Source organism: Triticum aestivum, chromosome 6B (genome assembly GCF_018294505.1).
Source record: "Triticum aestivum cultivar Chinese Spring chromosome 6B, IWGSC CS RefSeq v2.1, whole genome shotgun sequence".
Classification (NCBI taxonomy): domain Eukaryota; kingdom Viridiplantae; phylum Streptophyta; class Magnoliopsida; order Poales; family Poaceae; genus Triticum; species Triticum aestivum.
This window is the reverse complement of record NC_057810.1, coordinates 439,424,420-439,568,598: the sequence shown is the minus strand read 5'-3', so window position 1 is coordinate 439,568,598 and position 144,179 is coordinate 439,424,420. Positions and strand designations below refer to the sequence as shown.

The 144,179-nt window shown below is 45.4% G+C and overlaps 2 protein-coding genes and 6 long non-coding RNA genes across 9 annotated transcripts; 3 read left to right on the top strand and 5 right to left on the bottom strand.

Annotated features, from left to right (window-relative positions):
• Positions 1-26,379: 26,379 nt before the first annotated feature.
• On the top strand, positions 26,380-35,183 carry LOC123134207 (uncharacterized). 2 transcript variants are annotated; one of them, XR_006465577.1, is made up of 3 exons: positions 26,380-26,658; positions 31,587-31,685; positions 34,825-35,183. It is a non-coding gene; the product is annotated as an uncharacterized lncRNA (long non-coding RNA). The 2 variants fall into 2 exon arrangements; XR_006465576.1 differs by lacking the exon at positions 34,825-35,183 and having other exon boundaries at positions 31,587-31,835.
• Positions 35,184-46,995: 11,812 nt separating this feature from the next.
• Positions 46,996-47,579, bottom strand: LOC123134206 (uncharacterized). Its single transcript, XR_006465575.1, has 3 exons — positions 47,397-47,579; positions 47,214-47,287; positions 46,996-47,120 (listed from the first exon to the last, which is right to left on the bottom strand). It is a non-coding gene; the product is annotated as an uncharacterized lncRNA (long non-coding RNA).
• Positions 47,580-47,677: 98 nt separating this feature from the next.
• LOC123134205 (uncharacterized) lies at positions 47,678-48,542 on the bottom strand. Its single transcript, XR_006465574.1, has 3 exons — positions 48,421-48,542; positions 48,179-48,335; positions 47,678-48,096 (listed from the first exon to the last, which is right to left on the bottom strand). It is a non-coding gene; the product is annotated as an uncharacterized lncRNA (long non-coding RNA).
• Positions 48,543-48,644: 102 nt separating this feature from the next.
• On the bottom strand, positions 48,645-49,914 carry LOC123134204 (uncharacterized). The gene is made up of 3 exons (XR_006465573.1): positions 49,155-49,914; positions 48,971-49,082; positions 48,645-48,891 (listed from the first exon to the last, which is right to left on the bottom strand). It is a non-coding gene; the product is annotated as an uncharacterized lncRNA (long non-coding RNA).
• Positions 49,915-56,776: 6,862 nt separating this feature from the next.
• On the top strand, positions 56,777-60,067 carry LOC123139251 (uncharacterized). The gene is made up of 7 exons (XM_044559047.1): positions 56,777-56,884; positions 56,982-57,052; positions 57,124-57,575; positions 57,701-57,751; positions 58,308-58,480; positions 59,270-59,430; positions 59,535-60,067. Exons 1-7 carry the CDS (start codon positions 56,777-56,779, stop codon positions 59,578-59,580), a joined length of 1,062 nt encoding a protein of 353 aa, XP_044414982.1. The 3' UTR covers positions 59,581-60,067.
• Positions 60,068-89,299: 29,232 nt separating this feature from the next.
• LOC123134202 (uncharacterized) lies at positions 89,300-90,047 on the bottom strand. The gene is made up of 4 exons (XR_006465572.1): positions 89,939-90,047; positions 89,763-89,822; positions 89,511-89,576; positions 89,300-89,414 (listed from the first exon to the last, which is right to left on the bottom strand). It is a non-coding gene; the product is annotated as an uncharacterized lncRNA (long non-coding RNA).
• Positions 90,048-91,262: 1,215 nt separating this feature from the next.
• Positions 91,263-91,910, bottom strand: LOC123134201 (uncharacterized). Its single transcript, XR_006465571.1, has 3 exons — positions 91,831-91,910; positions 91,616-91,754; positions 91,263-91,530 (listed from the first exon to the last, which is right to left on the bottom strand). It is a non-coding gene; the product is annotated as an uncharacterized lncRNA (long non-coding RNA).
• An 8,175-nt stretch (positions 91,911-100,085) lies between these two features.
• On the top strand, positions 100,086-103,212 carry LOC123139250 (phytoene synthase 2, chloroplastic). Its single transcript, XM_044559046.1, has 6 exons — positions 100,086-100,155; positions 100,297-100,788; positions 100,914-100,964; positions 101,525-101,697; positions 102,487-102,647; positions 102,752-103,212. Exons 1-6 carry the CDS (start codon positions 100,086-100,088, stop codon positions 102,795-102,797), a joined length of 993 nt encoding a protein of 330 aa, XP_044414981.1. The 3' UTR covers positions 102,798-103,212.
• The last annotated feature ends 40,967 nt before the right edge of the window (positions 103,213-144,179 follow it).

Genomic DNA, 144,179 nt, shown 5'->3' with positions numbered 1-144,179 from the left:
GTTTTGTTTAAGTATTTTTCCCTTGTGGTTCAGGGATTTAACTATTATACAGAGCCGGATATAGTTCTTTTGATCAACTACTTTCAAGTGTTCGGAGGAGGAACCTGCCTTGCAATACCAAAGAAAAACTGCACGCCGGACACATTGTCATTGAATCCCGGTTCAGGGGCTACTGAGGGAGTCCTGGATTAGGGGTCCCCGGGCATCCAGGCTATGTAACGAGGGTCAGACTGGTGGGACGTGAAGGTACAAGATAGAAGGCTTTCCCCATGTCAGGACGGGACTCTCATTTGCGTGGATAGAAAGCTTGGCGTTTGGATATGAAGATTCTTTCTCTGTAAACCGACTCTGTACAACCCTAGGCCCCTCCTATTTCTATATAAACTGGAGGGTTTAGTCTGTAGAGACAATCACAATCATACAGGCTAGACATCTAGGGTTTAGCCATTACGATCTCGAGGTAGATCAACTCTTGTAACCCCTACACTCATCAAAGTCAATCAAGCAGGAAGTAGGGTATTACCTCCATTAAGAGGGCCCGAACCTGGGTAAACATCGTGTCCCCCGCCTCCTGTTACCTTTGATCCTTGGACGCACAGTTCGGGACCCCCTACCCGAGGTCGGCCGATTTTTACACTGACACATGTTCCTGGTCCGGCTTTTAGACCTATATGGGCCTCTATTGGGCTATCCCACGTGTCAACGTTTCATTGGCGACTCTTATCAAATGGATGCTTGACATCTGTCCCAACACTGAGCCGACGCGTGGTTCGTCGGCAAATGAGAATTTTACACGTGGAAAATCGCCATTGTTCCGGGGTGTTAATGGGTTATCGGATCCAAACCGGAACCCGATAGCTTAACGGCGACCCTTACGATGGATGACACGTGTCAGTCACCCTTGACAAAAGCACTTCTATGCCACGCGATTTATCATCATGGAAGTGGACACTTCTGTGATTATAATTTTGGTAATGTCATGGAACACTTCTACGAGAACACATGTATGACTATCTTGATTCTGTCATAAAGTCGTCATGGATGTACATGCATGATAGAAAACGTGACCTACTGTGACAAACACGTATCATCATGGAAGTGTATTTTTATTGTAGTGAAGGTTTATGTCCTTACAATTTGAGCATAATAGTTTCTTTAGGAACAAGTTTAAGGAATAGAAAGCTTTTATGGAGTATATGAATAAAGATCTCGATGATATGTCTAAGGAATTTATGGATTGAAATCTCGATTTGCTCGCCTTGAGGATTTAGTAGGCCAAATTTCTGATAAACAAGCTACCTTGGTAAATAAGATGGCCGGTAAACCAGAATCTTTAAATAATAATGAAGATCTTAAAGTGATTGGTGTGACTCCTATTGAATCTTTGTTTTCCAATATAAATCTTGATAAAGATGGGACTAGAGACGAGTCAACTTTAGTTAAAAGGCGTCCCAATGATTCGGAGTTTATAGATCTAGATGCAAAAATTGATAAAGTGGGACCTGAGAGGTAAGAACTTTAAGTAGCAATGAACCCACTCTTTTGGATTTCAAGGAATTTAATCATGATAATTGTTCTTTAATAGATTTTATTTCCTTGTTGCAATCCATGTTGAATTCTCTTCATGCTTATAATCAAAATAAAGCTTTTACTAAACATATTGTTGATGCTATGATGAAATCTTTTGAAGAAAAGCTTTAATTGGAAGTTTCTATAACTATAAAGCAAGCTTTATGATGACTGGGAACCTACTATTAAGATTAATATTAAATATTATGAGTGCTATTGTTTGTGTTATTTGGGTGCTAGCATTTCCACTATTCCAAAAACTTTATGTGGTGTGCTAGGTTTCCGTGAATTTGAGATTGTTCTTTAAATTTGCACCTTGCGGATTCCACTATTAAGAAACCTATGGAAAAAATTAATGATGTTATTATTGTTGCAAATAGGTATTATGTGCCCGTAGATTTCATTATTCTTGATATAGCTTGATTGCAATCCTACATGTCCTATTATTCTTGATAGACCTTTCCTTTGAACGATTGGTGCAATTATTGATATGAAAGAAGGAAACATTAGATTTCAATTTCTGTTAAGGAAGGGCATGGAACACTTTCCTAGAAAGAAAAGTAAGTTGCCATATGAATCTATTATGAGATCTACCTATGGATTGCATACCAAAGATGACAATACCAAGATCTATTGCCTTACGCCTAGCTAGGGGCTTAAACAATAGCGCTTGTTGGGAGGCAACACAATTTTATTTCTGTTTTTTTGTTTTTGCTACTGTTCTTAAATAATCCCACAATTATGCTACTGTAGTAATTGCGTTTTGGTGTTTTAATTACTGTTTGTGCCAAGTAAGACCTTTGGGATGGCTTACGGTGATAGTTGATTTGATCTTGCTGAAAAACAGACACTTTTGTGACGAGTAAAATAATTTTAGTTATTCACAGAAGTGTTCTTTTGCTCTGAATTCTATACAAAAGAATGATATACAAATTTCCTGTGTTTTCCTAATTTTTCAGAATTTTTAGAGTTACATAAGTATTCTAAGTTTACAGGTTGCTATAGACTATTCTGTTTTTGACAGATTCTATTTTCTATGTGTTGTTTGCTTATTTTGATGAATCTATGGGTAGTATCGGGGGGTATGAACCATGGAAAAGTTATAATACAGTAGATATTACAACAATATAAATAAATAATGAGTTCACAACAGTACCAAAAGTGGTGATTTATTTTCTTATACTAATGGATCTCACGAGCTTTCTATTGAGTTTTGTGTTGTGAAGTTTTCAACTTTGGGGTAAAGATTTGATGGACTGTGGAATAAGGAGTGGCAAAAGCCTAAGCTTGGGGATGCCCAAGGAACCACAAGGTAATATTCAAGGACAACCAAGATCCTAAGCTTGGGGATGCCCCAGATGGCATCCCCTCTTACGTCTTCGTCTATTGGTAAATTTACTTGAGGCTATATTTTTATTCACCACATGATGTGTGTTTTGCTTGGAGCGTCTTGTATGATATGATTCTTTACTTTTTATTTTGCCACAATCATCCTTGATGTACACACCTTTTGAGAGGGACACGCATGAATCGTGATTTATTAGAATACTCTATGTGCTTCACTTATATGTTTTGAGCTAGGCAATTTTGCTCTAGTGCTTCACTTATATCTTTTTAGAGCAAGGTGGTGGTTTTATTTTATAAAAATTATTGAACTCTCTTGCTTCACTTTTATTTTGAGAGTCTCTTTAAACAGCATGGTAATTTTCTTTGGTTATAAATTTAGTCCTAATATGATGGGCATCCACGAGGGATATAATAAAAACTTTCATATAAAGTGCATTGAATACTATGAGAAGTTTGATTCCTCATGATTGTTTTGAGATATGAGGAGGGTGATATTAGAGTACTGGTAGTGAGTAACTGTGGATTGAATAAATACTTGTGTTAAAGTTTGTTATTCCCGTAGTATGCATGTATGGTGAATCGTTATGTGATGAAGCCGGAGCATGATTTATTTATTGATTGTCTTCCTTATGAGTGGAGGTCGGGGAGGAGTGATGGTCTTTTCCTACAAATATATCCCCCTAGGAGCATGCACGTAGTACTTTGTTTCGATGACTAATAGATTTTTGCAATAAGTATGTGATTTCTTTATGACTAATGTTGAGTCCATGGATTATACGCACTCTCACCCTTCCACCATTGATAGCCTCACTAGTACCGCGCAACTTTCACCGTTATCATACACCCAACATATACTTTCCTCAAAAGAGCCACCATACCTACCTATTATGGCTTTTCCATAGCCATTCCGAGATATATTGACATAAAACTTTCCACCATTCCGTTTTATTATGACATGCTCCATCACTGTCATATTGCTTTACATGATTGTAAGAAAGCTAGCATGATGTTTACATGGCTTGTCTGTTTTTTGATGTCATTTTCTATGCTAGATCATTGCACATCCCGGTACACCGCCGGAGGCATTCGTATAGAGTCATATCTTGTTCTAAGTAACGAGTTGTAATTTTGAGGTATAAGTAAATAAACGTGTGATGATCCTCATTATTAGAGCATTGTCCCATGTGAGGAAAAGGATGATGGTAGCTGCGATTCTCTCACAAGTTGGGATGAGTCTCCGGACTTAAAAAAGGAGGGCAAAAGAAGCCCACAAAAAAATGGGAGAAAAGAGAGAATGTGGGGACCCCGACTCATAAGCCGTGATCATCAAATGCACCTGTATAGTGATCCCAGACATCAATGCTCACTGAACACACAGAAGTTGAATAACAAGAGTCTTACATCCATACATATCGTCTTACACAAATTATGACCATTATGGTCAACAAAATAAACTTAAGCAACGAAAATCTTTGTTGATAAGTAGAACCCATGCCATCTGCCTTAACCCTAAAGGCATTCTGACTGGGAAAATGTCCTAGTTTGCATGTTTGTCTCCAAAGAATTCTTCTTCGAAATCCTACTCTTCCAAGCCTAGCGAATTAAATAACCAGTGGCAAGCCAATGAGTACCTTGTATGTACTCGCAAGCAACCCATGTTTTGGTTCAAGATACAACAATGCATGATATAGATAAATTTTGCAGAAAGCTAATTTTATTGTGCTATGACATGTTCAACAACTGGTAAAACATGCAACATATGAATTAAAGTAACCATAGGGACTAGTTATAGATATCAACATAAATGGAGTGGGCATCAAACCAACTCAATCATGTCAAGTCCTTTGACTTGACCCAAGTAGTTCTTCCCACTTATCCAAACACACACTGGTTTGTAAACATGTGGATGTGGCCCAAGAGCGGTTACCCAACTGTCCTTGACCGTGGACACGGCTATTCGAATAGCTTTACACTGTGCAGAGGTTGCACACTTTACCCACAAGATCCGGGGAACTTCCGTGTCAACCACGACCCGCGGTACCTCAAGTACCCAGGGTAAGCACCCGAACATTATCTTTCCCTTGACAACACTAACAAAGAGTCCACTCGTTAATCTTGTCCTCATGATGTACATCATGCAGGAGTCACTCAAGATCGTACCATCTGTGAGGGGATGCAACGGTGTGCCCGGTGTCTGTAAAAATGGCCATGGTCGCCCTACCTGGCACGACTCCGTATCGAGAGAGTACCTCATACCCTCTCGCCACTAGTAATGCGGGCTCCCTTCTAGTATTGACCAAAATAATCAACAAAGCCCCGTCCCATAAGGGGTATTGTGGTTGTACATGTAAGGTTGAAATAACGGTCGCAACTTAAACCAATCCGTTTTCGAAAACACACTCACACAAGTTGCTCCGGTACACCACTTCCTTGTCAAGTGTTTACGTAGCTCATCATCTCCCTCGAGCATTAGTGGCACCCAACGGGGTTTTTGAAAAGTCTTTGGAAATACTTTTGTCTCCATCACCATGCATATACCCGTTCCATTTGCGTAGCATCTACTTTAGCACCCTATCTACTCCCACCGGCATAACCCTCATGCACAATGCAAGTATCAACGAGGAAACGAAGGCAACCCACCAAAGTGGCTACCATCTCATCATGATTCCGATGCAACAATAATAAAGTGCTATATGACATGTATAAAAAGGGGTTTCATAGACATGGTCAAAGGGCTGATTGCCTAGCTCAGCAAAGTCTTCTGGGTCTTTTGGTCCAACTACTTCACCAGCAACGCAATCTATCGACGCAAAATAATAACTAGAAAAATAAGGCAATAGTAAAACAGAAAAACCAAAGTGCTCAGAAAAATGTCAACTTATTTTTGATAAATACTAGGGTGAAAACTAAGAAGGTAAAAATTCCTACTTTTGGATTTGGAGTAGTAGAATAGGAGAAATGGATTTTCAGAGGGGTTTATATATATTCAAATTTGAACTTAAATTTGAACAATATAGAATTTTTGGTTGGACATGTATGAAAGTGACATTATTAAATAGGCGGGATTTTTATAAAAATATAGGAGTTGGAATTATTTCATTTGAAAAAATAATGTGGGTTGTACAATATTTTGGAAAATTCACAAAAGAAAGAAAAGAAAGAGGCCTAAGGACTTGGCCTGGGCCAGATCTTCCCGCAGCTGAGCCAACCTACAGCCCAGCAGGCCTGGGCGAGCTGAGGCACGCGTGCCTGACCAGGTTTAAACCTGACGCGCGGGGCCTAGCATCAGAAAGAGAGAGAGAGGCAACGGAGAGGAGAGGATGATAGGTGGGGCCCGCCTGTCATCTCCAACCTCGCGACCAGAGGGGCGGCGAGCTCACTCGCGACCTTTCCGGGCATGGCGAGGTAGCAGAGGGAACGGTTGGACTCAGCATCGAGTCGTCGTTTGGGTGGTGGTGATCGCCGTCGCCGGAGTGGCCTAGATCTCCGGCAACGAGGTAACGCGGTGGAGGGACTTCGAGCATCGGTGGCTCTGGCCGTTTCCGGCTGCAAAAGAAGCAGGGAGAAGAGGGGAAATGATCAGTGAGCCGTGGGGATTCTAGATCGAGGCAGAGGAGCGGCGGAGGAGGCCTGTACCTCGCGAAGCGGTGGAGCTCAAGCTCGATCTTGAGCTTGAGGCCTTCAGGAGATGAATGAGGGGTTCATGAGGGTGATTTGGAGTGTGAGAGGGCGAGTGGGGGTGAGGTAGAGGCTTGGGGAGGCCTTTAAATAGGCGGGCGACGGTCCACCGAGGACTCGTGCGCTGGCGAGCTTGGGTCATAGGAGCTCGTCGCGGTGTGTCTGTGGCATTCCTGGATTCGGTCTAGAGCTAGGGGAGAGAAGAGAGAGAGAGAGAGAGAGAGAGAGAGAGAGAACAGGGGGCCAGGGGCACCGCACGTGTGAGCTTGCTCACTGGTGCACTCGGGCGGTTGGCGGGCGTGCGAGCAGGGGCAGGAGGAGGAAGACGGAGGAGGGGGCCAGAGGCGTGGCATGTCGCAAACGCCGATGCACCTCATGGGGTGCGCTGGGGAGGCCTGAGTTGGCCGGAGGTGGTTGCCAAGGGGCAGCTACAGTGCCTGACCGCACTATAGTGCGCTCTAGAGCGTGCATTTGGCATGCCATGGTATTTTATATGCCTTGTGGGTGCAGCCGCTAATGTCTGGTAGCTCTAGGGGCAGTAAAGAAGAGGGGAGGGGCATTGGATGCCCTAGGGAGCCAGTAGGAGAGGAGTGGGGTTGAGAGAGAGAGAGAGATAGAGAGAAATGAGCTGTCCAGGGAGAGAAAATGGGGATTTACCCCTCCAATAATTGATCTCTGGACTTTCCATTGTTATTGGAGGTAGAAGGGGACTAGGAGAGGCTGTGGTAAAATTTTGAGCCCATGGAGATTAGTGGAAGAGGTCAAAGTGATGCTTTTGGAAAATTGGCAGAAGGTGTTTGTTGCTGGTTTGGGCAAGAAAATGAATTACACTTGACATGAGACTTAACAGGATGGAATGGCATATAGAAATAGGGTGTTCCACCAAATTTGAGTTCATTTGGGTAAAGTTGCCAATGCAACTTTTGTAAACCCTAGAAATTCACAGAAATGAACTTGCTTAGATCTAGCTAAGGTAAAATCTTCTCCTTGGTGCACCACTTGGTTTAGTGTCATCATTTGGTGTTGTGGGCATGTCCACAAAGTCTGAGCTCATATGGACAAGGTTGGCCATGTAGAGTTGTTCAAGTTTGGTTTTGAACAGAAAGGGTTTTGGGGAACTTTTGTGAAACAAAACAATTTTCATTGAGATGAAACTTTGCAAGATCATCACATTATGCATATGTGGCTTGCTAGAATTTTCTTTGAATTTTTAGAGAATCTTTCCTTTGTAAATATTTCAAAATCTTGAAATGTCTAGAAAAGGTTTTTAAGGGATTTTTCCAATATTTTGAACATGACCATGTGTTGAAACTCTTATATATGGACAATATATGTCCTATGAGTTTCCCTAAAGTTTCTCAAATATTTTTGAAATAGTTAAATAATTTTAACCTATTAAAGGCCATTTCTGGCCCTAAGAAAAATCCTTTAAATAAAATTGTGAAATAACTTTTAAAATTATATTTTTGTGGTTTATGTGAGTCCTATACCTAATAGGAGTCAAATATACTCTTTGAAAGATTTATCATACCCCAAATCAAGTACTTGTAGTGCAAACCTCAATTTAGGGGTTTTTGGAAAACTAAATTTAGAAAATTCTATTTGGCCAAATTATTTTTTGTAAGAAAATACAATATTGCACTATACACATGGCATGATCATTGGGAAGAAGTTTGGGGCAAGTAGATGAAGTATAGAACGTGGAGTTGTGTTGACTTTAAAGAGCACTTGAAAATCACAGAGAGAAAATCAACTCAAATAAAAAGACAAATAATGAAAAAGTTTTGGTTGGTCAAATTTTCATGCTTTATTAATGCAAATGACATGTTACAAAATGCAGGGTGTGACAGACCTACCCCCCTTACAAGAATCTCATCCCCGAGATTCCTAAACTAGGCTTTGAAGAGATCTGGAAACTTGGATCTAAGGTAGTCTTCACGCTCCCAGGTTTCTTTTGCCTCGGTGTGCTTGCTCCACTGGACCTTGAAGTACTTGATTAAGTGAGGACTCCCCGATTACCTCGGTCGGAGTTCCATGAGGGATTAGCTCTTGCCTGATGCGGGAGAGACGATTTTGCCGGCCTATTTCTTCTGCAGTATGTGTGTAAGCATTTTGCCTCGGTGCAAGCCTTGTTGAGGTCTTTGAAGTCGACGCATAGGCGCTAGGATTTGTCCTTCTTTGGTACCATTACCAAATTTGCCAGCCAATCCGGATGTTTGTTATCTCTGATGAATCCGGCCTCAAGTAGCTTGGCTAGCTCTTCCCCCATTGCTTGTCGTTTGGGCTCTGAAAATCGCCCCAGGGTCTGTTTGACGGGTTTGTATCCCTTTAGTATGTTAAGGCTATGTTCGGCCAATCCACGTGGGATGCACGGCATGTCCGATGGGTGCCAGGCGAAAATGTCCCAATTCTCGCGTAAGAAGTCTTGTAATGCGGCGTCAATTGCGGGGCTCAACTGTGTCCTGATGGAAGCTGTCTTCGTGGGGTCCGTTGGATGGACTTGGAATTTGACTATCTCGTTCGCGGGTTTAAATGAGGTGGACTTGGGTCGCCTGTCGAGTATGACGTCGTCCCTGTCCATGGTGGCCTGTAGTGTTGTTAATTCTTCGGCTGCTAGGGCTTCGGATAAGGCTTCCAGGGCTAGTGCTACGGGTTTTTTCGGTGCGAAGTGCGACGTCCGGATCACTGGCTAGAGTGATGATTCCATTGGCTCCGGGCATTTTAAGCTTCACGTACCCGTAATGCCGTATAGCTTGAAAGCTTGCAAACGCGTCCTGCCCTAGAAGGGCGTGGTATCCGCTGCTAAAAGGAGCCACTTGGAATGTAATTTCTTCGGACCTATAATTCTCCGGGGTGCCGAATACCACATCGAGTGTGATTTTTCCAGCACACCACGCTTCTCGACTAGGAATAATTCCCCTGAAGGTTGTGCCGCTTTGTTCAATGCGGCTTTTATCAATTTCCATCTTGTTGAGTGTTTCTTCATAGATCAAGTTTAATCCGCTCCCACCGTCCATGAGTACTTTAATGAGCCGAAAGCCGTCCACGATTGGGCCAAGGACCAGAGCGGCTGGTGCCCGGACGGTCTAGAATCGAGGTTCATCACTGGCATTGAAAGTTATAGCATTGTCGTTCCAGGGGTTTATTTTTGCCACATGGCAAATTTCAACGGAGCTTCGATGAGCTCGCTTGCGCCTATTGTTTGAGGCAAAAGTCTCGAAGACTATTAGTGCCGTATTGTATTCGTTGGTGGGATGTTGTTCTGCTTTATGGCTTGCAAGAAGATCCTCGCCACTTTTTGCAACCTGCCGAAGTATCCAACATGCCCTAAGGCTATGAGTTGGTATTGTGTTCGGAGTACTATGGAGCTTACATGGCCCATTGAGCCATTCTTCCAATATGGTTCCCCGCCCTGGGGTGTGCTTTGGTTTCTTGGGAATTAGATCAGACGATTTACGAGAGTTTGCCCGTTTAGTTCGGACAAAGGTCCTAGTGAGAGCCGTACTATCCCAAAATTCTGTTTGGGTTTTCCAGGCGCTTTCCATCGCACAGTACTTCTGTACTATGATTGCCAAGTCCGCGAAGTGTACTATGTCACGACGGCTTATAGCATTAAGGAGTCCTTTGTCCGTGCAGTTTTTGTAGAAGAGTGAGACTACGTCCTCCTCGCGGAAGTCCTTGACCTTGTTAAGCGCAAGGAGGAATCTGGCCCAGTAGCGATGTACAGTCTCCTGGGGCTCTTGCCTGATGCGGGAGAGACGACTTAAGTCCAGGTGGGTGTTGTTAGCTGAATCTGGATTCTAATCCGATCTAACACCCAGGGGCGCGGGAGGTTCCGAGCCTGACAGCTCGGGATCCGGAGTGCTACCCACTTTCTTCGGCCCGATGCCCGATTCTAAGTCCGGGACCTGGGTCATGTCTTCCTTTGAGCAGGTGTTCGGCTCAAGGAGTTCGGTGATCCGGACATAATTCGTCCTCAAAGTTGAGGGGCGATCCGTGTGTGGTTCCTCCACTACCGCTATCTCATGGGTGGCCGGCGGGGATTCGATGTCCCTTTGGTCGGGTTTAAGCCCGATCCGGTCATAGGCTATAGCGACTCCCAGAGCGGTGATGCAATCCAAGAGCTCATTAAGGGAGGAAAGCTCCATCGGATCCATCTGTTCGGCGAGTTCCGAACTGACGCGAAGGTTATGCTTGATGACCCGAGAGGCCATCATTGGCGCAACCGCCGATGGGGCAGCCATGATAAAGCCGCCAAGTCGGAGAGTTTGGCCTGGATCACGTTGATGGTGCGGCTTCGGGTGCAACGTTCAGCCTCACCCAGTATGCGAACTGGTCACTCGCAATAAGTGAGGTCTAGCTGAAGGTCGGTGGCCTGATGGTCGATGTCCTTATAGAGGTCAGGCTTGTCGGGTACTTGGAGACACTTCCGGAGTTGGGACACATGGAACACGTTGTGCACATTGGATAGTTCAGGTGGTAGCTCTAACTGGTATGCAACTTCTCCTCGTCGGCCAGTGATCTCAAAGGGACTGATGTACCTAGGCGCGAGCTTTCCCTTAATGTGGAAACGCTTGGTTCCCTTCAGAGGAGTTACTAGCAGGTACCCATGGTCTGCCACACGAAAACTCATGTATCAGTGACGTGAATCGGCATAGCTCTTCTGTCTTGACTTGGCAGTCTTCAAATGCTCTCTAACAAGTTGGACTTGCTCTTCTGCTTCACGGAGGATAACGGGCCCAAAGACTAGTCCTTCTCTGTGTCTTGGACCAATTGAGGGGACTGCGGCACTTCCGTCCATATAGCACCTCAAACGGTGCCATCTGAAGACTGGACTGGTAGCTGTTGTTGTAGGAGAACTCGGCGAATGGTAGGCAATCTTCCCACTTGGCTCCATATGCTAGCACACATGCATGAAGCATGTCTTCGAGTATCTGGTTCACTCATTCTGTCTTCCTTCTGGTCTGGGGGTGGAAGGCGGTACTAAACGATATCTTGGTCCCTAAGGCTTCTTGGAACTTTTTCAAGAACCTTGAGGTAAACTGGGTACCTCGGTCAAACATAATCTCCTTAGGAACCCCATGGAGGCTCACTATTCGGTTGATGTAGAGGCTGGCTAGCTGGTTCCCCTTGCAGGTCGTCTTGACGGGAATGAAGTGGGCAACCTTGGTCAAATGGTCAACAATGATCCATATGGAGTCATGTCCCTTGCTTGACCTGGGTAATCTGGTGATGAAGTCCATCCCGACCTTGTCCCACTTCCATTTAGGCACCTTGAGAGGTTGTAACAATCCAGCGGGTCGCTGATGTTCAGCTTTGACTCTCTGGCATATGTCACACTTACCGACAGAAGTGGCTATCTCTCTTTTCATGCCATGCCACCAGAATCTTTCCTTCAGGTCTTGATACATCTTGGTTCCTCCAGGGTGGATGGAATACGGGGTGTCATGAGCTTCTTGCAAGGTCAAGTTCTTGAGCTCAATCTGGTTGGGTACGCAAATGCGATTCCCAAACCACACAATTCCTTGCTCATCCTTTGAGAATCCTGGGGCCTTGCCTGCCTTGATCTTCCTCTTGATGCCTTCAATACTCTCGTGTCCTTTCTGAGCTTCCTTAACATCATCCATCAGGGTGGGCTTGACTTCAAGGTTGGCCAAGAATCCTGGTGGAACCAGTTACAACCCGAAGTTTACATGTTCTTCATACAAGGCGGGTAGCCTTCCCTTAAGCATAGCATTCACGGAACAAGCCTTTCTGCTTAGGGCATCTGCTACCACATTAGCCTTTCTAGGGTGGTTTTGAACATTGAGGTCATAATCCTTGATCAACTCTAGCCATCTTCTCTGCCTCATGTTCAATTCCTTCTGAGTGAAAATATACTTCAAACTCTTGTGGTCGGTGTATATTTCACACCTCTTCCCTAGAAGGTAATGTCGCCATGTCTTCAAGGCATGAACTATAGCTGCCAACTCGAGGTCATGAGTAGCGTAGTTCTCTTCATGAGGACGTAGCTATCTGGATAGATATGCTACGACTCTACCTTCTTGCATAAGAACACCTCGAAGCCCGGTTCTCGATGCATCACAATATATCACAAATTCCTTGTGAATATCTAGTGTGGACAGAACTAGGGCGGTGGTCAATCTCTTCTTCAGCTCCTGGAAGCTTTCTTCGCACTTCCGTGTCCACTCAAACTTCTTGTCCTTCTTCAAGGGCTGAGTCATTGGTCAGGCAATGCTTGAGAACCCTTCGACAAACTTGGAGTAATATCCTGTGAGTCCGAGGAAGCTTCGAACTTCCTTCACACTGCTTGGGGATTGCCATTCAGTCACAGCTTCAATCTTGGCGGGATCCACCGACAATCCTTCTTCAGTCAGAACATGACCCAAGAATCCAACCATGTGTAGCCTAAACTCACACTTGCTGAATTGGGCATACAGTTGGTGCTCTTGAAGCTTGTCTAGGACCATCCTGAGGTGTTGCTCATGCCCTTATTCAAACTTGGAAAAGATGAGTATGTCATTGATGAAGACGACAACAAACTTGTCCAAGTACTCCATGAAAACTTTGTTCATGAGGTACATGAAGTAGGCAGGGTCATTGGTTAAACCAAATGACATGATCGTGTACTGATATAGGACATATCGGGTTACAAACGCCGTCTTCGGAATAGCTCAGGGTCTGATCTTCAGCTGATAGTAACCAGACCTAAGATTTATCTTGGGAAAAACCTTGGCACCATTCAGCTGATTGAACAAGTCTTAAATCTTGGGGAGTGGATACTTGTTCTTGATTGTGATTTCATTAAGGGAATGATAGTCAACACATAACCGGATGTTACCGTCCATCTTTTCCACAAACAAAACAGGTGATCCCCGAGGTGAGGCACTAGGGCAGATGAATCCTTTCCTCAACTGCTCGGCCAGTTGCTTCTTCAACTCTGGTAACTCCTCCGATTCCATTCTATAAGGCTTCTTATAGATGGGTCCTGCTCTGGGCATGAGCTCGATGATGAACTCAATGTCGCGATCAGGAGGCATTCCTGGTAACTCATCAGGAAAGACATCGAGGTATTCGCATACTATCGGCAGTTGCTCCAACCCAACTTCTGACAGACAGTTGACTTGGGCGACTTGAGCAGAGGAGGTGTTGGAGGCAAACTTAACTTTGACTCCTTGGTCTTTGGTCAAGGTGACAGTTCGGTTGGCACAATCTAGCAAGCCTTGGTGCTTGATGACCCAATCCATTCCTAAGATCACATCCAAGCCTTGCGACCTTAAGACGATAAGGTCTGCTAGGAAGTCTACCCCGTTAATGACAATCCTGACTCCTTTACATCCTATCTTGGTTCTCATCTCCGATCTGGGGGTTTGTACCACCATGGGACTACTTAGGGGTGTAGAGATCATGCCACTTTCTAATGCAAACTATTGGGTGACAAAAGAATGCAATGGTCTGGAATCAAATAAGACAGTTGCGAGTGCTGAGTTGACAAGGAACATACCCAGCACGACGTCCGGGTCTTCCTGGGCTTCTTTTGCAGTGACATGATTCGCACGACCCTTGCCATTGTTGGGCGGGTTGCGGGGAGCTTGGTTCCTTGGTGGCATTCCACGACCTTGGCCTTTGTTCTGTGCATTGGGGCGCTGTGCATCTGGCCTCTTGTTGGGGCAATTCTTGGAGTAGTGTCTTGGCTAACCACATCCAAAGAAAGTTACTTGATTGGAGTTGTTGCTCTTGCCACCATTGTTATTGGGGTTTTTGTAAGCTGGCTTGGGGTTGGCGTACTGATGAGTCTGATAGTTGCTGTGAGGTGTAGGGGCTCTTGGCGGCTGATAGGTTGGCTTGACCGAGGAGGGCTGCCACGGGCGAGGCTTCTGTTTGCTGGAGCTACCCTTGCTGATCATCTTGCGCTTACGAATATCATCCAAAGCACGTCGCTTGTCCTCAAGCATGAGTGCCTTGTTCACCGGGTCAGGAAAGGTTGGGCAGTCACATACAACAAGAGAGTACTGCAGAGTCTAGTTAAGGCCTTCCATGAAGCGCTCTCTTTTGGCAGCATCAGTGCTGACATATTCAGGAGCATACCTTGAGAGAACACTAAACTTCTGCATGTACTCCTTGATAGTGCTACTTCCTTGCTTCAGGGCTCGGAACTCATGCTTCTTGATGGCCATGATTCTGGAAGGAATGTGGGCCTTGCAGAATTCTGCCTTGAAGTCATTCCAAGTGATGTTTTGCCCAGCATGCATGACCTTGAATCCATCCCACCAAGCTCTGGCAGTTCCCCCAAGACAGTGAGCAACACATGCCACCTTCTCATGGTCTTCAGTGCAGCTGACTAGTTCCAATAGATCCTCAATGGTGTGGACCCAGTCATCTGCATCCAGTGGTTCAGCATTCTCGATGAAGGTGGGTGGTGCATTCTTCTTGAACTCTGCCAACATGGAACGTCCATTGATGTTCCCCGCCGGCTGGCGGTTGACACCCTGAGCAATCATCTCGAGGGCTGCAGTGTTGGCTTGGCGTTCCTCTCGGAAGGCTTGGAGAAGCTGAGCCATGTCCATGTTTGGAGGTGGTGGCGGTGGTGGAGCTTGTCCTTGGGTTTGATCTTGACCGGCTCCTCCTTGGGTGGATCCTCCAGCTCCTTGCTGCTGGGTAGATTTACCAGTATGGGTTACAACAGGCATCCTGTTGGAGCGGTCAAGGTTTCATGATTGGGAAATATGAGGAAAGCAAGATAGGTGGGGGTGCCTAGTAAGGGTGTCAGTATGACACAAGTTGTTGTTATGCAGGAGCCCAAAAGGGGCAAAACACATTCGTTAATATCCAAATGGGTGATGTAGTCGTTCACAAGTCCCCGAAGGAAAATACGACGTCCATCAAACACATCAAAAGCAAACCAACACTACATGGTTTCATATGAACCATTACAAGTCCTCGAGTTTGCATAGGGGATACACGACCTATGCTACCATAGGGGTAACAAAATGGCATATCCGGGTTCGAATGATGCCTAAGTGGTGGAATGCTCGGCCGCGTAGTCTGGCTCTTCTGGGTCTTCCTCCTCATAATCAGCATCCTGACTTTCCTCTTCACTTGAAGGAGTGGGGGAGTGGAGGAGCTCAACACGGTGTTGCTTTGCCAGTGGTGTGAAGAGCTTGCGGTAATCCCTTGCGCTCATGCGGTGTTGTTGTGGGGGTCCTCCATTCTTCGAGGGTCTTCTGCCTTGGTAGGCGATTGCGGGCTGTCCAGGGGGAGCACCTTATTTCTTGATCATATCTACCTTCCCTTGTGCTTGGAGAAGAAGTGCCTTGGTCTCATGTAGTTCCTTTCGGAGCTCCATTGATTCCGAGGCCAAGTGTTGTGCCAAGCTGTCGGCACAGAGGCTGAAGTAGGTCTGGAACCAGAGTGGAAGTCCTTCCTCCAATGGTGGAGCCGGTGCGCTGCTCTCATCCTCACCCTCTTTATGATAAGGCAAGAAGCGGGTTGCTATCTCATTTTCCATCTCTGGAAGAAGGTCTTGGAGGCGGGTGAGTGCCTTGAGGGTTGCTGTCTCGACAGCGAGAACCAGTGTGGCCATCTGGGATCCCTCGAAGAACCAGCTTGTTGGAGAGTCATTAGCCTTCACGATCACTTCCACATGATACCCCGTCTTGGTGTCATTGATCCAATTCTCATGGTATGTGAAAATGGGGGCTCGGTGAAACTGGCACTTCTTGAGGCTATCCTCGAGAAGAACGGGGAATCCGGTGGTCAGGAAGTCTTCGGGTACGGCAGACATCTACAAAGGTTGAATGGGAGAGGTCAATATGGGAAATATATATTGGGTTTGGTAATCTTTAGAAAGAAGAGGACTATAGAGGGTTTTGTAAAACGGGTTTTGTAAAACGGGTTTTGTCCTAACTAATGCCCATGCTAACTAAGGCTTCCTATAGTCAGGATGGCTCTGATACCAGCTCTGTGGGGACCCCGACTCATAAGTCGTGATCATCAAATGCACATGTACAATGATCACAAAGATCAATGCTCACTGAACACACAGAAGCTGAATAACAAGAGTCTTATATCCATACTGTCGGATTCTGGGTTCCGGCAAACCCTTAAGGTTCAAACTCTGGGGTGCGCACGAAGGATTCCCTTCCCCTAGCTCGCTCGCACAACGATCTCAAGGCCTAGCTTGTTGAACCCAAGGAACAAGAGACACGAGAGACGCGAGGGTTTATACTGGTTCGGGCCACCATTGTGGTGTAATACCCTACTCCAGTGTGGTGTGGCGGATTCCCTCGTAGGTTGAGGATGAACAAGTACAAGGTATGAACAGCCTCCTGAGGAGAGGTGTTCTTGAGCTCAGTGAGGTGGTGCGTATGAGGGTGGTCTCGATGATCTGTCCCAAGATGCCTCTCTATGGTGGTGGCTATGTCCTATTTATAGTGGCCTTGATCCTCTTCCCAAATGTAGGCGGGAAGGATCCCACAATGGCTAAATTTGAAGGGAGACAACTAGTACAAGCTATCCTGACAAAAGGTGGTCTTCGCCTGCGAAAGGCTCTAGTGGTGATGCAGTTGTGGGCTCCGCGGGGACCTCCATCCTGTCGTCCTGCTGGTCTTGGTCTCGTTGCACCGACATGGAAACCTTTGCCTGATGCCTCGGGACTCCTCGCCTGCGCTTGCCTCTTTAGCACCAAAGAGGAAACGGGTACACTGCCCCCGCTGGTGCCCGCCTGGCCTTGGTCATCATGGCTCACGTAATGCGAACCTCGCGAGGTGCCCCTTGCATAGATATCTCCACTCCTCGGGAGCCAGCCTGGTGAGGCCGTCCCCAGGGAGGTCTTGGCATCGTCCGCCTCGTGAGGCTTGGCCCCTCGCGAGGGTCTTGAGCAGTTTTTGTTGAAGCTGGGCCATACCGGGCCGTTGGTGAAGCCATTCCGTGGGTACCCCTGTTCCCAGGACGCTGACACATACATACCGTATTACACAAATTATGACCATTATGGTCAAGTTTACATAGATAAAGTCTCAAGGGTTGAATACCAAATAAACTTAAGCAGCAAAAATCTTCGTTGATAAGTAAAACCCATGCCATCTGCCTTAACCCTACATGCATTCTGACTGAGAAAACATCCTAGTTCGCATGTTCGTCTCCAAAGAATTCTTCTTCGAAGTCCTGCTCTTCCATGTCTGGCCAATTAAATAACCAGTGGCAAGCCAATGAGTACTTTGCTCTAGTGCTTCACTTATATATTTTTAGAGCACGGTGGTGGTTTTATTTTATAGAAATTATTAAACTCTCTTGCTTCACTTATATTAATTTGAGAGTCTTTTTAAATAGCATGGTAATTTGCTTTGGTTATAAATTTAGTCCTAATATGATGGGCATCCAAGAGGGATAAAATAAAAACTTTCATATAAAGTGCACTGAATACTATGAGAAGTTTGATTCCTTATGATTGTTTTGAGATATGAGGATGGTTATATTAGAGTCATGCTAGTAAGTAATTGTGGATTGTAGAAATACTTGTGTTAAAGTTTGTTATTCCCATAGCATGCACGTATAGTGAACCATTATGTGATGAAGTTGGAGCATGATTAATTTATTGATTGTCTTCCTTATGAGTCGCGGTCGGGGATGAGCGATGGTCTTTTCCTACCAATATATCCCCCTAGGAGCATGCGCGTAGTACTTTGTTTCGATGACTAATAGATTTTTGCAATAAGTATGTGAGTTCTTTATGACTAATGTTGAGTCCATGGATTATACACACTCTCACCCTTCCACCATTGCTAGCCTCACTATTACCGTCTTACACAAATTATGACCATTATGGTCAAGTCTTACATAGATAAAGCCTCAAGGGCTGGATACCAAATAAACTTAAGCAGCGGAAATCTTCATCCATAAGTAGAACCCATGCCATCTGCCTTAACCCTATAGGCAATCTGATTGGGAAAATGTCCTAGTTCGCATGTTCGTCTCCAAAGAATTCTTCTTCGAAGTCCCGCTCTTCCATGCCTAGCCAATTAAATAACCAGTGGCAAGCCAATGAGTACCTTGTATGTACTCGCAAGCAACCCATGTTTTGGTTCAAGATACCACAATGCAAGATATAGTTAAATTTTGTAGAAAAGCTAATTTTATTGTGCTATGACATGTTCAACAACTGGTAGAACATGCATCATATGAATTCAAGTAACCATAGGGACTGGTTACAGATATCAACATAAATGGAGTGGGCATCAAACCAACTTAATCATGTCAAGTCCTTTGACTTGACCCAACACTACTAGGAAAACCCTTACTAGTAGCGCTGGTTGTTTGGCTATTAGTAGCGCGGGCAGGCATGCTACTGCTGCGGTGCTACATCTATTTTTTAGCAGTAGCGCTTGTTTGAACCAGCGCTACTGCTATCTATATCTAGCATTAGCGCGCCTCTGTCCATCGCAACTGCTAATACTAGTAGCGTGCCCCTACAACCAACGCTACTGGTAAGCAGCGCTGCTACTACTCCAATACCCCACACTACTGCTAGTATTTTCTTTTTTTCATGTTTGCTGTATTCGTATTTTTACAGGTTTTATACAATTACAACATACACATACACTGAAACTATATGAAAAAGGAATGTCTCATCATCATCATCGAAGCGGTACAACATAGTCTCGTCATATCAACATAGTATCAACACAAATGATGTCAATCTCATCATCATCTCGAAATAGCGATACAAGTTAATGATCACATGTATCTTACATTGTCACCGTAGACACATGTTTCATCATCTACCTAAACTATGACATATGAGATAAGAGCGATCACGATGATCGAAAGCGGTATTATGTAGTAGTTTTTACAGCGGCGCTGGTTCTGAATCCCCTGTTGTGCTATGAATCTCAAGTAACTAGCTTCGGCTTCCGCTCTGCTATCAAACCCTTTCTGGCTTCCACCGGAGAAGCCAGCGACTTGGGCTTGCCACTCTGGCCACTCATCATACACACCCGGAACATGCCCTACATACACGGCATACCACTTCCTTGCCATCGTTGATCTATATACCTGTCAGAGAGGCATATATAAATATATATATATATATATATATATATCATGAAGCGAATTCAACGAAATAGTTATGAAATAGAAGCAACATATATAGTGAACATAGTTAACAAATTTCATCGTACCGAAAGTAATTAACTAGAGCGCGGCACCATACATCTAATAGTTTCGTCGTATTGAGAGATTCGAAGTTTCATTGTACGGAAAGTAACAAGTAAGAAAACAGACAAATTGTTTTTAAGCTATGCACTCTTCCCATCTGTCCATATATATCCGGAAGGGTGGACCCAAGCTTAGTGAAAGGCGTCATGTCCTGACGTTGTAGGGCAATGCGGGTTCGAACGTCAGCTCGCAATATTGGGCCACCGTAGAACATTCCATTCTCTTTGAGGACATCTTTCATGATGATGGACGCAATTTCCTGCTGGATCCGCTAGAAATCATTTCGAAGTTGATTATTCGACACGGCTCCAAAGGCTTCGGCCCATCTCTGGATATGGGTATCAGATGAAGATTTCATGCAAAGTGATTGGACATCCCTTCTGTACTCCATCATTAGATGGATGACGTAGAATCCATCATTCTCACTTCTTGCCGGTTGCTGGATGCAACAGAAGTCAGTCTTGTGGCCGAAACAAAGCCCGACCTTATTTGTTTTTTGCATTGGATGTAGCCACCCCGCATGCTGAAGCCCAGCATAGCTCTGTCCAGACCATACTTTATGTGTGTGTGATCTTCCTTCTGTATGTTCTTCGACGGGTCCAAATATAGAGCGCGGGAGTAACGCGGGTAAAGAACAATGAGAACGGCACGACACCCCCCGCTGCGCAAAATACATGATCAAGTTAGCCTCCATGCGTGCAAAGTAACTATTGAAATGCACGTATGTGTTATAGTGCTATCCGCGGATGACTTATAGGAGAATCGTTTCTTTGTCCTTATTGCTGACCAAGAATTCTTTGATGTACTGACTCACTATTGACGGTTGGCGTCGTTGATTGACAAGAAACCCTCATGCATGTAGTATGGGTCCGCGACCGCAAGACCGAAGACTTGCTCTCTCCTGACGATGTAGTTCATGTGCAGCGCATATAGGCGGACGAACGTAAAATTGAGTGTCCTCATTTGAAACATCTGGAAGATGTAATCAAACCTCAAGAAGAAGAGTTCCGCGGGGCATGTGTGGACATACATCTTGCAACTGCTCGGCACATGAACCGTATAAAGTGGGTATCCTGGATCATCCGAGACGAGGGGGCTTCTCTCTGTTGAAAGCACATGGTCATGGAGTCTCTTGAGATCCCCTGCTATGGCAGCTAGTGAATTCGCCGGTACCATTGTCTCTCTCGCAACATGGATTAATGGCGCATGTTTCATCGGTACACGATCAACCTTGGTCGAAGGCGGCTGGCTGCTAGAACCAACATTGCCAGCTTTATTGGATTTTCTTGCTGCCGGTCTCTTCCTCTGCTTCTTCTTGGTGGGCTCAGGTGCTGGTGGGTCTGTCAGACCCTCCCTGAGCACCACCCCTAGTGTTGTCAGGCTCAGCATTGGACGACTCTTGCAAATTAGTTGAGCTTGGTTGGAGCTGGCATCTGGAGGCGTGTCCTGCGAGGATTGCATGAACAAAGACTTCTTGCACTCCCGAGGATGTTCCGGCTCTGGTACATGTATCTCATATTCATATGGTTGACTCATTATTACTTCGTTGTCAAAGGCAGTATTGAAATACTGGTTAGGGTCATCGGCCTCCTCCATGTCATGATCCATATCCTCTTCCATAGGGCAGATGTCATCATCTGCCGGAACGGTTGGCCCTCCTTCCTCATGTCTCTGGATCTCAGCAAGTAGCACAGACGATGGTTGTACTTGTGTAGGTGGTGTTGTGGCCATACCTTCCTGAGGTCCCGTTGGTGTGCTCCCGGCCACCTCAACACGAAGAAGATTTTTCGGCCACAGGATTGGCCAATTTTTGCATTGGCCAAGCTGCATGGGGGTCTCGTCATCCTCTCCATCGACTTGTATAGGACGAGGGAAACCCTCGTAGCCCGCTTTCACACTCGCCACGGAGACCCTTCAGGCGTTATCAGACATCTTCCACCGGTGAAACAATTGATCCTTAGGCTTGACTATAGTACCCTTCCCGACATCCACCAACCCGCCCTTCATGTGGTAAAGGAGGGTGCACGGAGTGGAGTCGGCCTACAAAGACATATACGTGCGGCGTCAGAGATCTAAAAAGAACGACAACTGAAGATTAATTAATTAGTTGAGTTGATGAAGGTGCGACGCGTATTTATCGTGAGGGTATCGAGCTCAGCCAATGTCGATGGCCCAATATTCAAGCCAGAGATGGAGCTAGGGCTGCTATGAGAGCTGGGTGCAGGAGCAGGTGCTGGAGGAGGTGTGAGTGCGGTTGCCATACTAGGTATGGGTATGGGTGCGGTGTTCATTGAGTTGCTCCCGGTGAAGCTGGGCATGGGAAAATCACTTGGTGGCGTGTTTGGATTTTGTTGCGCCCATGTGATCACTGTTGGAATCAAGCTTGTAAAGGCAGCCACCATGTCATCTCTACAGGCAGCGATTATCTCAGCTTTGGTCTCAGCTTTTGCTTTATCCATCGCCCGTGCCACCTTCTCGTCGATAGTCACTTGACTGAACTTCTTTCTCTGTCTTTTGGCCTCGGGGTCCTTGTTATAATAGTACTTCCACGTGGTGCCATCCCCGGCACCGTGCACACGTCCATATTGCCGCCACTGGCCGAGCGGGTGTCCCATCATTATGTTCATGGCCCGGTTGAAAGGAGTGTCCCACTTGTACTTCACCGACGACTGAGTCAACTGAGTCGACGAGTCGCTTTCGGCCGCAAGCTTGTGTTGCTCTCTCTGCAAAATGGACAGTGAATCATTTATGAATGCGACTAGAATGTAGTAGACTTCTTGATTAGAAGCTAATATGTAAGGTGGTAAAAGGATAATTACCAGTAATCTCATGAATTTCCTAGTCGGCCCATCAGTGAAAAAAATCTATTTTTTGGGGTCCCAAGAGAATCGGGCCCTGATGAAGTCGTGCTCCTTCTGGTCGGTGAACTCAGCCAATGGGTCTGGGATCCCCTGACATTCACGTTCTCGTGTAACCACGACTTCTAAGGCGGTGGTTTCCTATGTTCTTTGCCTGCAGCTGCTTGCCTCTCTCCGACCTGGCCTTGGCAGCTTCTTCATTGCAAGTCTCCTTGAACTTTTCAAAGTCCTCTATCGTAATTTTTGGATTGTCTACAACAATCTTGGTGTAGGTTTCATGGTCTACTTCAATCGCCTTTTTCACCCTAGTTTTCCAAGCGCTCAATGCGTTGCTGAACTTCCCTAGGGCTTTGTTGTTGATTGTTTTCATGGCATCATCATCCCATGGGTCGACATCGTCATTCCGACCGGGGAACAGGAATCTTGCGTGCAACCTAGTTAGGAGCAGCTTCTTCATATTTTCATTCTTCCGTATTTTCGTGGTGTTGATGTTAGCTGTATCCCATAGGATGCATGCTAGTTGGTTGCCGTAACACGCTGCCACTTCCCGCGGCTCTATTGGCTCGAACTCGCCAGGGTGCACCGCCGTGACCACTAGTCTTCCGGTGCCGAGCTCAATTGGGTGTCGTGTCCTCTTTTCCTTCTTTCCCTCACTGGCTTGGGAGGTCCCACCTTCCGTGCTGTAGTTAGGAACATCATCAGCGCCAGTCTTAGTGCCGGTGTCGTTGGTGGCATCAGTGTCGGCGCCAGCGCCACCACCGTCGTCATCCGTCATGACAAGGGGATCCAGACACCCAGCTTGCTGTCTCTCCTGATCCGCCAGAAAGTCAAGGTAGGCGTGTGCTCGACCTAATTGGGACTGAGAACCTCCGGTCTCATCGATGTCGGTCATGTTTCCTAGGGTTCAGTGACGTAGTCGTTTAATTATCGAGCTTTATATAATAAAGTGAATAATGAAAAAAAGTGACCTTTGTTTTGCCGGAAATGTCGTTTTATTCCCGTCGTGACAAATTTCGAGCACTCGATATATCCAACTTTCTAGCACAAGTCATGCCGAAATTCACGGAAAATTTCGGCACGACCTTTGCTAGAAAGTGCACATATAGAGCGCCTGAAATTTGCCGGAATGGAAATGAATCAACATTTCCGGCAAAACATAGGTCACTCGCGATCAATTTCCCTACAAATGACAATAAGCACTATGTGTTGAAGTAGCATTTCAATAACAATCACGGAGATGCAGCCCAAAGTGAAGCTTACTGCCCAAAGTTAAAAATCTTCTTTTAACTTGAAAAGTGAAGCTTACTGCCCAAAGTGAAGCTTCACTGGCTAATTTTCATTTTCTACAGAACTGCAAAAGTGAAGCTGCTGCCCATAGCATATAACAAAAAACATATCAATGAATGAAGCATTGCTGCCAATACAACAACTACTTGTGGCTAATACAAAAAACAAAAATGCAAAATTGATCACCACATATTTTCACTAACAATACTTTGTGCCAACTACTTGCTGCCAATACAACTACTTGTGGCTTAATACAAAAAACAGTATTCAGTTTCCACTAATCTTCAGTGGTAGAAAAATGCAAAATTGATCACCGCATATTTTCAGTTCCAAGTTTCAACAGTTTTAGTTTCTAATTTATAAATGAGGCTAAAAGTACTCAGCAAATTCTCTTCTAAGTTTTACTCCGAGTGACAATAACTTCAAGTGAGTCACTACAGTAACTTCAAGTGGGTAACTCCATTTTCTGATTTTTTACTCCAAGTGACAGTAACTTGCAATGATGCTAGCTAGCTAGAGTGGCATCTACTGCCTTAGTAATCAAGAATGAGCATTGTTTTTTGCAAGCGAAAGAAAGAAACAGAGCATGTATGCATGAGTGAGCAGTTTGCATAGAGATAGAGGAGAGGAAGGGGTGGCACACCACGCGTCAAGGTCAGGCTCGCCGGGGCTGAGGGGGTGGCGTCGGGGTTGAGGACGTCGGCGTCGTGGTCGGCGTCGCCGGGGCTGAGGGCGTCCTTCTCCTCCTCGCTGAGCACTATCGATCTGCAGAGACCAAATTTGGTCAGGGAGAGAGAGAGAGAGGGAGAGAGAGAGACCTGCCGACAGAGAGGATGGCGCTGGTGGTGGGGACTTCACGGGGGAGCGGCGAAACGGGGGGAGGGGCCGGGGGCACCACAGGGGGAGGGGGCGGGGCGAGCGGCCGATGGCACGGGGGAGGGGAAGCACGGGGGAAGGGGTCAGGTGCGGCGTGCGTCATTGGCGGCGGGGGCGGGTGCGGCGTCGGCGGTGGCGCACGTCACAGAGAAAGGGGGTCAGATCGAGCGAGAGTGAGAGAGAGGAAAGAGATGTGTGGCTATCTAGGCGACTTAGCTACAGCGCGGGGCAGCAAAACGCGCTACAGCTAAGTTAGCTATAGCGCGGGGTAGCAAAACACGCTATAGCTAAGTTAGTTATAGCGCGGGGCAGCAAAACGCGCTACTTCTTACCTTTTATTTTCTTTTTATTTTTCTTTTTATTTTTCTTTTTCTTTCATTTGCACTTTTCTTTTTCTTTTTCTTCTTCATATTCCACTAACTTCCTTCCTTTCTTTTTCTATTTTTCTTGCATTTCATTTTCCACAACTTATTAGTTCCTTTTCCTTTTTCTTTTCCTTTTTCTTTCACTAGCAAAGTGGCCCGCTCGATGCGCGGGCTAGGATCTTTAAAGTTTTTTTTTTGAATGTTTGTCTTGAAGTATAAATGCAACTAATTGTGGAGGCGTATTTTAAGTATTAGGATTTGATAAACTTTGTTGTTTGATTTTTTTATAGAGATATGATTATATTGGTGCTCGTTCATCCTTTAATTGCTAATTATTCATTTCATAATAATTGTGGGTTTGTGATCGACTATGTTTTTTAATTGTACTTTTAAACCATAGTTTTATTATCAACTGCATTACCCAAAAAATGTATATTTTTGTTACCAGTTTTATATTGTTGTTCACTATTTTCTCTTAAGATTAATTTGATTTTAGTTTCTAGAATTGTGAGTTTTTTGTATTGTTTCTGTAAAAAAAATTAGTCGTGCAAAGGCGTCTTTTATTTTTAGATGTTTTTTTTTTGATTATGTAGACATGCATCACAGTATGAAGGTTGACCTTTTGTATCTTTGCTGTGTTTATAAACAATACTTGTGCACGTACACTCAGGCACTCAGCAGTACCAAGGGCGCCTTACATTTTTCACGTTACATTGTTTCCTAACAGTTTCCACGGTACTAATCCTTGGAGAAACAAAGTTTGCACAGTACATAACTGGTCTAATGGTCCCACCAGTATTAGTGGCCACTTTACCTATTCTGGGTCGTCCCCCCTTCTGTAGTCTTCTGGACTTCTCCATTCTTCTCTCCTCACACAAGTGATACTTTCTTCATTTTTGTATACAAGGTCACTATCAAAATTACAATTTGCAATTATATAAAGCCACTAACATCAATCGAGGTAAAATTGATGAGGTTTGCCTCGTACTAGCAACCGAGAACATTAATGCCCCTTGCATGCATGTGGGAGTGAGGAAGCTTGGTTTTCATGTACCACATTAATCAACCAACGAGGAGTGAGAGGGTTGTCTTGTTGTGCGTTGAAGAGAAAAATACATATTAATTAACACGTCGAGCGAGAAGAAAAGACAAGTTTGCAACATTGGTTTAAGTAAGCATTAATTTCAACCTTGGTACCTGTAATATGGGTTTGTGGCCTTGGAGGGACTACTGTTCTTGGCCGATCCCATTTCTTCCTTCCTTTTTTTTCTTTTCAGTGTAGATTTGGTCTGTTGGATAGCTCGGATCTTCTTTGGTCCTAACCTGAGTCCACCCCCGCAGCTGGTGCTTCCACAGGGAGACCATCGACGGCGGCTAGTTTTCCTCCTCGTACACCTCCTGTAGGTTGGTAAATGGCGGCGGATGGGTATCATGGCCCAAGGATCTGTTGCGGTAGGGAGGAGGTGAGATTGTTGATCTGCACGGTGTCGTTGATATTGTCTTCTGTGCAATTGATTCGGTCATGTATTTCATCTCCCATAGGTCTGCATTTTTCTTGGATCCAGCTTTAGTATGAGGATGCTAGTGTTGTTTTCGTCCCCCAGCGTGCAATCCAGACACACCTTTTGTTTTAATTTATAAAAAGTTATAGCGTATTTATATATTGCACGCATCCATTAAAACGTTCTTGGTAGGTAGTATTTGTTTTCATGGTCATTTTATTTACTTACATTAAGATACGTGGGCTCAATCAAAATATGGTTGGCTAATTTTGGCCATTCTTGGGTAGCACTACTCGTTGGGTGCGCTGTGTACGAAACTCTGCTTCGGAATATGTCTTAGCGACTGTTATCCTATTTCAGTGGAATTAAACTCACGTTTTCATTTGTTAAAAGAAACCACATTCGCTCAGCGGTACCAACAGTCGCTTGTATCACGTTAGCATAGTTTTCTCTTTTAAGTGATATTTAAGTGTTTAATTTGGTACAGTGTAGATAGTAATAAGTAATGTAAGTATCCCGGAAAAAAATTTAAAAAATAAGTATTGTAAGTATATATTTGAGCAGACACACCTGTGCAAATTAGTATTATATATATTCATTGCATGATGATGTATACTGGCTGTTTTTTTTATTTGGTTGATGATAGTAATTTGTGAATGCAAAATACTCCCTCTGTCCCATAATACAAGACGTTATTACATCCAATATGTGAGGTGTAGTTTTAGTTTTTTTTATGGCCCCCTCCACTTTTTTCCGGGCTTGGGACCGGCATTGGCAGTCTTAAACCCCCCCTACCCCTACTAATTTTCAACACACTTATCAAAGAATTTGTACAGTTTTGATTAGCTATAGTTGAAATATTTCCCAGATTATATTGTATATATAATAATTTAATATGGAAACCGATCTGATTGCATTTAATATGAATCATAATAAGTTCGCCATGCTTTCACTGTCGGTTTGCATGAAATACTACGTTTGTACAATAAAACATTAGATAATATATTTTGTCGATGTTTGATAGTAATGAACCGTTTTGACGCGTACAAAAATTAATAGATAATAGCTGGATATGAAAACAGGTCTGATAGCATTGTACATATGCAATATTACAACGTCCCGATGCTATTTCTATTTGTTTTTATGAAATAATAAACTTATATAATCAATTATTACATAATGTAGATTTTTGATGTTTGGTAGTAATGTAGTATTTCCACCTGTTGATGCATGTTTGCATTACTTTGGCAGTGTAGTAGACCATATTCGACCCGCCATATCATGTTAGCATAGTTAAGTCAGACTTTGTTTGTAATAGATTTTGCAGTGTAATAAGTTCCTATATATGTAATTCTTACGTAATAGTAACTCCTCATCTAGTTAAAGAAACATCATGCTGAAATTATATTATTTGTTCATACAACAACAACAACAACAACAATAACAACAAAGCCTTTAGTCTCAAGCAAGTTGGGGTAGGCTAGAGGTGAAACCCATAAGATCTCGCAACCAATTCATGGCTCTGGCACATGGATAGCAAGCTTCCATGCACCCCTGTCCATAGCTAGCTCTTCGGTGATACCCCAATCCTTCAGGTCTCTCTTAACGGACTCCTCCCATGTCAAATTCGGTCTACACCGCCCTCTCTTGACATTCTCCGCACGCTTTAGCCATCCGCTATGCACTGGAGCTTCTGGAGACCTGCGCTGGATATTCCCAAACCATCTCAGACGATGTTGGACAAGCTTCTCTTCAATTGGTGCTACCCCAACTCTATCTCGTATATCATCATTTCGGACTCGATCCTTCCTCGTGTGGCCACACATCCATCTCAACATACGCATCTCTGCCACACCTAACTGTTGAACATGTCGCCTTTTAGTCCGCCAACACTCAGCGCCATACAACATTGCGGGTCGAACCGCCGTCCTGTAGAACTTGTCTTTTAGCTTTTGTGGCACTCTCTTGTCACAGAGAATGCCAGAAGCTTGGCGCCACTTCATCCATCCGGCTTTGATCCGATGGTTCACATCTTCATCAATACCCCCATCCTCCTGCAGTATTGACCCCAAATACCGAAAGGTGTCCTTCTGAGGTACCACCTGACCATCAAGGCTAACCTCCTCCTCCTCACACCTAGTAGTACTGAAACCGCACATCATGTACTCGGTTTTAGTCCTACTAAGCCTAAACCCTTTCGATTCCAAGGTTTGTCTTCATAACTCTAACTTCCTATTTACCCCCGCCCGACTATCGTCAACTAGCACCACATCATCCGCAAAGAGCATACACCATGGGATATCTCCTTGTATATCCCTTGTGACCTCATCCATCACCAATGCAAAAAGATAAGGGCTCAAAGCTGACCCCTGATGCAGTCCTATCTTAATCGGGAAGTCATCAGTGTCGACATCACTTGTTCGAACACTTGTCACAACATTATCGTACATGTCCTTGATGAGGGTAATGTACTTTGCTGGGACTTTGTGTTTCTCCAAGGCCCACCACATGACATTCCGCGGTATCTTATCATAGGCCTTCTCTAAGTCAATGAACACCATATGCAAGTCCTTCTTTTGCTCCCTATATCTCTCCATAAGCTGTCGTACCAAGAAAATGGCTTCCATGGTCGACCTCCCAGGCATGAAACCTTCCATGTTATTTGTTCATACCTTTAGAATATTTCTGTATAGACTATGTTCTTAACTACATCATCCTCATTGCTATCTTCATCGTCTACCATTACCCGCAGTCCCTCCCTTTTTGTTACTCTTGAGAAGGCTACGTATAACTGTCCATGTGTGAAAACTTGTTTAGGAAGATATAATCCTACTCTGTTTAGAGATTGTCTCTGGCTCTTGTTTATAGTCATAGCAAAGCAAACTGATATAGGATATTTCTCCTTTTTAGAACAAATGGCCACGCTGATTCAGTTGGTGACATCACTATTCTTGGAACATATACCTTTTCTCCCACATGGGTTCCAGTTATTATCTGTGCTTCAATGAATCTTCTTCCAAGCTGAGTAACCGTCATCCTTGTACCATTGCATAAGCCAGCACTTTGGTTGATATTACGTAGTAGCATAACAGGTATGCCGACTTTTAATTTCAACTCGTGATTTGGGATTCCAAGAAATGGTAAGCTATTCAGGAATTCCGTTGGATATAATAATTCTGTTTCTGCATTAAAGGTAGTTGCTTTGCATACTGTGTCACAGCTTAGATAAGTTTTCACTTCACCTTGTATCTGATCCATTATATACTCATTTATATCGCGAACTGTTTCATTTCTTGGACATAATATTGCTCTTTCTTCTAAGTATTCTCGTTGGCGATACCTCTCCTGCAAATTGGGATATATGCTCTCCACAACTATTTTTTTGGTATCATCTCCTTTCTTGAGAAGTATGTCATTTGGTATTTTTATCAATTCCTCACCTTCTGATGATGTATTTTTTCCATCGCCGATATTGAGAATCCACTCTAGAAATTCTGCTACCTTTTGTTTCTCGTATTCATCATTTGTTGTGCAGTTGAGCCACATGTTCTTTGTTAGCTTCATTACCTGAAAGTTCTTCCAAAGGTAAGATCTTTTAATGGATGCAGTGACCATGTTGTGTCTTCTTCCTTCGGTATCACAGGAAGGATCTGGCAAAAGTCCCCTCCTAGAACCATTGTCATGCCACCGAATGGCCTGTCGCTGCTGTTCACACTTTTATGTCTTAATATATCCCTTAGAGTCCTATCTAGCGCCTCAAAACATATCTTGTTTGCCATTGGAGCTTCATCCCATAGTATTAGCGATGTCTTTTTTAGTAGTTCTGCCAAGTGTGAACCTTGTTTAATGTCACATGTTGACTCTTCTGTAAGGACTAGTGGAATGTGGAACCTTGAGTGTGCTGTTCTCCCTCCTAGAAGTAGTGTTGCAATACCAGATGATGCTACTGCTAGTACTATCTTCCCTTCAGAATGCAACTTTGTTGTAATCGCTTTCCATAGGTATGTCTTACCTGTCCCACCATATCGGTCCACAAAAATTTGTTTTCCCAAATCATTGTCAACAGATTCCATTATTGAGTCAAATGCAAGACGTTGTTCATAGTTGAGACTACCAAAGATCTTCAAATGCTCTTCATTTTGTTGCTCTTTGTTGTAATCAATTTCTTCATTGAGTAGCTTGTTTCCAAGTTCCTTTATTTCCGAAGATTCAGGAAGTTCTATTCCAGGGTATTCCTTAAGTGTTCTTCCAGCTTGTCTCATGAGCTTCTCTATTTCCACCAAGGCGTGTCCTTGCTTCTGTGATTCTGTGAGGCATAGTGTAGGATAGTTCAATAATTTTCTCTGTTTGTACTCCATGTCTTCACTTAATACCTCCGAGCATGATTCCCACAGTTTTTTTGGGCATGTGACTTCGCAGTGGCTTAAAATTGTTGTGAATAGCTGCCTTAGCTGGTTGCCAGTCGCCCAATTTGATGCCTCCTTGATGCACTCAAGCCACTCTTTGTCATCATCAAGAAATCTTAGTGCTTCACAAGCAGATTTGTATGATGCGTGGACAACTCCATTTACTGTTCTTATGTCTTCGAAACATGTGCATCCTTTCTTGACGTTAAGTAGCATTCGCATATAGTATTTTTCTCCGCTTGCTGGATGGGCATAATATATCCTTCCAACTGATCTTCCTTTCTTCCTTTTGCTCCACTTTGTCTCTTTCTTTTTCCACACCCATTTTGACGGGAATTCTGCATATGTTAATTCTCTGGCTTGTTCACACATCTTGTTTGTCTCCATCCACTGTGTAAATTTAGTGATTCCTACTCTTTCTTTCCTGACGATCTTGGTTAAATCTGTAGAATCTGAGAAAATTACTTGCTGCTCATTTTCCAGGTGGAAAGGCAACCTTTCGACGCAGGGATCTCTGAAGTGCATTTCGAACTGAAATATTCTCCAACACGCATCATTCCCTGTTATATATGTGCATTCTAGGTACCTTTTTATCTCATCGTTTTCTATTAGTATTGTTGCTTGGTCATCACCTTTATTTATGTATTTAAAAAGGTATTTTATGGATAAAGATCTGTTGCACACCTCGACATTTATATGTGCTTGATATTTCACCAGCAGATTTCTGTTGTATGGGACTACGTATCTGTTATCCAACTTTACTTCCCCTTTCTGTATGAATCTTCCATCGTCTCGTCTTCTATATACTGGGTATCCATCTTTATCGATAGTGGTATTGTTGTTGTATTTTTTGGGAACTTTCTTATGCATCTGCTGTCGACCATGCATGGTGACTTTGTGTTTGCTGCACCACATAGCCCGTGCATCATGTAGTTTTCGACAGCTGCATATCCTTCCGGGTCAATTTCCTTGTCTGGTATCTCTGCGCAAGTTACTCTATCTACCTCTGATGGCTCTGGATACTTGTGTTTCTTTTCCTTTTTGTCGAGGAATATGACTATGTGGGCATGTGGGAGGCCTCTTTTTTGAAACTCTATTGTGTATATAACTGCAATTTTATAAAATAACAGTTAGTTCATGCAGTTAAATAATATGTTTGATAAATTCAGGATGATATATTACTTGCGAGTGTTTTTCCGAAGTATTCCCTTTCTCTTATATCTCTCATGAACTCCTTGAGCTTTATGTGGAATACTCGATCAACAATATCAGGCCTTTCGTATGCTGTTTGGGCCACTTCGTGTAGCATAGCCTCAATCTCCGGCCAAGCTGCGTTGCACGTGAATGTCACAAATAGGTCTGGGTATCCAGCCCACCGACATATTGCCATAGCATCTTGGAAGTTTTGTGCTTTGTATCTAGGACTATCTGTGACAGTGGATGGCAGCAGTATCCTTTTTCCTACTTGGTCAGCCCTTGTATCTCCTCTTTCTATTGCATCCTGTAAGCCAGCATATAATTCCGTTCTTAGGTTTCCTTGATGATTTTTGATCCAGTCCAGTCTGTACTGCAAAATGCATGCAAGGGCGTCCACAATGAACTGCAATGTAAGCTTTTCACACATCAGCAAGTGCATCGATTGGTTAGTACGTTGTTGTAGACAATATGCATAGTATTCCAACATTGTTACATGCTTTCTCTTACATTTTGCACCTTGTTTTAATATGTAAGGTATATTTTGTCTGTACCCATCTTCTCCATAGGGGAATAATAGTGGATACTGCATAGCCATGAATTTTGGATGGTTCTCTGATATTCTTCTTGGCTTCATGTTTTTGTACTCAACAATGATATCCCGTCCTTTTCTACTTTCCGTGGCATCATTGACAATCAAGGCTGCAACTTCCCATGCAGATGGCATGTCACTTCGTCTTCCATCTGATTGTCGCTTATTGATTAGTTTTAATCTCACGTTTTGATAGTCACCTTCTTCGAATCTGTCCCTTGCCATTCTGAATTTTTTTGCAAGTATGTTATCTTGATCAAACATATTTTTAAGGCCCTCTACGATGTGAGGATCTATTGACTCCCTTTTATCTTCCCTTGTCGAAGCATTAATCCTGTTTCTTACCTCATTTTCAGTGTCATAGATGTACAGTTGTGCCCAACGTGGTTTATCTTTACCTTCAGGCAATAGAGTACCTATTCTGTGGTAGTTCTGCCCATTCATTCTAAAAACATATGGCCCATTGCCATTGTTTATTTCTTTGTCTACTTTTCCTCCCATTGTTGTGAAAGCGAACATGGAGTTGTACAATCTGATATTCTGCAAGCAATGTTTTGACATCTTTTCGTTGTCTTTCCTTAGCAATTTCGCTAGGTAAGTCGGTGGCTCTCTTAATGGTGGCAACTCAACCTTGCCATGTTGGCAGCATAGTCCAAAAGATGGCATGCTTTTCGCTCTACCTGAAGTTCTTTCTTCGTACCAGAAAATTGCACCGCGTCATTCACACTTGCATTTGGGTTTTCCAAAGTTCCAATTTTCCATATGAGTCCTCTCTGATTGCCTGTTCAAGTTTTGGATTTAGCATAAATTGAAATATTATTAATGTCTGGTGTTGTTGATACTATAAAAAGTTGATATAACTTACAAATGTTGTCTTTGTTTCTTTCTCACCGATTTCGATGTAGTAGACATTTTATTACTTTTTGAGCTGTACACGTACATAGCAGAAAATATCGGATTTATGAAACTCCAAATTTTAGAGCTTGATTGTAATTTCTTGTTCCTTACCTCATAGTATTACCAGCCTGACCAATCATTTCTCCTTCTTTTGTCGATGGTTGTGCAAGCCTCTTGGTTTGCATTATTCTTTTCCTATGTAGTCTTGCCTCTTTTGCTTTTTCTGTTGAGTTACTTCCCCTGCATAAACATAAATACTAATTAGTATAAATAACAGATTATTTTTTGTCTGGCAGAATGAATTTATTACTCCTTGTGTTACTTTAACATTTTTTTGCGTTGGCTATAGTTCATTGATACGTATATCATTTTTTGAGATTTGATGGACCATTCTAAATTAGTGCGCTTGAAGATTTCAGCACATAAATAGCAGAGTAGATGTGGATAGCATAAGAAAGGTACATAATGTTTCTTGCTGTATGATGTGCATCATTAATGTTAAATTTTAGCATTTGAATTGAGAATTATAATTAAACCAAATGGATGATAAGATGCGTAACAGCATAAGAGAGAAAGTTCGTGAAGATTTTCTTACTTCACATGGAGCAAAGGTTGTCCTTTGTGTGTGTCCGCGGAGTCTGGCAGACCTCCATGTATCATTGAAGATTGTCTGTTTTTCTTTTCTTGAAGTTTCATTACCCTTTCCGATCTTGTGATCTTTGCTGATTCTCTGGATTTGCATCAATAAGATAAAAATTAAAATATAGTTTTTCTCGTGGAAGCTACACAATTAGGAACCTCAGCGTGCCTAACTGGAATTGCTTTGTTTTTTAAAAATTACTAGTATAGCACATATAAAATAGTCAATATTAGTAATGGATCACCTTGTTGGAGTGCATATTTGATTTGTTTTAACGACCTTGGCAGGTTTCTCACATTCCTTGCTATGTGGCCCACGTTTTCTTTTCATGTTGTCTTCCTGCATAATGGAGAGTTCAAATGTAAACCTAAGTGAATGATATTATATTATTGTTACAGATAAATCATGGTTTGGTTGGGCTATGGACGACGATTAAGATTTATGTGCTTGTTGTACAGGGGAGTACATTGCGCTCGCACTTGAGACTTTGGTCGTCGGCCCCGCTTGTCACAATGGTATAAAACAAATTTATGAAGATTCACTATTTTTATTACCTTTCATCACCTTATAAAATAAATTTTCCGTTGTATAAGTAAAGGAGATAGATTTTCAAGACCAGTGATTTTGCAGAAATATTTACTGATAAAGAGGATTTTATGTTCCAATCTCTTTGTGGTACATAAACATTGTGAGTATTTCTTAGTACAAGCTGACCGAAGCAATCTAATGACTGAATTTTGGACAAATTTCTTTTGGACAAACATTTTGAAGCAATCTAAACATTGTGAGTATTTCTTAGTACAAACATTGTGGTATACCTGATTAATGAGGTTTCTTTTTGGACAAATTTAATGAGGTAGTGATGCTAAATATTACGGGAACCCTCATCTGATCTATAAACTGCAAGTGAATTCCATACTGCAGTGCCCTGTGCTTCTTAATTGACTTTAGCCCTATGGGAGCCGCCACACAACCCCAAAATATAGTAGAGTAGCATGCTAGAATAAGATTGTAACTAAGGATTAAGAGAGAGGGAGAAGAATCATACCTGAATTTAGAAGTTGTTTGACTGTGTTGTCGTACCTTGAATTGAAAGCGTATGTTCTGCCGATTTTGTTGGTGTTCCTGAGAAGAGATTGAGTTTTAGGTCTATTTATGCCACGGCAGTTGTTTATATAGGCATGTCTCTTCTTTCTTTAACCTAGTTATGTACGATCTCTTAAGGTATTCTTGTTACGTGTGTTTACGTACTAGACTCTAATCCAACGTGCTTTTAAATTGGGCCATCCTGGACTTAGCAGCGTGGAAGTGTTGTTTCATGGGTTTTTTTTGGCCACATGTCTAGGTCGAGTCACATCAGTCCTTATTGTTTCCCCAGAAACCAACGTAACATGCACCATCTCTCTCTCTCTCTCTCTTCTCTAAAATACAACTATTCCCAATCCATAACCTCTTAGGTCATAATCTATACTTTACCAGCGCCAAGGTTTTTGAGTCGCGACTTGGCGAGTCGCCCTGATTTTTGAAAAACGACTTGGCGATTAGTCGGCGACTATACAGCGACTAATCAGCGACTCAAAAACCATGACCAGCGCATCTTGTGCGTCACCATGCGGTGTGTGTCTTTGAATTCAGCTTGTTAAAAATAGCAAATGGAGATGGAGAAGCGACCAATGGCATGGTTCGTACGATGATGTTCACGATTTATACATGGCCGAGCATCCAAGCCAACAACCATTTAGAAGTATTACAGTAATCCCTAATAGTTTTTCTTTAGTCTATTTTATACTCCCTCCGTCCCAAAATAAGTGTCTCAACTTTAGTACAACTTTGTACATCCGTTGATACAAAGTTGACACTTATTTTTAGACGGAGGGAGTAGTAAGTTAGTTTATTCTCTTGTTTAGATTTTATTTATTTATTTGATTTGGACAGGTGATATCATGACTGACATGAAGAGTAAGAAAGGCATTTGTCAATCTTGAGGTGTTTTTTCGGGAACGTTTGTGTTCCAAGCATGCTATGGATCTACATGTCCAGTTGGGTATGCCTCCTTCGATTTTCTTCAATACTTAAAAGTAAGACAATATTTATTTCTTTAAGGGCGCTTTTAGTGTTGAATGAGGTATATGCTAAAGACGACACAAGCGAGTGTGACTAAAAATAATTGAAGTATATGTCTTAGTACATATGATAACTTCAAACCATGCTCTCCTATAGCATAAAGTAAACATAATTGTATATCAAGGCAAACTACTACTAAGTATATAGTGTGTAGTGCAATCTTCACTTCTTCCAGCTATCGTACTTAAGCACTTGTTGCTCATGCCTAGCCCATGTATCTCTCTGGCTCCCTCCTAATCCTCTTTGGTCTATCATGTAAGGTTTACTGGATGTGTTCAGATGGTTTTTCCCTCTTCTTTATGCAATCGGTCCTTTCCTTCCTTATTTTTGAAAGCACAAGTGCTCCCTGGGTGATTTTGGTAATTAATGTCAACATATCTCTTGTTGGACTAACACTTTTACCTAGTATGTTTCAGACAAGTTCAACAATGGAGTGGCATGGACTAAAGGATGTGGAAATCCTTCAAGATGCTAAGGACAAAGGATTGGCTCAAGCTTCAAGAACAAGACTCTACATTTTCTATTTTAGTGATCCAAGATCACATTGAGTCTATAGGAAAAGCCAATACTATCAAGAGGGGATGAGGTGTTGCTTAATGGCTTGCTTGCTCAAAGTGCTTAGTGATATGCTCCAAAGCCCTCAACTACTTTCTCACATCCACATATGTCCTAAACCCAAAAGTCTAACTCGGCCCTACCGATTCTTTCCACCCGGCGCCACCGAGTTCAGATGTCTTAGCCACTGCCACAAACCCTAGGCAAATAGGTCTCACCGATAGGGATCTCGGTCTCACCGTGATGAGATTGTAATCTCTCTGTGTATGTCCATTACCAAAATCGGTCCTACCGAGTTTGAGTAATCGGTACTACCGAGATTACAATACAAACTCTCTGGTTAACTTATTACCAAAATCGGTCCTACCGTGTTTGTGTAATCGGTCAAACCGAGTTTGTCTGACCAACTCTCTGGTTAGCTTATTACCAAAATCGGTCCTACCGAGTTTGTGTAATCGGTCTCACCAAGATTAAGTTATGCCCTAACCCTAACCATATCGGTCCAACCGAGTTGCATGTCGGTCCCACCGAAAATCCTAACGGTCACTAGATTTGCTGAATCTGTCTGACCGAGTTTACCAATTCGGTCCCACCGAGTAAATCAAGTTGTGTGTAACAGCTAGATTTTGTGTGGAGGCTATATATAGCCCTCCACCTCCTCTTCATTCGTAGAGAGAGCCATCAGAACAAACCTACACTTCCAGCAATACATTTTCTGAGAGAGAACCACCTACTCATGTGTTGAGGCCAAGATATTCCATTCCTACCATATGAATCTTGATCTCTAGCCTTCCCCAAGTTGCTTTCCACTCAAATCTTCTTTCCACCAAATCCAAATCCCGTGAGAGAGAGTTGAGTGTTGGGGAGACTATCATTTGAAGCACAAGAGCAAGGAGTTCATCATCAACACACCATTTGTTACTTCTTGGAGAGTGGTGTCTCCTAGATTGGCTAGGTGTCACTTGGGAGCCTCCGACAAGATTGTGGAGTTGAACCAAGGAGTTTGTAAGGGCAAGGAGATCGCCTACTTCGTAAAGATCTACCGCTAGTGAGACAAGGTTGCTTCTTTGTGGACCCTTCGTGGGTGGAGCCCTCCGTGGACTCGCGCAACCGTTACCCTTCGTGGGTTGAAGTCTCCATCAACATGGATGTACGATAGCACCACCTATCGGAACCACGACAAAAACATCCGTGTCTCCAATTGCGTTTGAATCCTCCAATCCCTTCCCTTACATTCTTACAAGTTGCATGCTTTACTTTTTGCTGCTCATATACTCTTTGTATGCTTGCTTGTTATGTATTGTGAGTGTTAAACTTGTGCCTAAACTCCACTTAAACTTAAAGAAGTTAAAAACTGTAACTTTTGGTACTTAGTGTCTAATCACCCCCCCCCCCTCTAGACACCTCTTCTCGATCCCTTTCAATTGGTATCAGAGCTTTGGTCTCCATTGCTTTGGTTTAAACACCATTGGAGGAAGATGGATGAGTCTACTATTGGGAGTCTTAGACATAGAGTGCCTATACTTGATGGAGAGTACTTTCATGAGTGGAAAAATGAGATGCTTGTGATTTTCAATCAATATCATTTGAACAAGTACATTGCTAGCCCTTGTGCACCTCATATTGATCCTATGCATCCTACTCTTGATGAGTCAATTGACATGATTCACAATCTTAGAACTGTTGAACTTATCACTAGAGGCTTGCCTAGAAACTTGATTGGATGTTTGCCTACTCTTAAGTGTGCCTACACCATATGGAAACTTCTTGAGGAACGTTTTCCAAATTATTCCTTGAAAAATCTTGATGAAATTCTCCATAAGTCTATTGCCTTGAGTAAGATGAATTCTAGTGATCCTATGTTTGGTGATTGTTTGTTTGAGCTTACAAACCTTATGCGTGCCAAAGGAGATGTTGGAATTATTAGTGATATTATTTCTGAAGCTATAAAAATTCATAAGCAAGATCATTGTCAAACTCACTCTAACGAATCACCCTCTCTAGGATTTGATCCACCACATGACGATGTTGAACATGGATACTATGGTGAGGATGATGATAGTGACTTCGATCTTGATGATGCAATGAGACAATTTGGTCTTATGGCAAATCTTCGGGGTTATATGGCAGGAGGAAAGGAATGTGTTCTTGATAGTGGATGTACCGATCACATGACCGGAGATAAAGACATGTTTCGGGAGCTTGCTGAAAACAATGGTCCTCAAAAGTATGTCACTTTCGGTGACAACTCAAAGGGTAAGGTGGTTGGCCTCGGTAAGGTGGCCATATCACATGATAGCTCCATACAAAATGTCATGATCGTTGAATCTCTTGGCTACAACTTACTTTCAGTATCTAGACTTGCTGATTTCGGTTTCAATGTCCTATTTACTGAAGTAGATTGCCAAGTGTTTCGTAGAGATAATCATAAAATGGTCTTTACCGATGTGCGTAGAGGTGATCTATACATTGTTGATTTCACTAAAAAGGCTCAACCTAGAACTTGTTTTATTGCTAAATCCTCTAAAGGTTGGTTATGGCATAGACGATTGGGTCATGTTAGCATGCGAAACCTTGACAAGCTTATTAAAGGAAATCATATCCTTGGAGTTATCAATGTCATATTTGATAAGGATAGACTTTGCAGTGCTTGTCAGGCAGGTAAACAGGTTGGAGGAAGGCATACCGTGAAGAACATCATGACCACAAGGAGGCATCTCGAGCTACTTCATATGGATCTCTTTGGTCCCAACGCTTACAAAAGTCTCGGTGGAAATTCTTCTGATCTAGTTATAGTTGATGACTTTTCAAGATTTACGTGGGTGTTCTTTCTCGATGATGAATCACAGGTTCAGAAGATCTTCAAAAACTTCGCTAGGAAGGCTCAAAATCAATTTGAAGTGAAGATCAAGAAGGTTCGCAGCGACAACGGAACGGATTTCAAGAACGCAAATGTGGACACCTTTCTTGACGAAGAAGGGATTTCACACGAGTTCTCGGCTACGTACACACCTCAACAAAATGGAGTTGTTGAGAGGAAGAACCGGACGCTCATCGAAATGGCGAGAACGATGCTTGATGAGTAAAAGACGCCGAAGCACTTTTGGGCGGAAGCGGTTGAGATAGCTTGTCATGCAACAAATCGCTTGTATCTTCACAAGCTACTCGGCAAGACGGCATACGAGCTTCTCACCGGTAACAAACCCCAAGTTGGATACTTTCGAGTATTTGGCTCAAAGTGCTACATTCTTGATAAGCATCGTTGTTCTAAATTTGCTCCTAAGTCTCATGAAGGTTTCCTACTTGGTTATGGCTCAAACTCTCACACATACCGTGTCTACAACAATTTCACCTGAAAGGTTGAAGAAACGGTAGATGTGAAGTTTGATGAATCTAACGGCTCGCAAGTAGAGCAATTGCCAATTGATGTAGGAGACAAAGACCCCTCGGAAGCAATTCAAGACCTGTCTATTGGAAAGATTAGTCCAACGGAGGTGAAGGAGAGTACCTCATCCGTCTAAGTGGAAGCTTCTACCTCACGACAAGGTTAACCAAGAGTTGATACGGAAGCATCCACAAGTGGGACACACCAAGATGAAGAAAACGAGGAAGTGCACCAAGACGAACGTCAACAACCTCCTTCTCCACCACGACAAGAGAACGACAACGCCAACAATGAAGAAGGCCAAGAAGAAGAACAAGATGAAGAAGATGTTCAACCAAGACCCAAGCAAAAGCTGACAAGAGTTCGAGCAAGAATTTCTAAAGACCATCCCGTCGAGAAAATCTACAATGATATCCAAACCGGGAGAATCACTCGCTCTAAAACTCGTTTAGCTAACTTTTGTGAGCACTATTCATTCATCTCTAGCATTGAACCTATGAAGGTTGAAGAAGCATTGGAAGATCCGGATTGGATAAATGCCATGCATGAAGAGCTACACAACTTTGAGAGAAATCAAGTTTGGACATTGGTTGAGAAGCCCGACAACAACCACAACATCATCGGTACCAAATGGGTGTTTCACAACAAGCAAGATGAAGATGGACAAGTAGTTCGCAACAAAGCACATCTCGTCGCCCAAGGCTACACACAAGTCGAAGGTATGGACTATGGTGAGACTTATGCTCCCGTTGCTAGACTTGAGTCCATTCGCATCTTACTTGCCTATGCTAATCACCATGATATCACCTTGTACCAAATGGATATTAAAAGTGCTTTTCTAAATGGTGAAATAGAGGAGGAAGTTTATGTTAAACAACCTCCCGGCTTTGTTAATCCTAAGAAACCTGATCATGTTTACAAACTTTACAAAGCTCTTTATGGTCTTAAACAAGCTCCTAGAGCGTGGTATAAATGCTTGACCAAGTTCCTTATTGAAAAAGGCTTTGAAATTGGAAAAATAGATTCTACTCTTTTTACTAAAAGGGTCAATGGAGAACTATTTGTGTGCCAAATTTATGTTGATGATATTATATTTGGTTCTACTAACCCTCATTTTAGTGAAAAGTTTGGAAAGCTAATGTCGGAGAAGTTTGAGATGTCTATGATGAGTGAAATCAAATTCTTTCTTGGTTTGCAAATCAAGCAAACTAAGGAAGGTACCTTTGTCTCTCAAACGAAGTACACCAAGGACTTATTCAAGAAGTTCAATATGCAGGAATGCAAAGGTATGACTACACCCATGCCTACTAGTGGACATCTTGATTTGACCAAAGATGGTGAACCGGTCGATCAAAAGGTTTATCGCTCTATGATTGGTTCATTGTTATATCTATGTGCTTCATGTCCCGATATCATGCTAAGTGTGTGCATGTGTGCACGATATCAAGCTGCTCCTAAAGAATGTCATCTTAAGGTCGTGAAAAGGATAGTGAGATACTTAATCCATACACCTAATTTTGGCATTTGGTATCCTAAGAGGGCCTCTTTCGATCTTGTTGGCTAGTCCGACTCGGACTATGCCGGTGACAAGGTTGATAGAAAGTCCACTTCGGGTACTTGTCAATTTCTTGGTAGATCTCTTGTGTTTTGGTCTTCCAAGAAACAAAACTCGGTATCCTTGTCCACCGCCGAAGCGGAATACATTGTCGCTGGTTCATGTTGTGCTCAATTACTATGGATGACCCAAACTCTTAAAGATTATGGGATATATGTGAAACATGTTTCATTACTTTGTGACAATGAAAGTGCTATCAAGATCGCTCACAATCCCGTGCAACATTCTCGAACTAAGCATATTGAAGTTCGTCATCATTTCATTCGAGATCATGTTGCTAAGGGTGACATTAATCTTAAGCATGTTCGCACCGAAAAGCAATTAGCGGATATATTCACTAAACCACTTGATGAGAGAGTGTTTTGCAGGTTAAGAGGTGAATTGAACATCATTAATGCTTCAAACTTGGAGTAGGAACTCCATTGGATACATGCAAGACATGAGCTTATGACTAATCCTTGATATTTCTCTTATGATGATAATCTTATGTCGTGGGTATATTTGCACCTTGCATGTTATCTAACCCATGTAGGTCCTTGGATGAATTTAAATCTATGGGATTGCAACTCTCTCACATCTTGAGGAATCTCTACATCACCAAGTCTCTACACAATGGTGGTCGAAGACAAGGAAGCACGAAACCATTCAAACATATCCTTTGACAAATTCTATGTTAAGCTTCATGATTGTCTTTTGGGATACACAAGTGCTCTTCCTTGCAAAAACTAACCCATGTGGGTAGGTGAACTCAAATTCCAAGTGGTGCTCCAAACTCTTGATGAGCTACATCAACCTTGAGCAACCCACACAAGTTCAACTACGTGATCACAATCAACACCACCACCCAAGGTATGTTATTCCATCTTAGAGGAGCTTTACTCCAAGTCATGAGTCAAAGCAACTCGACAAGATGTGAATACATCAAGATGCTTAAACGAAAAATGGTAACCCCATTTTGAGCTTAAACGATGAGTATGACCTATGATCAAGTGATCTCACTTGACTCCTAAGTCAATATACTCTAACATAGGTGACTTTGTCGCCGACCAATTCTAGATGAAGTTCTCTCGTGTTCTTTTCTATGCTCTTGCATTTGTCTCATGCATATTTGTTTCCCCTACCCAAAAAAACTTCATCTAGATTTCTTTTTTCTATTCTGTTCTGCATTCCCTGCATCCAATTCATTGCAAATCCTTGTGAGATCTTACTTGTCTAGTGAATTGAGGTGACAAGTGTTTTCTCTGCGATGAACTCGGTCTCACCGGTTTGATGTTTTCGGTCTAACCAAATCCTTTCGGTGCAACCGAAGCATCCAACTCGGTGCCACCGATTTCACAACAAGAAAAACATTTTGCCACTGCATTATTATTTTTAGCACCACTCAATGAATCTTTTCCTCTACAAGCATCACATTTTTATCAATGCATTGTGCTGTGACTCAAGGACCAAATCCATTTACGACAAATTCCAGCAGACCCTTCTTGGAAATTGATGTCAAAGGGGGAGAGAGAGATCACATCAAAGCTTATCACTTCAACAGGGGGAGAGAGATATCTCCAGGGGGAGAGAATACTCAAGAAGAGAGTAATCTTCAAGGATCCCAGATGCTTGGTGTTCAAGAGGAGAGATGCCACATGTCTTCTTGGGGAGGAAGACATATTCATATGTGCTTATTTGCATTAGCTCTATTCATTTGTTTCTTTGAGCTTTGATTTTGCATTTTGCTCTGATTTTCTGTTCCCTATCTTCTCCCAGTATCCCATGCTAGATTCAGGGGGAGCAAGACATCTAAGGGAAATAAAATCTTTAAATTCATTGCACATCTTTACCTTTGGGGACATGTCCATATTCAATATGGTACTTAGTACTCACTCTCTACATGTCATCCCAGTCTTGGTACTCTTGTGGTTCCTTTTTTTTGCTCTGGCTAGTAGGTGTATCTGTGTTATCTAACCTTGTTTACGCAGGTTCATTCCATCCTAAGCCAACTCAAGACCACAAGGTAAGTATATGCATCATAGTCATGTGTATGAGGAGTTCTTGCTGATGTACATACTGTTTGCAAAGGACTCATGAGCATGAAGGTACATTTCCCATATTCACATTTGTTGCTCTGATGCATATAACCAAGATACATGTAACACATTGCCTACTCTATCATGCTTATGCATTCACATGCTCCTATATTCCATATTCACATACATGTAGGGGAGCCTATGCATGTTACACGTCTTTCCAAAGCTTTACTTGCTATTCTCTATATCTTTATCTAAAGCTTTGATGTATGTTGTCATCAATTACCAAAAAGGGGGAGACTGAAAGAACAAGTGCTCCCTGGGTGATTTTGGTAATGAATGTCAACATATCTCTTGTTGGACTAACACTTTTACCTAGTATGTTTCAAACAAGCTCAACAATGGAGTGGCATGGACTAAAGGATGTGGAAACCCTTCAAGATGCTAAGGACAAAGGATTGGCTCAAGCTTCAAGAACAAGACTCTACATTTTCTATTTTAGTGATCCAAGATCACATTGAGTCTATAGGAAAAGCCAATACTATCAAGAGGGGATGAGGTGTTGCTTAATGGCTTGCTTGCTCAAAGTGCTTAGTGATATGCTCCAAAGCCCTCAACTACTTTCTCACATCCACATATGTCCTAAACCCAAAAGTCTAACTCGGCCCTACCGATGCTTTCCACCCAACGCCACCGAGTTCAGATGTCTTAGCCACTGCCACAATCCCTAGGCAAATCGGTCTCACCGATAGGGATCTCGGTCTCACCGAGATGGGATTGTAATCTCTCTGTGTATGTCCATTACCAAAATCGGTCCTATCGAGTTAGAGTAATCGGTACTACCGAGATTACAATGCAAACTCTCTGGTTAACTTATTACCAAAATCGGTCCTACCGAGTTTGTGTAATCGGTCAAACCGAGTTTTCCTGACCAACTCTCTGGTTAGCTTATTACCAAAATCGGTCCTACCGAGTTTGTGTAATCGGTCTCACCGAGATTAAGTTATGCCCTAACCCTAACCATATCGGTCCTACCGAGTTGCATGTCGGTCCCACCGAAAATCCTAACGGTCACTAGATTTACCGAATCGGTCTGACCGAGTTTACCAATTCGGTCCCATCGAGTTTGGCAAGTTGTGTGTAACGATTAGATTTTGTGTGGAGGCTATATATACCCCTCCACCTCCTCTTCATTCGTAGAGAGAGCCATCAGAACGAACCTACACTTCCAGCATACATTTTTTGAGAGAGAACCACCTACTCATGTGTTGAGGCCAAGATATTCCATTCCTACCATATGAATCTTGATCTCTAGGCTTCCCCAAGTTGCTTTCCACTCAAATCTTCTTTCCACCAAATCCAAATCCTATGAGAGAGAGTTGAGTGTTAGGGAGACTATCATTTGAAGCACAAGAGCAAGGAGTTCATCATCAACACACCATTTGTTACTTCTTGGAGAGTGGTGTCTCCTAGATTGGCTAGGTGTCAGTTGGGAGCCTACGACAAGATTGTGGAGTTGAACCAAGGAGTTTGTAAGGGCAAGGAGATCGCCCACTTCATGAAGATCTACCGCTAGTGAGGCAAGTCCTTCGTGGGCGACGGCCATGGTGGGATAGACAAGGTTGCTTCTTCGTGGACCCTTCATGGGTGGAGCCCTCCGTGGACTCGCGCAACCGTTACCCTTCGTGGGTTGAAGTCTCCATCAACGTGGATGTACGTTAGCACCACCTATCGGAACCACGACAAAAACATCCGTGTCTCCAGTTGTGTTTGAATCCTCCAATCCCTTCCCTTTACATCCTTGCAAGTTGCATGCTTTACTTTTCGCTGCTCATATTCTCTTTGCATGCTTTCTTGTTCTGTATTGTGAGTGTTAAACTTGTGCCTAAACTGCACTTAAACTTAAAGAAGTTAAAAACTGCAATTTTTGGTACTTAGTGTCTAATCACCCCCCCCTCTAGACACCTCTTCTCGATCCCTTCCAATTTTGCTTCTAGTTTTGGCGTTCCATTCTTCATCACTGTCACCTTTGATGGTACAGTTGTCGGCATGACTATTGTTGTCTCCCTGCATATATGCAAAAACAATGTTATTAATGAAACATTTGTAAATTTCTCTAAATTCATGGTAGATATTAAGCTTGTATATCATCAACGTATTTACCTTGTTCATTCTTGTACTTTCTTCAATTGTGAGATCACCATCTGTGTCATTTCCTTCCTCTTGTACCTATAACATAGAATGTGGGAATTTAATAATGTATTATGTAATACATATATGATGAAATGCATACATAATATTAGACTAAAGTAGGAAATGACCAATACACTAATGGATTATTATTTCATACAATGATTTTATATTTTGGAAATAATATATTTAAAATTAAATCCTTTTCCTTTTATTTGATATTACCTCATTATTGGTTTCTTCATTGTCGGAATCATCATCTATGTCATTTTCTTCCTCTAGTACCTATAAGATGGCGGTAGTTTAAATGAACATCATAGAGCATATTGTTAATAGATATTTAAGGTGGGATGTATTCATCTATAATTCTGTATTGTTTTTTTGAGCTTCGCAGAAGTAACCTTGGTCACAGGATTTTTATATCCCTCGTTGTGGTTGTCATTTCTGAAATCTTTGTTATATCTTGGATCTACGGTTACATCATTTTCTTCTTCTTCTTCTTCTTCTTCTTCTTCTTCTTCTTCTTCTTCTTCTTCTTCTTCTTCTTCTTCTCCTTCTTCTTCTTCATCTTGTACCTATACATAAAATATGTCAATTTAGAACACAATAGAACTTTGTGTTTATCTTGAAAACAATATAGAAAAAGTATGTACATTTCTCCTCACTATTGAATTTGATTTTGTTCATAACTCTTCTGAGTTTCTTGTTGGTAGGCCTTCTGACATCTGTCTTGTTTTGTCTGTGGTAATTATTAGAATCATCTTCTATGGTAATTGTATCTGAACTTGTAGCTTGAATGTTTGCTACCTCCTTTTCAAATACATTTTCATTTTTTTCAACGATGTCATAAAATAGTAAAGTAATTTCAAAGCATACCTCATTATTTAATTTTTCTGTAAGAACCTTTTTTTATTTCGCGAAGCCTTTCTTTTAAAATCCTGCTTACATCTCTTTTGTTTTGTCTCTCCTTTTATCTTCTGCGAAAAAGTTTTTGGCTCTTCCTGTGCGTTTTGTTATGTCATAAATAAATAGGCCAAAATCAATTATGAATGCAGATACAGGGAGATAATGTTTTCAATTTGTTACCTCATCATCAGGAGCTTCAGTTTTAACAACTGTTCTAGAAGCAACCGGTCTCACATCTTTTTCATATCTTTTGCTAGACTTCTGTATCTTTGTCCTCCGTTGTTGTTTTTTGTTGGATGATATTGAGGTTTCCTTTCTGCACATATCCTTCTTCTCATCATTTGTTGCATTCTTGGAGGAGTGGTTCACCTATAAGAATGAAAATTATTTTTTAACATTTAAAAACAAAAATTGCACACTTGTGAGAGCAAAATCATTAATTAGTGGGAGTACCTCGTAATGGAAATTGTGCATATCAGAATTTGAAGAACCTCGTGTGTCTTGCATTTCCAGTATGCCCTATAAAGAGTGTGCTCATATTATAATTTTATAAGCCATTTAAAATACTCAAATGTGCATGCATACCTCTTCAGCCATTTCATTTGAATTTTCCATCTCAAGTTTGTCATCAACTTCAAAAGTGTAGCTCACTTTATAATTTTCCATACACTCTTCTAGATTCCTTGAATTTAACTTCAGTCGGAATAGGAGTGTTCTGCCATAAAGATTTTGAATAACATCTGGTACCGTGTTGTTGAATCCCTCCTGCTCTAATAGGGTCGACGCAGATATGTTGCCTAAAAGACTCTTTGCTACCTCGTTAAACACCACGAAAGTTGTTGTTGCCGTGCCATTGCGTACCTTCAGTTTAAGTAGGTACCTAATATGATGTTGTCAAGTTATTAGTGGTATATTATTAAAACAAATGGAACCAAAGACAATCTAGTGCACAACATGCTCACCGCTTGTCTGGATTTTGAGCTACTTCATGACAGGAAGTGCAAATGTAGTTATCATGTTCCTTTTTTGTAGCACAAAGCAAAGTTTGCATGCCATGTACCACCAGCCTTTATCTGTTATAATATCATCAATTGTTGCTTTTGTTGTGCATACAAATTCCTATTAAAGAGAAAATATATGAGATTATTACATACTAATGTACAATAAATAAGGTACAATATGATGATCAAGGTTAGAGGGAAACCTTTCTTTGGACATCAGCATATCGCAATTCTATAATTTCCCTCAATGTTTTTCTGTTGTACAACATTTGCTCTTCAATTGTTCCTTGGGTGCTTTCATCGATTCCAATCATATGGAATAACATCTCTTTCACAATACCTATAATAGGTCACAACATGAGCACATAAACTTGTAACTTTAAAGACATGCATAATTGCATTATTATATAGCATACCTCTCAATAATTTGGTCTGCCTCTGGAATTTCAGGGTTGAGGAAGACTTTAGATGCATTTGTTGTGTGTAGTGATAGCCCTGGTAACAAATTATCAGTAATTTGGACTTGAGTTTACACAAAAAGATTCTAGTTCTCACCATTGAATTTTTTGACCAAATTTGAAGTGACAATCACTATTGTTTGTTTGTCCAAAAGACTTTCGTTCACCGTATTTGCTAAAATATCCCCCCATAGCGTGATTTGGATCTTTTCATCTCTGCATGAATTTATTCATCAAAAAGTGATATAAAGATCATCTATGCAATTCAAAAAAATATAGTAATAGAATCACTTACTCTAGTAAAAGGATTTCAATCTCGCGGATGTTTGAAGTTTGAGCCATGCCCGTCCCTTTTATTTTTTGTACTTGCTCTATTGGTTTCATTGCAGTAAGCAATCCAATGACATCTGTACATAATCATATTTTAAAATCTAGCTAGTTCGCCAATGCTTGTTCTTCGATATGGATTATGATCATACCTGAGCACTGTTTATCAATATTCACCCTACTATCCAAGGTATCGCCATCAACAAATTCGAAGTGGTAATTCAAAAACTTTGATTTTCCTTCATCCACTTCCTTCACTGTTGTATCATAAACAAAATTGATTTTGAGATTGTTCTTCAATGGTCGGTATTTTTCATACTCCAAGACTTTGAAGGTCTTAATTATGTATATGGAGTCCTCTTTAATTTTTGATTTAAATTTATTGACCAGTTTGCTCCCAATAGAAGCATGGATCGCATGGCCCTACATAGAAAGAAAAGATCAGCAAACTTTGGAAAGGATAAATTGAAGTTACATTATATATGTAATACTTGCACCCTTTTGTCCAATAAAATTATATCAATGCTAATGAGCTCATTAGTTGATAAGTTAATTGTGTCCCAAAGTCTTAACCTTTGATTGTCCATGTCTCGTTTCGTGTAGTCAATGCATTCAATGGTGTATATGCCATAATCTTTGAGGCCCTTTAAATATAAGAACAGAATGGTCATTAGTAAAGTAAGAAATATAATGCATGCAAGCAATCCCATTTATTTCTGTAGACTTCTATAGTATATTATCTTCACGTGAAAACTGGAAGCAACATCCATTGCATTAACCTTATGTAGAAGATTATATGAAATAAAAGTAGATGAATCAATACAATCTTATTGACAATTGGTTTTAATTTATGTTTCAGATGGAGCTGATGCCATGACTACAGAAACCCACTATAACATATGAGGCTGATCAAATATGGAAACCATCTATGTATGTTTCTCTGTATCTGTTTTTAGGTGATGAAACTTGTGAGCTAACATGTGAAACCTTTTTATAGTGGCACTACCTACATTATGAATTAAGCATTATTGATCCATTAATAGATCTGATCTACAATAATAGGTATAATCTATTTTATGAACAACACCTTATGCACCATCTATGCTTCTCTATATCGCAGCAAGTAATCCCACTTGGATATGTTATACTTGTAGTATGATTCTGGACTTGTATAGTATGTTATTTTAACGTGAAAATACTGGAAGCAACATCCATGGCATTACCCTGGCATTAGCCTTTCATAGGTGAGTAAAAAATATGAACCTGACACCATTAATATAGGAACCCACACGTATATGATTGTAGATAATCAACCTTCGGAGGTAATGGCAAATATTTTTAGATCAGGACTGCCTAGAGTATAATTCGACCATTATTGATCCATTAATAGCTATGATCTATAATTTTGTGCAGATGAAACTTACTTGATGTAGATCATTTTCTTGACGGAACTGTCTTGTCACCGCTGGAGGAAGACAATTCCCGTTTGCTTGACAGAACTGTTTTGTGGTTGCTATATGAAGATAATTCTGGAGTGGAAGTTTTGGTCGCTGGAAGAAGATGATGTGGGAGGAAGATGTTGCAACCTTTCAGGTCGTGGGGAAGGTCTTATATGGATGGTTGAGTTTCTCTCATCTGCACAATTGAAAGAAAGTTTTTTTGTGCGTAGCCTGTACAGATATTTCGTTGGAGTCCTTTTTTAGAAACGTAGAGATATGGTAGTTCTGAATTGTTTCTGTACACCCCCTTTGTAGATAGCACGATCAAACGAAAGCTTTTTTGGTAGCAGCCTGGACAGATATTCTGTTTGGAGTATTTTTTTTTTGAGAAACGAAGAGATATGGTAGTCTTGATTTGTTTGGGTAAATCCCGTTTGTACACATGTTCTTCTAGAAACGAAGAGATATGGTACTTTTCATTTGTTTGGGCACATCCTGTACGATCTCTATTATGGGTGTCATGGCCCAAATTGTAAGCGGATATGTTTTTCTGAAACAAAATGTGAAGCCATTGTTGCACGTATGGACCCATCTACTTTATGAAGAGCTAATGGTTATGCTTTGTGGGAAGGTTGGATATATCTAATTATTGTAGGATTTTACAGGACAATTATCTTTATTTTGGTGACCCCGTCAAGTACTTTTTATATATAAATAGATTTGCACTTTCCTTTTTCTTATCTTTCATTTGCATTTGTACAAAGTTTGTATAACAGGGGTATATATAGCTCTAGCTAGCTAGGGTTTAATTTGGTATGTCGCTGGAGCAATAACACTGTTACGCTCCGGATAATAATTAGTATAATATATATTAAATCATTTGACTGCTATCGGCGGTATACAAAATAGCTAGACACACACAAAATTTATAGATTAGTTTATCAGCTTGGGCGACAACGACACTTCAGACTGATCTTCTTCCCTCTTTTGTTTGTTTTTGAATAATTGAGCCCATGGTCGTGATTTTTCCTTCTCCAGGGATTACGATCTTTCGTAGGGAATGTAGTCTTCATTCTTCTTTTAACATATGTTTCATCGTCATCAACATCATCTTCCCTCATCGGATCATCGTACTGGTCGTAGTCTTCCTCGTTGGCGACTCCATCCATTCCGGCGATGCTCCTTTTGCTTCTCCTCACGACAACACGACTGGGATTGATCGGATCAGTTATGAAGAAACATTGTGTCACGTGTTTAGCGTGTACCCATGGCTCATTTTTGGCGATGGCGTTGACGGTACCGCTATCAGAGTCGGGTATACACATGGTAGTGAAATGTCGGTTTTCTCTCTGTACATTCTTAGCTCATCTGACACGGAACATCGTCGTGCTATGCAGTCCAGAGTAGTTAAGCTCCCATATCTCTTCGACCCTTCCGTAATATCTTTCAATTACATTCCCGTTCATGGCTTCCATCCTCACCCCTGAGTTTTGGTCATCACTATTTATATCTTTCTCCTCCGTGTAGAACGTGTATCCGTTGATATCGTATGCTTGATAAGTCGCGAGGTTGGTCGAGGGGCCATGTGCTAAGGCGTATATGAGCGTTCCGTTCGGACAACCCTCTTCCGGGGGATTAGCCAGAACTCGCTCTTTGAACCAATGCAAGAAAGTGGAGTTGTGCTCTCTAATAACTTCAGTGTCCGTCCTGTGCACCCACGATCACGGTACTTCTTTGCGATGGTCTGTTTGTGCAGTGTCACAAAATCTTCTAGCACATCTAGGTGTTGTAGCACTACTAAGTTTGCCCTGTCAAGGTCGTTTTGTTGGCCCGAGCGTAACACATTCACATCCCTATGACCGTTGGTGTGACCTTCGCCTTCAAGCCTTCCATGGTGCTTGTTGACGGGCAAACCAACAACAGGGTCTCCGGTGCCTACTAGATAACTCTCACAGAAAGAGATGCACTCTTTGGTCAGATATCCCTGGGCTATGCTTCCATCTGGACGGGACATGTTACGAACGAATCCTTTGATGATGCCATTCATCCTCTCGAACAGCATCATGTTGTGCAGGAATGTCGGCCCTAAGGTCGATGATGTCGTCCACGATGTGGACACATAGATGCACCATGACATCAAAGAACGCGGGAGGGAAGTACATCTCTAGCTCATTCAGTATGACAACGATCTCTTCCTGTAGCCTATGGAGTTGCTTCACACTGATCGACTTTCGAGAGATAGCATCAAAAAAGTGGCATAGGTCAGTAAGCGTCTCACGCACATGTGTGTCCATAATCCCTCTAAGTGCAACCGGGAGTAACTGCGTCATCATCACATGACAGTCGTGAGACTTCATCCCACTGAACCTTTTTTTCTTAGTGTCTAGATATCTGCTTATCTTCCCACAGTATCCGGAACTAACTTTGATTCCGGCAAGGCACTTGAACAATTGATCGACCTCCTTCGGATCTAAGGTGAAGCAAGAGGGGGGGCAATATTGTTCTTCCTTCTTGTTTACTTTTTTGCCCCTATCTTCCGTCTCCGTCTCCGTCTCGGTCTCCTCTGACGACCTTTTACCGGGCATTTGGAGATCTTTCCTGATATTCAAAAATTCCAAGTCTTTTCTTGCCTTCGGCCCATCCTTGGTCCTCTCCGGCATGTTCATCAATGTTCCAAGCAAACTCTCAAGGATATTTTTTGTGATATGCATTTGATCAAGGCTATGAGGCGTGTCGAGTATGGGCCAGTATTCCAAGTCCCAGAAAACAGATCTCGTCTTCCATACCTTCAGCAGGGGCTCCGGCGCCTTTTTCTTCGTCTTTCCCGGCGAGGGGCACTCTTCCCAGTTCTTCAATAACTTATATATTTCTGCACCGCTACGCTTACGTGGAGGACCTCGATGCTCAGCCTTACCATTGAATAGATCTCCACGCTTTCTCCACGGGTCATCCTTCTCGAGCCATCTTCGATGCCCCATGTAAACGATTTTCGAAGACCCGCCATCTTTCGATAGCTGCAGAGAAGTTGTATCATCCATGCACCTCGTGCATCCGCAATATCCGTGGCACACCTGGCCGGAGAGATAGCCGTAACCGAGATAGTCCTGCACCGTCGTGATCAGCGCGGCTCTCATGTAGAAATACTCTCCTTTGCTTGCATCCCATGTCTTGGCCGGCGTTGTCCATAAGGTATGTAGCTCCTCTTTCAGTAACCCGAGATACAAATTTATATCATTTCCCGGTTGTCTCGGCCCTTGAATAAGCATAGCCATGTGTATGTATTTTTCCTTCATGCACAACCAGGGGGAGGTTGTACATCCATACAAACACGGGCCATGTGCTATGATTGGTGTTCTGGTTGCCAAATGGATTCATGCCATCACTACTAGCGCCAAGCACGATGTTCCTTGGATCATTTGCGAAAAAATCAAATTCAGCATTTAATGCTCTCCACTGGCTAGCATCTGCGAGGTGTCTCAGCTTCGGCTCATCTCCGTCATCTGGCTTCACCCTCTCCGCGTGCCAGCGCATAAGCTTTGCTTCCTTAGGATCTACGAAATACCGCTGTAGACGCGGAGTGATCGGAAAGTACCATACAACTTTCTGTGGAGCTTTCTTTCCGGCCTTTTTATATCGTGAAGCATTGCACTTTGGACAGATGGTTTTTTCCGCGTGCTCGTTCCGATATATGATGCAATCATTGATGCATGTGTGATATCTAATGTGTGGCAGATCAAGAGGGCACACGATTTTCTTTGCCTCCTCGACACTAGTAGGACACAGGCTTCCCGCGGGAAGAACCTTCTTTAGATACTTCAGAAGCTCATCCAGGCTTGTATCTGTCCATTTGTTTTTTGCCTTCGTCTTTAGAAGTTCTAGTGTGAAACTCAAGCGGGTCACCTCGGGATTGCAACCATCATACAAAGGAGTCATCGAGTCTACCTCCAGTTGCGCCAGTTTGGCCTCCTCTCTAGAAGCAGCTCTGTCGCTAGTCGTCTTCTTGCGAAGCAGGTCTTGAACATGCAGGTCCTGCATGGCTGAACTTATTAGCGACGAAGACGGCGGCGTGTCCGCGTCTTCTCCGCCTTGAACTGCCTCTTCGCCATCGACATTTCCGAGGCCGTCTTCCTCTTCGGGCACATAATCGGTCATCTCTTCGTCTGGTGGCCCCATGTCGTTATTTCCTGCCCCGTCGACATCCTCATCATCATCATCTTCACTTATCCACCGAGTATGGCCATGCATGAAACCATGCATGAGCAGGTGCGCCTTGAATGTGCCACCCTTAAAGGGGTCGAGCCTGACTATTCCTTTGCATTTTCGACACGGGCATAAAACATCCTTCAGTCTTTTTCATACATGTCGTCCACAGTGGATTGCCAGTATCTTTCCACCATCCTTCCATTGACCTTCATGATCACCTGCGCGCGGAGCAAATATTATAACCACGTATATATGCATGCATGGATCAAATTCATACAAAAATTCGGCATGACCTTCCCTAAACATAGGACATATTGAGTTTGCCCGAAATTCGCCGAAACGGAATTGAATCGACATTTCGGCAAAACATAGGCAACTCATGTCACCCACATTATTTCATCAAATACACAATGTAGGCAACTCAAATTATGCCACACACAATTCGGTATATTCTCATATCGCCCATATATATATAGTTTCGGTCCTTATCCACACAAAAACATTTTTTTGCTCACCTATGTGTCGAGAGGGATATCGAGCACCTTTCTTCTTAATTACCTAGTAGCTCTAGATATATATATATATATAGCTCTAACTAGCTAGCTAGCTCCCTAGGGAGAGAGAGAGCTAGGGAGAGAGTGGGAGGAGAGGGAGAGAGGAGAAGAGGGAAGGCATTAATGGAAGGGGTGGTGGAGGGCAAAGAAGAGGGGGAGGGAGGGCATTAATGGAGGGGGTGGTGGTGGAGGGCAAAGAAAGAGGGGGTGGTGATGGGAGGGCTCTAATGGAGGGGTGTGTTGGAGGGGCAAAGAAGAGGGGGTGGTGGAAGGGCAAAGAAGAGAAGAAGGGAGGGCTCTAATGGAGGGGTGGTGGAGGGGGAGCATTAGAACAAGCAAGGTGCAAGGAAAGGGGGAGAAAGGAAGGGGGAGAGGAAGAAGAAAGGGGAGGAAGGAGGGGAAAGGTGATAGGTGGCTGGCGACTATAGCAGTAGCGCGGGGAGCCAAAACACGCTACTGCTATTGCAGCTTGCAAAATATCTACGGCTAGTGTTGCACTACCTATAGCGCGGTCTAGAGAAACACGCTACTGGTAAAATGTTATACATAGAAAAATAGCAGTAGCGCGTTTATCTAAACAGGCGCTATAGATCCAAAACTAACAGTAGCGCCGGTTGGACGACCAGCGCTGCTAATATTTATTGACCAAGGGGTGTGGTGTGTTACACTTAGCAGTAGCGTGGGGCTAGGTAACAAGCGCTGCTGCTAACACATACCAGTAGCGCGCTTTCTACCCAGCGCTACTACTAACTACTAGTAGCATGGGGTCATAAACAAATGCTACTGGTAAAATTCTATCTATAAGCATTTTCCTAGTAGTGCAAGTAGTTCTTCCCACTTATCCAAACACACACTGGTTTTGTAAACATGTGGACGTGGCCCAAGAGCGGTTACCCAACTGTCCTTGACTGTGGACATGGCTATTCGAATAGTTTTACACTCTGCAGAGGTTGCACACTTTACCCACAAGATCCAGGGAACTTCCATGTCATCCACGACCCGCGGTACCACAAGTACCCGGGGTAAGCACCCGAACATTATCTTTCCCTTGACAACACTAACAAAGAGTCCACTCGTTGGCCCTTGTCCTCACGATGTACATCATGCGACACTCGAGATCATACCATCAGAGAGGGGACGCAACAGTGTGCCCGGTGTTTGTAAAAATAGCCATAGTTGCCCTACCTGGCATGACTCCATCTCAAGAAAGTACCTCATACCCTCTTGCCACTAGTAATGTGGGCTCCCTGCTAGTATTGACCAAAGTAACCAACAAAGCCCCGTCCCATAAGGGGTATTGTGGTTGTACATGTAAGGTTGGAATAACGGTCGCAACTTAAACCCATCCGTTTTTGAAAACACATTCACACAACTTGCTCCGGTACACCACTTCTTTGTCAAGTGGTTACCTAGATCATCATCTCCCTCGGGCTTTAGTGGCACCCAACGGGGTTTTCGAAAAGTCTTTGGAAATACTTTTGTCTCCATCACCATACATATACCCGTCCCATTTGCATAACATCCACTTTAGCATCCTATCTACTCTCACCGGCATAACCCTCATAGGAAGGTAGGGTCATGCACAATGCAAGTATCAAGAAGGAGGAAATGAAGGCAACCACTACTGGAATTAGGGATTTTGTCGTCTGCCAGTTGTTTGCCGTCCGCTTGCCGATGGCAAAGAAGGTCTCTGCCATCATCTACCAAACAACAGAAGGCAATGAACTGGCAGAAGGCAAAGAAGGTCTTTGCCATCTGTCATTTCTTTGCCGTCTGCCGGCAGATGGCAAAGAATCTTTGCCACCTGCAAGCGAACGGCAAAGAGGTGCCACCGGATGCCAGCACAGTGCAACGGTCCACCCCCCTCTTTGCCGTCTGCTGGCAGACGGCAAAGATTATTTGCCATCTGCTGGCGGACGACACAGAGGGGGATATCTATTTTTTGCGGGTAAAAAACACCGTTGCCCCCACCTCCTCTATCTATATACCCTCTCTCTCCGCCCCTGCCCCACAGCCGAGCGCCTCCCGACCCCGCCTCCCTCGGCCCCGCGCCGCTGCGCCACCTCGCCTCCGCCCGCCGGTGCGCGTCGCAACCTCACCGGACCCCAGGAGCCCCGCCGCCTCGCGCTGTCACCTGCGTCGCGTCGTGCGCCGCCACCTCCCCACAAGCTCGTCGCCCCGTCGCGGAAGCCTCGTCGCTGGTCTCCTCGACCTCGAGATTCGTCGCCGCCATGGGAGCGGAGCATCGAGCTCCTCTGCACCCCGCCCGCGTCCCCGCGTCGCCGCCGCCGCCCCACCCTGCCTCGCGCCCGGATCCAGCCATGGGAGGTCCGGCCACTCCGGATCCGGCCTCCTCCTCGCTGGACCTTCTACCTCGGTACGGTGCTCCTCCATGCATACTTACTCTGTTTTTCTCGAGCCATGGTCGCAGTCTGCTGCATGCCAGGCAGATGTACTGATGATCATGGAGGTGACTCGTTCATGTCTGGTCGTGCATGGCAGGGACCTTGCTGATGACGGAGGAGCGGCGGCGCGCCATATGGGCCATCTACGGTAATCTGAAACTCACCATGCCTGGCTTGGACCCTCAATTGTTGCTCCCCTATTGTAGTATTAGTATGTGTCACACAGTGTCAGTTAGTTTCAGTGATGTGACTGAATTCATATTCACTTCAGATTGTCAGAAAGGGCATGCCCACATTTTGCATTAAATTGCTACATACTGTATTTAACAGCAACTTGCAAGAATATTTTGAAACTCCCCAGGAAAATCGGCCACTTTTCAGTTAACAGTGTGAACTAGTTCTGGATGCGAATAATGGCAAATAGAAACATTGCTGAACTTGCATGCCATGTATACATAGACACAGTTGGTGAAGAATAAAGGCCTCATATAACACTTTTTTATATGCCATTATGTGTGGAAGAATCAAATTAGGCTTTTTGTTGGCTAAATGGCGTCAATAGGATCAAAGTACATGAGAAAGGGTTGCAAGAACATATTCCTCACTACTTAAGGAATGTGAATCTGAGGTTCTGTCAGTTCTAAATGAGATATACTATAGGCATCGATCACTTTCAGTATCTGATGTATAGCAACAATGTTCAGTGTGGTGCAGGAGGACAGATGAGCTCGTGGACGGTCCCAATGCGTCGCACATCACGCCGCAGGCTCTTGACCGGTGGGAGAGGAGGCTGGAGGACCTGTTCACCGGGCACCCCTATGACATGCTCGACGCCGCGCTCTCAGACACCATCGCCATGTTCCCCATAGATATTCAGGTACCAGATAGCCGGTGCATAATTGTTCAGTCCACATTGTATGATTCTGGTAGAACAGAGTGGTGGTGGATATTCCCTGTCAGCATCAGATTCCCCCGGACCTCACAATCTCAGTGCAAGATGACTAGCTAGGCCTTCGAAGTTGACCAGAAAGTCGATGATTTGTCAAAATTGTTTCGTTTGTCGGCCTTTTATTAGTCTCTGATGCTGTTATTGAGCTGTATGAACTTTTCACACATTGTAGTGGGGGCTTATCCAGTTGACTAGACGCATAATGGGAATCATCTGGTCAAAGATATGTTTAATCAAACTAGGGAAATTATAGAAAAGACTTCTCTATAAGAAATAGTCCTGAACATAGCAAGAACAAAAAACAACTTGGCAACGATCTAGAGGTATAACAGGAATCAGGGGAAGTCTAATTGATTTCATACCTGAAATAGCATTTATGAGAATGTTCTTGGTTCTGGTTAGTATTATTAGTTGAAACTATATTCTGTATATTCTCAAATGACCAACTCGTCGTACATATATCATTAGATTCATCATAAGATATTTCATATATATTTGGTATTGTGGAAACAAACAATTTTCTCTATAAATTTGGTCAAAGTATGTAAAGTTTGACTTTAAAAAAAATTATACGCACTACATTATGGAACGGAGGGAGTATATTTGTGAAACAAATTTTGAAGCAAACCATTGTATTGGACAAAACGAAATTCTCTTTTTAATTATTACCTAGATAAATAAATACATCTCTTGTTCTGATGCTTACTTATTTTCTAGGTTGGTCTTGAATCCCTAAACCTTGTAATTTGCCCAAAGTTGAGTGTTCTACTCATAGAGGCCCCAAATATGTCTATATTGGAGCTGAAGGGCTGTGGTGTCTTTTCTGAGGCTTCAATTAATTGTCCTTGCTTGATATCTTTAGATGCCTCTTTCTGCAGGTTGTACCATGCTTCTGAATCTCTCCTGAACATTTTCAAATCTAAAGCAAACTGCTTAATATTATTTGCTGGTATTAACGGTTTCTGTACTATTTTTTGTTCAGACAGCTTATGGATGATTTGTGGACTTGCCATTATTACTGGAGGTAGAAGGGGACTAGGAGAGGCTGTGGTAAAATTTTGAGCCCATGGAGATTAGTGGAAGAGGTCAAAGTGATGCTTTTTGAAAATTGGCAGAAGGTGTTTGTTGCTGCTTTGGGCAAGAAAATGAATTACACTTGACATGAGACTTAACAGGATGGAATGGCATACAGAAATAGGGTGTTCCACCAAATTTGAGTTCATTTGGGTAAAGTTGCCAATGTAACTTTTGTAAACCCTAGAAACTCACAGAAATGAACTTGCTTAGATCTAGCTAAGCTAAACTCTCCTCCTTGGTGCACCACTTGGTCCACGAAGTCTTGAGATCAAATGGACAAGGTTGGCCATGTAGAGTTGTTCAAGTTTGGTTTTGAACAGAAAGGGTTTTGGGGCACTTTTGTGAACCAAAACAATTTTGATTGAGATGAAACTTTGCAAGATCATCACATTATGCATATGTGACTTGCTATAATTTTCTTCGAATTTTTAGAGAATATTTCCTTTGTAAATATTTCAAAATCTTGAAATGTCCAAAAAGGGGGTTTGAGGGATTTTTTCCAATATTTAGAACATGACATGGTGTTGAAACTCTTATATATGGACAATATATGTCCTATGAGTTTCCCTTAATTTTCTCAAATATTTTTGAAACAGTTAAATAATTTTAACCTATTAAAGACCATTTCTGGCCCTAAGAAAAAGCTTTTAAATAAAATAGTAAAATAACTTTTAAAATTAAACTTTTGTGGTTTATGGGAGTCGTATACCTAATAGGAGTTAAATATACTCTTTGAAAGATTTTTCATACCCCAAGTCAAGTACTTGTAGTGCAAACCTCAATTCAGGGTTTTTTGGAAACTAAATTTAGAAAATACTATTTTGCCAAATTATTGTTGTAAAAAAAATACTATATTTCATTATACACATGGCATGATCATTGGGAAGAAGTTTGGGGCAAGGAGATGCAGTATAGAAAGTGCAGTTGTGTTGACTTTAAAGAGCACTTGAAAATCACACAGAGAAAACCAACTCAAATAAAAAGCCAAATAATGCAAAAGTTTTTGTTGGTCAAAATTTCATGCTTTATTAATGCAAATGACATGTTACAAAATGCAGGGTGTGATAGAGAAGGGGCAATGTTACTATCCTTTTTACACACTTGTGCTTCAAAGTTGCATCATGATCTTCATGGTAGAGAGTCTCCTATGTTATCACTTTCATATACCAGTGGGAATTTTTCATTATAGAACTTGGCTTGTATTTTCCAATGATGGGCTCCCTCAAATTGCCCTAGGTATTCGTGAGCAAGCGAGTTGGATGCACACCCACTTAGTTTCTTTTTGAGTTTTCATAAACTTATAACTCTAGTGCATCCACTGCATGGTAATCCCTACTCACTCACATTGATATCTATTGATGGGCATCTTCATAGCCCGTTGATACACATAGTTGATGTGAGACTATCACCTTATTTTTGTCTTCTCCATAACCACCATATTCTATTCCACCTATAGTGCTATATCCATGGCTCACGCTCATGTATTGCGTGAAAGTTGAAAATGTTTGAGAACATAGAACGTATGAAACAATTCCGTGGCTTTTCATCGGGGTTGTGCATGATTTGAATATTTTGTGTGATAAAGATGGAGCATAGCCAGACTATATGATTTTGTAGGGATAGCTTTCTTTGGCCATGTTATTTTGGGAAGACATAATTGCTTTATTAGTATGCTTGAAGTATTATCGTTTTTATGTCATTATTAAAGTTTTGTTTTGAATCTTATGGATGTGAACATTCATGCGAGAATAAAGAAAATTACAAGGATAAATATGTTAGGTAGGATTCCACATAAAAAATTATGTTTTTATCATTTACCTACTCGAGGACGAGGTGGAATTAAGCTTGGGGATGCTCGATACGTCTCCAACGTATCTACAATTTATGATTGTTCCACGCTATTATATTACCTGTTTTCGATGTTTTAGATGCATTAATATGCTATTTTTATTATTTTTGGGACTAACCTATTAACCTAGAGACCAGCGCCAGTTCTTTTTCTCCTCTATTTTGAGTTTCATAGGAAAGGAATACTAAACGGAGTCCAAACAGAATTAAAATTTCACGATGATTTTTCTTGGACCAGAAGACACGCACAAGACTTGGAGACCAAGTCAAGAACCCTTGGAGTAAACGACAAGACAGGGGGCGCGCCCTAGGGGGGACGCCCCTAGGGCTTGTGGCCCCCTAATCTACTCCTTTCTCCTATATATTCACATATATTCCAAAACCCTCAGAAGCATCAATGAAAACACTTTTCCACCACCGCAACCTTCTTTACCCGTTGATGTCTACTACACAACTTTTTCTTGTAGACTTGTATTGGCCCCCCAAGCGCAAAGTTTTGTAGGACATTAGCAAATTTCCCTCAAGTGGATGACATAAGGTTTATCAATTCACGGAAGGCATATGATGAAGATGGTCTCTCTCAAACAATGCCTCAACCAAATAATAAAAAGTCTCTTGTGTCCCCAACACACCAAATACTATGGTAATTTGTATAGGAGCACTAGTTCAGCGAAGAGATGGTGATAAAAGTGTAGTAATGTTAGTAGATATTGATTTTTGTAATAAGAACAATAAAAAACAGCAAGGTAGCAATTGATAAAATGGAGCACAAACGGTATTGCAATGCTTGAAAATGAGGCCTAGGGTCCGTACTTTCGCTAGTGCAATCTCTCAACAATGCTAATATAATTGGATCATATAACCATCCATCAACGTGCGATGAAGAATCACTCCAAAGTTCATATCTAGCGGAGAACATAGGAAGAAATTGTTTGTAGGGTACGAAACCACCTCAAATCTATTCTTTCCGTTCGATTTATCCAAGAGTTCATACTAAAATAACACAAAGCTATTATTTCTATTCAATCTATCCAAGAGTTCATACTAAAATAACACCATATGATACACATCAAGTAACTCTAATGTCACCTAGATACTCTAATGTCATCGCGAGTATCCATGAGTTGATTATACGATATGCATCAAACAATTTCAGATTCATAATACTCAATCCAACACAAAGAACCTCAAAGAGTGCCCCAAGATTGCTACCGGAGAAACAAAGACAAGAACGTGCATCAAACCCCATGCATAGACTACCCCAATGTCACGTCAGGAATCCACGAGTTGAGTGCCAAAACATATATCAAGTGAATCAATATGATACCCCATTGTCACCACGGGTATTCATAGCAAGACATACATCAAGTGTTCTCAAATCCATAAAAATATTCGGTCCAATAAAACAAAATCTCAAAGGAAAAACTCAATTCACAAAAAGATATAGAGGGGAAAACACCATATGATCCGACTATATTAACAAAGCCCGCGATACATCAAGATCGTGGCATGTCAAGAACACGAGAGAGCGAGAAATTAAACACATAGCTACTGGTACAAATCCTTAGCCCCGAGGGTGGACTACTCCCTCCTCATCATGGTGGCCACCGGGATGATGAAGATGGCCACCGGTAATGATTTTCCCCTCCGGCAGAGTGCCGAAACGGGGTCTAGATTGTTTTTTCATGGCTACAGAGGCTTGCAGCGGCCGAACTTCTGATCCAGGGTTATTTCTGATATATTCTCTATTTATAGGATTTTTTGGCGTCGGTTTCACGTGTAGATGGGCCTCGTGGTGAGCACAACCCACCGGGGCGCGCCTGGCCCGCCTAGCACGCGCTGGTGTCTTGTGCCCTACTCCTTCACCTGTTGATCCTTCCACAAAGCTTTGGGGGTCTCTTTTGTTCCAAAAAAATTGTGAAAAAGTTTCAGCTCACTTGGAGAACTTTCATTTCTGCACAAAAAGCAACACCACGGTACTTCTGTTGAAAACAACGTTAGTCCGGGTTAGTTCCATACAAATCATACCAAAACTATATAAAATTATTGTAAACATGGCATGAATATTTCATAAATTATAGATATGTTGGAGAAGTATCGGCATCCCTAAGCTTAATTCCTACTCGTCCTCGAGTAGGTAAATGATAAAAGAAATAATTTATGTAGCGTGAATGCTAGCAAAGTGAATAAAAATAAAAAATGCATAAAGTAAATATATAGGCTCTTCGCAGAGGGAAGTAGGGATTTGTAGAGGTGCCAGAGCTCAGAGCTTAAATTGAGAGATAAAAGATTTTGGGAGGCATATTTTTCCCGTCAACGAAAACGACCGAGTAATTCCCAACACTTTCCATGCTAGATATGTCATAGGTGGTTCCCAAAAAGAAAATAAAGTTTATTCCTTTTTCCACCATTCTTTCACAATCCATGGCTAGCCGTATCCACGGGTGCGCTCCATACCAACACTTTCCAAGGAATTTATTATTTGACAACATAAAGTAAATTTCTTTTTCATTTCGAGACTGGGAATCCCTAATACTTTGTCGTACTCTCGTTCAATGAGAAGTGAATAAAAACTCATGCTAAGAATAACACATCTATCATGGAAAATAGTGGCCACCTCCTGCCGCTTCATGAGCGGTGCGAGCACACAAAAAGGAAATTTATCTTGAAAATTAGAGATGGCACTTACAGATTTGCTTAGAATGGCACGAGAATACCGCACATAGGTAGGTATGGTGGACTCATGTGGCAAAACTGGGTTTAAAGAGTTTAGATGCACAAGTAGTATTTGTACTTAGTACAAGTGAAGGCTAGCAAATAGATTGAGAAGCAACCAACAAATAAACGAAAATTCACATAAACGAGCATTGAGCATAACTAACACCGAATAATGCACCACAAGTAGGATGTAATTTCATTGCATCACTATTGACTTTCGTGCTTGCATAGGGAATCACAAACCTAAACACCAATATTATTACTAAAGCACAATTACTCACCAACATGACTCACATATTATTATCTCTGTATCACAAAACTATTGCAAGGAATTAAACTTATCATATCCAATGATCTACATGAAAGTTTTTTTTATTATATCCTTCTTGGATTTTCATTATATTAGGACCAATTTCAAGGCTTGTGCAAATTTTCATCACTATTATCAACTCTCGAAATATTATTAGTGAAGCATGAGAGTGTTTGACAAACTACTCCAAAAAGATATAAGTGAAGATCAAGCCAGTAGTTATGTAAAAGGGTAGCTGTTTGAGGACTCTCTCATATTTAAAAGTTTCAGATCTAAGTATTTTATTAAAACAACAAGCAAAATAAAATGAAATTACATTCCAAGAATGGCACACATCATGTGAAGAAACAAAAACTTAGGCTCTACCGAGGCTAACCGATAATTGTTGATGAAGAAAAGTGGGATGCCTACCGGGGCATCCCCAACCTTTGATGCTTGAGTCTTTATGGAATATTATCTTGGGATGACTTGGGCATCCCCAAGCTTGAGCTTTGGTGTCTCCTTAATTACTTTTATATCACGGTTTCCCTAAATCTTAAAAACTTCATCCACACAAAACTCAACAAGAACTCGTGAGATACATTAGTATAAATCAATGCAATACCTTTTCATTCTCTACTATAAAAAATCACTAAAATTACAATTTAACATTTCATACTAAATGCATCTGCATATTTAATACTCCTATCCTCAAATAGAATCAATAAACAAGCAAACATATGCAAGCAACGCAATCATAACAGCAATATGTCTAAACATAACAGTCTGTAAAGGATGAAGTAAGATCCAATCTTATTCAACTTTAAAAACTCTGAACAATTACCACACTATAGAAAATTTATGATAGCTTATTGTGCAAAAAGTTTCAATATTTTATCACATTCTTAATTTTCTAGAGAATTTTTGCAACAGCGATAAACTTTCTATTTTGAAACAGCAACTCATATACTTGCAAAATAAGCATGGCAAAGGCTATACTTGAAATTTTTATGGAAGTAAAATATGCAAAACATTATTATAGATAGCAGCAAGAAAATACAACTAAAATAAAATGACACTCCAAGCAAAACACATATCATGTGACGAATGAAAATATAGCTCGAAGTGGGGATACCGATAACGTTGAAGACGAAAGAGGGGATGCCTTCCGGCGCATCCCCAAGCTTAGTTGCTTGGATCTTCCTTGAATATTACCTTGGGGGTTCCTTGGGCATCCCCAAGCTTAGGGTCTTGTCACTCGTTATTCTCCTCATATCGATATCTCACGCAAAACTTTGAAAACTTCAATCACACAAAACTTAATGGAACTTCGTGAGATTGGTTAGTATGATGAAGAGCAAATCATTCACTTGGGTACTGTCAAGACAAGATTCATAATTGTTCTCACACAATGCCTACTGTAACTTATCATTTCCATAATTTATATTGAGAAATATAAGCCATAGAAACTAGTAAACAAGCAAACTATGCATTGAAAACATAATCTATCAAAAACACAACAGTCTGTAGTAATTTGAAGTTTGACCATATTTCTGCAAATCTAAATATTCTGAAGAATTAGAACAACATAGAGAATTTGCCTATCAATCATCTGTAAAAAAATTAGATCAAAATCACATTCCAGTGAATTTTAGAAATTCCTGGACTGGGCGCAAAAGTTTCTGTTTTTGCACAAAATCAAGTCAACTATCATCCACACTATCCCAAAGGCTTTACCTGGCACTTTATTGAAACAAAAGCTATAAAACATGATTACTCAGTAGCATAATCATGTGAACACAAAAACAGTAGGTAAAAGTGTTGGGTTGTCTCCCGACAAGCGCTTTTCTTTAATGCCTTTTAGCTAGGCATGATGAGTTCAATGCTGCTCGCATAAAAGATAACGATTGAAACATAACAAGAGCATCACGAATCATAAGTTCCTCTCTCATAATAATTTTCAGTAGCACCATGAATAGATTCATCAATATAACCATCACATAAAGCAATCTTTTCATGATCCAAAATCAAAGAAAAATTATTACTCTCCATATAAGCAATTTTATTCTCATTCACAATAGTGGGAATATCATATGAAACTCGAATACTAAAAATTGTGTCAGTGAGAACGACACCTATGGGATCACAAGAATCCCTACTACGGTCGGTGGGGCGCGAGGTCGTGAGAAGAGCAGGTTTAACAGGTAGCACACGGATCGTTTACCCAGGTTCGTGCCGCGAGGATGCGTAAAACCCTAGTCCTGCTTTGGTGGATGTATTGAGTGTTTTTGAGCTCTCGAACTAGCTATGGTGGCTGTGCCGTTCAAAAGAGCCGAATCCCCCTCCTAGTCGCCTCGGACCTCCTTTTATAGGTAAAGGGGTTGCCACAGTGGCACACAGGAGGTGGAAAGGTCTATAGTGCGCGAGCTTATCGCACATATTACAGGACAAGACGCATTTAATGCGTCTGCTTAGGTGTCCCTTAGTTTATTGGGGACGGGAGCGAGGCCCGTCCCGTCCGTCACCGCCCTCCTCGCTTCGACACGCATCCTGGCCAGCGATGCATGCGGTGCCATGTAGGCAGGTAGGCAGCTGAGGTGGCGTGGTGGTAGGGTCTTCGCGAAGATCTGCATGCTGCCACGTAGGCACTTGCTGAGTTGGCCTAGGAGCCGCATGTTGCCACGCAGGTGCCTACCCAGCTGGTCAGGCTAGCAGCTGCATGCTAATGGCGGTGGAAACTTGGCTGGTGCGGGCCTGGCAGTGGCCCCCCTGATGTCCTTGGCAAGGGCCTTGCCGGGGGCCCGGCAAGGGTCTTGCCGTGGCGCGCAGTCGTCCCCGACAAGGATCTTGCCGGGGGTCTTGTGGCTTTCCTCGGCAAGGATCTTGCCGAGGATCGTTGTCTTCTGATCCTCATCTGATCTCATATACCTTTGGTCTTGACAAAGATCTGCATGCCATTATGGAGGTGCCTCCCGAGCCCTAGTCCCAATGTAGTTGGTTGGGTTGGAACCCGTGGGCTCAAGTGTGGCTCACTTTGTTGGCGTTGGGCGTGCCGCCCCGGCAAGGCTCTTGCCGGGGCTGCCGAGGCTGCCCCGGCAAGACCCTTGCTTTGCCCTTCTGTCCTTTGTGTCTTTGGTCTTGGCGTTGTCTTGTCGGTCTTGGGCTTCGGCTTCCCTCCCTTGCTCTGCTACGTGCGGCTATGGCGCGCGACTCCGACTGCACGTGCACAAGTAAAGGGGTACAAAGGAGTGCCCCTACTTTTGTACACCGACAGGAGCCCCCGGGCTTGGGCCACACATAAGCGTGATACATTGTTGGGCCAGGCCCAAAACAGTGCATGGGCAGGCGGGGCGGATTTTTACTGCAGTAACTCTTCGTCCGGTGCGCTTCCCCACGACCCGCGTTGATCGCGCGATGTGGAGGGGCGTGCGTGACGTGGGGGTCATGCATGGGGCGGTTCCCACACTCATGCGTCACATCACAGTTAATGGGAAAGGAGGTGGCCTGCGCCTTCCCCGTAAAAAGGAATAACCGCGGGCGCGCTGCTCACTTTACCCCTTTCCCTGCGTCTTCTCCAATCTCAGAGCCGCCGCCCCCTTTCTTCCTCCTTATCGAGATCTCGCCTTCTCTTGCCGCCATTGTGCCTTTGCTATCCTCCACCCCCTGCTTCACGCAGCCGCCATGGATCCCAAATCCACCAAGGGCAAGGGAGTGGCCAAAGGTGCCGGGGCGACGGAGCCGCCGGATAATGCGTTGGCGGCACAGCGGACGCAACTCTCCTACTTCCCCTCGACGGTCGACGTGTTCGAGCTCCGGGAGGCCTTCAAACCCCTGTGCGGGTGAAGACGAGGGGAGAGACGACGGGGCATATAGCCACGCACGTCATCCCCACCAACTGCGTCGAGGCTGCCCCAAATCGGTACCCTTTTTTTGTCGACTACTTCTCCTGCGGGCTCTGTCCCCCCTTCTCCGATTTCTTCAATGACGTCATGCACACCTACGGCTTCTAGCTTTTGGATTTTACTCCGAATGCCGTGGCGTGCATGGATCTTTTCGCGCACCTCTGCGAGGGCTTCGCCGGGGTGCATCCCAATATGGCGCTCTTCCGCCAGTACTTCTTCCCTCGGATCCAACTGGGGGGCGCCATTTCTTGTTGTGTCGCTTGGATCCCACGGGCCAAGGGGGTGTACCTGGAGGGCGCCATGAAGGAGAGGTGGGAAGAATGGTGGGGCCGATGGTGCTGGATTGAAGAGAAGGATCCACCAGCATCCTGCGAGGTTCGCCAGGCGCCGCCGGTCCGCAAAAGCGATTGGAGCGATGTCGGTGTCAACGAAGAGAAGCTCACAATCGCCACCACCAGGATCCTTTGGCTCACCGAGGCCGGGCTCACCCTTGAGATGATCGGGGAAGACTTCATCCGCCACTGAATTGCTCCACTGCATAACAAGGGGAGGCCGGCCTGGCTCTTAATGAACGCCGCTGACATCATGAGGCTTCGCCCCGGCCTCGACCACAACTTCACGGTGATGGGGCATGCCCACTTCTGCCAGCAGCTCTTCGAGCTCGACGTGAATCACGATGGCGAGGTCGAGCGGACCGGCAAGGCCACGAGGGCCGCCACGAAGGCCGGCAAGGTCGCCAAGGGGCCCTTGTTCAAGTTGCCGGTGGGAGTGGTTCCGCTGAGCAACAACTCACGCCGGACCGACATCATCGCCATGATGCCGGACTTCAACGCGCATGGCCTTGACCCGAGCTGGGTCGAGCCGGAGGAAATTCAAGTGCAGGAGTTCTTCGACACCTTGAATGAGGGGTACGTCACCGCCGAGCCGCGGCTCGTCCAGGACACCACCCAGGCGGATCTGGACTACATCGCCGCCAGGACGGCGGAGGCGAAGCTCGCTGTCGGTGTCAAAACCGGCGGATCTCGGGTAGGGGGGCCCAAACGTTGCGTCTAAGGCTAATGGTAACATGAGGCAGGGGACACAATGTTTTACCCAGGTTCGGGCCCTCTCGATGGAGGTAAAACCCTACTTCTTGCTTGATTGATCTTGATGATATGAGCATTACAAGAGTAGATCTACCACGAGATCATAGAGGCTAAACCCTAGAAGCTAACTTATGATGATTATGATTGTACTTGTCCTACGGACTAAGCCCTCCAGTTTATATAGACACCGGAGGAGTCTAGGGTTACACAAAGTCGGTCACAAAGAAGGAGATATAATATCCGGATCGCCAAGCTTGTCTTCCACGCAAAGGAGAGTCCCATCCGGACACAGGTCGAAGTCTTGAGTCTTGTATCTTCACGGTCCAACAGTCCGGCCAAAGTATATAGTCCGGCTATCCGGATACCCCCTAATCCAGGACTCCCTCAGTAGCCCCTGAACCAGGCTTCAATGAAGATGAGTCCGGCGCGCAGATTGTCTTCGGCATTGCAAGGCGGGTTCCATCTCCGAATACTCCAAAGTACCTGTTGTAACAAACAGTGTCCGGCTTCCCATCAATGTTGTACTCCTCGGCTTCTGTGCTTCAATACTCCACGTGTCGAGCGAATACGAGGAGCCAGAGCATTTTTACATTTGCCACCCCGACCCTGCAGGCAAACCGTCTATTTGAAGAGACGGGGATCCTCAGATCCAAATCTCACCTTCTTCCCTTGAGCAAGCATCCAACAGAGCGCATCCAGAAAAAACCATTCCAACATGGCCGGTCGCCGCAGCTCCTCTTCTCGCTCCCTTAGCTCTAAGCCAGGTGATCGGGAAGAATGTTCTGTTCCCCATAGCCGTTTAGTAGAGTTGCAGACCCTAGGGTTTCTTCCACCGGCGTTCATGGTCCCCGTCCGAGCCGGACTAGCCACCTGCGGGGAGCAAGCGGAGAGATCTCCTAATCCATCTCAGGGGGAGCGGGTATGCCTCATCCCATATTTGCTAAGAGGCATCGGGTTTCCAATCCACCCATTCCTTCGCAGGCTCCTGGAGTTCTACGACCTCCAGTTGCACAGCTTCACCCCTGCCTCCGTGCTACACATCGCAGGATACGTTGCCCTTTGTGAATTATTTCTGGGCTGCAAGGCTCACTTCAAGTTATGGAAGAAGTTATTCTGCCTCGTCCCTCGCAATCAGGGGGAATCCATATATCAAGTGGGCAGAGCCGAAATATGGCACGTCGCCTAGACCGGATACCTGTCCGGTACTCCAAAGAAGGCATCTGAAAATTGGCCCTCGGAGTGGTTTTATGTTGATGACGTTCCCCTTCCGGATCCAATCCGGACGGGCCTCCGTGAGTTTAATAACGCTCCGCTGAAGAAATGCCGAAGTTGGCGCCCTCGGAGCCCTCAGGAGGAAGATACCAGAGAAGTCCACTTCCCGATGAGCAGGATAAAGACACTGGCCCAATCAGGACTAACAATAGTCAAGGTTATATCAATATGCATAATGCAGGGGGTGCAGCCACTTCAATATAGGGGGAAGCCTATGTGGCACTTCAACGGGGAAGACGACGCCACCCGCTGTGGTCGTAAAGATCCGGACTCCGCCACTGCTTTGGCGAGAATACTATCTGATTTATATAAAGGAGAAGAAGAGGAGTTCCTCTGTATCAAACCGCGGGATGGATTTTCCATGTACAACCCCCCAAGCTGGGTGAGCCGTTACTCTTTACTCAACTTTATCCATCTTGCGCCCTTCATCACTGTCATTTATCTTGATATTTCTGAGCAGGAACTGAGGAGGGCCGTAGAAGAGTTCAACAGCCCCTCTCCACCGCCAGAGGACCCCGGTCGGGCCTTCGATCCCGGACTTGAAGAAGATCCGGATATATCTGTGGAGCTTGTTGACGTGACATTTTATCAGGCCAGCTGCGATGGCGCCTTGGTGGCTATTATCGCCGACTATCCCGGACTTCTCCCTGCGTCGCGTGTAAGCAAAGCTGAAGCCTTATCCTCTGAAGAGGATTCCTTTCTTATACCATGCCTTATGCACAAAATATCATATTTTTGTAGAGACGACCATTGGAACACAGCGCCGAGCCCCTGGGGGCTCGTCAGCAAAGGGCGTCCGGGCCAGGCAGGCTCAAGAGGAAGGTGGTTAGGGTTGAAACACCGTCCCAGAGGTATAGTTAAAATTTGCTTTCTGATTATGATGTTTGAAATGTAACAGCGTTGTCACTGCCCTAGAATTTGTCTGTCATTAGTTGCATCAAGGCATTCATGCATCATGTTTGAAGTTCATGAAATTTGAAATGGGGAGGACCAAGCCCTAGCACCAAAGCAATGCAAATAGGTTCAACTTCAAAATATTTTTCAAAGAACCCAAATTGGTTTGCAAAAATGTTCATGATTAATGGAAAAGGGTGAAAACCATTTCCAGAGATGATGGATATTTTTCCAAGACATTTTTGGATTTTTGAGTAAACCATATTGTATTTGACTTTGGGCATTTAAATACTATAAATAATTTAAATGTTCAAATAAATGTTGGAAATTGTTAAGGGTCACTGAAATAATTCAGAAATCACCCATAATTGTTTCTAGGATTTTATTAAATGATTTGATATTTTAAATCAAATCAAAAACAAATTGCAGAAAATAGAAAAGAGGAAACAGAGAGAGAGAGAGAGTACTTACCTGGCGCCTACCTGTGCGGCCTGCTGCAGAAGCCGGCCCAGCCCACCACTGCAGCCCTCCGTCGTCTTCCTCCCCTCGCCCCGAAGCAGCTGCGTGCTCGCACGCGCACGGCCGCGCGGCCACCTCCTGCTTGCCGATGAGCCCCTGGACGCGTGGACGACTCCCGCAGGCCGTCCCGATCCCGCTGACCATTTCGCTCACTCTCCCCCCTCGAACCTCCCTCCTCTGCTCCCTCTCTCCCGCCCGGACCGAACACACCCGCCGCCGCCGACGAGCATCACCGCGGCCACCGTCCACCCCGTGCCTCTCCGATGAGTTCAGAGGAACCGCCATTGCCTTCTGCGTCTTCTACACCAACCCATTCGACCGCGGGAGCCCTGTAGCGTCTTCCCGGAGCTCGTCCCCAACCTTCGGCCGCCGGCGAACTTTCGAGGATTCGCGAGCTCCAGCCCCTCCCCGGCCTCGCCGTTGCCTTTACCGGATTCGCTGTGAGCTCCTCTTCCATTTCCCCTCCTCCCCGCGCTCGTTCCCGCATGCTAGCCGCCCTTTTCACCGGGGCCGTGAGCTCCTCGCCGCCGGCGATGACGCGGACAAGGCCAGAGCCACCGGAGCTAGCTACCGAGCACGGCAACGTGCTCCACACCTCACTAGGAACCTAACACACACACCAGCTTCCCCTCCCGTGCCCCCTAACGCCAACCCCGACCTCGCCCGAACTCCGGCGGCCACCTAGGTCGTCGCCGGCGCCGATTCTGGCCGCCCCGACCCCAACCGACTCCACCAGAAGTGGAGGCATGTTCCCAGCTACCCATAGCCACCCTCCGCGGCTCGTTTGGTTGCCGAAACGACCAAAACCACTCTCGCCGCCGCGTCGGGCTCGCCGGCGGTTAAACGCCGGCGACCGCTGATCCGATGACCGGCGTGGGTTGACCCCACTGCCTGGTTTGACCCCCCTCTCTCCCACTGACATGCGGGCCCCGCCCGGCTAATTAAGTTAGGTTAGTATTAACTGAGCTAGGTTAGTTTAGTTAGACACTGACACTCGGGTCCCACAGGTCAGGTTTGACCTGGGGCGCCCAGTTGACCCTGCCGACGTCACTGTGACGTGGTGCTGACGCCATAATCATTTCTGGATTTAATATTATTCAGGAAATTCCAGAAAATGCCTAAAACTTCTAAAAATCATAGAAAATTAAACGTAACTCCAAATTAAATAAATTATATATGAAAAATTATCAGAAAAATTCAAGGAATCCATCTGTACCACTTTCATGCATGTTAGAACAACTTATAGCTGCTGTTTAGCACAAATCAATTAAATGGCATTTGAATAATCACATATGGAGTTTGAATTTGAATCTTGTATTCAAACCAACTTCATTTAATCTGTTGCTAGTTGCATTAGCTCAAAACACATTCATTTTGCCATGTCATGGTCATGCATCATATTGTGCATAGCATTGATTGTGTTCCCTTCTGTGTTGCCGGTATTTGTCCCCTCTCGATAGACGTGATACCGATGATGTGATCGTTGACACTGATGAAGACTCAATGTTATCTTCAGAAGTGCCAGGCAAGCAAAACCCCCTTGTTCATTCTGATACAATCCTACTCTCTCGCTCCTGCTCTCTTTTACTGCATTAGGACAACAACGATTCAACTGTTACTTGCTGCGGTAGCTGAACCCTTTATCCTTTGCATGACCTGTCATTGCCACAGTAAATAGATGAAACCCACTAGCATGAGTAGGAGTTGTTTGAGCCCTCATGTGCCTACTCATTCATGCTTGTTTGTCATGCCTGCTACTGCTTAGAGTTGAGTCAGGTCTGATTCATCCGGGATGAATCAGAGGTGTGTGAACATGTCCTACGGTGTGTGAGCTAAGCGTGTGAACACGATTTGGTAAAGGTAGCGGTGAGAGGCCATGTAGGAGTACATGGTGGGTTGTCTCATTGCAGCCGTCCTCAGGAACTGAGTTCTGTGTTTGTGATCCATGATTCAGCTACTACCACGCATTGGGCCCGAAACCAATGGACCCTCTCGGCTTCTTAATCACCCTTGTCCTCTGTCCAGGAGTTGCAAGTAGTTTCTGGTGTTTGTAGTATGCTGGAGGCCGTGCGCAGCGCTGACCGTAGGGGTGGGCTGTGATGCGGTAGGCACGTGGCACGGTGTACCGGGCGCCCGTTTGGTGTCTCGGGAACCCTGTTCACATCGTTTGGGGCTGTGAGCGAAACTCCGGCCGGATCTCCTCATGGATGGAACCCGAATAGGCGATAAACCTGGACTAGAGACTTGAGTGTTTAGGCAGGCCGTGGCCGACACCCACGTTGGGCTTCCGCTTGAAGGTTGCCGAGTACATGTCGTGTAAACGGCGGTAAGTGGTGAGAGCGTGTGTGAAGAAGTACACCCCCTGCAGGGTTAACATCATCTATTCGAATAGCCGTGTCCGCGGAAAAGGACTTCTGGGTTGCTTATATCAGTTCATAGACAAGTGAAAGTGGATACTCTAAAATACGCAAGATAAGCGTGAGTGCTATGGATGGCGTTCTCGTAGGGAGACGGGAGCGGATCCATAGTGGTGTATTGATATGGTGAATATGTGGACTCGTGTGCGCCACCTCAAAAGAGTTACTTGCAGTCGTAGTTCAGGATAGCCACCGAGTCAAAGCTGGCTTGCTGCAGTTAAACCCCACCATCCCCTTTGTTGATAATGAAGCATATGTAGTTAGTTCTGATGTAAGTCTTGCTGGGTACATTTGTACTCACGTTTGCCTATTTATGTTTTTGCAGAGAGACTTCGGTCTCGCTAGTAGTGCCGCGTGGACTTCGACGTTTAGCTTGTTACCTCAGCTATGATCTTGTGCCTCGGCAGGATCTAGTAGATAGTCAGGCTTCTCAGCCTTTTTCATTTATAGATGTCTGTACTCAGACATGATAGCTTCCGCTTGTGTTTTGACTTGTATGCTCTGATTGTTGGGTCATAAGACCCATGTTTGTAATATCTCGCTCCTCGGAGCCTATTGAATAAATACTTGAGTCGTAGAGTCATGTTGTGATGCCATGTTGTATTTGCACATATCGAGCATATTGTGTGTATGTTATTGAAATGCTTGGTATGTGTGGGATCTGACCATCTAGTTGTTTATCTTTAGTAGCCTCTCTTACGGGGAAATGTCTCCTAGTGTTTCACTGAGCCATGGTAGCTTGCTACTGCTCCAGAATACTTAGGCTGGCCGGCATGTATCCTTCTTCGTTCCTGTGTCTGTCCCTTCGGGGAAATGTCACGCGATGAATACCAGAGTCCTGTTAGCCCGCTACAGCCCGGTTCACCGGAGTCCTGCTAGCCCAGTGCTACAGCCTGGATTCACTCGCTGATGACCGACACATTCGATGCTGGGTCATGGATGCCTGTCCCTGTAAGTCTGTGCCACTTTGGGTTTACGACTAGCCATGTCAGCCCGGGCTCCTTATCATATGGATGCTAGCGACACTGTCATATACGTGTGCCAAAAGGCGCAAACGGTCCCGTGCAAAGGTAAGGCGACACCCGTGGGAATACCGTGCGTGAGGCCGCAAAGTGATATGAGGTGTTACATGCTAGATCGATGTGGCATTGAGTCGGGGTCCTGACAGCGTTGGTATCAGAGCTTGACTGCCTGTAGGATTACCAAGCCAAACTGGTCGAAGTTGAGTCTAGAAATTCTTTAGTTATATAAGGGAATTGATTGTGGAAGGGAACGTAAGGCTCTTTTTACTCCTTATACCTCATGGCCTTCTGATCTGAGTCAACCTCTTCTCTTCTATGGGGATTAAGAACTAGGCTATCTCTTCTTTCTATCAGGATCACGTGTTACTAATCCGTAGACTTATAAGATTGTTGGATTAGGCCTCAGTTCAGTTTCTACCTCTGTATGTTAATTATTGATCTCGAGACCTTGATATTATGCTCCTGAGTGGTTATGCCACCATTTTTGTGAATGTCTCAAATCTTTTCTGAGCATTTACAGCCGTTATGCTGTCCGAGTCATCCCAGGTTTCTGAATAGTCTGAAGCATTTGCAAAATCCCTTCCTCCCGTTCCGATGTTCCTTTGGGCCAGATTAACCACACTAATCGGTGAGTTGAGGTAAATTATTGCCTTGACATATATGTTGGAGCTATTATTATGACCCTAGGTGTCTCAGGGGATCATCTAGTAGTCTACCTATGTTTTGTGTTCCTAGTGTGATGATTCTGGCCGTCATTATCGAAAGCATCCCGCGATGCCATTTAGTTAGTAGGTATTCTATTCCTGGGTTCTTGAACCCGAGATTCACCCTACTTACTTCATGTTGATAATAATTGCTAGCTCCCTTAGGTTATTAGTAACCTTTGCGATAGTCCTTGAAGTCCGTGGTATCTTCTTCTTCCAAATACCATGAACTACTTATGGCAGAAGTTCCTCGTTGAACTGAACAATCACAACAAGAGTGCTCTCGATGAGTTCTCCATGCTATATTGTGACTCTGCCAGCTCAACCTTTCTGCATGGGTTATCCGGAAGAATTATGTTGAACTTGGTTCGACATACTAATCTATGCATCCACAACTCAGAAAGTTATTTGTTCCTTTGAGTTGTCCCTCTTTAGTTGTCTACTGACCTTCGTCTATCAATTGATAGTCAAGAGTATGTGTGCGGTCGTTCATCGATGCCTATTATTCTTGTGGTCCGTCAAGCCATTCTATTCCAGAATGACTAGGAGAAACAAACTCCAGTACCTCATCCGTATCCAGGATTGAGTCAAAGAAGTTGTATGCCGCAGATCAAATGCCAATCCAGCTTTTGGTTCTGTTCTACCTTGGAGTATTACCCCCTTTATGTCAGAATTGTCATGAGAACTGCACCAACTCTCATGAATTTTGACGTAGTGATACTTCTCACCATCATTAGTCATTCCTCGGCCCTCGTGTTGATGCAACCGGAATACCGACAAATGAATTGTGACGTGTGAAATCAATACGCCTAGCAACCTCGTTGTTGGGTAGTTAAAGGACAATAATTTCATTCTTAGTGTGTTGGTTATTGAATCATCATTCTAAGATTGATCGTGCTACCTAGTCCATTCTCCTGGCTCACTCCTCGATCGATGAGTTAGGATTATTTCAAATCCTTTCTCTATTGATCATATCGTCTTGCCCTGAAAAGCAAGATTGTTCTCGAGCTTAGTAACATACCGGTGGTTCGTGATTTTCCGAATATCTTCTCGGAAGTATTACCAGGTTGTCCCCTGACTGTTATGTTGAGCTCGTGATCAAGTTGGTTTATTCCTGTGAACCACCTTCCCTCCAAAAATCGGTGTTAGATATCCCTGAGCTAGTTGGTTAAGCTAGACAACAACTTGGAGAATTGGAAGATAAAAGCTTGCCTAACTTAGTTCGTTCCAAAGGAATATTCTTGTGTAGTGTGTGTTGAAGAAAGATGATATCTTCATCAATTAGTCCTTGTGATCAGTTGTTGGACCTATTGTCCTACCCCATCTTTGATTTGAGTATGAGCTATCGTCAAATCAAATCAGAACCAACGATATTCGTAATGTTGTCTTACTCGTAGTTGTTTCTTCGAGCATACACCATTATATCTTTTGGGTCTGACCAATGCTATCACCTTGTTCACATAATTGTGGAATTCCACTTATATGGAAACCTGGATGAATTGTTGTTGAGTCCATGAGCAACATTTTTATCTTGTCCATAATTTTGTTGAACATTAAGCTAGTGTTGGAAACTTATATATGCATTATCTTCGTGTTCCGTTCATGAAGCATATGTTCGGATGAAAGAAGTGACTTACTCTTATACATGTGCATCTGATGCAAGTTGCCGCCGTGGAGTCGAGAAAGTCAATGTTGCTCCCTTTGGAATCATCCCAAATCAATTATGCATACGTGCGAAGAATTCTGTGGTTTGGAGACTTGCAACCTTCATTCCATATGTATCCCTAGCACACCAAGCCACTGATTGAGTTGTTCGGAGATAAGAAGTCTGTCTAAGGTGAACTCTTTGGACTTCCACGCGTGGAGACTTCACTATCATCGATGATGGTTCCCCACCTTAACTCGGTAGTGTTTTATTATAAGACTACTATGTGGTCATGCCTGTCTGAGACAGCGTGTTCACATGTGTGTAGCAGAACCAGCTCATGTTTTGGAGCTTGCTATCGTAGTTCATTCCCCGAGAATCTCGCAACGTCATCTCGTCGATTCGTGTTGCAAACTTTCGTTTTTCTTCCTAGACTCGATGAGTCTGGAATATCCTGACACTAACCAGATCTGAATCTCAGGCAGATATGATGGTTTGGAACATTTCCCAAGAACTATAATATCGGTCCCTCGGAAACCGATAAAGTGGATGTCGTGGTCAACACACCCCACTGGAAGACCTATTATTGCAGTATCTTGATTGAAGAAGTTGGCCACCCCCCCCCATAGGGATTTCGTAGGATTTACTCCCTAGTTGCCCCTATGGATTTCTGAGATCCCGAAGTCCGACCTTTTACTTGATGTTCTAGATATCAAACCATATCTATGAATGGGTTACACTAGCACATCAAGGAGAACATTAGAAGCGAAGTGCTAAATGTCTCTCGGTCGATCATCCAGATTTTGTTTCCTTGGCCTCGCTAAGGTGAAATCTGAGAAAGTGTTATCTTCCTTTGCATCTACATCATCCTTCCTCATTCATCATGGTAGTAAGTTGTGTTGCCAGAATCCTTGACACGGATATTGGTAAAACCTTGATAATTATGGAAATGCTCAAGTTCTTGAGAGCACACCCAAGCGCTAGGTGTTATCATCGGTACTAATTGGATTGCTCTCAGTTTCCTCGGCAATACTATGACCTTTTCAAACAGTGAATTCACTCTCTATTGTGGGTTCTTCCCCAGTTTCCAGAATCATTCCCAGCATTGCATTTTGTTCCCAGCTTGCACCGCTAATGTGCCATTCTACCATGGGTCTCTTCCATTTCCGGCGATAAGCAAATTCATCCATTACGTTGTCTTCAACAATGTAATCCACATCATCCAAGTCCGGGTATGCCTTTCTACCGAACCCCTCTAAATGATCGATTATGATTGCCTTAAGCTGGTATAAAGAGTTTCAATGATCTTTAAATCAAAGGTAATTCTTTTTGCCACTTAAGGGGATATTTCTATGAGTCACCACCCCTAAGGTGCATCATTATGGTGTCATGGCAACTCAACTCCTCGCTACGTTGACAACCGTTCACCACCTTCTTAAGCGTGGAATTATTGTCCACCTAGTGAACCTTCGTCATCCGTTTCTTTCCACCCCTCTTGATGTGCATCTCGTGTCTCAGCTCGAGAGATGCTGCTATGTCTCATCCCATGAGATGATCCTGAGTTGTTCGGTCTTCTCGAAGATCGATTGTTCTAGAGTTTTCCTTTCTTCTCGTTGTCATGTTGGCTGGAGTTCTCAAAGCAAGACGCCGAGACAAAGATGAGGATCAAATCAACAATCTTGTGATGTGCAACCTGGATCGTGAAGATTATGTTAATTTGCGTTCCCCCTTCATCCTACCCTACGCTTGAATCTCGGGTCGAGATTCTTGTTTAGTGGGGGTGAGTTGTCACAGCCCTAGAATTTGTCTGTCATTAGTTGCATCAAGGCATTCATGCATCATGTTTGAAGTTCATGAAATTTGAAATGGGGAGGACCAAGCCCTAGCACCAAAGCAATGCAAATAGGTTCAACTTCAAAATATTTTTCAAAGAACCCAAATTGGTTTGCAAAAATGTTCATGATTAATGGAAAAGGGTGAAAACCATTTCCAGAGATGATGGATATTTTTCCAAGACATTTTTGGATTTTTGAGTAAACCATATTGTATTTGACTTTGGGCATTTAAATACTATAAATAATTTAAATGTTCAAATAAATGTTGGAAATTGTTAAGGGTCACTGAAATAATTCAGAAAGCACCCATAATTGTTTCTAGGATTTTATTAAATGATTTGATATTTTAAATCAAATCAAAAACAAATTGCAGAAAATAGAAAAGAGGAAACAGAGAGAGAGAGAGAGAGAGTACTTACCTGGCGCCTACCTGTGCGGCCTGCTGCAGAAGCCGGCCCAGCCCACCACTGCAGCCCTCCGTCGTCTTCCTCCCCTCGCCCCGAAGCAGCTGCGTGCTCGCACGCGCACGGCCGCGCGGCCACCTCCTGCTTGCCGACGAGCCCCTGGACGCGTGGACGACTCCCGCAGGCCGTCCCGATCCCGCTGACCGTTTCGCTCACTCTCCCCCCTCGAACCTCCCTCCTCTGCTCCCTCTCTCCCGCCCGGACCGAACACACCCGCCGCCGCCGACGAGCATCACCACGGCCACCGTCCACCCCGTGCCTCTCCGATGAGTTCAGAGGAACCGCCATCGCCTTCTACGTCTTCTACACCAACCCATTCGACCGCGGGAGCCCTGTAGCGTCTTCCCGGAGCTCGTCCCCAACCTTCGGCCGCCGGCGAACTTTCGAGGATTCGCGAGCTCCAGCCCCTCCCCGGCCTCGCCGTTGCCTCTACCGGATCCGCTGTGAGCTCCTCTTCCATTTCCCCTCCTTCCCGCGCTCGTTCCCGCACGCTAGCCGCCCTTTTCACCGGGGCCGTGAGCTCCTCGCCGCCGGCGATGACGCGGACAAGGCCAGAGCCACCGGAGCTAGCTACCGAGCACGGCAACGTGCTCCACACCTCACCAGGAACCTAACACACACACCAGCTTCCCCTCCCGTGCCCCCTAACGCCAACCCCGACCTCGCCCGAACTCCGGCGGCCACCTAGGTCGTCGCCGGCGCCGATTCTGGCCGCCCCGACCCCAACCGACTCCACCAGAAGTGGCGGCATGTTCCCAGCTACCCATAGCCACCCTCCGCGGCTCGTTTGGTTGCCGAAACGACCAAAACCACTCTCGCCGCCGCGTCGGGCTCGCCGGCGGTTAAACGCCGGCGACCGCTGATCCGATGACCGGCGTGGGTTGACCCCACTGCCTGGTTTGACCCCCCTCTCTCCCACTGACATGCGGGCCCCGCCCGGCTAATTAAGTTAGGTTAGTATTAACTGAGCTAGGTTAGTTTAGTTAGACACTGACACTCGGGTCCCACACGTCAGGTTTGACCTGGGGCGCCCAGTTGACCCTGCTGACGTCACTGTGACGTGGTGCTGACGCCATAATCATTTCTGGATTTAATATTATTCAGGAAATTCCAGAAAATGCCTAAAACTTCTAAAAATCATAGAAAATTAACCGTAACTCCAAATTAAATAAATTATATATGAAAAATTATCAGAAAAATTCAAGGAATCCATCTGTACCACTTTCATGCATGTTAGAACAACTTATAGCTGCTGTTTAGCACAAATCAATTAAATGGCATTTGAATAATCACATATGGAGTTTGAATTTGAATCTTGTATTCAAACCAACTTCATTTAATCTGTTGCTAGTTGCATTAGCTCAAAACACATTCATTTTGCCATGTCATGATCATGCATCATATTGTGCATAGCATTGATTGTGTTCCCTTCTGTGTTGCCGGTATTTGTCCCCTCTCGATAGACGTGATACCGATGATGTGATCGTTGACACTGATGAAGACTCAATGTTATCTTCAGAAGTGCCAGGCAAGCAAAACCCCCTTGTTCATTCCGATACAATCCTACTCTCTCGCTCCTGCTCTCTTTTACTGCATTAGGACAACAACGATTCAACTGTTACTTGTTGCGGTAGCTGAACCCTTTATCCTTTGCATGACCTGTCATTGCCACAGTAAATAGATGAAACCCACTAGCATGAGTAGGAGTTGTTTGAGCCCTCATGTGCCTACTCATTCATGCTTGTTTGTCATGCCTGCTACTGCTTAGAGTTGAGTCAGGTCTGATTCATCCGGGATGAATCAGAGGTGTGTGAACATGTCCTACAGTGTGTGAGCTAAGCGTGTGAACACGATTTGGTAAAGGTAGCGGTGAGAGGCCATGTAGGAGTACATGGTGGGTTGTCTCATTGCAGCCGTCCTCAGGAACTGAGTTCTGTGTTTGTGATCCATGATTCAGCTACTACCACGCATTGGGCCCGAAACCAATGGACCCTCTCGGCTTCTTAATCACCCTTGTCCTCTGTCCAGGAGTTGCAAGTAGTTTCTGGTGTTTGTAGTATGCTGGAGGCCGTGCGCAGCGCTGACCGTAGGGGTGGGCTGTGATGCGGTAGGCACGTGGCACGGTGTACCGGGCGCCCGTTTGGTGTCTCGGGAACCCTGTTCACATCGTTTGGGGCTGTGAGCGAAACTCCGGCCGGATCTCCTCATGGATGGAACCCGAATAGGCGATAAACCTGGACTAGAGACTTGAGTGTTTAGGCAGGCCGTGGCCGACACCCACGTTGGGCTTCCGCTTGAAGGTTGCCGAGTACATGTCGTGTAAATGGCGGTAAGTGGTGAGAGCGTGTGTGAAGAAGTACACCCCCTGCAGGGTTAACATCATCTATTCGAATAGCCGTGTCCGCGGAAAAGGACTTCTGGGTTGCTTATATCAGTTCATAGACAAGTGAAAGTGGATACTCTAAAATACGCAAGATAAGCGTGAGTGCTATGGATGGCGTTCTCGTAGGGAGACGGGAGCGGATCCATAGTGGTGTATTGATATGGTGAATATGTGGACTCGTGTGCGCCACCTCAAAAGAGTTACTTGCAGTCGTAGTTCAGGATAGCCACCGAGTCAAAGCTAGCTTGCTGCAGTTAAACCCCACCATCCCCTTTGTTGATAATGAAGCATATGTAGTTAGTTCTGATGTAAGTCTTGCTGGGTACATTTGTACTCACGTTTGCCTATTTATGTTTTTGCAGAGAGACTTCGGTCTCGCTAGTAGTGCCGCGTGGACTTCGACGTTTAGCTTGTTACCTCAGCTATGATCTTGTGCCTCGGCAGGATCTAGTAGATAGTCAGGCTTCTCAGCCTTTTTCATTTATAGATGTCTGTACTCAGACATGATAGCTTCCGCTTGTGTTTTGACTTGTATGCTCTGATTGTTGGGTCATAAGACCCATGTTTGTAATATCTCGCTCCTCGGAGCCTATTGAATAAATACTTGAGTCGTAGAGTCATGTTGTGATGCCATGTTGTATTTGCACATATCGAGCATATTGTGTGTATGTTATTGAAATGCTTGGTATGTGTGGGATCTGACCATCTAGTTGTTTATCTTTAGTAGCCTCTCTTACGGGGAAATGTCTCCTAGTGTTTCACTGAGCCATGGTAGCTTGCTACTGCTCCAGAATACTTAGGCTGGCCGGCATGTGTCCTTCTTCGTTCCTGTGTCTGTCCCTTCGGGGAAATGTCACGCGATGAATACCAGAGTCCTGTTAGCCCGCTACAGCCCGGTTCACCGGAGTCCTGCTAGCCCAGTGCTACAGCCTGGATTCACTCGCTGATGACCGACACGTTCGATGCTGGGTCATGGATGCCTGTCCCTGTAAGTCTGTGCCACTTTGGGTTTACGACTAGCCATGTCAGCCCGGGCTCCTTATCATATGGATGCTAGCGACACTGTCATATACGTGTGCCAAAAGGCGCAAACGGTCCCGTGCAAAGGTAAGGCGACACCCGTGGGAATACCGTGCGTGAGGCCGCAAAGTGATATGAGGTGTTACATGCTAGATCGATGTGGCATTGAGTCGGGGTCCTGACAAGCGTCCATCGTGTCCTGGCAGAAAGAGTAGTTGCCGGACTACATCCGGAGATCCTGCCGATCATGCCTCCACCAGCCGGATTCCAGAACTGGCTTCGAGGGAGGAGCCAATGCGGGGCCTATGCCGAATTGTCCTCCGATAGAGGATGCAGATAGGCTCTCCGCCACAAATTCCGAAGTAGAGAGTGCCATGAATCACCGGCGCCAACGGGCCGTACTTTGCAATAGTATCTTTTTCGAAGAGGCATTCAATGCTTTCAATTCAGGAGACGCATACATTCGAGCTTCCCAAGACGGGCTCGCCCGAGCGTCAGACCAGTGTGTGAAAGATATACGGGTAATAAAATTTGATAAGCATGTATAGCAGTAGCCCCTGAGACTTGAAACAGTTGGAACAACTAATTTAAGGATCATTTTATGCACAAGTTCTTGTAGAGAAGAATACCCATTTGTCTCAAGAGCTGGAGGAGTGCAAGACCCAGCTGAGGGCCGCAGTTGCCAAACTAGAGGAATCCCAGAAGGCCTCATCTGGTAACATTTGTCTTAATAGAGAAATTTTAAGGAAATATACCAGTTAGTAATTGGCTTGCTTTATAAGTCTAACAGAAAATTCTGCAAACAATCCTGGAGAGAATCCGGAGATCGTAAGAGATAGTGAGTCACATCTCCAAAGACAGCTAAAGGCTGGCGAGCGTGTGCTTACGCAGGTTAGGCAGGAGAAGAACAATCTCCAAGATGCCAACGTCCGGCTGGGCGTCGAATTAGCAGATGTTCGAGCTCAGCTGGCGGACTCCGTTAAGGAGAACAAGAGGCTTCGTTGCGGCATTTATGGTAAGTGCCTAAACGAACTGCAGTACAGTTCAGCTAGGAAGCATTTTAAAAGAGTTTATATCTGTAGGTATGCTGACGGGCCGTCCTGAAGAGGAGATGCCCGGGTCCGCAGGCGATTTACTGCAAGATCTCTCACAACTGCACGAACGAGTTTGGCAGGTGATGCAGGGTATTGCCCAGTCCTTGTGGCCATCCACTTCCCTGCCAGGAGGCATGGGGGAGCTCGTGGATATGCTCCAAGGAGCACGGCGGTGCTTCCGGTTGTGGAAGGTATCAGCCTGCCGACAAGGTGCAAGCGAAGTGAGGGAGTCCTGGATTAGGGGGTGTCCGGATAGCCGAACTATCACCTTTGGCCGGACTCCTGGACTATGAAGATACAAGATTGAAGACTTCGTCCCGTGTCCGGATGGGACTTCCCTTGGCGTGGAAGGCAGGCTTGGCGATACGGATATGTAGATCTCCTACCATTGTAACTGACTCTGTGTAACCCTAACCCTCTTCGGTGCCTATATAAACCGGAGGGTTTTAGTCCGTAGGACGAACAACAATCATACCATAGGCTAGCTTCTAGGGTTTAGCCTCTTTGATCTCGTGGTAGATCTACTCTTGTACTACCCATATCATCAATATTAATCAAGCAGGAGTAGGGTTTTACCTCCATCGAGAGGGCCCGAACCTGGGTAAAAACATCGTGTCCCTTGTCTCATGCTACCATCCGCCTAGACGCACAGTTCGGGACCCCCTACCCGAGATCCGCCGGTTTTGACACAGACATTAGTGCTTTCATTGAGAGTTCCTATGTGTCGTCATCTTTAGGCCCGATGGCTCCTCCGATCATCAACAATGATGCGGTCCAGGGTGAGACTTTTCTCCCCGGACAGATCTTCATATTCGGCGGCTTCGCACTGCGGGCCAATTCGCTTGGCCATCTGGAGCAGATTGAAAGCTACGCCCCTGGCCATCAGGTCAGATTTGGAAGTTTGAACTGTACGGCTGACGTCCGCGGAGACTTGATCTTCGACGGTTTCAAGCCACTGCCAACTGCAGGTTAAGAGGTGAATTGAACATCATTGATGCTTCAAACTTGGAGTAGGAACTCCATTGGATACATGCAAGACATGAGCCTATGACTAATCCTTTCTTATGATGATAATCTTATGTCGTGGGTATATTTGCACCTTGCATGTTATCTAACCCATGTAGGTCCTTGGATGAATTTAAATCTATGGGATTGCAACTCTCTCACATCTTGAGGAATCTCTACATCACCAAGTCTCTACACAATGGTGGTCGAAGACAAGGAAGCACGAAACCATTCAAACATATCCTTTGACAAATTCTATGTTAAGCTTCATGATTGTCTTTTTGGATACACAAGTGCTCTTCCTTGCAAAAACTAACCCATGTGGGTAGGTGAACTCAAATTCCAAGTGGTGCTCCAAACTCTTGATGAGCTACATCAACCTTGAGCAACCCACACAAGTTCAACTACGTGATCACAATCAACACCACCACCCAAGGTATGTTATTCCATCTTAGAGGAGCTTTACTCCAAGTCATGAGTCAAAGCAACTCGACAAGATGTGAATACATCAAGATGCTTAAACGAAAAATGGTAACCCCATTTTGAGCTTAAACGATGAGTATGACCTATGATCAAGTGATCTCACTTGACTCCTAAGTCAATATACTCTAACATAGGTGACTTTGTCGCCGACCAATTCTAGATGAAGTTCTCTCGTGTTCTTTTCTATGCTCTTGCATTTGTCTCATGCATATTTGTTTCCCCTACCAAAAAAAACTTCATCTAGATTTCTTTTTTCTATTCTGTTCTGCATTCCCTGCATCCAATTCATTGCAAATCCTTGTGAGATCTTACTTGTCTAGTGAACTGAGGTGACAAGTGTTTTCTCTGTGATGAACTCGGTCTCACCGGTTTGATGTTTTCGGTCTAACCGAATCCTTTCGGTGCAACCGAAGCATCCAACTCGGTGCCACCGATTTCACAACAAGAAAAACATTTTGCCACTGCATTATTATTTTTAGCACCACTCAATGAATCTTTTCCTCTACAAGCATCACATTTTTATCAATGCATTGTGTTGTGACTCAAGGACCAAATCCATTTACGACAAATTCCAGAAGACCCTTCTTGGAAATTGATGTCAAAGGGGGAGAGAGAGATCACATCAAAGCTTATCACTTCAACAGGGGGAGAGAGATATCTCCAGGGGGAGAGAATACTCAAGAAGAGAGTAATCTTCAAGGATCCCAGATGCTTGGTGTTCAAGAGGAGAGATGCCACATGTCTTCTTGGGGAGGAAGACATATTCATATGTGCTTATTTTCATTAGCTCTGTTCATTTGTTTCTTTGAGCTTTGATTTTGCATTTTGCTCTGATTTTCTGTTCCCTATCTTCTCCCAGTATCCCATGCTAGATTCAGGGGGAGCAAGACATCTAAGGGAAAGAAACTTTAAATTCATTGCACATCTTTACCTTTGGGGACATGTCCATATTCAATATGGTACTTAGTACTCACTCTCTACATGTCATCCCAGTCTTGGTACTCTTGTGGTTCGTTTTGTTTGCTCTAGCTAGTAGGTGTATCTGTGTTATCTAACCTTGTTTACGCAGGTTCATTCCATCCTAAGCCAACTCAAGACCACAAGGTAAGTATATGCATCACAGTCATGTGTATGAGGAGTTCTTGCTGATGTACATACTGTTTGCAAGAAGGACTCATGAGCATGAAGGTACATTTCCCATATTCACATCTATTGCTCTGATGCATATAACCAAGATACATGTAACACATTGCCTACTCTATCATGCTTATGCATTCACATGCTCCTATATTCCATATTCACATACATGTAGGGGGAGCCTATGCATGTTACACGTCTTTCCAAAGCTTTACTTGCTATTCTCTATATCTTGATCTAAAGCTTTGATGTATGTTGTCATCAATTACCAAAAAGGGGGAGACTGAAAGAACAAGTGCTCCCTGGGTGATTTTGGTAATGAATGTCAACATATCTCTTGTTGGACTAACACTTTTACCTAGTATGTTTCAGACAAGTTCAACAATGGAGTGGCATGGACTAAAGGATGTGGAAACCCTTCAAGATGCTAAGGACAAAGGATTGGCTCAAGCTTCAAGAACAAGACTCTACATTTTCTATTTTAGTGATCCAAGATCACATTGAGTCTATAGGAAAAGCCAATACTATCAAGAGGGGATGAGGTGTTGCTTAATGGCTTGCTTGTTCAAAGTGCTTAGTGATATGCTCCAAAGCCCTCAACTACTTTCTCACATCCACATATGTCCTAAACCCAAAAGTCTAACTCGGCCCTACCGATTCTTTCCACCCGGCGCCACCGAGTTCAGATGTCTTAGCCACTGCCACAATCCCTAGGCAAATCGGTCTCACCGATAGGGATCTCGGTCTCACCGAGATGGGATTGTAATCTCTTTGTGTATGTCCATTACCAAAATCGGTCCTATCGAGTTAGAGTAATTGGTACTACCGAGATTACAATGCAAACTCTCTGGTTAACTTATTACCAAAATCGGTCCTACCGAGTTTGTGTAATCGGTCAAACCGAGTTTTCCTGACCAACTCTCTGGTTAGCTTATTACCAAAATCGGTCCTACCGAGTTTGTGTAATCAGTCTCACCGAGATTAAGTTATGCCCTAACCCTAACCATATCGGTCCTACCGAGTTGCATGTCGGTCCCACCGAAAATCCTAACGGTCACTAGATTTGCCGAATCAGTCTGACCGAGTTTACCAATTCGGTCCCATCGAGTTTGGCAAGTTGTGTGTAACGATTCGATTTTGTGTGGAGGCTATATATACCCCTCCACCTCCTCTTCATTCGTAGAGAGAGCCATCAGAACGAACCTACACTTCCAGCATACATTTTTTGAGAGAGAACCACCTACTCATGTGTTGAGGCCAAGATATTCCATTCCTACCATATGAATCTTGATCTCTAGCCTTCCCCAAGTTGCTTTCCACTCAAATCTTCTTTCCACCAAATCCAAATACTATGAGAGAGAGTTGAGTGTTAGGGAGACTATCATTTGAAGCACAAGAGCAAGGAGTTCATCATCAACACACCATTTGTTACTTCTTGGAGAGTGGTGTCTCCTAGATTGGCTAGGTGTCAGTTGGGAGCCTACGACAAGATTGTGGAGTTGAACCAAGGAGTTTGTAAGGGCAAGGAGATCGCCCACTTCATGAAGATCTACCGCTAGTGAGGCAAGTCCTTCGTGGGCGACGACCATGGTGGGATAGACAAGGTTGCTTCTTCGTGGACCCTTCGTGGGTGGAGCCCTCCGTGGACTCGCGCAACCGTTACCCTTCGTGGGTTGAAGTCTCCATCAACATGGATGTACGTTAGCACCACCTATCGGAACCACGACAAAAACATCCGTGTCTCCAATTGCGTTTGAATCCTCCAATCCCTTCCCTTTACATTCTTGCAAGTTGCATGCTTTACTTTCCGCTGCTCATATTCTCTTTGCATGCTTTCTTGTTATGTATTGTGAGTGTTAAACTTGTGCCTAAACTCCACTTAAACTTAAAGAAGTTAAAAACTGCAATTTTTGGTACTTAGTGTCTAATCACCCCCCCTCTAGACACCTCTTCTCGATCCCTTTCAATTTTGCTTCTAGTTTTGGTGTTCCATTCTTCATCATTGTCACCTTTGATGGTACAGTTGTCGGCATGACTATTGTTGTCTCCCTGCATATATGCAAAAACAATGTTATTAATGAAACATTTGTAAATTTCTCTAAATTCATGGTAGATATTAAGCTTGTATATCATCAACGTATTTACCTTGTTCATTCTTGTACTTTCTTCAATTGTGAGATCACCATCTGTGTCATTTCCTTCCTCTTGTACCTGTAACATAGAATGTGGGAATTTAATAATGTATTATGTAATACATATATGATGAAATGCATACATAATATTAGACTAAAGTAGGAAATGACCAATACACTAATGGATTATTATTTCATACAATGATTTTATATTTTGGAAATAATATATTTAAAATTAAATCCTTTTCCTTTTATTTGATATTACCTCATTATTGGTTTCTTCATTGTCGGAATCATCATCTATGTCATTTTCTTCCTCTAGTACCTATAAGATGGCGGTAGTTTAAATGAACATCATAGAGCATATTGTTAATAGATATTTAAGGTGGGATGTATTCATCTATAATTCTGTATTGTTTTTTTGAGCTTCGCAGAAGCAACCTTGGTCGCAGGATTTTTATATCCCTCGTTGTGGTTGTCATTTCTGAAATCTTTGTTATATCTTGGATCTACGGTTACATCATTTTCTTCTTATTCTTCTTCTTCTTCTTCTTCTCCTCCTTCTTCTTCTTCATCTTGTACCTATACATAAAATATGTCAATTTAGAACACAATAGAACTTTGTGTTTATCTTAAAAACAATATAGAACAAGTATGTACATTTCTCCTCACTATTGAATTTGATTTTGTTCATAACTCTTCTGAGTTTCTTGTTGGTAGGCCTTCTGACATCTGTCTTGTTTTGTCTGCGGTAATTATTAGAATCATCTTCTATGGTAATTGTATCTGAACTTGTAGCTTGAATGTTTGCTACCTCCTTTTCAAATACATTTTCATTTTTTTCAACGATGTCATAAAATAGTAAAGTAATTTCAAAGCATACCTCATTATTTGATTTTTCTGTAAGAACCTTTTTTTTATTTCGCGAAGCCTTTCTTTTAAAATCCTGCTTACATCTCTTTTGTTTTGTCTCTCCTTTTATCTTCTGCGGAAAAGTTTTTGGCTCTTCCTGTGCATTTTGTTATGTCATAAATAAATAGGCCAAAATCAATTATGAATGCAGATACAGGGAGATAATGTTTTCAATTTGTTACCTCATCATCAGGAGCTTCCGTTTTAACAACTGTTCTAGAAGCAACCGGTCTCACATCTTTTTCATATCTTTTGCTAGACTTCTGTATCTTTGTCCTCCGTTGTTGTTTTTTGTTGGATGATATTGAGGTTTCCTTTCTGCACATATCCTTCTTCTCATCATTTGTTGCATTCTTGGAGGACTGGTTCACCTATAAGAATGAAAATTATTTTTTAACATTTAAAAACAAAAATTGCACACTTGTGAGAGCAAAATCATTAATTAGTGGGAGTACCTCGTAATGGAAATTGTGCATATCAGAATTTGAAGAACCTCGTGTGTCTTGCATTTCCAGTATGCCCTATAAAGAGTGTGCTCATATTATAATTTTATAAGCCATTTAAAATACTCAAATGTGCATGCATACCTCTTCAGCCATTTCATTTGAATTTTCCATCTCAAGTTTGTCATCAACTTCAAAAGTGTAGCTCACTTTATAATTTTCCATACACTCTTCTAGATTCCTTGAATTTAACTTCAGTCGGAATAGGAGTGTTCTGCCATAAAGATTTTGAATAACATCTGGTACCGTGTTGTTGAATCCCTCCTGCTCTAATAGGGTCGACGAAGATATGTTTCCTAAAAGACTCTTTGCTACCTCGTTAAACACCACGAAAGTTGTTGTTGCCGTGCCATCGCGTACCTTCAGTTTAAGTAGGTACCTAATATGATGTTGTCAAGTTATTAGTGGTATATTATTAAAACAAATGGAACCAAAGACAATCTAGTGCACAACATGCTCACCGCTTGTCTGGATTTTGAGCTACTTCATGACAGGAAGTGCAAATGTAGTTATCATGTTCCTTTTTTGTAGCACAAAGCAAAGTTTGCATGCCATGTACCACCAGCCTTTATCTGTTATAATATCATCAATTGTTGCTTTTGTTGTGCATACAAATTCCTATTAAAGAGAAAATATATGAGATTATTACATACTAATGTACAATAAATAAGGTACAATATGATGATCAAGGTTAGAGGGAAACCTTTCTTTGGACATCAGCATATCGCAATTCTATAATTTCCCTCAATGTTTTTCTGTTGTACAACATTTGCTCTTCAATTGTTCCTTGGGTGCTTTCATCGATTCCAATCATAGTTGGAATAACATCTCTTTCACAATACCTATAATAGGTCACAACATGAGCACATAAACTTGTAACTTTAAAGACATGCATAATTGCATTATTATATAGCATACCTCTCAATAATTTGGTCTGCCTCTGGAATTTCAGGGTTGAGGAAGATTTTAGATGCATTTGTTGTGTGTAGTGATAGCCCTGGTAACAAATTATCAGTAATTTGGACTTGAGTTTACACAAAAAGATTCTAGTTCTCACCATTGAATTTTTTGACCAAATTTGAAGTGACAATCACTATTGTTTGTTTGTCCAAAAGACTTTCGTTCACCGTATTTGCTAAAATATCCCCCCATAGCGTGATTTGGATCTTTTCATCTCTGCATGAATTTATTCATCAAAAAGTGATATAAAGATCATCTATGCAATTCAAAAAAATATAGTAATAGAATCACTTACTCTAGTAAAAGGATTTCAATCTCGCGGATGTTTGAAGTTTGAGCCATGCCCGTCCCTTTTATTTTTTGTACTTGCTCTATTGGTTTCATTGCAGTAAGCAATCCAATGACATCTATACATAATCATATTTTAAAATCTAGCTAGTTCGCCAATGCTTGTTCTTCGATATGGATTATGATCATACCTGAGCACTGTTTATCAGTATTCACCCTACTATCCAAGGTATCGCCATCAACAAATTCGAAGTGGTAATTCAAAAACTTTGATTTTCCTTCATCCACTTCCTTCACTGTTGTATCATAAACAAAATTGATTTTGAGATTGTTCTTCAATGGTCGGTATTTTTCATACTCCAAGACTTTGAAGGTCTTAATTATGTATATGGAGTCCTCTTTAATTTTTGATTTAAATTTATTGACCAGTTTGCTCCCAATAGAAGCATGGATCGCATGGCCCTACATAGAAAGAAAAGATCAGCAAACTTTGGAAAGGATAAATTGAAGTTACATTATATATGTAATACTTGCACCCTTTTGTCCAATAAAATTATATCAATGCTAATGAGCTCATTAGTTGATAAGTTAATTGTGTTCCAAAGTCTTAAAACTTTGACTTTGATTGTCCATGTCTCGTTTCATGTAGTCAATGCATTCAATGGTGTATATGCCATAATCTTTGAGGCCCTTTAAATATAAGAACAGAATGGTCATTAGTAAAGTAAGAAATATAATGCATGCACGCAATCCCATTTATTTCTGTAGACTTCTACAGTATATTATCTTCACGTGAAAACTGGAAGCAACATCCATTGCATTAACCTTATGTAGAAGATTATATGAAATAAAAGTAGATGAATCAATACAATCTTATTAACAATTGGTTTTAATTTATGTTTCAGATGGAGCTGATGCCATGACTACAGAAACCCACTATAACATATGAGGCTGATCAAATATGGAAACCATCTATGTATGTTTCTCTGTATCTGTTTTTAGGTGATGAAACTTGTGAGCTAACATGTGAAACCTTTTTATAGTGGCACTACCTACATTATGAATTAAGCATTATTGATCCATTAATAGATCTGATCTACAATAATAGGTATAATATATTTTATGAACAACACCTTATGCACCATCTATGCTTCTCTATATCGCAGCAAGTAATCCCACTTGGATATGTTATACTTGTAGTATGATTCTGGACTTGTATAGTATGTTATTTTAACGTGAAAATACTGGAAGCAACATCCATGGCATTACCCTGGCATTAGCCTTTCATAGGTGAGTAAAAAATATGAACCTGACACCATTAATATAGGAACCCACACGTATATGATTGTAGATAATCAACCTTCGGAGGTAATGGCAAATATTTTTAGATCAGGACTGCCTAGAGTATAATTCGACCATTATTGATCCATTAATAGCTATGATCTATAATTTTGTGCAGATGAAACTTACTTGATGTAGATCGTTTTCTTGACGGAACTGTCTTGTCACCGCTGGCGGAAGACAATTCCCGTTTGCTTGACAGAACTGTTTTGTGGTTGCTATATGAAGATAATTCTGGAGTGGAAGTTTTGGTCGCTGGAAGAAGATGATGTGGGAGGAAGATGTTGCAACCTTTCAGGTCGTGGGGAAGGTCTTATATGGATGGTTGAGTTTCTCTCATCTGCACAATTGAAAGAAAGTTTTTTTGTACGTAGCCTGTACAGATATTTCGTTGGAGTCCTTTTTTAGAAACGTAGAGATATGGTAGTTCTGAATTGTTTCTGTACACCCCATTTGTAGATAGCACGATCGAACGAAAGCTTTTTTGGTAGCAGCCTGGACAGATATTCTGTTTGGAGTTTTTTTTTTGAGAAACGAAGAGATATGGTAGTCTTGATTTGTTTGGGTAAATCCTGTTTGTACAAATGTTCTTCTAGAAACGAAGAGATATGGTACTTTTCATTTGTTTGGGCACATCCTGTACGATCTCTATTATGGGTGTCATGGCCCAAATTGTAAGCGGATATGTTTTTCTGAAACAAAATGTGAAGCCATTGTTGCACGTATGGACCCACCTACTTTATGAAGAGCTAATGGTTATGCTTTGTGGGAAGGTTGGATATATCTAATTATTGTAGGATTTTACAGGACAATTATCTTTATTTTGGTGACCCCGTCAAGTACTTTCTATATATAAATAGATTTGCACTTTCCTTTTTCTTATCTTTCATTTGCATTTGTACAAAGTTTGAATAACAGGGGTATATATAGCTCTAGCTAGCTAGGGTTTAATTTGGTATGTCGTTGGATCAATAACACTGTTACGCTCCGGATAATAATTAGTATAATATATATTAAATCATTTGACCGCTATCGGCGGTATACAAAATAGCTAGACACACACAAAATTTATAGATTAGTTTATCAGCTTGGGCGACAACGACACTTCAGACTGATCTTCTTCCCTCTTTTGTTTGTTTTTGAATAATTGAGCCCATGGTCGTGATTTTTCCTTCTCCAGGGATTACGATCTTTCGTAGGTAATGTAGTCTTCATTCTTCTTTTAACATATGTTTCATCGTCATCAACATCATCTTCCCTCATCGGATCACCGTACTGGTCGTAGTCTTCCTCGTTGGCGACTCCATCCATTCCGGCGATGCTCCTTTTGCTTCTCCTCACGACAACACGGCTGGGATTGATCGGATCAGTTATGAAGAAACATTGTGTCACGTGTTTAGCGTGTACCCATGGCTCATTTTTGGCGATGGCGTTGATGGTACCGCTATCAGAGTCGGGTATACACATGGTAGTGAAATGTCGGTTTTATCTCTGTACATTCTTAGCTCATCTGACACGGAACATCGTCGTGCTATGCAGTCCAGAGTAGTTAAGCTCACATATCTCTTCGACCCTTCCGTAATATCTTTCAATTGCATTTCGTTCATGGCTTCCATCCTCACCCCTGAGTTTTGGTCATCACTATTTATATCTTTATCCTCCGTGTAGAACGTGTATCCGTTGATATCGTATGCTTGATAAGTCGCGAGGTTGGTCGAGGGGCCATGTGCTAAGGCGTATATGAGCGTTCCATTCGGACAACCCTCTTTCGGGGGATTACCCAGAACTCGCTCTTTGAACCAATGCAAGAAAGTGGAGTTGTGCTCTCTAATAACTTCAGTGTCCGTCCTGTGCACCCCACGATCACGGTACTTCTTCGCGATGGTCTGTTTGTGCAGTGTCACAAAATCTTCTAGCACATCTAGGTGTTGTAGCACTACTAAGTTTGCCCTGTCAAGGTCGTTTTTTTGGCCCGAGCGTGACACATTCACATCCCTATGGCCATTGGTGTGACCTTCACCTTCGAGCCTTCCACGGTGCTTGTTGACGGGCAAACCAACAACAAGGTCTCCGGTGCCTACTAGATAACTCTCATAGAAAGAGATGCACTCTTTGGTCAGATATCCCTGGGCTATGCTTCCATCTGGACGGGACATGTTACGGACGAATCCTTTGATGATGCCATTCATCCTCTCGAACGGCATCATGTTGTGCAGGAATGTCGACCCTAGGTCGATGATGTCATCCACGATGTGGACACATAGATGCACCATGACATCATAGAACGCGGGTAGGAAGTACATCTCTAGCTCATTCAGTATGAAAACAATATCTTCCTGTAGCCTATGGAGTTGCTTCACACTGATCGACTTTCGAGAGATAGCATCAAAAAGTGGCATAGGTCAGTAAGCGTCTCACGCACATGTGTGTCCATAATCCCTCTAAGTGCATCCGGGAGTAACTACGTCATCATCACATGATAGTCGTGAGACTTCATCCCACTGAACCTTTTTTTCTTAGTGTCTAGATATCTGCTTACCTTCCCACAGTATCCGGAACTAACTTTGATTCCGGCAAGGCACTTGAACAATTGATCGACCTCCTTCGGATCTAAGGTGAAGCAAGAGGGGGGGCAATAATGTTCTTCCTTCTTATTTACTTTTTTGCCCCTATCTTCCGTCTCCATCTCCGTCTCGGTCTCCTCAGACGACCTTTTACAGGGCATTTGGAGATCTTTCCTAATATTCAAAAATTCCAAGTCTTTTCTTGCCTTCAGCCCATCCTTGGTCCTCTCCGGCATGTTCATCAATGTTCCAAGCAATCTCTCAAGGATATTTTTTTCTGATATGCATTTGATCAAGGCTATGAGGCGTGTCGAGTATGGGCCAGTATTCCAAGTCCCAGAAAACAGATCTCGTCTTCCATACCTTCAGCAGGGGCTCTGGCGCCTTTTTCTTCGTCTTTCCCGGCGAGGGGCACTCTTCCCAGTTCTTTAATAACTTATATATTTATGCACCGCTACGCTTACGTGGAGGACCTCGATGCTCAGCCTTAGCATTGAATAGATCTCCACACTTTCTCCATGGGTCATCCTTATCGAGCCATCTTCGATGCCCCATGTAAACGATTTTCGAAGACCCGCCATGTTTCGATAGCTACAGAGAAGTTGTATCATCCATGCACCTCGTGCATCCGCGATATCCGTGGCACACCAGGCCGGAGAGATAGCCGTAACCAAGATAGTCCTGCACCGTCGTGATCAGCGTGGCTCTCATGTAGAAATACTCTCCTTTGCTTGCACCCCATGTCTTGGCCGGCATTGTCCATAAGGTATGTAGCTCCTCTTTCAGTAACCCAAGATACAAATTTATATCATTTCCCGGTTGTCTCGACCCTTGAATAAGCATAGCCATGTGTATGTATTTTTCCTTCATACACAACCAGGGGGGAGGTTGTACATCCATACAAACACGGGCCATGTTCTATGATTGGTGTTCTGGTTGCCAAATGGATGCATGCCATCACTACTAGCGCCAAGCACGATGTTCCTTGGATCATTTGCGAAAAATCAAATTCAGCATTTAATGCTCTTCACTAGCTAGCATTTGCGAGGTGTCTCAGCTTCGGCTCATCTCCATCATCTGGCTTCACCCTCTCCGCGTGCCACCGCATAAGCTTTGCTTCCTTAGGATCTACGAAATACCGCTGTAGACGCGGAGTGATCGGAAAGTACCATGCAACTTTCTGTGGAGCTTTCTTTCCGGCCTTTTTATATCGTGAAGCATTGCACTTTGGACAGATGGTTTTTTCCGCGTGCTCGTTCCGATATATGATGCAATCATTGATGCATGTGTGATATCTAATGTGTGGTAGATCAAGAGGGCACACGATTTTCTTTGCCTCCTCGACTCTAGTAGGACACAGGCTTCCCGCAGGAAGAACCTTCTTTAGATACGTCAGAAGCTCATCCAAGATTGTATCTGTCCATTTGTTTTTTGCCTTCGTCTTTAGAAATTCTTGTGTGGAACTCAAGCGGGTCACCTCGGGATTCCAACCATCATACAAAGGAGTCATCGAGTCTACCTCCAGTTGTGCCAGTTTGGCCTCCTCTCTAGAAGCAGCTCTATCGCTAGTCGTCTTCTTGTGAAGCAGGTCTCGAACATGCGGGTCCCGCATGGCTGAACTTAGTAGCGATGAAGACGGTGGTGTGTCCGCGTCTTCTCCTCCTTGAACCGCCTCTTCGCCATTGACATTTCCGAGGCCGTCTTCCTCTTTGGGCACATAATCGGTCATCTCTTCGTCTGGTGGCCCCATGTCATTATTTCCTGCCCCGTCGACATCCTCATCATCATCATCTTCACTTATCCACCGAGTTGGCCATGCATGAAACCATGCATGAGCAGGTGCGCCTTGAATGTGCCACCCTCAAAGGGGTCAAGCCTGACTATTCCTTTGCATTTTCGACACGGACATAAAACATCCTTCAGTCTTTTTTCATACATGTCATCCATAGCGGATTACCAGTATCTTTCCACCATCCTTCCATTAACCTTCATGATCACCTGTGCGTGGAGCAAATATTATAACCATGTATATATGCATGCGTGGATCAAATTCATACAAAAATTCGGCATGACCTTCCCTAAACATAGGACATATTGAGTTTGCCCGAAATTCGCCGAAACGAAATTGAATTGACATTTCGGCAAAACATAGGCAACTCATGTCACCCACATTATTTCATCAAATACACAATGTAGGCAACTCAAATTATGCCACACACAATTCGGTATATTCACATATCGCCCATATATATATAGTTTCGGTCCTTATCCACACAAAAACACTTTTTTGCTCACATATGTGTCGAGAGAGATATTGAGCACCTTTCTTCTTAATTAACTAGTAGCTATATATATATATATATATATATATATATATAGCTCTAACTAGCTAGCTAACTCCCCAGGGAGAGAGAGAGCCAGGAAGAGAGTGGGAGGAGAGGGAGACAGGAGAAGAGGGAAGGCATTAATGGAAGGGGGTGGGGGAGGGCAAAGAAGAGGGGGAGGGAGGGCATTAATGGAGGGGGTGGTGGTGGAGGGCAAAGAAAGAGGGGGATGGTGATGGGAGGGCTCTAATGGAGGGGTGTGTTGGAGGGGCAAAGCAGAGGGGGGTGGTGGAAGGGCAAAGAAGAGAAGAAGGGAGGGCTCTAATGGAGGGATGGTGGAGGGGGAGCATTAGAACAAGCAAGGTGCAAGGAAAGGGGGAGAAAGGAAGGGGGAGAGGAAGAAGAAAGGGGAGGAAGGAGGGGAAAGGCGGTAGGTGGCTGGCGGTCATAGTAGTAGCGCGGGGAGCCAAAACACGCTACTGCTATGGCAACTTGCAAAATATCTATGGCTAGTGTTGCACTACCTATAGCGCGGTCTAGAAAAACACGCTACTGGTAAAATGTTATACATAAAAAAATAGCAGTAGCGCGCTTAACTAAACAGGCGCTATAGATCCAAAACTAATAGTAGCGCCGGTTGGACGACCAGCGCTGCTAATATTTATTGACCAAGGGGTGTGGTGTGTTACACTTAGCAGCAGCGTCGGGCTAGGTAACAAGCACTACTGCTAACACATACCAATAGCGCGATTTCTACCCAGCGCTACTACTAACTACTAGTAGCATGGGTCATAAACAAATGCTACTGGTAAAATTCTATCTATAAGCATTTTCCTAGTAGTGCAAGTAGTTCTTCCCACTTATCCAAACACACACTGGTTTTGTAAACATGTGGACGTGGCCCAAGAGCGGTTACCCAACTGTCCTTGACTGTGGACATGGCTATTCGAATAGTTTTACACTCTGCAGAGATTGCACACGTTACCCACAAGATCCAGGGAACTTCCATGTCATCCACGACCCGCGGTACCACAAGTACCCGGGGTAAGCACCCGAACATTATCTTTTCCTTGACAACACTAACAAAGAGTCCACTCGTTGGCCCTTGTCCTCACGATGTACATCATGCGACACTCGAGATCATACCATCAGAGAGGGGACGCAACAGTGTGCCCGGTGTTTGTAAAAATAGCCATAGTTGCCCTACCTGGCACGACTCCATCTCAAGAAAGTACCTCATACCCTCTTGCCACTAGTAATGTGGGCTCCCTGCTAGTATTGACCAAAGTAACCAACAAAGCCCCGTTCCATAAGGGGTATTGTGGTTGTACATGTAAGGTTGGAATAACGGTCGCAACTTAAACCCATCTGTTTTTGAAAACACATTCACACAACTTGCTCCGGTACACCACTTCTTTGTCAAGTGGTTACCTAGATCATCATCTCCCTCGGGCTTTAGTGGCACCCAACGGGGTTTTCGAAAAGTCTTTGGAAATACTTTTGTCTCCATCACCATACATATACCCGTCCCATTTGCATAACATCCACTTTAGCATCCTATCTACTTTCACCGGCATAATCCTCATAGGAAGGTAGGGTCATGCACAATGCAAGTATTAAGAAGGAGGAAATGAAGGCAACCACTACTGGAATCAGGGATTTTGTCGTCTGCCAGTTGTTTGCCGTCCGCTTGCCGATGACAAAGAAGGTCTCTGCCATCAGCTACCAAACAACAGACGGCAATGAACTGGCAGAAGGCAAAGAAGGTCTTTGCCATCTGTCATTTTTTTGCCGTCTGCCGGCAGATGGCAAAGAATCTTTGTCATCTGCCAGCGGACGGCAAAGAGGTGCCACCAGATGCCAGTACAGTGCAACGGTCCACCCCTCTCTTTGCCGTCTGCTGGCAGACGGCAAAGATTATTTGCCATCTGCTGACGGACGGCACAGAGGGGGATATCTATTTTTTGCGGGTAAAAAACACCGTTGCCCCCACCTCCTCTATCTATATACCCTCTCTCTCCGCCCCTGTCCCACAGCCGAGCGCCTCCCGACCCCGCCTCCCTCGGCCCCGCGCCGCTGCGCCACCTCGCCTCCGCCCGCCGGTGCGCGTCGCAACCTCACCGGACCCCAGGAGCCCCGCCGCCTCGCGCTGTCACCTGCGTCGCGTCGTGCGCCGCCACCTCCCCACAAGCTCGTCGCCCCGTCGCGGAAGCCTCGTCGCTGGTCTCCTCGACCTCGAGATTCGTCGCCGCCATGGGAGCGGAGCATCGAGCTCCTCTGCACCCCGCCCGCGTCCCCGCGTCGCCGCCGCCGCCCCACCCTGCCTCGCGCCCGGATCCGGCCATGGGAGGTCCGGCCACTCCGGATCCGGCCTCCTCCTCGCTGGACCTTCTACCTCGGTACGGTGCTCCTCCATGCATACTTACTCTGTTTTTCTCGAGCCATGGTCGCAGTCTGCTGCATGCCAGGCAGATGTACTGATGATCATGGAGGTGACTCGTTCATGTCTGGTCGTGCATGGCAGAGACCTTGCTGATGACGGAGGAGCGGCGGCGCGCCATATGGGCCATCTACGGTAATCTGAAACTCACCATGCCTGGCCTGGACCCTCAATTGTTGCTCCCCTATTGTAGTATTAGTATGTGTCACACAGTGTCAGTTAGTTTCAGTGATGTGACTGAATTCATATTCACTTCAGATGGTCAGAAAGGGCATGCCCACATTTTGCATCAGTTAAATTGCTACATACTGTATTTAACAGCAACTTGCAAGAATATTTTGAAACTCCCCAGGAAAATCGGCCACTTTTCAGTTAACAGTGTGAACTAGTTCTGGATGCGAATAATGGCAAATAGAAACATTGCTGAACTTGCATGCCATGTATACATAGACACAGTTGGTGAAGAATAAAGGCCTCATATAACACTTTTTTATATGCCATTATGTGTGGAAGAATCAAATTAGGCTTTTTGTTGGCTAAATGGCGTCAATAGGATCAAAGTACATGAGAAAGGGTTGCAAGAACATATTCCTCACTACTTAAGGAATGTGAATCTGAGGTTCTGTCAGTTCTAAATGAGATATACTATAGGCATCGATCACTTTCAGTATCTGATGTATAGCAACAATGTTCAGTGTGGTGCAGGAGGACAGATGAGCTCGTGGACGGTCCCAATGCGTCGCACATCACGCCGCAGGCTCTTGACCGGTGGGAGAGGAGGCTGGAGGACCTGTTCGCCGGGCACCCCTATGACATGCTCGACGCCGCGCTCTCAGACACCATCGCCATGTTCCCCATAGATATTCAGGTACCAGATAGCCGGTGCATAATTGTTCAGTCCACATTGTATGATTCTGGTAGAACAGAGTGGTGGTGGATATTCCCTGTCAGCATCAGATTCCCCCGGACCTCACAATCTCAGTGCAAGATGACTAGCTAGGCCTTCGAAGTTGACCAGAAAGTCGATGATTTGTCAAAATTGTTTCGTTTGTCGGCCTTTTATTAGTCTCTGATGCTGTTATTGAGCTGTATGAACTTTTCACACATTGTAGTGGGGGCTTATCCAGTTGACTAGACGCATAATGGGAATCATCTGGTCAAAGATATGTTTAATCAAACTAGGGAAATTATAGAAAAGACTTCTCTATAAGAAATAGTCCTGAACATAGCAAGAACAAAAAACAACTTGGCAACGATCTAGAGGTATAACAGGAATCAGGGGAAGTCTAATTGATTTCATACCTGAAATAGCATTTATGAGAATGTTCTTGGTTCTGGTTAGTATTATTAGTTGAAACTATATTCTGTATATTCTCAAATGACCAACTCTTCGTACATATATCATTAGATTCATCATAAGATATTTCATATATATTTGGTATTGTGGAAACAAACAATTTTCTCTATAAATTTGGTCAAAGTATGTAAAGTTTGACTTTAAAAAAAATTATACGCACTACATTATGGAACGGAGGGAGTATATTTGTGAAACAAATTTTGAAGCAAACCATTGTATTGGACAAAACGAAATTCTCTTTTTAATTATTACCTAGATAAATAAATACATCTCTTGTTCTGATGCTTACTTATTTTCTAGGTTGGTCTTGAATCCCTAAACCTTGGAATTTGCCCAAAGTTGAGTGTTCTACTCATAGAGGCCCCAAATATGTCTATATTGGAGCTGAAGGGCTGTGGTGTCTTTTCTGAGGCTTCAATTAATTGTCCTTGCTTGATATCTTTAGATGCCTCTTTCAGCAGGTTGTACCATGCTTCTGAATCTCTCCTGAACATTTTCAAATCTAAAGCAAACTGCTTAATATTATTTGCTGGTATTAACGGTTTCTGTACTATTTTTTGTTCAGACAGCTTATGGATGATTTGTGGACTTGCCATTGTTACTGGAGGTAGAAGGGGACTAGGAGAGGCTGTGGTAAAATTTTGAGCCCATGGAGATTAGTGGAAGAGGTCAAAGTGATGCTTTTTGAAAATTGGCAGAAGGTGTTTGTTGCTGCTTTGGGCAAGAAAATGAATTACACTTGACATGAGACTTAACAGGATGGAATGGCATACAGAAATAGGGTGTTCCACCAAATTTGAGTTCATTTGGTTAAAGTTGCCAATGCAACTTTTGTAAACCCTAGAAACTCACAGAAATGAACTTGCTTAGATCTAGCTAAGCTAAACTCTCCTCCTTGGTGCACCACTTGGTCCACGAAGTCTGAGATCAAATGGACAAGGTTGGCCATGTAGAGTTGTTCAAGTTTGGTTTTGAACAGAAAGGGTTTTGGGGCACTTTTGTGAACCAAAACAATTTTGATTGAGATGAAACTTTGCAAAATCATCACATTATGCATATGTGACTTGCTATAATTTTTTTTGAATTTTTAGAGAATATTTCCTTTGTAAATATTTCAAAATCTTGAAATGTCCAAAAAGGGGTTTTGATGGATTTTTTCCAATATTTAGAACATGACATGGTGTTGAAACTCTTATATATGGACAATATATGTCCTATGAGTTTCCCTTAATTTTCTCAAATATTTTTGAAACAGTTAAATAATTTTAACCTATTAAAGACCATTTCTGGCCCTAAGAAAAAGCTTTTAAATAAAATAGTAAAATAACTTTTAAAATTAAACTTTTGTGGTTTATGGGAGTCGTATACCTAATAGGAGTTAAATATACTCTTTGAAAGATTTTTCATACCCCAAGTCAAGTACTTGTAGTGCAAACCTCAATTCAAGGTTTTTTGGAAACTAAATTTAGAAAATACTATTTTGCCAAATTATTGTTGTAAGAAAATACTATATTTCACTATACACATGGCATGATCATTGGGAAGAAGTTTGGGGCAAGGAGATGCAGTATAGAAGGTGGAGTTGTGTTGACTTTAAAGAGCACTTGAAAATCACACAGAGAAAACCAACTCAAATAAAAAGCCAAATAATGCAAAAAATTTTGTTGGTCAAAATTTCATGCTTTATTAATGCAAATGACATGTTACAAAATGCAGGGTGTGATAGAGAAGGGGCAATGTTACTATCCTTTTTACACACTTGTGCTTCAAAGTTGCATCATGATCTTCATGATAGAGAGTTCCCTATGTTATCACTTTCATATACCAGTGGGAATTTTTCATTATAGAACTTGGCTTGTATTTTTCAATGATGGGCTTCCTCAAATTGCCCTAGGTATTCGTGAGCAAGCGAGTTGGATGCACACCCACTTAGTTTCTTTTTGAGTTTTCATAAACTTATAACTCTAGTGCATCCACTGCATGGTAATCCCTACTCACTCATATTGATATCTATTGATGGGCATCTTCATAGCCCGTTGATACACATAGTTGATGTGAGACTATCACCTTATTTTTGTCTTCTTCATAACCACCATATTCTATTCCATCTATAGTGCTATATCCATGGCTCACGCTCATGTATTGCGTGAAAGTTGAAAAGGTTTGAGAACATAGAACGTATGAAACAATTCCGTGGCTTTTCATCGGGGTTGTGCATGATTTGAATATTTTGTGTGATGAAGATGGAGCATAGCCAGACTATATGATTTTGTAGGGATAGCTTTCTTTGGCCATGTTATTTTGGGAAGACATAATTGCTTTATTAGTATGCTTGAAGTATTATCGTTTTTATGTCATTATTAAAGTTTTGTTTTGAATCTTATGGATCTGAACATTCATGCGAGAATAAAGAAAATTACAAGGATAAATATGTTAGGTAGGATTCCACATAAAAAATTATGTTTTTATCATTTACCTACTCGAGGACGAGGTGGAATTAAGCTTGGGGATGCTCGATACGTCTCCAACGTATCTACAATTTATGATTGTTCCACGCTATTATATTACCTGTTTTCGATGTTTTAGATGCATTAATATGCTATTTTTATTATTTTTGGGACTAACCTATTAACCTAGAGACCAGCACCAGTTCTTTTTCTCCTCTATTTTGAGTTTCATAGGAAAGGAATACTAAACGGAGTCCAAACAGAATTAAAATTTCACGATGATTTTTCTTGGACCAGAAGACACGCACAGGACTTGGAGACCAAGTCAAGAACCCTTGGAGTAAACGACAAGACAGGGGGCGCGCCCTAGGGGGGACGCCCCTAGGGCTTGTGGCCACCCTGAGGGCCCCCTAATCTACTCCTTTCTCCTATATATTCACATATATTCAAAACCCTCAGAAGCATCAATGAAAACACTTTTCCACCACCGCAACCTTCTTTACGCGTTGATGTCTACTACACAACTTTTTCTTGTAGACTTGTGTTGGCCCCCCAAGCGCAAAGTTTTGTAGGACATTAGCAAATTTTCCTCAAGTGGATGACCTAAGATTTATCAATTCACGTAAGGCATATGATGAAGATGGTCTCTCTCAAACAATGCCTCAACCAAATAATAAAAAGTCTCTTGTGTCCCCAACACACCAAATACTATGGTAATTTGTATAGGAGCACTAGTTCAGCGAAGAGATGGTGATAAAAGTGTAGTAATGTTAGTAGATACTGATTTTTGTAATAAGAACAATAAAAAACAGCAAGGTAGCAATTGATAAAATGGAGCACAAACGGTATTGCAATGCTTGAAAATGAGGCCTAGGGTCCGTACTTTCGCTAGTGCAATCTCTCAACAATGCTAATATAATTGGATCATATAACCATCCATCAACGTGCGATGAAGAATCACTCCAAAGTTCATATCTAGCGGAGAACATAGGAAGAAATTGTTTGTAGGGTACGAAACCACCTCAAATCTATTCTTTCCGTTCGATTTATTCAAGAGTTCATACTAAAATAACACAAAGCTGTTATTTCTATTCAATCTATCCAAGAGTTCATACTAAAATAACACCATATGATACACATCAAGTAACTCTAATGTCACCTAGATACTCTAATGTCACCGCGAGTATCCGTGAGTTGATTATACGATATGCATCAAACAATTTCAGATTCATAATACTCAATCCAACACAAAGAACCTCAAAGAGTGCCCCAAGATTGCTACCGGAGAAACAAAGACAAGAACGTGCATCAAACCCCATGCATAGACTACCCCAATGTCACGTCAGGAATCCACGAGTTGAGTGCCAAAACATATATCAAGTGAATCAATATGATACCCCATTGTCACCACGGGTATTCATAGCAAGACATACATCAAGTGTTCTCAAATCCATAAAAGTATTCGGTCCAATAAAACAAAATCTCAAAGGGAAAACTCAATTCACAAAAAGATATAGAGGGGAAAACACCATATGATCCGACTATATTAACAAAGCCCGCGATACATCAAGATCGTGGCATGTCAAGAACACGAGAGAGCGAGAAATTAAACACATAGCTACTGGTACAAATCCTTAGCCCCGAGGGTGGACTACTCCCTCCTCATCATGGTGGCCACCGGGATGATGAAGATGGCCACCGGTAATGATTTCCCCCTCCGGCAGAGTGCCGGAATGAGGTCTAGATTGTTTTTTCATGGCTATAGAGGCTTGCAGCGGCCGAACTTCTGATCCAGGGTTATTTCTGATATATTCTCTATTTATAGGATTTTTTGGCGTCGGTTTCACGTGTAGATGGGCCTCGTGGTGAGCACAACCCACCGGGGCGCGCCTGGCCCCCCTAGCACGCGCTGGTGTCTTGTGCCCTACTCCTTCACCTGTTGATCCTTCCACAAAGCTTTGGGGGTCTCTTTTGTTCCAAAAAAATTGTGAAAAAGTTTCAGCTCACTTGGAGAACTTTCATTTCTGCACAAAAAGCAACACCACGGTACTTCTGTTGAAAACAACGTTAGTCCGGGTTAGTTCCATACAAATCATACCAAAACTATATAAAATTATTGTAAACATGGCATGAATATTTCATAAATTATAGATATGTTGGAGAAGTATCGGCATCCCTAAGCTTAATTCCTACTCGTCCTCGAGTAGGTAAATGATAAAAGAAATAATTTATGTAGCGTGAATGCTAGCAAAGTGAATAAAAATAAAAAATGCATAAAGTAAATATATAGGCCCTTCGCAGAGGGAAGTAGGGATTTGTAGAGGTGCCAGAGCTCAGAGCTTAAATTGAGAGATAAAAGATTTTGGGAGGCATATTTTTCCCGTCAACGAAAACGACCGAGTAATTCCCAACACTTTCCATGCTAGATATGTCATAGGTGGTTCCCAAAAAGAAAATAAAGTTTATTCCTTTTTCCACCATTCTTTCACAATCCATGGCTAGCCGTATCCACGGGTGTGCTCCATACCAACACTTTCCAAGGAATTTATTATTTGACAACATAAAGTAAATTTCTTTTTCATTTCGAGACTGGGAATCCCTAATACTTTGTCGTACTCTCGTTCAACGAGAAGTGAATAAAAACTCATGCTAAGAATAACACATCTATCATGGAAAATAGTGGCCACCTCCTGCCGCTTCATGAGCGGTGCGAGCACACAAAAAGGAAATTTATCTTGAAAATTAGAGATGGCACTTACAAATTTGCTTAGAATGGCACGAGAATACCGCACATAGGTAGGTATGGTGGACTCATGTGGCAAAACTGGGTTTAAAGAGTTTAGATGCACAAGTGGTATTTGTACTTAGTACAAGTGAAGGCTAGCAAATAGATTGAGAAGCAACCAACAAATAAACGAAAATTCACATAAACGAGCATTGAGCATAACTAACACCGAATAATGCACCACAAGTAGGATGTAATTTCATTGCATCACTATTGACTTTCGTGCTTGCATAGGGAATCACAAACCTAAACACCAATATTATTACTAAAGCACAATTACTCACCAACATGACTCACATATTATTATCTCTGTATCACAAAACTATTGCAAGGAATTAAACTTATCATATCCAATGATCTACATGAAAGTTTTTTTTATTATATCCTTCTTGGATTTTCATTATATTAGGACCAATTTCAAGGCTTGTGCAAATTTTCATCACTATTATCAACTCTCGAAATATTATTAGTGAAGCATGAGAGTGTTTGACAAACTACTCCAAAAAGATATAAGTGAAGATCAAGCCAGTAGTTATGTAAAAGGGTAGCTGTTTGAGGACTCTCTCATATTTAAAAGTTTCAGATCTAAGTATTTTATTAAAACAACAAGCAAAATAAAATGAAATTACATTCCAAGAATGGCACACATCATGTGAAGAAACAAAAACTTAGGCTCTACCGAGGCTAACCGATAATTGTTGATGAAGAAAAGTGGGATGCCTACCGGGGCATCCCCAACCTTTGATGCTTGAGTCTTTATGGAATATTATCTTGGGATGACTTGGGCATCCCCAAGCTTGAGCTTTGGTGTCTCCTTAATTACTTTTATATCACGGTTTCCCTAAATCTTAAAAACTTCATCCACACAAAACTCAACAAGAACTCGTGAGATACATTAGTATAAATCAATGCAATACCTTTTCATTCTCTACTATAAAAAACCACTAAAATTACAATTTAACATTTCATACTAAATGCATCTGCATATTTAATACTCCTATCCTCAAATAGAATCAATAAACAAGCAAACATATGCAAGCAACGCAATCATAACAGCAATATGTCTAAACATAACAGTCTGTAAAGGATGAAGTAAGATCCAATCTTATTCAACTTTAAAAACTCTGAACAATTACCACACTATAGAAAATTTATGATAGCTTATTGTGCAAAAAGTTTCAATATTTTATCACATTCTTAATTTTCTAGAGAATTTTTGCAACAGCGATAAACTTTCTATTTTGAAACAGCAACTCATATACTTGCAAAATAAGCATGGCAAAGGCTATACTTGAAATTTGTATGGAAGTAAAATATGCAAAACATTATTATAGATAGCAGCAAGAAAATACAACTAAAATAAAATGACACTCCAAGCAAAACACATATCATGTGACGAATGAAAATATAGCTCGAAGTGGGGATACCGATAACGTTGAAGACGAAAGAGGGGATGCCTTCCGGCGCATCCCCAAGCTTAGTTGCTTGGATCTTCCTTGAATATTACCTTGGGGGTTCCTTGGGCATCCCCAAGCTTAGGGTCTTGTCACTCGTTATTCTCCTCATATCGATATCTCACGCAAAACTTTGAAAACTTCAATCACACAAAACTTAATGGAACTTCGTGAGATTGGTTAGTATGATGAAGAGCAAATCATTCACTTGGGTACTGTCAAGACAAGATTCATAATTGTTCTCACACAATGCCTACTGTAACTTATCATTTCCATAATTTATATTGAGAAATATAAGCCATAGAAACTAGTAAACAAGCAAACTATGCATTGAAAACATAATCTATCAAAAACACAACAGTCTGTAGTAATTTGAAGTTTGACCATATTTCTGCAAATCTAAATATTCTGAAGAATTAGAACAACATAGAGAATTTGCCTATCAATCATCTGTAAAAAATTTAGATCAAAATCACATTCCAGTGAATTTTAGAAATTCCTGGACTGGGCGCAAAAGTTTCTGTTTTTGCACAAAATCAAGTCAACTATCATCCACACTATCCCAAAGGCTTTACCTGGCACTTTATTGAAACAAAAGCTATAAAACATGATTACTCAGTAGCATAATCATGTGAACACAAAAACAGTAGGTAAAAGTGTTGGGTTGTCTCCCGACAAGCGCTTTTCTTTAATGCCTTTTAGCTAGGCATGATGAGTTCAATGCTGCTCGCATAAAAGATAACGATTGAAACATAACAAGAGCATCACGAATCATAAGTTCCTCTCTCATAATAATTTTCAGTAGCACCATGAATAGATTCATCAATATAACCATCACATAAAGCAATCTTTTCATGATCCAAAATCAAAGAAAAATTATTACTCTCCATATAAGCAATTTTATTCTCATTCACAATAGTGGGAATATCATATGAAACTCGAATACTAAAAATTGTGTCGGTGAGAACGACACCTATGGGATCACAAGAATCCCTACTACGGTCGGTGGGGCGCGAGGTCGTGAGAAGAGCAGGTTTAACAGGTAGCACACGGATCGTTTACCCAGGTTCGTGCCGCGAGGATGCGTAAAACCCTAGTCCTGCTTTGGTGGATGTATTGAGTGTTTTTGAGCTCTCGAACTAGCTATGGTGGTTGTGCCATTCAAAAGAGCCGAATCCCCCTCCTAGTCGCCTCGGACCTCCTTTTATAGGTAAAGGGGTTGCCACAGTGGCACACAGGAGGTGGAAAGGTCTATAGTGCGCGAGCTTATCGCACATATTACAGGACAAGACGCATTTAATGCGTCTGCTTAGGTGTCCCTTAGTTTATTGGGGACGGGAGCGAGGCCCGTCCCGTCCGTCACCGCCCTCCTCGCTTCGACACACATCCTGGCCAGCGATGCATGTGGTGCCATGTAGGTAGGTAGGCAGCTAAGGTGGCGTGGTGGTAGGGTCTTCGCGAAGATCTGCATGCTGCCACGTAGGCACTTGCTGAGTTGGCCTAGGAGCCGCATGTTGCCACGCAGGTGCCTACCCAGCTGGTCAGGCTAGCAGCTGCATGCTAATGGTGGTGGAAACTTGGCTGGTGCGGGCCTGGCAGTGGCCCCCCTGATGTCCTTGGCAAGGGCCTTGCCGGGGGCCCGGCAAGGGTCTTGCCGTGGCGCGCAGTCGTCCCCGACAAGGATCTTGCCGGGGGTCTTGTGGCTTTCCTCGGCAAGGATCTTGCCAAGGATCATTGTCTTCTGATCCTCATCTGATCTCATATACCTTTGGTGTTGACAAAGATCTGCATGCCATTATGGAGGTGCCTCCCGAGCCCTAGTCCCAATGTAGTTGGTTGGGTTGGAACCCGTGGGCTCAAGTGTGGCTCACTTTGTTGGCGTTGGGCGTGCCGCCCCGGCAAGGCTCTTGCCGGGGCTGCCGAGGCTGCCCCGGCAAGACCCTTGCTTTGCCCTTCTGTCCTTTGTGTCTTTGGTCTTGGCGTTGTCTTGTCGGTCTTGGGCTTCGGCTTCCCTCCCTTGCTCTGCTACGTGCGGCTATGGCGCGCGACTCCGACTGCACGTGCACAAGTAAAGGGGTACAAAGGAGTGCCCCTACTTTTGTACACCGACAGGAGCCCCCGGGCTTGGGCCACACATAAGCGTGATACGTTGTTGGGCCAGGCCCAAAACAGTGCATGGGCAGGCGGGGCGGATTTTTACTGCAGTAACTCTTCGTCCGGTGCGCTTCCCCACGACCCGCGTTGATCGCGCGATGTGGAGGGGCGTGCGTGACGTGGGGGTCATGCATGGGGCGGTTCCCACACTCATGCGTCACATCACAGTTAATGGGAAAGGAGGTGGCCTGCGCCTTCCCCGTAAAAAGGAATAACCGCGGGCGCGCTGCTCACTTTACCCCTTTCCCTGCGTCTTCTCCAATCTCAGAGCCGCCACCCCCTTTCTTCCTCCTTATCGAGATCTCGCCTTCTCTTGCCGCCATTGTGCCTTTGCTATCCTCCACCCCCTGCTTCACGCAGCCGCCATGGATCCCAAATCCACCAAGGGCAAGGGAGTGGCCAAAGGTGCCGGGGCGACGGAGCCGCCGGATAGTGCGTTGGCGGCACAGCGGACGCAACTCTCCTACTTCCCCTCGACGGTCGACGTGTTCGAGCTCCGGGAGGCCTTCAAACCCCTGTGCGGGTGAAGACAAGGGGAGAGACGACGGGGCATCCAGCCACGCACGTCATCCCCACCAACTGCGCCGAGGCTGCCCCAAATCGGTACCCTTTTTTTGTCGACTACTTCTCCTGCGGGCTCTGTCCCCCCTTCTCCGATTTCTTCAATGACGTCATGCACACCTACGGCTTCTAGCTTTTGGATTTTACTCCGAATGCCGTGGCGTGCATGGATCTTTTCGCGCACCTCTGCGAGGGCTTCGCCGGGGTGCATCCCAATATGGCGCTCTTCCGCCAGTACTTCTTCGCTCGGATCCAACTGGGGGGGGGGGGGGCGCCATTTCTTGTTGTGTCGCTTGGATCCCACGGGCCAAGGGGGCGTACCTGGAGGGCGCCATGAAGGAGAGGTGGGAAGAATGGTGGGGCCGGTGGTGCTGGATTGAAGAGAAGGATCCACCAGCATCCTGCGAGGTTCGCCAGGCGCCGCCGGTCCGCAAAAGCGATTGGAGCGATGTCGGTGTCAACGACGAGAAGCTCACAATCACCACCACCAGGATCCTTTGGCTCACCGAGGCCGGGCTCACCCTTGAGATGATCGGGGAAGACTTCATCCGCCGCTGAATTGCTCCACTGCATAACAAGGGGAGGCCGGCCTGGCTCTTAATGAACGCCGCTGACATCATGAGGCTTCGCCCCGGCCTCGACCACAACTTCACGGTGATGGGGCATGCCCACTTCTGCCAGCGGCTCTTCGAGCTCGACGTGAATCACGATGGCGAGGTCGAGCGGACCGGCAAGGCCACGAGGGCCGCCACGAAGGCCGGCAAGGTCGCCAAGGGGCCCTTGTTCAAGTTGCCGATGGGAGTGGTTCCGCTGAGCAACAACTCAGGCCAGACCGACATCATCGCCATGATGCCGGACTTCAACGCGCATTGCCTTGACCCGAGCTGGGTCGAGCCGGAGGAAATTCAAGTGCAGGAGTTCTTTGACACCTTGAATGAGGGGTACGTCACCGCCGAGCCGTGGCTCGTCCAGGACACCACCCAGGCGGAGCTGGACTACATCGCCGCCAGGACGACGGAGGCGAAGCTCGCTGTCGGTGTCAAAACCGGCGGATCTTGGGTAGGGGGGCCCAAACTGTGCGTCTAAGGCTAATGGTAACATGAGGCAGGGGACATGATGTTTTACCCAGGTTCGGGCCCTCTTGATGGAGGTAAAACCCTACTTCTTGCTTGATTGATCTTGATGATATGAGCATTACAAGAGTAGATCTACCACGAGATCGTAGAGGCTAAACCCTAGAAGCTAACTTATGATGATTATGATTGTACTTGTCCTACGGACTAAGCCCTCCGGTTTATATAGACACCGGAGGAGTCTAGGGTTACACAAAGTCGGTCACAAAGAAGGAGATCTAATATCCGGATCGCCAAGCTTGTCTTCCACGCAAAGGAGAGTCCCATCCGGACACAGGTCGAAGTCTTGAGTCTTGTATCTTCACGGTCCAACAGTCCGGCCAAAGTATATAGTCCGGCTATCCAGATACCCCCTAATCCAGGACTCCCTTAGTAGCCCTTGAACCAGGCTTCAATGAAGATGAGTCCAGTGTGCAGATTGTCTTCGGCATTGCAAGGTGGGTTCCATCTCCGAATACTCCAAAGTACCTGTTGTAACAAACAGTGTCCGGCTTCCCATCAATGTTGTACTCCTCGGCTTCTGTGCTTCAATACTCCACGTGTTGAGCGAATACGAGGAGCCAGAGCATTTTTACATTTGCCACCCCGACCCTGCAGGCAAACCGTCTATTTGAAGAGACGGGGATCCTCAGATCCAAATCTCACCTTTTTCCCTTGAGCAAGCATCCAACAGAGCGCATCCAGGAAAAACCATTCCAACATGGCCGGTCGCCGCAGCTCCTCTTCTCGCTCCATTAGCTCTAAGCCAGGTGATTGGGAAGAATGTTCTGTTCCCCATAGCCGTTTAGTAGAGTTGCAGATCCTAGGGTTTCTTCCACCGGCGTTCATGGTCCCCGTCCGAGCCGGTCTAGCCACCTGCGGGGAGCAAGCGGAGAGATCTCCTAACCCATCTCAGGGGGAGCGGGTATGCCTCATCCCATATTTGCTAAGAGGCGTCGGATTTCCAATCCACCCACTCCTTCGCAGGCTCCTAGAGTTCTACAACCTCCAGTTGCACAACTTCACCCCTGCCTCCGTGCTGCACATCGCAGGATACGTTGCCCTTTGTGAATTATTTCTGGGCTGCAAGGCTCACTTCAAGTTATGGAAGAAGTTATTCTGCCTCATCCCTCGCAATCAGGGGGAATCCATATATCAAGTGGGCAGAGCCGAAATATGGCGCGTCGCGTAGACCGGATACTTGTCCGGTACTCCAAAGAAGGCATCTGAAAACTGGCCCTCGGAGTGGTTTTATGTTGATGACGTTCCCCTTCAGGATCCAATCTGGACGGGCCTCTGTGAGTTTAATAACGCTCCGCTGAAGAAATGCCGAAGTTGGCGCCCTCGGAGCCCTCAGGAGGAAGATACCAGAGAAGTCCACTTCCCGATGAGCAGGATAAAGACACTGGCCCAATCAGGACTGACAATAGTCAAGGTTATATTAATATGCATAATGCAGGGGGTGCAGCCACTTCAATATAGGGGGAAGCCTATGTGGCACTTCAACGGGGAAGACGACGCCACCCGCTGTGGTCGTAAAGATCCAGACTCCGCCACTGCTCTGGCGAGAATACTATCTGATTTATATAAAGGAGAAGAAGAGGAGTTCCTCTGTATCAAACCGCGGGATGGATTTTCCATGTACAACCCCCCAAGCTGGGTGAGCCGTTACTCTTTACTCAACTTTATCCATCTTGCGCCCTTCATCAGTGTCATTTATCTTGATATTTCTGAGCAGGACCTGAGGAGGGCCGTAGAAGAGTTCAACAGCCCCTCTCCACCGCCAGAGGACCCCGGTCGGGCCTTCGATCCCGGACTTGAAGAAGATCCGGATATATCTGTGGAGCTTGTTGACGTGACATTTTATCAGGCCAGCTGCGATGGCGCCTTGGTGGCTATTATCGCGACTATCCTGGACTTCTCCCTGCGTCGCGTGTAAGCAAAGCTGAAGCCTTATCCTCTGAAGAGGATTCCTTTCTTATACCATGCCTTATGCACAAAATATCATATTTTTGTAGAGACGACCATTGGAACACGGCGCCGAGCCCCTGGGGGCTCGTCAGCAAAGGGCGTCCGGGCCAGGCAGGCTCAAGAGGAAGGTGGTTAGGGTTGAAACACCGTCACAGAGGTATAGTTAAAATTTACTTTCTAATTATGATGTTTGAAATGTAACAGCGTCCATCGTGTCCTGGCAGAAAGAGTAGTCGCCGGACTACATCCGGAGATCCTGCCGATCATGCCTCCACCAGCCAGATTCCAGAACTGGCTTCGAGGGAGGAGCCAATGCGGGGCCGATGCCGAATTGTCCTCCGACAGAGGATGCAGATAGGCTCTCCGCCACAAACTCCGAAGTAGAGAGTGCCATGAATCACCGGCGCCGACGGGCCGTACTTTGCAATAGTATCTTTTCCGAAGAGGCATTCAATGCTTTCAATTCGGGAGACGCATACATTCGAGCTTCCCAAGACGGGCTCGTCCGAGCGTCAGACCAGTGTGTGAAAGATATACGGGTAAGAAAATTTGATAAGCATGTATAGCAGTAGCCCCTGAGACTTGAAACAGTTGGAACAACTAATTTAAGGATCATTTTATGCACAAGTTCTTGTAGAGAAGAATACCCATTTGTCTCAAGAGTTGGAGGAGTGCAAGACCCAGCTGAGGGCCGCAGTTGCCAAACTAGAGGAATCCCAGAAGGCCTCATCTGGTAACATTTGTCTTAATAGAGAAATTTTAAGGAAATATACCAGTTAGTAATTGGCTTGCTTTATAAGTCTAACAGAAAATTCTGCAAACAATCCCGGAGAGAATCCGGAGATCGTAAGAGATAGTGAGTCACATCTCCAAAGACAGCTAAAGGCTGGCGAGCGTGTGCTTACGCAGGTTAGGCAGGAGAAGAACAATCTCCAAGATGCCAACGTCCGGCTGGGCGTCGAATTAGCAGATGTTCGAGCTCAGCTGGCGGACTCTGTTAAGGAGAACAGGAGGCTTCGTCGCGGCATTTATGGTAAGTGCCTAAACGAACTGCAGTACAGTTCAGCGAGGAAGCATTTTAAAAGAGTTTATATCTGTAGGTATGCTGACGGGCCGTCCTGAAGAGGAGATGCCCGGGTCCGCAGGCGATTTACTGCAAGATCTCTCACAACTGCACGAACGAGTTTGGCAGGTGATGCAGGGTATTGCCCAGTCCTTGTGGCCATCCACTTCCCTGCCAGGAGGCATGGGGGAGCTCGTGGATATGCTCCAAGGAGCACGGCGGCGCTTCCGATTGTGGAAGGTATCAGCCTGCTGACAAGGTGCAAGGGAAGTGAGGGAGTCCTGGATTAGGGGGTGTCCAGATAGCCGAACTATCACCTTTGGCCGGACTCCTGGACTATGAAGATACAAGATTGAAGACTTCGTCCCGTGTCCGGATGGGACTTCCCTTGGCGTGGAAGGCAGGCTTGGCGATACAGATATGTAGATCTCCTACCATTGTAACCGACTCTGTGTAACCCTAACCCTCTTTGGTGCCTATATAAACCGGAGGGTTTTAGTCCGTAGGACGAACAACAATCTTACCATAGGCTAGCTTCTAGGGTTTAGCCTCTTTGATCTCGTGGTAGATCTACTCTTGTACTACCCATATCATCAATATTAATCAAGAAGGAGTAGGGTTTTAGCTCCATCAAGAGGGCCCGAACCTGGGTAAAAACATCGTGTCCCTTGTCTCCTGTTACCATCCGCCTAGACACACAGTTCGGGACCCCCTACCCGAGATCCGCTGGTTTTGACACCGACATTGGTGCTTTCATTGAGAGTTCCTATGTGTCGTCATCTTTAGGCCCGATGGCTCCTCCGATCATCAACAACGATGCGGTCCAGGGTGAGACTTTTCTCCCCGGACAGATCTTCATATTCGGCGGCTTCGCACTGCGGGCCAATTCGCTTGGCCATCTGGAGCAGATTGAAAGCTACGCCCCTGGCCATCAGGTCAGATTTGGAAGTTTGAACTATACGGCTGACGTTCGTGGAGACTTGATCTTCGACGGTTTCAAGCCACTGCCAAGCGCGCCGCACTGTCATGATGGGCATGATCTAGCTCTGCCGCCGGACAGTGCCCTGGAGGCCACACAAGTGTCCGCTCCGACCCTTAGCTCGGAGCCGACTGCGCCGATCGAGGACGGGTGGCTGGACACCGCCTCGGGGGGTGCGATCTCTATGACGATTGAGCCGAACACCATCCCTGTCATTTGCAAGGCTCGTGACTCCAAGGTGCCGGACTCCTCTCCGGACTCCGAACCTTCCGTGCCCCTGCCAGTCGAATCCGATTGGGCGCCGGTCATGGAGTTCACCACCGCAGACATCTTTCAGCACTCGCCCTTTGGCGACATCCTGAACTCACTAAAGTTTCTCTCTTTATCAGGAGAGCCCTGGCCGGACTATGGTCAGGAAGGTTGGGATGCGGACGACGAAGAAATTCAAAGCCCACCCACCACCCACTTCGTAGTCACTGTTGATGATTTAACCGACATGCTCGACTTCGACTCCGAAGACATCGACGGTATGGACGACGATGCAGGAGACGACCAAGAACCAACACCTATAGGGCACTGGAAGGCCACCTCGTCATACGACATATACATGGTGGACATCCCAAAAGATGGGAATGGCGATGGAACAACGGAGGTTGACCCCTCCAAGAAACAGCCTAAGCGCCGGCGTCAGCGGCGCCGCTCTAAACCCCGCCATAGTAAAAACGGCGATTCCGGCACCAGAGACAATAACACCCCGGACAGTGCCGAAGACAACCCCCTCCAGCAGGATTCAGTGCAGGAGGATGGAGAAGCCAGCCCTCATGAGAGAGCGGTAGACAGAGAGGTAGAGGACGATAATTACATGCCTCCCTCCGAAGACGAGGCAAGCCTCGAGGACGACAAATTTGTCGTGCCTGAGGATCCCGTCGAACAGGAGCGTTTCAAACGCAGGCTTATGGCCACGGCAAGCAGCCTCAAGAAAAAGCAGCAAGAACTTAGAGCTGATCAAGACTTGCTAGCTGACAGATGGACCGAAGTCCTTGCGGCCGAAGAGTATGAACTCAAACGCCCCTCCAAAAGCTACCCAAAACGCAGGCTGCTACCCCGATTAGAGGAGGAAGCACCCAAACCTACATCACCAACGCATGATGCGGCCGACCGGCCACCTCGTGGCCGCGATAGAGAGGCCTCTCGGCCCTCCACTTAAGCCGCACCCTGGCGTCACTCAAAAAGTAACAAGGCACGGGGAAATGCGCCAGACCTGCAAGATATATTGGAGGAGAAGGCAAGGCAAACAAGATCGATCTACGGATCGCGTGGGTGCCTCACTACACGTGATGATAACCGTCATGCCGGATACAATAAATCCGGTCGAGCCAAACACAGCAGACAAAGCTCATTTGAGCTACGTCGTGATATAGCCCAATACATAGGCGCCACACACCCACTATGCTTCACAGACGAAGTGATGGATCATCAAATCCCAGAGGGTTTCAAACCCGTAAACATTGAATCATACGATGGCACAACACACCCTGCGGTCTGGATCGAGGACTATCTCCTTCATATCCACATGGCCCACGGTGATGATCTACACGCCATCAAATACCTCCCGCTCAAGCTTAAAGGACCAGCTCGGCATTGGCTTAATAGCTTGCCAGCGGAGTCAATTGGTTGTTGGGAAGACCTGGAAGCCGCATTCCTCGACAACTTCCAGGGCACCTATGTGCAACCACCAGACGCCGATGACCTAAGCAACATAATTCAGCAGCTAGAAGAATCGGCCAGACAATTCTGGACACGGTTCCTAACCAAGAAAAATCAAATCATCGACTGTCCGGATGCAGAGGCCCTTGCAGCCTTCAAACATAACATCCGCGACGAGTGGCTTGCCCGGCACCTAGGACAGGAAAAGCCGAAATCCATGGCAGCCCTCACAACACTCATGACCCGCTTTTGCGCGGGAGAGGACAGCTGGCTAGCTCGTAGTAACAACATGACCAAGAGCCCTGGCAATTCAGATAGCAAGGACAACAACGGCAGGTTGCGTCGCAACAAGCACAAGCGCCGCATTAATGGCGATAATGCTGAGGATACGACAGTCAATGCCGGATTCAGAGGCTCTAAACCCGGTCAGCGGAAAAAGCCATTCAAAAGAAATACTCCGGGCCCGTCCAATTTGGACCGAATATTCGATCGCTCGTGCCAGATACATGGCACCCCTGAAAAACCAGCCAACCACACCAACAGGGATTGTTGGGTGTTCAAGTAGGCAGGCAAGTTAAATGCCGAAAACAATGATAAGGGGCTGCACAGCGACGAGGAGGAGGAGCCCCGGCCGCCGAACAATAGAGGACATAAGGGCTCCCCCCTACAAGTGCGGATGGTGAACATGATATACGCAACTCACATACCCAAAAGGGAGCGGAAGCGTGCACTAAGGGACGTATATGCGATGGAGCCAGTCGCCCCAAAGTTCAATCCGTGGTCCTCCTGCCCGATCACTTTCGATCGAAGGGACCACCCCACTAGCATCCGCCATGGCGGATTCGCCGCATTGGTTCTAGACCCAATCGTTGACGGATTTCACCTCACTAGAGTCCTGATGGATGGCGGCAGTAGCCTGAACCTGCTTTATCAGGATACGGTGTGCAAAATGGGCATAGACCCCTCAAGGATTAAACCCACAAAGACGACCTTTAAAGGCGTCATACCAGGTGTAGAGGCCAACTGTACAGGCTCAATTACACTTGAAGTGGTCTTCGGATCCCCGGATAACTTCCGAAGCGAGGAGTTAATCTTCGACATAGTCCCGTTCCGCAGCGGCTATCATGCACTGCTCGGACGAACCACATTTGCAAAGTTCAATGCGGTGCCGCACTATGCATACCTCAAGCTCAAGATGCCAGGCCCTCGAGGAGTCATTACGGTCAACGGAAACACCAAACGCTCTCTCCGAACGGAGGAGCATACGGCGGCTCTCGCGGCGGAAGTACAAAGCAGCCCCTCAAGGCAATTCTCGAGTCCGGCTATTAAATGTCCGGACACCGTCAAGCGCGCCCGGAGTAACCTACAACAAGACCGCCTGGTACGTTCCGAGCACGCGTAGCAATGCGGCCCCAACCCCAGCCCTCGCGAAATTGCGAAACCAGTACTATGCGTACATAATTATGCTTTGGAAATACCATGGGCATAGGGGGAGGGGCACGACCACGGCAGGCCCGGAATGCGGCTCAACCGCACCAGGGGCTCCCGATTGTGCAATTCTTTTTTCTTACTTTCAGGACTCCTTTATCAAGAAGCCCTGTCCGGCAGTAGAATCGCCGAACACACGATGCAACAGCCAGGGAAGCAGAAAGCTACGTCGAGTGTCCAGGTGGTCTCTATAATGAGCAGTATACTTGTTTTACATATTATCCCGCAGCTCGCTCCTGGAGGGAGACATGTCAAATAGTCCTGTCCCTTGCTTATCGCACTATTTGTATCATTCTGCTTTTACCGCAACCTTTTTAATAAACAATGCACAGCTTTTGCCTTTCATTGCATTCCTTTTTCTTATCTATATATGTTCACTTATGACATGTTGCATCCGTACACTTTGGTACGGCCAAATACACTAGGGGCTTAAGTACCCCAAAATATGGTGTGATAAGTCCGAACACTTTCACAAGTGTGGCACCCCGAACTTATAGCATTATATGCATCTGCTCCGAATCATGTCTTGGGTCAATAGTTGGGTTTGCCCGGCTCCCATGTTTTGGTACCTTACGTTCCGTTATATCGGCTAAGGTAGCACTGGGAGAACCACTGCGATTGTGCCCCGGTTGAGCTGGGTTAAGCACCTCAGTGGAGAAAGCTAAAACTGACCGTCATGATAAGGCGAGAGCCGGTCGCTGTTTGAGAGGTTTTCGAGTCCCTAAATACTTATGCCGCTTAGAGCGAGGAGTCGGCTTTGTCCGGCCTAGGCGTGGATAGCGCCCCGAACTCGGTCTTCCAAATACTAGGGGCTTCGCCGAAATTTAAAATTATAGAATTCTATGGCTAAGTGAGAGTGTTCAAGAATTATAGTCCGGTTGCCTCGTTCGTTGCGTTGAGCGCCTCCCTCGAAGGACCCAAGAATGGGAAAAAGAGCGCTCAAGTTTATCCCAAACACCCTAGCACTCGCGGCATGGGGGCAGAAGCCGACGACTCGCCATCTCTCAAATTTAATAAACGGCGCACATAAGGTAATATTTTAAATTCATAAGTGTTTCTTAGCGCATATGAACAAGTTTTCAAGCGTACAGGATAAAAAATGCGAGTTTACTCAAAAATTACATCTTTGGAGCATTCACCTGCTATAAGGCGGGTGAGGGAGTCCTGGACTAGGGGGTGTGCGGATAGCCGGACTATCATCATCGGCCGGACTCCAAGACTATGAAGATACAAGATTGAAGACTTCGTCCCGTGTCCGGATGGGACTTTCCTTGGCGTAGAAGGCAAGCTTGGCAATACGGATATGTGGATCTCCTACCATTGTAACCGACTCTGTGTAACCCTAGCCCTCTCCGATGTCTATATAAACCGGAGGGTTTTAGTCCATAGGACGAACAACCATTACAACAATCATACCATAGGCTAGCTTCTAGGGTTTAGCCTCCTTGATCTCGTGGTAGATCCACTCTTGTACTACCCATATCATCAATATCAATCAAGCAGGAGTAGGGTTTTACCTCCATCGAGAGGGCCCGAACCTGGGTAAAAACATCGTGTCCCTTGTCTCCTGTTACCATCCGCCTAGACGCACAGTTCGGGACCCCCTACCCGAGATCCGCCGGTTTTGACACCGACATTGGTGCTTTCAGTGAGAGTTCCTATGTGTCGTCACTGATAGGCTTGATGGCTCCTTTGATCATCAACAATGACGCAGTCCAGGGTGAGACTTTTCTCCCCGGACAGATCTTCGTGTTCGGCGGCTTTGCACTGCTGGCCAATTCGCTTGGCCGTCTGGAGCAGATCAAAAGCTACGCCCCTGGCCATCAGGTTAGGGGCGGAAGCCTAAACTTCACGGCTGACATCCGCGGAGACTTGATCTTCGATGGATTCGAGCCACAGCCGAGCGCGCCGCACTGCCACGATGGGCATGATTTCGCTCTGCTGCCGGACAGTGCCCTGGAGGCCACACATGAGTCCACTCTGATCCTTAATTCGGAGCCGACCGCGCAGATCGAGGACGGGTGGCTAGACACCGCCTCGGGGGCTGCAACCTCCACGGCGATGGAGCGGAATACTGACCTTGTCCCTCGTAAAGCCCGTGACTCCGAGGTGCCGGACTCCTCGCCGGACTCCGAACCTCCTGCGCCCCTACCAATCAAACCCGATTGGGCGCCGATCATGGAGTTCACCACTGCGGACATCTTTCAGCACTCTCCCTTTGGCGACATCTTGAATTCGCTAAAGTATCTCTCGTTATCAGGAGAGCCCTGGCCGGACTGCGGTCAGGATGGTTGGGATGCGGACGACGAAGAAATTCAAAGCCCACCCACCACCCACTTTGTAGCCACTGTCGATGATCTAACCGACATGCTAGACTACGACTCCGAAGACATCGACGATATGGACGACGACGCCGGATACGACCAAGAACCAGCGCCTATCGAGCACTGGAAAGCCACCTCAACTCATGATATATATATGGTGGACACCCCAAAAGGGAGCGATAACGAGGAACAATGGGACGCGGCGAAGGATAATTCCCTCGAAAAACAACCAAAACGGAGACGCAAGCGCCGCCCCAAGTCCCGCCTCGATATCAACAACACTCATAATGACCCAGCCGTAGAGCAGGGCAAACCAGTGGACGATGAACATGCAACCAAGCAACCATCCGAACAGGATGAATCGGATAATCAACCCATCCCCGACGAAAACAATAGTCCAGACGATCTTACGCCAGACACACCACGGAGCATAAGAACCTTCACAAAAGGCTTGTCGCCACTGCAAGAAGTTTGAAGAAGTAGAAACGGAAGCTCAAAACAGCGGAAGACATACTCAGAATGAGGTGGAGCAAAGTACTCAAGACCTCAGACAAATATGGCAATAGCCACCAAGCAAAGAGCTACCCGAAGCGCAAGCTGCTGCCCGAATTCGACGAGGAGGCTTTAGAGCCCCCACAATCAAAAAGCAAAGAGGCCGCCTGGCCGGATAGACGACCAGATGACAGGCCAAGAGCGGCAAGCGGCGCCGCACACAAGCCGACACATGACACACATAAAGATCCTCGCAAAACAGATGGCCCGGTTAGGTCCATTTATGGGCCAAAGAAGAGGGCCCCAGGAAGCAACACAACACGCCGAGTGTTCGAAGATAATGGCACACCTAAATACAGGGCGCCGCACACCCACTATGTTTCACCGATGAGGTGCTGGATCATGAATTTCCAGCGGGATTCAAGCCCGTAAACATAGAGGCATACGACGGAACAACAGACCCCGGAGTCTGGATTGAGGATTACACCCTACACATACATATGGCTAGAGGAGAAGATCTCCACGCCATAAAATATCTACCCCTCAAGCTCAAAGGGCCATCTCGACATTGGCTCAAAAGCCTCCCAGAAAATACCATTGGAAGTTGGGAAGAGCTCGAGGACGCGTTTAGAGCAAATTTTCAGGGGACTTATGTCATAACCCAACAGCCCGGAGAGTTAGCGCGCAAATGCTGGAACATGTTCCTCACCAAAAAGAACCAAATAGTCGACTGTCCGGACGCCGAAGCCTTAGCAGCTTTTAAATTAACGTCCGAGACGAATGGCTCGCCAGACACCTCGGCCAGGAAAAGCCAAGAACAATGGCCGCGCTAACAAGCCTCATGACCCGCTTTTGCGCAGGGGAAGATAGCTGGCTAGCAAGATGCAGCACCAGCGACCCGAGTACATCCGAGATCAGAGATGGAAATGGAAAATCACGGCGCAGAAAGGATCAGCGCCGAAATAAAGAAAAGGGCCCAAAAGAACACGACGGTCAATACTGCCTCTTAAGGACAACAGTGACGATCTATCCAACCTAAACAAAATTTTGGATCGGATATGTCAAATCCACAGTACCCCCGGGAAGCCTGCAAACCACACCCACCGAGATTGTTGGGTCTTCAAATAGTCCGGCCGACTCAACGCCGAACACAAGGGGCTCGACACGCCAAGCGAGGACGACGACAAACCCCACCAGCAGAGCGCCGGAAAACAAAAGACTTTCCCACAAGAAGTCAAAACAGTAAACTCACTTCATGTGATAATACGAAACAATAGTGCGGCACCCGCTAAAGTACGCGTCGCACGGTCCACCCCAGCGGAATCCCGAGATTGGATGTCAAAACCAATTACTTTCGACCACCTGGATTATTCCAGAAATATTCGAAATGCAGGATGGACTGCTTTGATATTGGATCCTATAATCGACGGACTACAATTTACACAAGTCCTAATGGATGGCGGCAGCGATTTAAACCTGCTATATTCGGACACAATCCGCAAGTTGGGGATAGACCCTACTAAAATTCGCCATAGCCGCATTTCCTTCAAAGGAGTGACGCCAGGCCCTTGCGCCAAGTGCACGGGCTCCTTACTACTAGAAGTTGTGTTTGGGTCACCCGACAACTTCCGTCGTGAAAAGCTAATCATCCATGTCGCCCCATTCAAAAGTAGCCATCAAGCACTATTGGGACGTGAAGCTTTCGCCCGCTTTAACGCAATACCGCACTACACGTCTCTTACACTTAAAATGCCCGGTCCACACGACATCATCTCATTAAAAGGTCGTTCAAGACCCCGGACATGGCTAGGCGAGTCCGGCATAAATAAACTAGGGGATCCCTAGCCGCATACCCCTTCACAAGGGGCTGTGCGTATGAACAATAAAGAGCCAATAAAAGCTCAACTTTATTCATTCATTCATACTTTGTTTTCATTACATTTTTTGCATGATTTCTTTTCAAACTAAGTTCTTCTCTTTTACAGATGAATAGCGTGCTACACCTGTCCAGGATACAGCACAACGGGGACACAGGCGCAGACATGCAGCAGGGACCCGTCGCGAGGATTCTTTTCAGATTAAGACCCTGCGTAAACCTTTCTTACTGTCTCTTGTTGATACACATCCCCCGGTTTTTCTTTTTTAGTATAACCGAGGAGGAGGCTGGCGTTTTGGCATCGGCCGCGTCAGAAATTTTCGCCTGTACCTGGACACTAGGGGCTCAGGGCATTGTTCTGCCCGTTATCATAAAGACCGAATACCTTAGGGAGTGTTCGGCGTCTCGAGTTAGGCCTTATATGCATCAGCTCCGAATCATGTCTTTGGTCAAATGTTGGGTTTGCGTGGCTCCTGTGTTTTGCTGCCTTACGTTCCGTATCATCGGCTAACGCGGCACCAGGAGAACTACTGCGATTGTGCCCCGGTTCGGCCAGGCGAGCACCTCAGTAGAGAAAGCCGAAAATTGACTGGCATGATACAGCGAGAGACTGGTCAACCACTCGATTGACTACCGAAATGTTTAGAATTCCTCCGCTTTGACGAAGGACCGTTTCCCGGCCAGGCACATACGTGCCCCGAATGCGGAGAGCGCGGTGCCCCTAGGGGCTATGTCGTAGCTCCACCTTCGAACTCCTATGGCTAAGTGAAAGTGATAAAGCATCATAGTCCGGTTGCCTCGTTTGCTACGCTACCACCTCCTTCATAGGACCAAGACGTTGGATTAAGTGTGGAAATGCGCTATTTTGCAAACACCCCCGCACCATGTGCGTGGGGGCTGAAGCCGAAGACCGCCATCTTTCAGGTTATACACAAGTATACATTAACGGCCGCATAGGAGATATTTCAATACTTGAACGCAAAAGTATAAAAAGTGCTTATATTATGAATATCGTTTTACAAACCATAAAGATCATTTGAACATGACATTTTTTGAGCACTGCGACTCTATTACATGAGCACCCCGCAGGACCTCACCAAAATAGTGCCCGGCGGGTAACCGACTCTCGTCCGAACCCCGGGTTGCAACAGCGGTGGCATTCATCTCCGTCCAATGTGTCTTCACACGGGTGAGCGCCATCCGTGCACCCTCTATGCATGCCGACCGCTTCACCGCCTTGATATGCGGCACCGCCCCAAGGAATTGCTGCAATAAGCCGAAATAGCTCTTTGGCTTGGGCTTGTCCGACCACAGATGAGTTACTACATCCGTCATTGCCAATCCGGACAATCTATTCAGCTCAGCCCACTCAGCCAACCGATCGATCAACGGAAGTGAATGCTCCGGACTGTGGAATTGAGACCGAAAAAGCTCTTCCGTCTCGTGATCCTTTTGACTTCAGAAGTGCACAACAGCATCTGCCGCACTCGCCGCTAAATCCATATAAGGATCCTCCGGACCCCACAGCTGGCCAAGCTGAGCATACTTCTGATCTGTGAACTTCCTGCGCAGCAGAAAGGGCTTGCCAGCCGCAATGTCTCCGACCTGACACAACTCCTCCTTTATAGCCCTCATTGCAGGACGGGCATCCTTGGCTTCGGCGGTGGCCTTCTTCAGGTCTTCTTGCTCCACTCGGCATTCTTTTTTAAGAACCTCATAGCGGTCGGTAACATCCTTCAGCTTCACGGCCATTCCAGCCGTCTCCTCCCTGCTTCGGCAGTGAGCAGCTCTTTCGGCTTCTAGCTCTTCGGCTGCCTTCGAGGCAGCCGCATCACTCCTTTTGGCCTGCTCCTTGGCTCGAGCAAGCTCTGCCCGAAGGTCCTCCACAGCAGCGGCACCATCTGCATTAAGCATACATGTTGTAAGGAATGGGCATCAGCTCCCTTACTAGGTGACCACGGAGAAACAACCTACCTTGTGACTCGTCAAGTCATTTTTTGACCAGCGCGATGTCCGCACCCGCAACGTCGAGTTGCCGCTTAAGCTCGGCTACTCCATCAGTCCGGCTGGCCACCGGAGTATCCGCCACCTGCATAGGAAAGGCGGGAATTAATACCTGAGATTATGATCCTCGGCACGCTGTCGCTTTCGACAACATACCGAGTCTCAGGGGCTACTATCTATATAGGGCACACTTTATGTGTAAAACTGTCAAAAGGTATGTCATTTTTACGTACCTCAAACCCTGCCCGCAAACTTCTGACGGCATCATGCAACCCGCCCTCGGCGGATGAAATTCTTTCAATCACCATACTCATCAATGTACGGTGACCTTCTGAGATAGACGCCTTCCCAAGCAGATCCTTCAGCTCCCCCGGCCGTACACCAGTTGGTGCCAAACTTTCCGGCCCTGCCGGACTCGGGGACACCCTCCGTGACGACACCTCAGGGTCGTCCGCCCCACCTGACGATGCGGCAGATGGAGGCGTCTCGCTCTCCATCATCTCTGGACGAAGGTCCCCCAAAGAGGAGCTCAGCTGAGAAGGACGGAGATCCGAACTACAAGGTAAAAACTTCGGTTATCCTCAGAAGCAAAAATAGGGATGGCCCTTATTACAAAACTCCCCTTTTCCTACTTACGGCTCGCTGGAGGGCTGATTCCTTAGGGGAGATAGTGCGGCCGGGGCCTCCCCAGACGCAGGACCCTCTGGTGAAGATCTCTTCCCCCGCTTCGAGGCCTTGGCCTCTGGGTTTTCGAAAGCGGTCCCCTTCTCCCCTTGGAAGGAGGGATTCTCGATCCCCCCTTTCTCGAAAGCCTCCTTGGTAGAGGCGGTAGTTTCTCTGTTTTCCCCTTCGCCTTCCTCCGAAGGCGCAACCTCCAGCACCCTGACCAGCACGAGATCCGGCGCGGTCTCCGGGAGGGGGGCCGAATACCGTATCAGTTTCGCTTGCACTATCCACTCTTATTCAAAGGACGATTGGTTAAAAGGCAAATTCAAGAATATGCAAACAAACAGTGTGTCCAGACACAGGGCTACTTACTTGAGCATCCGGGCGATTGCAGCTTAGGCCGGCATCCTCGGTCAATTCCGGACACACTTCTTGTGATCCGAAGAACAATTTGTACATTTCCACGGGCGTCGTGCCCATGAAGTGTTGGAGAGCTCGTGGCCCCTCTGGATTGAATTCCCACAGACGGAGGGGGCGACGTTTGCAGGGCAGAAGACGCCGAATCAGCATAACCTGCATCACTACGACCAGATTGATCTCCCTCTCTTGGAGGTCTCGAATCCGGCCCTGCAATAGGGGTACGTCCTTTGACGACCCCCAGTTGAGCCCTTGGTTGACCCACGACATCAGCCGTTGTGGAGGGCCCGAGCGAAAGATGGGCGGCGGCTTCTGCCTGCTGCCCCTGGGAGCGGTAATATAGAACCACTCCTGTTGCCACAAGCCGAGCTCCTCCTGGAAAGAGCCCTCAGGCCATGGAGCATCGGCCCTCTTGCCTACAACCGCCCCGCCGCACTCTGCTTGACGCCCCTCGATCATCTTCGGCTCCACGTTGAAGGTTTTGAGCCACAAACGGAAGTGAGGGGTAGTGCGGAGGAAGGCTTCGCAGACGACAATGAACGATGAGATGTGGAGGATGGACTCCGGAGCCAAGTCGTGGAATTCCAACCTATAGTAAAACATGAGCCCTCTCACAAAAGGATCCATCGGGAAGCCTAAACCCCGACGGAGGTGGGACACAAACACGACGCTCTCGCCGGGCTCGGGAGTAGGAATGACTTGCCCTTTGGCGGGCAACCTATGCGAAATCTCGTAGGTCAGGTACCTGGCTTCTCTCAGCTTTAGCACGTCCTCTTCCGTGACGGATGAGGGCATCCACCGGCCCTGTAGGTCGGAGCCGGACATTGTTGAAGGTCCGAGACGCTCGAATCTGGGGCTCTGGGTGTTGGAACTCGGGGCGAGAGGCAGATTCGATTGAGGATTGAAGAAAAGAAACGTGCCTTGGTCTCATTATAAAGAGGGAGAATACCAAGAGCCGTCCCCGTAACCGTTTGGGACTCACCTTCGATGGAGGAGGTGTGGCAATGGGCATGGTTGGGTTACCCACGTCCGTATTGATGGGAATCCGGGAATAAGGGGAACACGATCTCTGCTTCGACAAGACATGCCAAGGAAACCGCTTCGCTAAACGCGCTGAGGTGGTATAATAAAAACAATTCAAGTAAAATCTTGGTAGTGGTGTGACGTCACGCCACAAAATACGTCAGCAGATTGAATCCGTGTAAATATTATTCTCTCTACGGTAGTATGTGGAATTTATTTTGCAGAGCCGGGCACTATCCTGGTGTTCACAATCTTCTATGAATTATTCGGAGGAGGAACCCGCCTTGCAATGCCGAAGACAATATGCGTGCCGGACTCATCGTCATTGAAGCCTGGTTCAGGGGCTACTGAGGGAGTCCTGGACTAAGGGGTGTCCGGATAGCCGGACTATCATCATCGGCCGAACTCCAAGACTATGAAGATACAAGATTGAAGACTTCGTCCCGTGTCCGGATGGGACTTTCCTTGGCATAGAAGGCAAGCTTGGCAATACGGATATGTGGATCTCCTACCATTGTAACCGACTCTGTGTAACCCTAGCCCTCTTCGGTGTCTATATAAACCGGAGGGTTTTAGTCCATAGGACGAACAACCATTACAACAATCATACCATAGGCTAGCTTCTAGGGTTTAGCCTCCTTGATCTCCTGGTAGATCCACTCTTGTACTACCCATATCATCAATATCAATCAAGCAGGAGTAGGGTTTTACCTCCATCGAGAGAGCCCGAACGTGGGTAAAAACATCGTGTCCCTTGTCTCCTGTTACCATCCGCCTAGGCGCACAGTTCGGGACCCCCTACCCGAGATCCGCCGGTTTTAACACCGACAGCGGGCACCCTTCAGGACGCCCGCATAATACATCTCGAGCTTGCGACACTCCCTGCCCGACGGTGGAGCGTCCGTCACAAGCTTCTCAGCGTCCATCTTGCCCCAGTGCACTTTAGCACGGACAAGGGCCCTACGGGCACCTTCGATACAGACGAAGCGCTTGACGACTTCAATCTAGGGACAGGCGTCCACCAGCCGCCTCACCAGCCCGAAGTAGCTCCCAGGCATGGCTTCCTTAGGCCACAGCCGAACTATGAGGCCCTTCATGGCCTGTTCGGCCACCTTATGGATCTCGACCAGCTGCTTCAGCTAGTCGCTCATGGGCACCGGGTGTCCGGCCTCAGCATACTGAGACCAGAACACCTTCTCCGTCGAGCTCCCCTCCTCGGCCCGGTAGAATGCAGCAGCGTCGGACACACTGCAGGGCAGATCTGTGAATGCTCCTGGAGAGCTCCGGATTCGGGTAAGTAACAAGTAATTGACTTTCACGTGCTTGCTTTGCATGAAGAATGCCTTACCCGCCGCTATCTTCTTCATTGCCTCAATTTCTTGGAGGGCTTTTTGGGCTTCGGCCTTAGCGGCTTTGGCGCTCTCAAGAGCCGAAGCGAGCTCGGACTCTCGAGTCTTTGAGTCACGCTCCAAACTCTCGTGTTTTTTCACGAGAGCCTGGAGCTCTTGCCGCACCTCTGCCACCCGCGCCTCCTGCTTCTCTTGCTCGGTGTGCTCTGCAGCCGCATTTCTTTCGGCCTTTGACACCGCTTCCTTCAGGGCCGCCACCTCGTTCGTGGCCCCTGCAATTCTCACGTTATTCCTGTTATTTTTTGCAACCACATCTTTTATATACTTCCATAAGGTATTACTTACCTTCCTTGTCATCGAGCTGCTTTCTGGCAAGGCCGAGCTCATTCTCAGATCGCTCGAGGCTCTGCTTCAATGCATTGACCTCCGCAGTCAGTGCGGCAGAGGTCAGCAGCGTAGCCTGCATTCCCCATATTGACATACTTATGTTAGACTCCTGCGTACATCTTTTTAGATCCTCAGTTCGGCTTTTCTTTCCGAACACCAAACTGAGCATCAGGGGAAACTGTCTATGCGGTAATATTTTTACATATCTTAAATATATACCTCAAAGCCTGTTAGAAGGCTGGCACAGGCTTCAGTCAGTCCGCTCTTGGCGGACTGAACTTTCTGGATCACCACACTCATAACAGTGTGGTGCTCCTCATTGATGGAGGCGCCGTTAAGCGCCTCCAGCAAATTATCCGGTGCCTCCGGTTGGACGGAGGTCACCAGTGTCGCAGTCTCGCCCTTCTTACGAAGGGGCTGCCTGCCAGACTCCGGAACCACTAAAGGTTCTGGTGCGGAGTCCGGCCCAGGGCCGGACTTAGAGCCCTTTGGGGTTTGATCCCCCTTGTTCCCGGAGTCCGGGAGGTTGCCTTGCGGTGCCTCCTGGTCCTCCTCCTCCTAGCTGGGCCCCTTTTGGGACCCAACCTCGGCGTCATCCGCAGCGCGAGGAGAGGAGGTAGCCGGAAGTGAAGTGCTATTCACGTCCGACGAAGCTAGGGAGCCGCTCGTTGAAGTGTCGAGCCCGTCCTTAGGCGGGCTGCAGGGTTATATTCGGCGTTAGGATATTCTATACAACAAACGAGACGCCATGAGTTATTCTGGTATCCGGACACTTACGATGTCGCCAGGGGCTTAGCCCTCGGTGGCCACTCCTCTTCGCCGTCGTCGGCGTTGGTGGAGTAGTCCGGAGGAAGGGTCCTTCCCTTCTTGGACCCTCCGGCCTCCCCAGTTGGGGCGGCCTTCCTTTTCTTCTCTCCCCCCGCTGAGGGAGATGCCTCTTTTTCCTCCTCCTCGTCTTCGCGGGAGGAGTCCGCCTCAGAGTCATTGGAGGATGAGTCCGACAACACCTGGCACCGGGAACTCCTTCGAGTTCCCGTGGCCTTCTTCTCCGGCACCACGTGAGGTGCCGGAACCAGCAGCCCCATCAATCGGGCGTCCGCTGGGTCTTCTGGCAAGGGAGCCGGACAGTTAACCTGCCCGGACGTCTTTTGCCAGGCCTGTCAAAGGTAAGGGAGTTTAGATCCCGCATAGAGTCAAACTATGAAAAACCAGTGTCCTGTAAAGGGTAAAATAGCTTACCTCGCTGGCTTGACGTTGCGAGCTGAATCCGCGATCTTCGGTAGTGGATGTGGGAGCCTCGGCGCCCTTGAACAGCACCTTCCAGGCATCTTCATACATAGTGTCGAAGAGCTTGCTCAAGGTTTGGTGCCGTGCCGGATCAAACTCCCAGAAGTTGAAGGCCGGTTGTTGGCACGGGAGGATCCGGCGGATGAGCATGACATGGACTATGTTGACAAGCTTGAGCTTGTTGTTCACCAAGTTTTGGACGCAAGTTTGGAGTCCGGTCAGCTCTTCCGAATTACCCCATGACAGGCCCATCTCTTTCCAAGAGGTGAGCCAAGTAGGGAAGCCATATCAGAATTCGGGGGCCGCCACCCATTTAGGGTCACGCGGCTCGGTGATGTAGAACCACCCCGATTGCCATCCCTTTATGGTCTCCATGAAGGAGCCCTCGAGCCATAGGACGTTGGGCATCCTGCCCACCATGGCACCTCCGCACTCCGCCTGACAGCCGCCCACTACCTTCGGCTTGACATTGAAGGTCTTCAGCCATAAGCCGAAGTGGGGCTGGATGCAGAGGAAGGCCTCGCACACGACGACGAATGCCGAGATGTTGAGGATGAAATTCAGGGCCAGATCATGGAAATCCAGGCCGTAGTAGAACATGAGCCCTCGGACGAATGGGTGAAGTGGAAAACCTAGTCCGTGGAGGAAGTGGGTGAGGAACACCACCCTCTCATGGGGCCTGGGGGTGGGGATAAGCTGCCCCTTGTTGGGGAGCCGATGCGCGATGTCGCTGGACAAGTATCTGGCCTTTTGCAGCTTTTTGATGTGCCCCTCCGTGACGGAGGAGACCATCCACTTGCCTCCCCCTCCGGACATGGCTGGGGAAGGTTGAGGCGAGATGTGCAGACTTGGCGCGCTGGAGCTCGAGTGCGCGGAAATGGATGAGCAAAGGAGGAAGAAGGCGTGTGAGAAAAGGTGGATCCTTATCCCCTTATATGGACGGACGAAGCTATGCGTCCCCACCAGCCTGGTAAAACTCGCTTATCTCCCAAGCGCCGTAATCAATGGCACCGTTGGGTTACCCACGCCCGTATTGATGAGCATCTCAGAATAAGGGGACACGATCTCTGCTTCGACAAGACGTGCCAAGAAAACCGCCTCGCTAAACGCGCTGAGGTGGGACAGTAAAAATGATTCGAATAAAGGCTTGGCCGTGGCATGAGGTCACACCGCGGAATACGTCAGCAGATTGAATTTGTGTAAATATTATTCTCTCTACGGTGGTATGTGGAACTTATTTTGCAGAGCCGAACACTATCCTTTTGTTCAAAATCTTCTATGAAGTATTCGGAGGAGGAACCCGCCTTGCAATGCCGAAGACAAACTATCACCTTTGGCCGGACTCGTCGTCATTGAAGACTGGTTCAGGGGCTACTGAGGGAGTCCCGGATTAGGGGGTGTCCGGATAGCCGAACTATCACCTTTGGCCGGACTCCTGGACTATGAAGATACAAGATTGAAGACTCCGTCCCGTGTACGGATGGGACTTTCCTTGGCGTGGAAGGCAATCTTGGCGATACGGATATGTAGATCTCCTACCATTGTAACCGACTCTGTGTAACCCTAGCCCTCTCCGGTGTCTATATAAACCGGAGGGTTTTAGTCTGTAGGACGAACAACAATCATACCATAGGCTAGCTTCTAGGGTTTAGCCTCTCTGATGTCGTGGTAGATCTACTCTTGTACTACCCATATCATCAATATCAATCAAGCAGGAGTAGGGTTTTACCTCCATCGAGAGGGCCCGAACCTGGGTAAAAACATCGTGTCCCTTGTCTCCTGTTACCATCCGCCTAGACGCACAGTTCGGGACCCCCTACCTGAGATCTGCCGATTTTGACACCGACAGGAAGCCTAGGCCATGGTGAAGACGCGATACACCACGCTTGACCCGAACCATATGGCCGAAGTCGGACCGGCGAGGCCAGATGGGCAAGAGATTCCCGTAAGTCCGGTGTATGACCAGGTAGCGTTAGCCGCAAAGTATTCCCAACATGATTGCAAGCTAGATAGCTTGTTGGATGGTATAGACGAAGAATATAGCCAGTCCGAGTGACTATGTAATTCAATGGACATATGTAGTCCCTAGCCGGATTAAAAATCTTTTGTCATGGCGGACCTTTTCGCTTCACCCCCCGGATCCGACAGTCCGGGGTGTATCCGAATACTCGCTCAGTTATGCAAAACCTGGGTATGCATGGAAACCAGGCGTAGGGGTCATAAGTGCTTGAACAGAGAAGTACCCAACTAGTTATGTTATATTACATGGGTAGTAAGAAACATCTTCCAGGGAGAATAGTTCCGTTAGGGGTTCCTTTCCCTGGGTACGCATGCATCGATGTGCATGTCCGAACTGCGAACAGAAACGCAGGATACAAAACATCTGGGGATTCACGTTGTAATAAACGAAAGAAACATCTTTTGTTCACCGACCAAATATTCCCTTAAAAATGCTAGCTTTCGGCTTCACCCAGTCTGAGGTACACATCCGGCTGAACCAGCAGTAACAATCGCAGAGGTGCTCCCCATATGCCCTAGCCGAATTAATGGGAACGTAGGGCATAAACACAAGAGCCAGGCAACCCAGCATGGCCTCATCTTAAGTCATATCGATGCATATAATGGTGAAGAAAAGGCACATATGGGAAAAGAACGCATATGTGATAGGCAGGAAGCCTAATTATATTTAGCTTCCGTATAGGAAGCCCCCAGGTATGGTGAACACCCATAGTGGGCCGGAGTGATCCAAGCATCCGCACTGTATTGAATACTTTGTGTGAAGAAGGGAAAAAAGGGAGAGAAAGGAAAAAAGGGGAACATAATTAAAAGAGCAGGGGTAAGAAGACGAACACTAAGTTCGGCACTAGGCGTAGAATCTCCGGAGTCTGGCCGCGTTCCATGGGTTCGGCTCGAGTCTGTTATCTGGTGCATTACGTAGGCGGTACGCTCCTCTGGTGAGAACTTTCTCAATAATGAAGGGACCCTCCCACTTAGGTTTGAGCTTGTCCTTCTTCTTCTCCGGTAGGCGTAGAACGAGTTCGCCAAAGTTATAAGTTTTGGCCCACACTTCTCTGCTTTGATACCTTCGAGCCTGCTGCTGATAGAACGCGGAACGGGCTTTTGCTACGTCGCGCTCCTCCTCCAGGGCATCTAAGTTGTCCTGCCGATCTAACTCGGCTTCCTTCTCTTCATACATGCGCACATGAGGTGAGTCGTGGATTATGTCGTAGGGTAGTACTGCTTCCGCGCCGTACACCATAAAAAATGGTGTGTACCCGGTGGTGTGATTCGGCGTGGTCTGCAGCCCCCAGAGTACGGAGTCGAGCTCCTCGACCTAGTGCATGTCCGATCCTGTCAAGGATCTCACTAGTCTGGGTTTGATGCCGCTCATGATGAGACGATTTGCAAGTTCGACCTGGCCATTTGTTTGGGTATGATAGACGGAGGTCTAATCGAGCTTAACGCCCATGTTGCCGCACCAAGTTTTCACTTCATCGGCTGTGAAGTTTGAGCCATTGTTAGTGATGATGCTGTGGGGGATGCCGTAACGATGTTCAACCCCTGATATGAAGTCTATCACTGGTCGGAATGCGGCCATTTTAACGGGTTTGGCTTCTATCCATTTGGTGAACTTGTCCACCATGACCAATAAGTATTTTTTCTTATGGCTTCCCCCTTTAAGAGGTCAGACCATATCCAACCCCCAGACCACGAAGGGCCAAGTTATGGGGATTGTTTGGAGAGCGGTAGGGGGCATATGGCTCTGATTGGCAAAGAGCTGGCAATCGACGCAGTGTTGGATAAGGTCTTGTGCATCTGCCCGGGCTGTCGGCCAATAAAAACCTATATGGAAGGCTTTGCTGACAAGTGCCCGAGCCACAACGTGGTGCCCGCCGAGTCCGGCATGGATTTCAGCCAAGAGCTGCCGCCCTTCCTCTTTGGAGATGCATCTTTGGAGCACTCCGGTGGCACTTTTCTTATAGAGTTCTCCCTCATGGACTTTGTAGGCCTTGGAACGCCGCACAATACAACGTGCTTCATTTTGGTCCTCGGGGAGCTCCTGCCTATTTAGGTACGCCAAGAAAGGCTCGGTCCATGGGGCAATTACAGCCATGATTTCATGGCCTGAAGGTGTTATTTCGGTGGCGGAGCCCCCGATTACGTCAGATGGTTCAGAATCCGGGGTTATATTCGGAGCCGGACTAGTGTTGGCGGACAACCCTTCCCATACCACGGATTGCTTGAACAGCCTTTCCAAGAATATATTAGGTGGGGCAGGGTCGCGTTTAGCGCCGATGCGGGCGAGGATATCCGCCACCTGATTGTTTTCTCGAGCCACATGGTGGAATTCGAGCCCCTCGAACCGAGCTGACATTTTGAGGACGACATTGCGGTAGGCGGCCATTTTCGGATCCTTGGCATCAAAATCTCTGTTTATTTGTGATATTGTGAGGTTTGAGTCCCTGCGCACTTCCATGCGTTGAATGCCCATAGAGACTACCATCCGAAGACCATGCAACAGAGCCTCGTATTCGGCTGCGTTGTTGGAGTCTGTGTATAATATTTGGAGTATGTATTGGACCGTGTCTCTGGTGGGGGATGTCAGGACTACACCCGCTCCCAATCCGGCCAGCATTATAGAGCCATCGAAGTGCATGATCCAATTGGATTACGCGCCGTACTCTTTAGGGAGTTCGGCTTCTGTCCATTCGGCGACAAAGTCAGCCAATACTTGCGACTTAATGGCCCGCCGTGGTTTGTATGTTATGTCGAATGGAAGGAGCTCGATGGCCCATTTAGCAATCCTTCCCATGGCGTCGCAGTTGTTTATTATGTCGTTGAGTGGTATTTCGGAGGCCACCGTAATCGAACACTCCTAAAAGTAGTGTCGTAGCTTCCGGGATGCCATGAAGACCGCGTATGCTATCTTTTGATAGTGTGGGTATCGGGATTTGCATGGGGTGAGGACAGTGGACACATAATATACCGGCTTTTGGAGTGGGAACTTGTATCCGTCTGCTTCTCGTTCGATGACGAGCATTGCACTTACAATTTGATGTGTTGCAGCTATGTACAATAGCATAGGTTCGCCAATATTTGGCGCAGTCAGGACTGGATTGCTGGCCAATAGGGTCTTTGTTGGTGTCAAAACCGGCGGATCTCGGGTAGGGGGTCCCGAACTGTGCGTCTAGGCGGATGGTAACAGGAGACAAGGGACACGATGTTTTTACCCAGGTTCGGGCCCTCTCGATGGAGGTAAAACCCTACTCCTGCTTGATTAATATTGATGATATGGGTAGTACAAGAGTAGATCTACCACGAGATCAGAGAGACTAAACCCTAGAAGCTAGCCTATGGTATGATTGTTGTTCATCCTACAGACTAAAACCCTCCGGTTTATATAGACACCAGAGAGGGCTAGGGTTACATAGAGTCGGTTACAATGGTAGGTGATCTACATATCCGTATCGCCAAGATTGCCTTCCACGCCAAGGAAAGTCCCATCCGGACACGGGACAGAGTCTTCAATCTTGTATCTTCATAGTCCAGGAGTCCGGCCAAAGGTGATAGTTCGGCTATCCGGACACCCCCTAATCCGGGACTCCCTCAGTAGCCCCCGAACCAGGCTTCAATGACGATGAGTCCGGTGCGTAGATTGTCTTCGGCATTGCGAGGCGGGTTCTTCTCCAAATTCCATATACTTGTCGAATAGTGTCCGGCTTCTTGTAAATGCTGCGCTCCTTGGCTTCCACGCCCAATAATGGCCATCTTCCACGTGTCAAACGAATGCGAAAAGCCAGGGTATTTTTACACTTTCCCCCCTAGCTGCGCAAATGAGCCGCCTATAAAAAGAGACGAGGATCTAGATCCGAATCACACCATCCCCCCTCTGCAAGCTTTCATCAGAGCGCCTCTGACAAAAAATCCATTCCTTCATGGACAGTCGACGCGGCTCCTCCTCTCGCGCTCCCAGCCATCAGCCTGGGGATTGGGAGAGATGCTCAGTCCCACATAGCAAGCTAGTGACGCTCCAAACCAAGGGATTTCTTCCCCCATCCTTCATGGTTCCGGTTCGAGCCGAACTCGCCACCTATAAGGGCGGAAAGCAAGCGGAGAGCGTCCCCGATCCTTCCAAAGGAGAGCGGGTATGCTTTATCTCTTATCTGATAAGAGGACTCGGATTTCCAATACATTTGTTTCTCCGGGGGCTCCTGGAGTTCTACGGCCTCCAGCTGCACCACCTTACGCCTGCCTCCGTTCTGCACATCGCGGGCTTTGTGGCCCTTTGCAAACTGTTTTTGGGCGTCGAGGCTCATTTTGCGCTGTGGAAGAGATTATTCTACCTCGTACCCCGTTCTCATGAGGGGTCAATATATCAAGTGGGCGGAGCCGAGCTATGGTGCATCGCCGGGACCGGATATCTATCCGGAACCCCAAAGAAGGTGTCCGAAGACTGGCCTTCGGAATGGTTTTATATAGAAGACGCCCCGCTAACGGATCCCATTCGGACCGGCCTCCCAGAGTTCAGCAATGCTCCCTTGAAGAAACACCTAAGTTGGCGTCCGCGGAGCTCTCAAAGGGAGAATGTCAGGGACGTCCTTTACCTGATGAGCCGAATAAGATTATTGGCTCATTCCGGACTGACCATGATCGGGGTCATGGCCACATGCATTATGCGGGGGGTGCAGCCGCTCCAGTATAGGGGCCACCCCATGTAGGATTTCAACGGGGAGGATGATGCCACCCGTCATGGCCGTAAGGGGCCGGGATCGATCGCCGATCTGGTGAAGATCTTGTCCGCTCTGTACAAGGGGGAAGAGGAGGATTTCCTCCGTGCTAGTCCATTGAATGGATTTTCTATGAACAACCCTCGAAGCTGGGTAAGCGGACATTTCTTTTTGCCTATCCGATCCATATTCCCATGGTTAAGTATCTCATTTTGTGATTTCGACGAAGGAACTGCGCCGGGCCGTAGAGGATATACACAACCCGGCTCCACAACCCGAGGATTCGAAACGGTCCCTCGATCCGGCCTCCAAAGAGGATCCGGACATAAAGGTGGAGCTGATCGATGGGGTGTTCCACCAACTTAGCATCGACAATGCTTTGGTCGCCATTACGGCCGACTACCCTGGAATATTTCCAGCTTCCCAGGTAACTGTACCGAAGTCCTTATACCATGACCCATCCGTGCTTATTTCTGATCACCGCATACCAATGGTGTTTCACAGGGGTTGCCTTTGAGGCGGGAAGCCGAGCCCACGGCGGCTGGCCAACAAGGGGCGGCTCGGCCCAGCAGGCAGAAAAGAAGTGCGGTGCAGACCGAGACGTCGCCGCAACTATATGGCGCGCCTCCGTGTTTCAAGGAAAGATTCCTGGAAGGCATACTAACGCTCGTGATCTTTTCAGGAAAAAGAGCGCTCACCGGACTGTGTCTGGAGAGGTTGCCGATCGAGCCTCCGTCAGCCAGGCTCCAAAGCCAGGTCCAGAAGGGGAGGCGAACACAAGGCGCGCGTCGGATGCTCCTCCAACGGAGGATGCCGACACCTTGTCCGCCACCAAATCCGAGGTGGAGAGTGCCGTGAATCATAGGCGCCACCGGACAGTTCTTCGTGACGCATGTTTCTCCCAAGAGGCATTGAATGCCTTTAATTCGGGAGATGCGGACCTCCGTGCCGCTCAAGATGGTCTAGCCAGAGCCACGGAGCAGTATGTGAAAGACATATGGGTGAGGAATTTTGATAGTTATATATGCCAGTAGCCCCCGAGACTTAAAATAGTTAGAATAACTGATTTAAGGATCATTTGTTATGCAGGATCTTACCGAAAAGAATACCCAACTATCCCAGGAGCTTCAAGAGTGCAAGGCCCAACTTGAGGCCGCACTAGCCGCCACAGGGGGAGCCATAGAGACCCCCTCCGGTAATATATACTTCGAAAGATAAGTAGTTTGTGAAGTGCGGCATGTGTATAAGTCTGACAATAACATTGCAGATGGCGCCGGGGTAGATCCAGACAACCAATATCTCCTGCGCCGGTTAAAAGCCGGCGAGAATGTGCTTACAAGGGTGTGGCAAGAGAAAAATAACCTCCAAGATGCCAACACCCAACTGGGCGAGGAACTAAAAGATGTTCGAGTCCAGCTGTCTGACTCCGTTAAGGAGAATCGGCGGCTTCATCGCGGCATTTATAGTAAGTGCTTGAGCGAACTTTTGAAAAGAAGAGTTCGGCGAGGAAGTCGATTAACAGAAATATGTCTGTAGGTATGCTCACAGGTCGTCTTGCAGAGGAAATGCCCGGTTCAACAGGTGACCTACTTCCCGAGCTGCTGCAACTGCACGAACGAGTTCGACAGGTGATGAGAGGCGTCGCCCAGGCCTTGTGGCCATCCATCTCCCTACCCGAAGGTCTTGGAGAGCTTGCAGAGAAGCTTCAGGGAGCACGACGGCGCTTCCAGCTATGGAAGATATCGGCCTGCCGTCAAGGCGCCAGGGAGGCCTGGGCCATGGTGAAGACGCGGTACACGAAGGCTGACCCAAACCACATGGCCGAGGTCGGATGGGGCCCAATGGGAAGGAGATCCCTGTGAGCTTAGTGTACGGCCAAGTAGAGTTGGCCGCAAAGTATTCCCAGCGGGACTGTAAACTAGACAGTCTATTAGATGGTATTGAAGAGGAATATAATCAGTCAATTTGACTATGTAATTTAAAATGACATGTAAAATGCCTTCTAGCCGGATTGTAGATCGTTTGTCGTAGCGGACCTTTTCGCTTCAACCTCGGGACCCGACAATCCGGAGTGTGTCCGAATACCCTTGCGGTTATATAAAAAACCGGGGCATGCGTGGAGACCAGGCGTAGGGGTCATTAGTGCTTTATCAGACAAGTGCCCAACTAGTTATGTTATATTACATGGTTAGTAAGAAACATCTTCCAGGGAGAATAGTTCCGTTAGGGGTTCCTTTCCCTGGGAGGCATGCCCTAAAGTGCATGTCCGGACTGCGAAAAAAGCAGGAAAGCATTTGGGGGCAGATAAATAAATAGGTAAGAAATCGTCTTTTAGTTCACCGACCGAATATTCCCTTAAGAACGCTAGCTTTCGGCTTCACCCAGTCTGAGGTACACATCCGGCTGACCCGGCAGTAACAATCGCAGAGGTGCTCCCTTTACCACCTAGCCGAACAATCAGGAACGTAGGGGTAAGCACAGGAGCCAGGCAACCCAGCTTGGCCAAAACTTAAGTCATATCGATGCATATAATGGTGAATAAAAGGTACATGCGGAAGTGTGACACATGTGTTGGGCATAAAGCCCGTATAAATAAGCTTCTGTTAAAGAAGCCCCCAGGTATAATGAGCGAGAGTAGCACGTCAAGTGTGTGCGAACAATGCACAGACGAGCCTCCAAAGGCTTTACGAAAAAGGAGGGAGAAGGAGAGAAATAAAAGACAACTAAAGTATAAAATGTAGACGGAGGAAGGAGACGAACTCAGAGTCCGGTGCTAGGCGTAGAATCTTCCGAGACGGGCTGCGTTCCATGGGTTCGGCTCAAGTCAGTTATCCGATGCGTTTTGCAGACGGTACACTCCGCCGGTCAGGACTTGGTCGATGATGAAGGGACCTTCCCATTTGGGCTTGAGTTTGTCCTTTTTCTTGTCCGGCAGGCGTAGAACTAGTTCGCCAACTGTCATGGATCTAAATCTGACAGTAGAGTGGGGGGTAGGTATGGAGAGGCAAGGTCCTAGCTATGGAGAGGTTGTAAACACAAGAGATGTACGAGTTCAGGGCCTTCTCGGAGGAAGTAAAAGCCCTACGTCTCGGAGCCCAGAGGCGGTCGAGTGGATTATGTGTATATGGATTACAGGGTGCCGAACCCTTCTGCCTGTGGAGGGGGGTGGCTTATATAGAGTGCGCCAGGACCCCAACCAACCCACGTAATGAAGGGTTTAAGGTACATTAAGTCCGGGGCGTTACTGGTAACGCCCCACATAAAGTGTCTTTACTATCATAAAGTCTACTTAATTACAGACCATTGCAGTGCAGAGTGCCTCTTGACCTTCTGGTGGTCGAGTGAGTCTTCGTGGTCGAGTCCTTCAAGTCAGTCGAGTGAGTCCCTCGTAGGTCGACTGGAAGGCGATCTCTTCTAAGGGTGTCCTTGGGCAGGGTACTTAGATCAGGTCTGTGACCCTACCCTAGGTACATGACCCCATCATTAGCCCCCGAATGGATTGAGGCTTGAGTGATGAAGGAGTTGATGTTGTTTCCGATTAACCTTCGCATACTGGACGTGCGTTGTTTTGAACCAAAAAATCTCTTTGTTGATAGTGAACAACTTTTCTTCAGTCGACTCGATCCATTCTTTTCCTTCGTCGAGTGATCTTTTGGACTTCGCCGATTTCCGAGCGACGGATCACAGGAAATCCCGCGTCTGGCAGACCGATCTGCCGTTCGCGGATTCCGCGGGATACAAAATTTGGGGAAGCGCGCGAAGCGGGGCGGACCGCGGCGCTTGGATGGGACAGAGCATAGACGCCTCGATCCTCGCGCCGCTTTTTTCGCCACGTATCACGTCCATGCAACTGTTTCAGGATATGATTAGATCGACTGGGCCCACCTGTCATCCACTCGGAAGGGATCTTTTAAACACACCCGGCGAGGGTTTTTTGAGCAGTGCCTCAGCATTCTCTCTCCGCTCCCTTCGTCTCCGCCCAACGCGCTCGCTCTCGCCTCCGCACAACTTCTCCTCGCGCGTCTCGCCGACAGCCATGGTCAAGGAGAAGACGACGGCGCTGGAACGCGCGAAGAAGGCGTCAGCGACGGAGAAGGCGAAGGGGAGATCCACCAGTCGCGGCGGGTCTTCGTCTAGATCTTGCCTGCCGAAAGGCTGGGTCCAGGGAGATTGGATCCAATCGACCATCACGGAGACGGATCTCCTCGACATGGCCAACGAGGGTCTGATCCCTCATGGAGCTGCAAGGCTTCCGGGGAAAGAGTGGCAGCCCCAGCCGGAAGTGGGTGAGTGCGTGCTTCTGGCTACCCATGTCGACCGTGGATTTTCTTTGCCGCCGAGCGTTTTCTTCCGTGGTTTCTTGAACTTCTTTGGAGCGCAACTCCACCACTTCACCCCGAATTCTATCGCCTATCTTGCCGCGTTTGTGTCCATGTGTGAGAGTTTTCTGGGTTGTCGACCGCGTTGGGGTTTGTTCAAGCACACATTCACGTGTCGCTCTCAGACCGTGAAGAAGGCGAGCCCAGGCGACGAAAAAACCCGAGTTGTCCAAATGTGTGGGGGTCTGGGGATCCAAGTGAGGAACAAGAGCACCTTCCCAGCCATGACATTTCCCGAGTCAGTCAGAGGCTGGCAGTCGACCTGGTTCTACTGCCAGGATCAACCGACGCCGGGGCAGTCGAGTGGACTCCCTCAGTTCACCATGGGCCGAGTGAACAAGCCCCCCTCTCTGAAGGTGATTCCGGAGGAGAAAGCTGACGTGAAGATGCTGATGGAGCGTGTAGTTCAGTTGGTTCGGGAGGGAGTGACGGGTATGGATCTCCTGGAGGTTTTTCTTAGGCGTCGTATCCAGCCTCTTCAGTTCCGGAGCCATTGCATGTGGTTGTACCACGGGACTGAGGATGAGACTCGGGTCAATCCAGAAGCAGTCGACGATGCCACTCTGGAAAGGTGGATGGCCGCTGTTACTGGGAACAAGGATAACCCTCGTGGAGCCAGAAGGATTCCTCCACTCGACCACCACAGTGATCCAAACAAGGTATGTCTGCTCCACTTCCCATTGTATTCTTGTCACATTTATTTCTGTTTTCTCTACCAATCGGTCGACTGATCTTTGTCTTGATGTCTATCAGGTCCTCACTGAGCTGTACTCGATGCCCAATGGGGCACAGGCTCCGACTGAGGAGGGAGAAGCGAGCGGGGGCGAGAGCCAGGAGGAGGAGTGGGACTCGGACGCCGCTGAGGATGATGATGATGGTGATGACGATGATGATGATGATGATGAGGACGAAGAAGAGGAGGAGGAGGAGGTCGCACCACCGCGCTCGGAAAGGCGGTCGAAGCTTGTCCATGACCCTGTGACTGAACGTGGCAAGGGGGTTGCGACTGTTACACAGTCGACCAAGCGCCCTCAGACCACCTCTCCGGCGCCGACTGAAAAGGCGTCGAAGCAGCCCAGGGCGGCCCCGTCAAAGCCGACCAAGCTCCTGCCGAAGATGAAGGTGTCCATCCCCACCATATCAGGGTAATCATGCTGCTTAAGTCTTCTTGTTTTGTGCGAACTTTATCTCTGGTTGGCGCTGGAGTTAGTCGACTGATTCTTTGGAGTTGCAGTGCTGCTACTTCTGAGACCTCAGCCCGGGCTGACGACCATGAGATGGAGGACGCAGCAACCTCAAAACCTGGTACTATACTCTTAACACCGTTTCTAGTCGACTGA

Excerpts from the sequence above, each read along its gene's own strand:
- LOC123139251 (XM_044559047.1), top strand. The coding sequence starts at position 56,777 with ATGCACAATGCAAGTATCAAGAAGGAGGAAATGAAGGCAACCACTACT. Across the intron at positions 56,885-56,981 it reads GCTTGCCGATGGCAAAGAAG|ATGGCAAAGAATCTTTGCCA; the intron begins GTCTCTGCCATC and ends GTCTGCCGGCAG. Across the intron at positions 57,053-57,123 it reads GATGCCAGCACAGTGCAACG|AGGGGGATATCTATTTTTTG; the intron begins GTCCACCCCCCT and ends CGGACGACACAG.
- LOC123139250 (XM_044559046.1), top strand. The coding sequence starts at position 100,086 with ATGACAAAGAAGGTCTCTGCCATCAGCTACCAAACAACAGACGGCAAT. Across the intron at positions 100,156-100,296 it reads ACTGGCAGAAGGCAAAGAAG|ACGGCAAAGATTATTTGCCA; the intron begins GTCTTTGCCATC and ends GTCTGCTGGCAG. Across the intron at positions 100,965-101,524 it reads CGCCATATGGGCCATCTACG|TGTGGTGCAGGAGGACAGAT; the intron begins GTAATCTGAAAC and ends AACAATGTTCAG.